The following is a 144,179-nucleotide window of genomic DNA, read 5'->3' on the forward strand; positions in this document are numbered from 1 at the left end:
TGTTTTGCCACATGTCGGGCAGACATGTGTGGGCACCATTGTTGCAGCATTCGCAACTCTGGTTTGGCGGAGTGCCTCGCTTCTCTTGTGCTGCTGTTGTTCTTCTGTCTTCAAATGTCTGGCAGCCTTGGTGGATCAGCATGCGCCATGTCGATCGATCTTGTGCCAGGGTTTCCCAGGAGGTGGTGTCAATATCCAGGGACTTGAAGGAGGCTTTAAACGTGTCCTTGTATCACTTCTTTGTCTCCCCCCTACCGTGCGATTGCTTTCCTTAGCTCACCATAGAGCAGCTGTTTAGGGATGTGATGGTCTGGCATCCTTGCAACATGGCCTGCCCAACGTTTCTGGGCTTTCATCAGCAGAGTGTGAATTGATGGCCGGCCTGCTCTGCAGAGGACTTCTGTGTCCGGCCATTGCCCTACCACTGGATCCTCAGAATTCTACAGAGGCAGGTCATGTGGAAGTGGTTCCATTGTCTAGCGTCTACTATACTACAAATGTATTCGGAGAGATCCTCATCTGTAATATCTCTCTAACATCTACAAATTGGCTATCAGAAAAACACATGGACATAAACAACAGCTAAATACTATTAGAAAGACTCCTTATGTTTCCAATTGTGGCAACATGAAGACTCCAAGCTTGTGACATACTTAACTCCACTCCTCAGCTCCGTCTGCTCTTCCCCCACACCTGTCCGTTGACTTACAAGAGCACTCAAAATAGACTCCCAAATTTGCAAAGCTCTTCTCCTCCAAGTTGACTGTCCTAGTGCATCTTTTAACTCTGCAGAAGAGCTTCACCTATACACCATATTTTTTGCACTTTTTTATTTTTAAATGTAAAAAAGAACATAAAAAAATACTCATCCATTACATACAGCATGTCGTTTGGTTACAAGTATTTTTGCATCCATATTCTCAATATACAATCATAGAATATAGATTTTCTGTCTAATATAACTAGATACCTCACTTTCATTGTACAACGTATATTCAATTACGATTAATATTTCTTTCTTTTCAATAAACCTAATTCCCTTACATTCTTCATTGTCTGTTTAATAACAATATTCCTTTATATAATCACTTATCCCATTCTGAATATTTTACAGTATAAAAGAATTTACCAATTGTTTATATTTATATATCACTATTTTCAATTATGTATAATCCCACCAATCATCCATCAAGTATGCTTATGTTCATTATTGTCCTTGTACATCATGCATTCAAACAAAAATGTTATTCCTTCATTTTTCAACAAGGTATTCTAAATACTCACTTCATATAAGGATTACTTCCTTATTAAAATTATTTATCAACAACAGGGTATCTTTATAATATACACCCTATTTTTTTGTTGCTGCTGTTGTTCTGAAAAAGTAGTAGTAGTAGCAGTAGCAGTTAGACTTATATACCGCTTCATAGGGCTTTCAGCCCTCTCTAAGCGGTTTACAGAGTCAGCATATCGCCCCCAACAACAATCCGGGTCCTCATTTTACCCACCTCGGAAGGATGGAAGGCTGAGTCAACCTTGAGCCGGTGAGATTTGAACAGCAGAACTGCAGAACTGCAGTCAGCTGAAGTAGCCTGCAGTGCTGCATTTAACCACTGCGCCACCTCGGCTCCTGTTTACTCTCTATTGATCTTAAGAGAATACATGGCAATGAGGGATGGGTCTATGTTTGTGGGTGTGCCTCCTGGCCAAATGAGGAACTATTCATCTTGACATTGCAACACAAACTCTTCCTCTTTTGCATCTGCATTGCCATATTGCATATAACTAAGTAAGAGGTGGATATATCACAATGCATCTGTTGCAGAGGTGGGTTGCTACAAGTTCACACTAGTAGTGGAAATTGTGACTGAGTCGCCGAACCGGTTGGAACGGCAGCTCACCACGCCCCCAAACCAGCTCCCCGGTCTCCGCGGCATTTTTTTTTTGACATTTTTAATGTTCTGCCCATTTACAGGCAACTGCACATGCGTGCCCCAAATTGGCCATAACACCATCAGCAACCCACCCCTGATCTGTTGGTCATTTTGATGAAACCTCTGTCTGCGATGGGTGCCCCTGCTTACAGGCACTGCTAACCAAGCAAGTGAAACTTTAATTTTTCAACACAACAGTAGTTCATGTTATATGATTACTCCATCAAGCCTTAATGCTCATAATCCCTTCATATTTATTCAGGTACAATAATCTCTACATGAGACAGAGAGAAAAACGTGCCTATTCCTTGCTCAGAAGTTTAACTGGAGACCCTTGATAAAGACTTGGCAAAGAGAGTTGTAATTTTTTTGGAAGGGAGCTAGGTAGATATGTCAGACTGAATCCAGCTGGGCCTCTCCATTTCTTTCTTTTTAACTATCTGGAGGCCTACAGGCAAAGTGAACACGCAAAGAAATATCAAGGTAAAACCTTCGGAATGGAATGTTTGATTCAGCTCCCAGTGATTCTAAAAGTCTGAAGGCAGATTAATATGATTGATTGTAATTGCTGGAAAGGAACTCAGTGGGTCTGTTTGAACATTTTTTTAAAAAAAAATCCCCAACCCACTTCGCCATTAGCTAAAAATAAAAGCAAAGAGGGCTATTCGTTGCATTAAGTCTGTGGCTGGGGGTCATTCAAAGAAAATTAATATATATATAGGAGCTTGGTAACTCATTCCATGCTGAAGTCTGTTGCGTTCATGTTCGGATTGCTGTGATTCACAGTCTAGTGTTATTACTTGCAACCCTACAGATAATAGCTTGTGTGCATTTGAAGCTTTTAATATACTGTACGTGAGCAGTGGTGATTCCATCAAATCCAGTGGGCAGCTGCAGACGATTGTGAACAGCTGCAGAATTTTTGCAGGACCCTAGAAGGACTTTTTTCTTAAGAAAGGTGCTATGGCCATTGTCATGGGAAGCATAGAGAGACAAAAGATGTCAGGGTAACCTCCAAGGGGTGTTAGGGGTGTCTTATCCCCAGAGTATTTGTTTCCAAGTTTTGTTGAAATTGCTCAAGGCGTTCCAGAGTTATGCTGGAACACACACACACACATTTACACACACACACACACACACACACACATATCCAAAGTGCAACGTTTGAGGTGAATACTGAGTTAAGCAGAAACAGACATAAGAATGTAAAAGAAAGTCAACATGTGTTAATATACTCTAAACATTCAAAATGAAATCGCAACCTGTGGGAGATCTTTTTCAAATTAAGGCTAAAACTTCATAATGAACCTTCTCCTTTCTTTTTCTAATATATTGTAGAACCCAGGGCAATGTGTGATTAGATATTGAAATACATTTGCTATGTGAAATAGATACCTTCTTGAACAAGATACCCATCCCCAATAACAATAGTCCCTGGCTGGCTGGTTACAATTTTTCTTTTTTCTTTCTTTCAAGTAATACCAATGAAATAAGGTAAAGGTTCCCTTCGCACATGTGTGCTAGTCGTTCTTGACTCTAGGGGGTAGTGCTCATCTCTGTTTCTAAGCCGAAGAGCCAGTGTTGTCCGAAGACGTCTCCGTGGTCCAATGTGGTTGGCATGACTCAACGCCAAAGGGGCACGGAACACTGTTATCTTCCCAGAAAAGTGGTCCCTATTTTTCTACTTGGCGAGGCTAGAAAGGAGTGGGATTTGGGGGTTCTCCGAACTGCACAGTATCTTAGCTTGAGGTTCTCCCGAACTCCTGCAAGCCCCCAGAAGCCCACCCCTGGTTTTAGCCTCGAGTTTTGTTCTTTACGAATGAAAGCAAATGAACCGAGCGATGGAACATCTTCTAAACCCAACCAAACTTTCAAGGAGTAATCTTTGGCAACAATTGCAGTTACCAAACATTCAAGGTCATTCCCTTGCACAGCATTACAGGAATTTGTCTGGATCTGATGCACCTGATCCAAGAAACAACAAAGCAGAGGTCATAAGAGCATTGTGATTCCCCCCTCCCCCTGTGATTCAGACTCCTTCTTGAAGTATTCCTTATTGTTTAAAGGAAAATCTCTTCTATATGGTGTCAGCCATGTGTGGGGGTGGGGCTCAGATGGTTCAGACTGGTTCGGGCAAACTGGATATTAATTTTAATCTGGTTCGTGAATGGGTAGTTACACAGACTGGCTAACCCCACCCACCCCACCCCTCCCAGGGCCCGTGCGGAAGCTCTGGGAGGGGGAAAAACAAGTTTACCGGAAGTACTGAAAGTCTGGAAACAGGCCCATTTCCGGGTCTCCAGAGGGCCTCCAGAGCCCAGAGGAGACTGTTTTCACCCACCTTGAGGCTCAAAGAAAGCCTCCAGAGCAGAGGTGGGTTCCTACCAGTTCACACCTATTTGGTAGAACCGGTTCATCAAATCTACCGAACCGGTTAGAAGAGGTTCCACCAGTGGACCCGGAAAGCAGGCCACACCTACAGAAGAGGTTCCAAAATTTTTTGAAAGCCACCACTGATCCTTGGATATGATTATTCTACACTATCATGCTCATATTTATAAAACTCAGTGCCTCTGTGAAAGGTAAGGATGACTACTGCGTTTGTGGTGCAATCAGAACATTGCGTGTGTTGAAGTTGTTTTAACGCAAACCAAAGATGCCTTTTAAAAAACAAGTTTGCATCATATTCTTATGCATGCCAGTGCTGTATGTGAGGTAATTTAAGGTGGTTCTGACAAGTGTCATCAGCATCTTCATATCCGGTCACATGGGCAGCAAGCCACTCCCATCCAGTCACATGGGTGGCAAGCCACTCCCACAAAGGAGGCCACACCCACAGAGTAGGTTCAAACAATTTTTGAAACCCACCACTGCTCCAGAGCCTGGGGTTGGCAGAAAACGGGCCTAACCAGAAGTACCAGAAGTACAGAAATGGATCTGTTTCCAGCCTCCGGAAGGAGTCTGGACCCTGGGGGAGGCTGTTTTTGCCCCAAGCCATAGTGCAGGAAGCTGGCTAGGCCACAGCTCCATGGCCATATCCACCCAGCAACCGGGCAGAGAACCAGCTGCTAAAATATTTCAATCCCACCCCCCCCCATATTGCCCAACCCTTCCAAATTAAGAGCGCTCTTTAGGCCACAACTTTATATCCAGCATATATTAAAATGAAGGGGGGGGGAAAAGGAGAATGGCTGATTTTCTTTCAGAACATGGCTGTCACTTCATCCAAAAGGAGGCGCTGGATATAAATGGTAATCCATTTAAATACCAAATTGATTAATTATATTCAGTGGCATTAACATGAATGCTGAATTAGCTAGACATACAAAGAAGGATCCCCGGCTTACGCTGTAGGTCATTCACTTTCTTTCATTCCACCCCCTCCTATTTATTACAATTAACTTCCTCTTCAAGGAAGTTTTAAGTAATGTGGTGCTGGGTCGTTAAGTTAACAATGTCAGTGTGCTCTTGCTATCTCGTTTGGCTTAATTAGAGGGCACAATCTTATCAATGATGGAGAAAGTGGACACTAGCGGCCATTCTCCAGCGATTCTGAAATTTAAATGCTGGCCTTGAACCATGGGAGAAATAGGAAAGGACTTACCACTTGTCCCTTGTACTGGGAAAGTTATAGGTGAACACAAGCTGGGGGAATGTGACCCTTTGCAATACACGGAAGAAAGATCAACATGCAGAAGGGAGCTGGGTTTGTCCTACATTTGGATTTAGACCAGTTTGGTCTAGTAGTTAAGACACCAAGCTAGAAATCAGGAGACTATGAGTTCTAGCCCTTCCTTAATCATAGAAGCCTAGAGGATGACTTTTGGCCAATCACTAGGAGACTGTGAATTCTAACCCTTCCTTAATCATTATAGCCAGTGGATGACTTTGGACCAATCCCGAGGAAACTGTGAATTCTAGCCCTTCCTTAATCATAAACATCTTTTTTCTCTCTTTTTTGTAAGCCGCCCGGAGTCCTTCGGGATTGGGTGGCATATAAATTTTGATAATAAATAATAAATAATAATAATAATAATCACCAGGAGACTGTGAATTCTAGCCCTTTCTTAATCATGGAAGCCTAATGGATGACTTTGGGCCAATCACCAGGAAACTCTGAATTCTAATCCTTTCTTAATCATAAACGTCCAATGGATGACTTTGGGCCAATCACCAGGAGACTGTGAATTCTAGCCCTTCCTTAATCATGAAAGCCTAGTGGATGACTTTGGGCCAACCACCAGGAAACTGAATTCTAGTCCTTCCTTAATCATAAACGTCAAATGGATGACTTTGGGCCAATCACCAGGAGACTGTGAATTCTAGCCCTTTCTTAATCATGGAAGCCTAATGGATGACTTTGGGCCAATCACCAGGAAACTCTGAATTCTAATCCTTTCTTAATCATAAATATCCAATGGATGACTTTGGGCCAATCACCAGGAGACTGTGAATTCTAGCCCTTCCTTAATCATGAAAGCCTAGTGGATGACTTTGGGCCAATCACCAGGAAACTGTGAATTCTAGTCCTTCCTTAATCATAAACGTCAAATGGATGACTTTGGGCCAATCACCAGGAGACTGTGAATTCTAGCCCTTCCTTAATCATAAATGTCCAATGGATGATTTTGGGCCAATCACCAGGAGACTCTGAATTCTAGTCCTTCCTTAATCATGGAAGTCAAATGAATGACTGTAGGTCAATCACCAGAAGACTGTGAGTTCTAGTTTCACCTTAGGCATGAGTGCCAATCGGGTGATCTTAGGACAGTTCCCTAAGTTCTCAGCCCAGTTCAGCTCACAGGTTGGTGTCATAGGGGGAAATAGGAAGAAGAAGGAGTATTAGATATGTTCATCAACTTCAGTTGTCTATAAAAATTAAAATGGCATATAAATAAAACCAACAAATAAAAAAATTAAAACATTAAGCATGATCTGGGGTGCTTTTGAAAAGAAGGGGGAGAAGGCCAGGGTGGCAGTGGGCAGAATAATTCAAGGGAAGTTGGCCTGTCCCTAGGTGTACAGTTTTTTAGAAGGTCTTTTATCCGCCTCCACTTATTAGCAAGCACTTGTCTTCCCTCTGAATGACATTCAAGAGTGAAGATCTCTACGAAAACCATATTTATCTCTCTTCAGCTCACTCCAAGCTGGGAAGTGCTCCTGCTCAACGGCTCTCACCGACAAACCAACGAGGAAGCGTACTCTGCACGATGGGGACCGACGCAGCAATTACAGATGTTATGTAAATCAGCTTCCCGTTTTATAGTCAGATCATAAATCATAATTGAGAACAGAGGGACCCGCTCGAAACCCATTTCCCCACTAATAGGCAGACATGCAGATGCTTGGAGTGAACGTGGGCCACTCTTCTGCCGGAGCAGCAGGTGGGCGAGCAAAGGAGGGGCCCCATCTTGAGGGTCCTGTTTAATTAACCAGTGAATTTCACCCAGTGGGATGTTCCCTTTAATTTGATTCCGTGCAAAAGAGATTGCAACTGAAGCTTGGCCCAGAAAGACCACATGGGCATTTACAGATTGCCTGTTTAAGGTAGGTTGTTGCATCACACTCCTATTAAGACTCCTATTAAGATCAGGACCAGAGGTGGTATTCAGCCTGTTCTGACAAGTTCTGGCAAACCGGTAATAGAAATTTTGAGTAGTTTGGAGATCCAGCAAATACCACCCCCATCTATTCTCTATCTCCTAAGTCCAAGCTGATCAGTTGGGTCTTCTTTTGTTGCCCTGCACAGGAGAACGGAACTGGAAGGCAGGTTAATGGGTGAGGAGGGAATGGGGATTTTGCAGTTTCCTTCCCCCAGGTGTCAGGGAGGGAAAGGGGATTTTGCAGTTTCCTTTCCCCAGGAGTGGGGAGGGAAAGGGGATTTTGCAGTTTCCTTTCCGCAGGAGTGGGGAGGGGATGGGGATTTTGCAGTTTCCTTTCCCCAGGAGTGGGGAGGAAATGGGGATTTTGCAGTATCCTTCCCCCAGGAGTGGGCAGGGGAGGGGGATTTTACAGTATCCTTCCCCAGGAGTGGGGAGGGAATGGGAATTTTACAGTATCCTTCCCCCAGGAGTGAGGAGGGGAGGGGGATTTTACAGTATCCTTCCCCTGGAATGGGGAGGGGATGGAGATTTTGCAGTATCCTTTCCCCAGGAGTGGGGAGGGGATGGGGATTTTACAGTATCCTTCCCCTGGAATGGGGAGGGGAGGGGGATTTTACAGTATCCTTTCCCCAGGAGTGGGGAGGGGATGGGGATTTTACAGTATCCTTCCCCTGGAATGGGGAGGGGAGGGGGATTTTACAGTATCCTTCCCTGGGAATGGGGAGGGAATGGGGATTTTACAGTATACTTTCCCTGCCACACCTACCAAGCCACACTACGCCCACCATCCCACACCAAAGAACCGAGAGTAAACATTATTTGAATCCCACCACTGATCAGGACCTATGGTTGTTGTTGTTTTTTTTTTTCAAGGAGTGTTGCATTTGTGGGCTGGGGAAGAGAGATGCTACTGCTTTAAGGAACCCACTCATTAAGTGTATTTGTGTAGCAGACAGGTGCTATTCTCATGCAACTTTTGAAGAGTTTCTCCAGCAACATTTCCAGGGAGTTTCAAAGAGGACCAGGATGTTAGAAGCAGCATCTCAGTGTAGTTTTCCTGCTTGAAGATCTCTTGTGCAAAACCTGCAGTAACAATACAATCAAACAGGAAGCTGGAGGCCAGGTAGCTAAAGCTGCTGAGACCAAGAATGGCCAAGCTTGATTTGATTTGATTGATTTGATTTTATTATATTTATATGCCGCCCTTTTCCCCCGAAGGGGACTCAGGGCGGCTCACAATTCAAATCAGGGAAGGGGGGGTACAGACAAAAAATAAAAGACAAAACATAACCATACATAATTTAAAAACACACAACAGTCATGCCATTCGAGACAGGGGCAACAGCTCTTTAGCCCCAGGCCTGTCGGAACAGCCAGGTTTTAAGGGCTTTGCGGAAGGCCTGGAGGGTGGTGAGGGTTCGAATCTCCACAGGGAGTTCGTTCCAGAGGGTCGGAGCAGCCACAGAGAAGGCTCTCCTCCGGGTAGTCGCCAGTCGGCATTGGCCGGCGGATGGAATTCGGAGGAGGCCTAATCTGTGGGATCTAATTGGTCTAGTGGAGGTGATTGGCAGCAGGCGGTCTCTCAAGTACCCAGGTCTAATACCATGAACCAAGCAAGATTCTCTTGGCCCTTCAAACCTCCTGAAGATCTAAAGATATAGCCTTCTCCAGCAATTAGTGATCCTGTCTTCTAGCTTCTCGGATGGCATAACCAACCAACCTTGTGCATTTTATCAGAAAAGCTCAAATTTTAAGATAGCTTTGCTTTGGACTCCATTAATAAGGCTGGGTGAGATATCTGTTTAGATATTATCAATATTCAGCTTTCCTCTGGTTCTTTCCCAAACTTTTGATGTCTCAAAATCAGACTACCTACCCCCCGCCCCCCCGGGTGATTCAATCTGCTGACTTCTCTCCCCCATGTCACAACAGCAGGGAGTCAATTCGCCAATTTCATACTCATGCAAAGGACAAAGTTTTCTATTGATTTCGAGACTGCCTAATCTCTTAAAATTTGTTATATCCCCGAGGTGTGACAAAGTTAAAAAGCCTGGGCTGTCTATGCACAGAAGCATGGCAAAATCAGGCCCAGGGAGAATATTTTTCACTAGAATATGGAATTGTTTATAGTTCCTAGAGGGAACGCTTACTTGTAATAGAGTCGCTTCTGAACTTTATTATAATAGTTGCAGTTCAGGACAGGCAGAGCAAAAGGAAGAGGAAAGAGCACCAAGAAAAATAAGGAGTAAATATTTTCTTAAGAGATCAAAGGATGAAAAGAGAGCTAGCTATGGTAGCAATAGCAATAGCAGTTAGACTTATATACCGCTTCATAGGGTTTTCAGCCCTCTCTAAGCGGTTTACAGAGTCAGCATATCACCCCCACAGTCTGGGTCCTCATTTTACCCACCTCGGAAGGGTGGAAGGCTGAGTCAACCCTGAGCCTGTGAGATTTGAACCGCCAAACTGCAGCTAACAGTCAGCTGAAGCGGCTGCAGTACTGCACTCTAACCCCTGTGCCACCTCGGCTCATGGTACTGGATTGGGACTACAAAGACAAAAGGGCTAATCCGTTTTTAAACCTTCTGGGTGACTCTGGGTTGGTCCTTCTCTTCCAGCCCAATCTACCTCACATGTTTGCTGTTGTGTACAAAAAAAAAAACAGAAGAAGGGACAAAAATCCATTTACATACAGGTAGTCCTTGATTTAGGACCGCAATTGTGACTCAAACCTCCGTTGCTAAGTGAAACATTTGTTCAGTGAGTTTTGCCCCATTTTATGACCTTTCTTGCCACAATTGTTAAGTGAATCACTGCAATGGTTCAGTCAGTAGCAGGGTTGTTAAGTGGATCTGACTTCCCCATTGAACTTGCTTGTTGGGAGGTGTCCACGTGATCCTGGAATATGGTGTTCTGACCTAGGCTTCCCAAGATCATGAAACAGACTCCTCATCCCAATAAAACTTCTTTTACTTAGGTTAAAGGGAATTCCTCTCCAGCAAAGTCCGGGCAAACAGGATTTCAATACAATACAATACAATAGCAGAGTTGGAAGGGACCTTGGAGGTCTTCTAGTCCAACCCCCTGCCTAGGCAGGAAACCTTACCCCACTCCAGACAAATGGCTATCCAACATCTTCTTAAAAACTTCCAGTGTTGGAGCACTCACAACTTCTGGAGGCAACTTCTGTTCCACTGATAAATTGTTCTAACTGTCACATTTCTCCTCAGTTCTACGTTGCTTCTCTCCTTGATTAGTTTTCACCCATTGCTTCTTGTTCATGAGATTTCACAACTACAGACCTTCATCAGGCTTGGAGAGCTGCCAGGCTGATATCTTTCAAATGCCATGCTGTAGCAGCAATTTCTTGGCAAGAAGTCAGGAACATATCTTCACCCTAATGAATTGAACTAAGGGTCTCTTGCAAACTCCCCTCCCATTTCGCTCCTTTTTATTACCTATGGGAGGGGCCATTCACCGTCCACCTGTGCCTTTACTCCTGAGTCGGCCCTTGGTCCTTAACTGTTCCCTTCCCCTGGCAGCTCTGTGCATTTGCATATCAGGAGCAGGCTCCAGTTGTTCTTCTGCCTCACTGATGTCTGACTCCGAAGACAGCTGATAACTGGCATACGGCAAATTGTCATTAAGGATGAAAAACAAGCCTAACTCACTTTTTTCCAGTGTTGTTGTAACTTCAAACAGTCACTAAATGAACTATTTATAGGTTTAGGACTCCCTGTCTAACATTAAGTACAGTGGTCCATCTTTTGTGGGTCAGATCTGCAGTCAGGAAGAAGATATAATTTGGATGATTGTGAAGTTGGTTATCTTGGATATTTAAATCTCATTTCCTTAATGTTTCTTTCCCTGGTGAAAAACATTTGTTTTTCTGTTTATTCTCAGGATAGTCTGGGAATTCTTTTAATAGTGTTTTATGTCTCCTTTTACTGCTGCAAAGAAACAGAGGGTACTAAAGATACTTTTTCCCCTGTTCCCCATCTCTCCATCAGTGCAGCCTGCTTAAATGCTTTTCCCCTCCTCTCTCTTCTAAAAAAAGCTCCTTGAGAAAAAAGGCATTCCCGATGTCTTTCCTTAGAATTTAAGCTGCAGTGCATGTGTGTGTGTGAGAGAGAGGGAGGGTGGGGGGAGAGGGAGAGGAAGAGGGAGAATGATAAAATGAGAGCAACAAAGATGATTAGGGGACTGGAAACTAAAACATATGAAGAACTGAAGAACGGTTGCAGGAACTGGGTATGTCTAGTTTAATGAAAAGAAGGACTAGGGGATACATGACAGCAGTGTTCCAATATCTCAGGGGTTGCCACAAAGAAGGGGAAGTCAAGTTATTCTCCAAGGCACCTGAGGGTAGAACAAGAAGCAATGGGTGGAAACTAAATCAAGGAGAGAAGCAACTTAGAACTGAGGAGAAATTTCCTGAGAGTGGGAACAATTAATCAGTGGAATAGCTTGCTCCAGAAGTTGTGAATGCTCCAACGCTGGAAGTCTTTAAGAAGATGTTGGATAGTATAGGGTTTCCTGTCTAGACAGGGGGTTGGACTAGAAGACCTCCAAGGTCCCTTCCAACTCTGCTGTTGTATTATTGTAAAGCACATGTCAACCCTGGAGCTATTGTGGAACATCTTCAGGATTGCCACAGCAAGTCTGGATAGAGTTGTGGGAAAGGGATAGCTGGGGAACTATGTAGCCAAAATAGCATTCTTTGTTCTGGGAACCAAGGACACTCTCGCCAGAACCTGGCAGTTGTTCTAACCCAGGCTTCCTTAGAAAGCATGAAGCAGAGTCTTGGCCCCGGCAAAACCTTTTTATTTACATGGCAGTGAATCCCTTTCATTCACAGTCAGCAAGGCTTAGCAAACAGTCTTCCCAAGGAATGTTTATCAACACAAACCTTATCTCACTTGAAGCACTGCCAGATAACTAGTTTACAAATGCAGGGCAAGACAAAACTTGGCACTTATAGTCACAAACAGAACTTTCACAAACAATCTCTTATAGCCACAAACAGAACTTTCCACTCTTGAAATGAACAAATTGTTTCCTGCAAAAGCCCACTCCCCATTTGTTCTTCTTTTGTTTCCTATGAGAGGGCCAAACACTTCCAAGGTGTGCTTTTACTCCTAAGTCGACCTTGATTTCTTAGTTGTTCTTGTCTTCTGGCAGCTCTGCGCATGCGCACACTGGGAACGGGCTCCAGCTGTTCTTCTGCCTCTCTGCTATCTAACTCCCTCTCTGCCTCTGATGCAGAGCCCTCATCTGAGCTTCCCTCAATCCCCAGGACTGGACCATGTTCCTCCCCAACCTCCTCACCGTCTGTCTCTGCTGCCGTCTCTGCTGGCCGCCAGTAGCCACAACATGTGGGGCAATGAGGGGAGCCATCCAGGTTTGCAACTGTGACCTGATTGGGGCATGTGATCATTGTGTGTAATGAAAGGAAAAACTTTGGATTTTGAGTTGGGTGGGGAAAACCCTGAGAGATTCAGAATCGGGTTTTCACCAGCTGTGCCAATATGACATGCCTAATAAATCAGTACTCTGAGGAAGCCTCTAGCCTTGGAGTTTTGATTTCATCCGGGCTGAACTTGGAACGCACATCGGTTACTTCATTACCAGGGATAACTAGAAGATTCCTGCATCCACCTGAGTTCATTTCATTGGATTTTCCTTCTCCCCATTATCCCGAAGAAGGACAGGGGAAAGAAAAGTGAGAAAAGAAAAATAATAAAAATAAAAAAAATTGCATTGCTATATCAGTTCTTCCCAACGCAAGACACGTGATGATAAGGTAGATACTTGAAAAGGAAAACCCATACAACTGTTTTAAGTCCAAGTGGGAGATTTGTAACACAGCCCATTGTGCTTTGCTTCTTAATTCCACCTGATTGTAAGGACAAAGCGCGACGAATGTGACTCCACGGACCTTTGAGTAGTGCTAGTAGTTCTGCAGAAAATGGCTCAGTGTTATTAAAAGTCTAAGCAGCTATTGCATACAGATATAACATATCACTGTCATTTTTCAATTGCTGCCAGATCTGAGTAGAAGAATATTATATTACAAACTCGATGACCCTTGGTTAGGGAAATTAGATTAGAAAAGAAGTTCGGCCAACTCCCTTATGGAGTAAATTAGATTATGGGTGTTAGGCAGGTACCAAAGTCAAAAATGGCTCCTTTCTCTGGGTCTATTCAAATTTATTCCTGTGTTGATAAATCTGAGTGAAGACGAGTGTTCCAAGTAATAAATCCATTGTAAGGAAGACTCCCAGGCAATTGAATCCCTCAAACATTACTTTTACTGGAAATATCATATTGGCACATATCTGATGAAAATCGACTCTGAAAACTCCCGAAGTTGTCATCTTATTCAAACTACTTTCTCAAAACAATCAGTCACATAGTCAAACCACCGTGCAGTCCAACAACCGGGTGGTATCACTCCACCTTCTTCTGACCAGGTGTGAGAATGTCCTTGGTTCCCAAGAGAAAGTATTTTGCTTTAGCTACAAAAATCCCTCTATCTCAAATCCTCCCTCCTTGAGGCAGGGTGGCAACACTGAAGCGGACAAAATGGCTTCGGTCAGGACAGCTTCAGGACAACTGTGAATCTTTTAGCTGAAGACACATCTCCCGATAAAAGGGTCAAGATTTCTCAGTGGCTAGGACGCTGAGCTTGTCGATTAAAAGATCGGCAGTTTGGTGGTTCAAATCTCTAGCGCCACATAACAGAGTGAGCTCCCGTTACTTGTCCCAGCTTCTGCCAACCAAGCAGGTCGAAAGCACGTTAAAAAGGCAAGTAGAAACATAGGGACCACCTTTGGTGGGAAAGTAACAGCATTCCATGCGCCTCCGGCATTTAGACATGCCGGCCACATGACCACAGAGACATCTTCGAATAATGCTGCCTCTTCAGCTTTGAAACAGAGATGAGCACCGCCCCCTAAAGTCAGGAACAACTAGCACATATGCATGAGGGGAACCTTTAACTATATCTCCTGATATCTTACTACCTATAGTAATTTCAAAAAAAAGAAAAGAAAAGTAGACCATAAACACACACAGCTGTGCCACTAACAATCCAAACCCACCTTTTCCTTATTCCCTTTTGTTCATACCTTTCTGAGAGATAACGGGCTTGATTCATTCTCGGAAATGAAAACCTTGACCCAAAGTATACAGCGTTCTGAAACCCCAGTAAATATTTCACACACTCTGTTCTAATTTGCACAAAGGATAAAAGGCTCTTCGAACAAACAGGGGGGGTGGTCTTCATCTGTTTTCAAGGGGGGGTGGGGGAAGGTGTCCTTGAGAAACGTATCCTGAAAGAATCTTACCAGAGACTATTTAAAAAACAAAAAAACAAAAACAAATACAAAACCCCCTACATAATTGCTAAATATGCAAATGGAAATGTCAACTTTGGCATTTTGGCTTGGAGCACTCGGTATGTGAAACTGTAAAAAAATATATCAGGCAAAGTTATTATTTCTTTCCTCTCTTATATTGTATTATGGCATCATAGAGATGTTTTGATTCTTTTTGTTTTCTTCTTCTCTTTCTGTCAATTTAAGCCATGCGTTGTTTATTTCCCCCTCCCTCCCTCTCTCTTTCGTTCTTCCTTCCTTCCTTTCTTCCTTCCTCTCTCTCTCTCTTTCTCTGTCTTTCTCTCTTTCTGTCTCTCTCTCTCTGTTTTTCTCTCTTTTTCTTCCCTCCCTCCCTCTTTCTCTCTCTGTCTTTCTCTCTCTTCCTTTCCTTGCTTCCCTCCCCTCTCTTTCTCTCTGTGTCTTTCTTTCTTTCTCTCTCTCTCTTTCCTTTCTCCTCTCCCTCCCTCTCCCTTTCTCTGTCTCTCTGTCTTTATCTCTCTTTCCTTCCTTCCTTTCTCCCTCCCTCCCAGCTTCCTTGCCTCTTTCTTTCTTTCTTTCTTTCTTTCTTTCTTTCTGTCTTTCTGTCTTTCTGTCTTTCTGTCTTTCTGTCTTTCTGTCTTTCTGTCTTTCTCTTTCCCATCTCATCATTAAAGCAACTCTGGGTTACTTACAAAATCATGATAATTTAGGCTGGGTAAAGCCTCCCTCCCTTCCTCCCTCCCAGCCTCCTTGCCTCTTTCTTTCTTTCTTTCTTTCTTTCTTTCTTTCTTTCTTTCTTTCTGTCTTTCTGTCTTTCTGTCTTTCTGTCTTTCTGTCTTTCTCTTTCCCATCTCATCATTAAAGCAACTCTGGGTTACTTACAAAATCATGATAATTTAGGCTGGGTAAAGCCTCCCTCCCTTCCTCCCTCCCAGCCTCCTTGCCTCTTTCTTTCTTTCTTTCTTTCTTTCTTTCTTTCTTTCTTTCTTTCTTTCTTTCTTTCCTTTCTTCCTTCCTTCCTTCCTTCCTTCCTTCCTTCCTTCCTTCCTTTCTTTCTTTCTGTCTGTCTTTCTCTTTCCCATCTCATCATTAAAGCAACTCTGGGTCATGATAATTTAGGCTGGGTAAAGCCTCCCCATATGTGTATGTTCGCGCACGTGCGCATTAAGCTCACAGGTAACACTTTCTGTTATTTGCACTGGGAGGAAAATAGCAAAGATTCAGTTTACCTTAAAAAACGATGGAGAAATTCCTGGGAGGAACCACAGAAGCCCTGAAGTGCCTGTTTGGTGTGAAGGTGGGGGGGGGGGGCGTGGGCGTCTTGCTTGCACTGACAGTTCTTTCTGTTTTGTTTGCTCCCAGTCGATCTCTGGGGTTTCAAGAGAGAGGATCAGGAAAACCCTTGAAGCGAAGCAAGGCCACTGTGAGCTGGTTCTCCTGAGCACCCAGGATGGGTTTTCTCTTTGACTCGAGTGGCCCTCGCCTTGACAGTTGCTTGGAGCCCCCACTGAAAAATCTCCCATCAGAATATTCTCCCTGTCTTTAGAGCAGCTTCCTAAATGGTGGGAGGAAAAGAAAAGGGAGCCTTGGTGTGAGTTTTCTTACACCCAGAGAACATTACATCAAGAAAAGATTGGACACCATTTGTCCAGGGCAGTATAAGGACTCCTGCTTTGTGCAGGGGGTTCAAACTAGAGGACCCCCAAGCAGAGGTGAGATGCAGCTGGTTTGGTCCGGTTCAGGTAAACCAGTTATTAAAATTCTGCCCGGTTCGGCAAAATGGCAAATCCCACCACTGGCTGGCCCTGCCCCTGCCTGTTTTTCAGCCCATTTTTGGACCATTTTTGAGCTGTTTTTTTGGCTGGCTTTCATGCCAAAAAACACTGAAAAATGGCCCAAACAGCCCACAAATAGTCAAAAATGGCCTGAAAAATGGCTGAAAAATGGGCAGGGCCAGCCAGTGGTGGGATTAGCCAAAACCGGTCAAATCCCACCTCTGTTGTTAACTGTCAGCCTCAAGTATCAAAATACCTTGTTTTGCCTTTGGTCCAATGCACCTTTACTTAGACTGTGACAGAGACAAGTTGTATGTTCTTCCTCTTGTGATAGCAAGTACTTGAGGCCTGCCTAAATTGAGGGGTTTCAGACTCAAAATCTGAACTTTTGTTAGCAATTGCTGCTGAAGGTATTTAACCTAAGGTTGTTTAAAAAGCAAAAAAAGGAAGCAAGAAGGCGAGTGTCTGGGAGGCCAGAAGGCTGCCAGAAGGCAAGAACTGTCAAGACAAAAAGGATGACTTGGGAGTAAGGCTTGGAGATGATTGGCCCCTCCCATAAGACATAAAAGAGAAGCAAACGGATGTGAGCCTTTGCAGAAAGCAATTCGTTCATGTAGTCGATTCAAGCTCTGAGAAGTCCTGTTTGACTCTGTGTTACATTTGGCCTTGCAAAATTAATTGGCAATTAGGTCTCCAGTAGCGTTTCAAGGGAGATAAAGGAGAGTGCTTATCAACATTACCCTGAAAGACTTTGGCAGACATCGGTCGGACTCTTTACAGACTGTTTGTGAAACATTATGGGCTGTGAATGACCGTAATTCACAGCCATTTAAATAAAAGATGGTTTTTGGGACTAAGATTGTGATTTATGCTTTCTCAGGAAGTCTAGGTTACAACAATAAGCGATGCCCAGTTGACCACAGTCACATGACCACCCGGACATGCCTACCCAGCCAGAGAACCAGTTGTTAAATAATTTAAACCCCACCACTGCCTCACTGATGGGTTCCGGATCCTGTTGCAACTGGTACAGTTGCAACGGGGCCTGGTATCGTCCACATGAACTTGCGCAGCGCACACATGTGCCTTACCCTCCAGCAATGCCTGCGAGACTCCATGACGCTCTAGCTGCTCGGCGGAGCATCGCGCAGGTGCTGTACGCACCATGGGCGGAAGTGCCAAAGAGTTGAAAGACAGGTAAGGATGACGGGCAGGTGGGTGGCTCTCCGGAGCACCGTACCGGAACAGGGCGTACTGCCTGTAACCCATCACTTCACTGCCTCCAAGTTCCCCCCAAGCTCTAGGAATTCTATGATTTTACCAGTTTGGCTGTTTTCCCTCTCACCAAGGGTCACCCGAGCTGATTTACTCTGGATTCCCAGGATCAAAACAAGGTAGTACTTCACATTACCTGCTACTCAATTGCTCACCCTGGAGATTGAAGCTAGAAACGTGGGAACTTCTGCGCACAAAGTACCCGAAATATCCAAATAATTATGACTGTGTGTCAAAAGCACATTGAGTTCCTCACTTAAAAGCCGCAACTTCAAATGTCAATGCAGAAAGAGGTACATTCCCCCCCCACCTCCTCATCTCTCCTGTAAACACCTTTTGGCTTATTTTTAAAATCACTCTTCTATGGGGCAATTTTCCAGTGATTCATAGGAAGAACTGGCCATTTGCATTATTATCAGCTCTCCTCTCTCCTTCCCTCCCTCTCTCTGTATGTGTGTGTGTGTCACATTATTGTGCAGCCATTCTGAATGATGCAAAGGTCACTTTTATTTTTTCAGATGCTGGTTTTTTTTTTTTAAATAAGTGCTCACTGAGGAACAAAAGAAGGCTGGGTGGCAAAATAATTATGGGGAAAATGGTGCTACTTAGCTCTTTAAAGTTTGAGGAGTTTGTTAAAATGCCTTATTTGGGTCCTAACCAAAAGACATTCTGTCCTAGAGCTAAGTCCAAAAAGGAGGAGGAGGAGGAGGAGGAGGAGGAGGAGGAGGAGGAGGAGGAGGAGGAGGAGGAGGAGGAGAAGGAGAAGGAGAAGGAGAAGGAGAAGGAGAAGAAGGAGAAAGATAACTTCACCCTCTATACAAAATCCAGCACTGCTGGTTTCCCTAAAAATCTGATGAGGAAAAGAAACAGCAGCCTTGAAGATTCCTTGACCCTGTGAGCTATAATGGAGAATGAACAATTATTCTATAAGTGTATTCAACAATAAACCAGCTGCCAACAATTTAGCAGTTTGGGTCTTACCAGCTCAAGGTTGACTTAGCCTTCCATCCTTCCTAGGTGGGTAAAATGAGGACCCGGATTGTTGGGGCCAGGAGATTGACTCTATAAACTGCTTAGAGAGGGCTGTAGAGCAGTATAAAGCAGCATATAAGTGCTATTGTTATCTTCCTTCCTTCCTTCCCTCCTTCCCTCCCTCCCTCCCTCCCTCCCTCCCAGTAGTCTACCTATAGCCCAGAGTTCGATCCTGACCGGCTCAAGGTTGACTCAGCCTTCCATCCTTCCGAGGTGGGTAAAATGAGGACCCGGATTGTTGGGCCAGGAGATTGACTCTGTAAACTGCTTAGAGAGGGCAATGTAAAGCAGCATATACAGTGGTGGGATTCAGCCGGCTCGCACCTATTCGGGAGAACCGTTGATAACTTTCTAAACAGCTTGGAGAACCGGTTGTTGGAAGAAATCTCATTTTGTATTTTTTTTTCCCATTTTACAGGGCTAATCCTGTAAGGAAGGCAGGAAGGAAACATTCTGGTGTTGTTTCTAGTCTAATCTTTATTGTCCTGCTTACAGAAACTGCCTCTCCGGTTAACCCTTATTACGCTGTCACAGCTAAGGCGAAACGCCCATTGACCTGAGTGATGTTGAGTTGGCCATGCCCACCCAGACACATGACCACCGGGCCATGCCTACCCAGCTGGTCATTAGGGCAGATAACTGGTTATTAAATTATTTGAATCCCACCAATGAGCATATAAGTCTAAGTGCTATTGCTATCTTCCTTCCTTCCTTCCTTCCTTCCTTCCTTCCCGGTGGTTAGAATGCAGTATAGCAGAATAACTCTGCCTATAGCCTGGAGTTCGATCCTGACTGGCTCCAGGTTGACTCAGCCTTCCATCTTTCCGAGGTGGGTAAAATGAGGACCCGGATTGTTGGGGGCAAAAGGCTGACTCTGTAAATTGCTTAGAAAGGGCTGTGAAAGCACTGTGAAGGTGGTATAGAAGTCTAAGGGCTATTGTTATTGCTAACCCCCCTATAATGTCTCCAGCTTTGACCTAAACACATATTAATGACCTAATGACTGCGGTTGGATTCTTCCATATCCAGTATATCTTCTTGGAAGCCTGTCAACCTCTGGTGGGTTCTTCATTTTTGGTGGTACAAGATAAAAATAAATAGCAATCACTATGAAAGGTTTGCTATCTTTTTCCCATTAACACTCACGGCACTGATTCACATTAAGCAGTGTGCCTTGAATAGCCGGTATCTGGGTTTACTCCATCTTCAAGCTGTAATCCACAATCAGCGATTGCTTTAATCACCTAGCAGGTAGCAGGAAGAGGTCTTCTCCATTTGAAACAGTTCTATTTATTGCTGGAACAGTTAGCTATCTGCTCCCAGAGAACAAAACATTGGCCGGGAAGGTATTTTTCATCTTGTGGATGTTGTATGTCTCTCTTCTGGAGCAAAATGCCCTGAAGCTTTCAGACTTCTTTCAGTGTTTGTTGTTTGTAGTGGAATAATCTACTGACAGTCATTACTACAGGAAATGCTTTTTTGTTGTTGATATAAAGACAGAAGCACAGTGCCTCTTCCTTCTCCTAGGAACAGACAGTTTGATTGATGATGTGCCATCAAGTCAGTATTAACTCTTGGTGACCACACAGATTTTTCCTCCTGATGATTCATCCTCTAATCTGTTCTTACTCTTCTTCCAACACCGTCTTCCATGTATTCAGCTTCCTGTTGATCATCCACTTCTCTTACCTTCCACCTTTTTAAGCATTAGACTCTTCTTCAGAGAGCTAAGTTTTCCCAGGATGTGGCTGAAGGGTGACCATTTGAGTTGGTCATTTGGGCATTGAGTGAGAAATCTGGGTTGATATGTTTGATTATCCATGTGTTTGCTTTCTTGGCCATCTTCGGGAATCTTCTCCAACACCAAACATCAAAAGCATCAATGCTCTTTTTATCTATTCATATAGTGTCACAGAACACCACTGATTTGAAATGTTAGATGTGCTGCATTTTTCTTCCCCATGTCATTTTGGACGTCAAAACAACCCAACTCAATCCTGCAACTTAATCCAGAGAGTCAATTCAGGTTTGATTTGAACGGAAGTGGTGATTGGAACTATCATATCAAATATATCAGATTTGTGTTTTTTTTTTTTAAAAAAAAACCTCTGTGGTTCTATGCAGCAGGAACCTGTCCTATGTTTAAACTGATTTTTTAAAAAGGCATCCGATTGGATTAAACCCGATAATCAGTGTGGCAATTCAATTTGGTGACTCAATTTGAAGTGGTGATTTGATCCAATTAGGTGCAAATCAAGGTTTTACGAGGCCATAATACTGGTAGAGCTCATCTGGATTTACTGGCATCCAGAGAGTTCCTCCCCTCCCCATTTTTTGAGGTCGGTGTTTAATATATGGGCACTAAGGCTCATTGGTTAATTGAAAAAAAAAATGCAGAAATCAAAAAGACAGAGAATCGAAGTCAGGTTGTTCTGATAAAAGAGACACAAAGAAACAGAAAGGCAGGTGGAAACCAGAGGGTTTAAAAAACCTTACAATGAATGCAGGGTGATTATATGCAATTATCTGGGATTTACCAGAAGAAAATGCTCTCTCCTTCTCGGATTTTTGTTTATAATTGCCTGTAGTGGCTCAGTACACTGACCAGAAGCCAAAATGGCATCTGTAAACACTACTTTAGTCATAATACACTTCCTTCCTTCCTTCCTTCCTGCCTTCCTTCCCAGAGAAGCTGAAATGTGATTTAATGTCAGACAGGATATATCTTCTGTTTCGTTGCTTTGTTTAGAGGGCAGGATCTCAACCTTTGCTCAACATTTTTGGAACTTGTTATAGTTGTTTGGTAGAATCCTAGTGAAGTTAAAGCAAATAGAAAGGAGACATGAGCTAAACTTCGGATTTGTTGTCCGGGAGAGGAAAGAAAAACTCATTCAACTTTGATGGCAAGTGAGATCATCTGTGCCGATGAGTGATTTTCTGTCTAACCTTCCTCCAGGATTTCTTGCCTTTTGAATAAAACAGTTCTCTCTGTATCAGAGAATCCGAAATTTACTTCATGACCAATGTAAGGGAGAAAGACTGAGTCAACCTTGAGCTGATTAGGAACGAACTCCTGGCAGTGAACAGTGAATTAGCTGCAATGTTGTTGTTGTTACTTGCGAAGTCATGACGAGCCCATCATGACCCCATGGACAACATTCCTCCAGGCCTTCCTGTCCTCTACCATCTTCTGGAGTCCATTTAAACTCATGCCACAATAGTTACAATACTGCATTCTAACCCCTGCAACACTATGGTTCCACCACAAAACCGCGTTCGACTAAAGGGTGCTCGACGAAACCGCGTAGCTGACGTCATCACAGCGCGACAACAGCGCGGAGACAGAAGCACGCTGTAAACGCTAAACCTAAAATTAACCCCTAAACCTAAAACTAACCCCCCTAAACCTAATCCTAAACCTAACCCTAAACCTAACCCTTAACCTAACCCTAAACCTAAACCTAAACCTAACCCTTAACCTAACCCTAAACCTAATCCTAACCCTTAACCTAACCCTAAACCTAACCCTAACCCTTAACCTAACCCTAAACCTAACCCTAAACCTAACCCTAAACCTAACCTTAAACCTAACCCTAAACCTAACCCTTACCTTAACTTGAATCAGCTTGCTTTCAAAGCGCTATTTAAAGCGCCCTTCTTTCTCCATGCTCGCTGTTGTCGCCCTGTTGATGATGTCAGCGACGCAGTTTAATCGGGCGCACTTTAGTCGAGCGTGGTTTTGTCGTGCCACGCAACACTATGGCATTTCCTTCCTTCCTTCCTTCCTTCCTTCCTTCCTTCCTTCCTTCCTTCCTTCCTTCTTTCCCTCCTTCCCTCCCTCCCAGTGGTTAGAATGCAGTATTGTAGGCTGACTCTGTCGACTGCCAGCAGTTCGATCCTGACCGGCTCGAGATTGATTCAGCCTTCCATCATTCTGAGGTGGGTAAAATGAGATTGTTGCGGGGGAATATGTAAACCGCTTAGAGAGGGTTGTAAAAGCACTATGAGGTGGTATATAAGTCTAAGTGCTATTGCTATGCAGCCTATATGCCTCCGAATCCTTGGGGTCCTTCAAGACTCTCCCAGAAATGTCTCAAAGTGATTAGCATTCAGCCATGTAAAAGCACATGAAAGGAGACATGCTGCTTAGCATGGCATCAAAGTGAAGGTCAGCCTCTTGTAGAGCTCTCTCGGGCTCTTGCTTGTAGGACTGCCCAGCATTTCATCTGGCAACATCGGGGGAAAAAAGCCTGAGCTTTATTTAAAGGGAGAAGAATGTGAGAATCTCAGACAAATGTTCTGGTGCATAAATCTCTGAGACAAAGGAAGTAGCGACTGTGGAACTGTGGAGGGGGTTCCATGCTTCCTCACATGGTGATGAATTCCAGTGCATTCCTTTTGAAGAGAAAGCCTAGCTGACTTCGCCTGCAATTCTAACATTTATCACGATTAACGTTCACTTAGGACCAATCAAGGCAGTTTTGTTCTCCGATAGAGATCCAGGCATCCCACTAAGCTGCGACTTGTTTAGCTATAATTTCTCGAGGAAATCAAAATTGCCTCATTTCACCAAATAGAGAAACCCATCCATTACAATTTGCATACCATGATATTTTTATTTTTATTTTTTTAATTTAAAAGTGCGATTTGCTGAGGGAGCAAGCATTATCTGAAAAGGCTTCATGTGGGCAACATGACTCTATAACGAGGTGCATGGAATGCTGTTACCTTCCCATAAGGGGCACCTATTTATCTACTTTCATGTGCATGCTTGCGCAGAGCCGTGGTGGCTAGAATGGTTAGAATGCAGTACTGCAAGCTATTTTACTTTAAAATATGTGAAGTCTGTAAGGGGCTTCTTGATATTATTCTCCGAATAGCAGCTCAGTGAGTCTGGTTGAACTGAAAGAGAAGTCGATTTTATTTACCCCGTTTTCCTGAAAATAAGACCTCCCCAGATAATAAACCCAATTGGGCTTTTGAGCGCATGCACTAAAATAAGCCCTCCCTCAAAAATAAGCCCTCCCTGAAAATATTGCAACACAGCAGCAATAGCAATAGCAGTTAGCAATAGCAGTTAGACTTATATACTGCTTCATAGGGCTTTCAGCCCTCTCTAAGCGGTTTACAGAGTCAGCATATCGCCCCCACAGTCTGGGTCCTCATTTTACCCACCTCGGAAGGATGGAAGGCTGAGTCAACCTTGAGCCGGTGAGATTTGAACCGCCGAACTGCAGATAACAGTCAGCTGAAGTGGCCTGCAGTACTGCACCCTAACCACTGCACCACCTTGGCAGCCGTGAGGTGACCAGCAGCCGTGAGGTAATCCAGCAGCCGTGAGGTGACCATGTTCACTGCCTCCTGCACCTCAAAAACAATAAGACCTTCCCGAAAATAAGGCCAAGCGCTTATTTCGGGGATCAAAAGAAAATAAGACCCTGTCTTATTTTCAGGAAAACACAGTAGCTCCATGGTTAGGCGGAGACTTTAATCTGGATACACCGATTCCCAATTGCTATTTTAATCAGGTCACTGTAAACTCAATCTAACAAAGCTGGTGATTGTAACAAGGCTGTCATCGTTCCGAGTAATGAACTCAGAGAAGTGAGGACTCTGACAGTTTGTTCAGGTTGAAGAGATCTTTTATCGAGTCCATCCTATCAGCAATTAAAAAGATGAAGCTAACTCTGAATGATTCCCATGCTCAGGGATAGTTAAAAGAATAAGATCTCCCCACCCTGTATTGTCCCTAGGGTCACATGGGCCAATCAGCAGGGGTGGGATTCAGCCAGTTCGGACTGGTTCGTGCAAACCAGTAGTTCCGGCAATCTGTTTGCCCCGCCCTCCCGCCCCTGCGCTAGTCTGCCCTATATTTCCTTTGTTTGAAGCCCAGTTGATAGGCGTGGTTGCCATGCCTCCGCTGTTTTACTCACCAGGGCTGCAGTAGAATGTAAGTGTGACCCAAGCACTCAGCAAACTGGTTTTTGCATCAGTTGAATCCCACCACTGCCTGTCAGACCAGAGGTAGGTTCCTGGCCAACTTGTTGTTGTTTGTTGTTGTTTATTAGTTTTGTATGCTGCCCACTCCTGAAGGACTCTGGGCGGCTCACAATAAACAGAGAAAGGGAAATAAATAAGACAATACAAAGAATTAAAAAATGCACAACATTCACAATTGAGGCGGGGCTGGATATTTCAACAGCCCCCAGCCTGTCAGAACAGCCAGGACTTGGTAGCTTTACGGAAGGCCGGGAGGGTAGTAAGGGTCCGGATCTCCACGGGGAGCTCATTCCAGAGGGCCGACGCAGCAACAGAGAAGGCTCTCCCCCGGGGGGTTGCCAGCTGACATTGGCTGGCTGATGGAACCCGGAGAAGGCCAAGCCTGTGAGATCGAATCGGTCTTTGGGAGGTAATTGGCAGGAGGCGGTCTCTCAGGTACCCAGGTCCGATGCCATGCAGGGCTTTATAAGTAATGACTAGCACCTTGAAGCGTGTCCGGAGACCAATAGGCAGCCAGTGCAGCTCGCGGAGGATAGGTGTAACGTGGGTGTACCTGGGTGCACCCACAATCGCTCATGCGGCTGCATTCTGCACTAGCTGAAGTCTTCGAACACTTTTCAAGGGCAGCCCCATGTAGCGCGCGTTACAGTAATCCAGTCTTGAGGTGACAAGGGCGTAACTTTGACAGGTTCTGTTGACCTGACCTTGGTTCTCACACTGGCTGGTAGATGTTATGGCTAGCCGGCTGAGGCACTGCATTCCTGAGTCCCCTCCCCCCCAGAATGGCAACCAAGAAACAAAGCAGGAGTAAGCATGGCTTTGGCTGAAATTGTTTTGCAGGTGGACAAAGCCACAAGGACTTCAAAAATGACCCCACAGCCCTGAGGGGTGGTCCTTGTGGAAAGGACACGGTTTTATTCTCGCGCCATGGTAGATGTGAGTATGTTGGAGCTATCTTTTCAACCTCGGTGTGCACATGCTTTTGAGTTGTCGTTGACTCCTGGCAACTGCCCAGACAGTTTTCTTGGCAAGATTTCAGAAGACCTTCCAGTTGATGTAATGCTGCTGTTGCTGTGGCCCAGCAAGTCAACCCTGACACCTGGTCACTACAGGACCAAATCCCTGCAGTTTCCCTGGCAACATTTTCAAAAACAGCTTGTCCTTGCTTTCTTTCCAGGGATGAGAGAGAAAGAGAGAGAGAGAGTAATTGTCCCAAGGTTACCCAGTTTGCTTTATCCCAAGGCAGAGCCAGACCTCGTGGTCTCCTGGTTTCTAGCCTATACTTCAACCTCAACACCAAACTGACCGTATATTTGCACATGGTTTAAAGGTTTCCTCTGTCCAGTGGTGACCGACTGATGGATGGCAGTACTCATCTCCAATTCTCAGCCAAGGAAGCATCTGTGATCTGAGAGATGCTTACATCATCATGTGGCCAGCATGAAAATATGGGAACCTTCCTGTTGAAGTGATAGCAATATCACTCAGATTTATAGCCTTATAGACCTATTTACCACTTCACAGTGCTTTACAGCCCCAGCACACACAGAGCCAGCATACTTTACAGAGTCAGCCTCTTGCCCCCAACAATCCGGGTCCTCATTTTACTGACCTCGGAAGGACGGAAGGCTGAGTCAACCTTAAGTCGGTCAGGATCGAACTCCAGAAGTGAGTGACTTAGCCTGCAGTACTGCAATCTAAGGTTGGCAAGGGCTGGGGTGAGTAACGGGAGATCACCCCCTCATGTAGCACTCAGGTCTCGAACCCAGGCTATTAGCTTTCCAGCTGAAAAGCCCAGTGTTTAAATTGCTGAGCCATCCCACCCTCCCATTGGCACATAGCATTGTGATAAACGTCATCGTTTGCTCTCCTTCTCTTGCAACTGTTATCCTTCTTTGTAAGATCTTTTCCTGTAATAGACGATAACATTTGTAGTTCAGAGTTGAACTGTAGGATCCTTGGTGATCTCTGAGCTTGGTGGTTTTCTTGCAGACATTCCATTATTGAACTAGGTAACATCATCATCGTATCTCATAATGTTACCTACAGTAGTTTGGTAACGAAACATCTGCAAGAAATCCACCAGAAAGCATCAAGGACCCCACATCTTTTTCTGCTTCAGTTTCTCTGTATTCATTTGTCTTTGCTTATCTCTATCAGGCTCCCTGCCAAGGAAACTGCAGTTCTTATGTCTATGAGCAAGATACTTATACAGTGCCCATAAAGTCGAATCTATCACCTTTCAAGGCAGAGACTTACTATCAAATAATCCCTTAATGTTTGTCAGCATCTACTCCATCTAACTTTCCATCAGCTTATTCTAGTATTACCCTCCAGGGCAACCCCCCCAAAAATCCAGTGGCTCTATATTCAAATATATGTAGCAGAGAGAATAGAGTGAGCACAATCACAACGTGTTGCATTTTGTCCTGGGTAATGACCACAATGAAGATTGATTTGATTTAATTAGATTTAATTTGATTCGAAAATGTAACATTTGATGAAGAGTAATGAAAGGGACAAGTACCTCTGGGGCATGCATCCACCAAAATGCATGGAAAGCTTCGAGACAGAGGGCTACGCATTTGTGTCGCAATGCACAAGGGGCTGTTGAGCTTGCTGTAAGAACTGTGGCAAAATGCAAGGATGCCAGAATGCCAAGACACAGGCAGTGACATCGTTATCACTGCAGTGATAGCAATGTTCCAATATCTAAGACTCTGCCAGAAGATCTCTGTGTGTGTGGGGGGGGGGAGTGTCAAGCTATTCTCCAAAGCATCGGAAGGAAAGACAAGAAGCAATGGATGGAAACTTGTTGTGGCCTGGCAGGAGCCGTTGGAGCTGCGACCAGACTCCGACAGCGAGGGGCCTTATGAGTCGGCCCTGGAGGAGGTGGAGGACCCTGGACAGGGTTCCAACTCCGAGCAGGGCACAGAGAGACTGGTTGGCCACCAGGTGGCGCCTGAGCCTTGGATCAGTGGGGAGGAGACAAGGGAGAGTGATCCAGAAACCAACTGTGAGTTGTTCCGGGATGCACGTCATCGAAGGGCTACTCAGGGTCAAGAACAACTACGTAATTACAGGAGGTAATTACACTCAGCTGAGGCTCATTAAGCTCCTCTCCAGATTATAAAAGAGACTGCTTGTGCCACGCCCTTCTTGCAGAAATCAACGTTAAGGACTAACGAGAAACAAACTTGGCAGGCTGGATTGCTGCCAGAGTTTGTTTGCATTGCTGCCAAGGTTTGTAGGACTTGCTGCCAAAGTGCTTATCTCTTTGTTGATTTGGCTTTCAGACACCGAGAGTCTGGACTTATTAAAAAAAACTTTCTCATTTACGTTTGTCTTGGCTTTCGTTCCTGGACGGAGGAGGGGGGTCAGAACAGAAACTCATCAAGGAGAGAACCAACCTAGAATGAAGAAGAAATTTCCTGAATGTTAGAACAATTAATCAGTGGAATGACTTGCCTCCAGAAGTTGTGGGTGCTCCATCCCTGGAGGTTTTTAAGAAGAGATTGAACAACCAATTGTCTGAAATGGCATAGGGTTTCCTGCTTGAGCAGGGGGTTGGACTGGAAGACCTCCAAGGTCCCTTCCAACTCTGTTATTCATTATGCAAATACTACTCTTGTAACCTCTATCTCATCATAAGCCAGGTTTTGTCTCTTGGCCTTTCTTTTCCCCTGCACAGAAGCCATCTTTATATTAGTACACCCTTATAAAAATTTCTCCCCATTTTCTTTCTTGTAATATCACTACATTAATGTTGAGTGATGTCTATCTTGGTGTATGTGGGTATTGATGGTGAAACTTCAGTTGAAAGGTGCAAGGCAGGTCAGGTCAGAGTACAGGGTTAATTGTGAGAATCTCTTAATGCTAGGCTATTGGCTTCTAAAATAGGATTAGTCAATTATAAGTTGATTGTGTTACTTCACTCCAAAGTGATCTTGGCTTTTTTTTTGTGCGGCGTATGATGACTATGACGATCATTAAAAATGAAAAGGCAAATGTTGGGAATTAGAGAGAAAACGGCTAAATCAAAGATTGGTTCAGTTCATTCAGGTCAAAGTGTGAAATTATCTTGGTCCTTCTCTCTCTCTCTCTCTCTCTCTCTCTCTCTCATTCACTCACTCACTCACTCTCATTCTCTCTCTCTCTCTCTCACTCCCTCTCTCTCTCACTCTCATTCTCTCCCCCTCTCTCTCCCTCTCATTCTCTCTCTCCCTCTCATTCTCTCTCTCTCCCCCTCTCTCTCACTCTCATTCTCTCCCCCCTCTCTCTCACTCTCACTCTCATTCTCTCTCTCCCTCCCTCTCTCCCTCTCATTCTCTCTCTCCCTCTTTCTCTCCCTCTCCCCCTCTCACTCTCATTCTCTCTCTCTCCCTCTCTTTGTCACTCTCATTCTTTCCCCACCTCTCTCTCCCTCTCTTACTCTCTCTCTCTCTCCCTCTCTCCCTCCCTCTCTCTCACTCTCTCACTCTCTTACTCTCTCAGTCAATTTTGGTTGACTGAACCAAAGGCATGGGTGGAGATGTTGCATAGGTGAAAGAGATCTAAAGTGTTTCCAGATCGTGAGCTACCATATTTGACAGACCTTTTTCCCTCAAAAAAGAGGCTGAAAATCTAGGTGCATCTTATACACTGAATGCAGCATTTTTTGCCTCGTGAAACCCTGCCCCCTTCACCAAAAATGGCCATGCAGAGCCTGTAGGAGGCTTCCAGAGAGCTCCTGGGGCTGAGGAAAGCAGAAATGAGTGAAAAATGGGCCGTTTCTTGTTCAATTCCCCCCCCCCCCAGCCCTCAGGAGTACTCTATAAGCCTCCTAAAGGCTATGCATGCAATTTGTTTTGACAAAAAACGGGCCCGTTTTCACAAATAAATGTGGCATTTTTTGCTCATTTTGGGGGAGCCCACCCCTCAGGAGCACTCTGCAAGCCCCCTAAAGGCTATCCATGTCTTTTTTTGGGGGGGAAACAGTCCCTTTTTTGTGAAAAACGGGCCATTTTTGGGAGGTTTGCAGAGCGCAAATACTTTCTTTTTAAAATTTGCCTCTTCACAACCTTGGTGTGTCTTATATTCCGGTGCGTTTTATACTCTGAAAAATATGGTATAAAGACAACAATCTTAAAAGGTTGTCTGGAGCAATTAGAACATTGTGAGAAGCTGAATGCTAGAATAAAAGAATGTTTTGACCTGATCTACCAGAGCTTTTTCTTATATTCCTTCCATACTTACCTTTATTCCTCAGTTACTGTATTCTTTTTCTTTTTATGACCCTTTAATCTCTATTCAGGTTAGAGTTAAGGCAACTAAATGGACCTCAGCAGTTACTGGCTGGATGCCCTTCCTGATGCCTATGCAGAGCTAATAGCAAATGTTTCCTCTTTGCGCCCAGAGAGAAAAAAACCTCTGCTGTTTCCTAGAATTGAACTCTCAACCTTCCAGGTGGAAGGCATGTGTCTTCACCTCTAGGCTACCTTGCTGCTCCAAGTTTCAAATATATTTTATGCAAGTACATACAGTTTGCTTCATGTTTGGGTTATTTATTACTTTGTTATTTGATATTAATAAGAAGAGATCTGTCTGCGATTCATTACATGGTTTATTTTCTTTTCTCCCCCCATATTAAGTTGATTTACCTTTCTGATACATGAAATCTTGAACAGCCTTAAATCCATATAAGTTTAAGTTTAAGTTTATTTATAGGCCGCCCAATCCCGGAGGACTCCGGGCGGCTTACAAAAGGGGAAAGAAAGGAAATAAAACAAAATAAAAATAAAATAAGACAAGTTAAAAACAACACAAACACATTCATTTCAGTCGGGGCTGGACCTCATAAGCAGAATGTGATTCCGTGATCTTTATGCTCCCACTACATAAGATATGGAATGATGGACTTACGGTAAGTTGCTGCTCAATCTTCCAAGAAAGTGGAGGTTTTTTTTTAAAGTAAGAGTAATTTGATGGTAGAATTCTTTATCAACACAAGATATGGAGTCCTCTTCATTGGGATCTCAAGCGTATGATAGTCATCCATCTATTTGGGATGTTTAATTAGCATCCTTCTACGGAGTATTTTGGATCTTAATTTAATTTGGATATGGATCCCATCAACTTTTAACTTGGATTTTCTGCACTTTTAAAGCTGTAAAATTCTTGTTCCAATTAAGCTCTACTCAAGGAGTTTATGAATGTATTATCAGTGTAGCATTTTTTTTCCTTTTTGGGACCATTTAATCCATTTTTTCAGGCTAGAGTTGGAGCAACTGAATGGAGCTCAGCATTTACTGGCTGGATGCCCTTCCTGATGCCTACATGGAGTTCACAGCAGATATCTTTTTCTTTGCATATTGATATTTTTTTCCTTTTTATGGCCATTTAATCCCTTTATTTGGACTGGAGTTGGGGCAACTGAATGGATCTGAGCATTTACTGGCTGGACGCCCTTCCTGATGCCTACATGGAGTTCACAGCAGATATTCTTTTTTCTTTGCACCTCTGATAGAGAAACATCTGCCGCTACCTAGGATTCAACTATCAACCTTTTGAGTGGGAGGCAAATGTCTTTACCTCTAGGCCTCCACAATCTCTTTTTTTTGGGGGGGGGGGGGCAACAGTAATAATAATATCAAAATATCAAAATCATTTACTTTTTGCTCTTTCAGGATTTTGTTTTGTTTTGTTTACTTCTTAGCCTAGCCTACAAGTCTGGAATTCCCTAGTGATATTCCCAATGCTAGTAACCGGCTCCAATCTTTCCAAATCAGCTAAGGCTGGACAGTGAAGAATGTTTCAGTTTCAGGAGAAATTCTACCAGGAACTTATGAGCTTGACTTGTGAAACAAATTAGACAACAAACATGTTCAAGAGTTTGTGGCAGCCCTTCAGAAAACAGCAGGAACATGTCATATCAGACAGGAAATCAAATGACAGGTTTTTCTGCTGTGTTGTGTTGTGGCTACTTGAATTGAAAAAAACAGTTTGCTGTCAATCTTGCCTAGCTTCAAAGTTTTTTCCCAGGCTGAGAATTGGAAAGCTGCACAAGAAAAGAAAGTGTTAGAAGAACAGAAGGCTGGACTACATATTACTTCATTTTGGAGGTACAGGGAAACCTCAATTTACAACAGTTCAGTTAGTGACAACTTCATTCATTGACAACTTCATTCATTGACAACTTCATTATGTGACAACTTCATAGTTACAACACCTGTGACATCCCCATGGTCAAGACCGTGACCCGACAAAAGGGCAAACGACAAAACCGCGCCCGACTAAACCACATCGCTAAAACCGTGACGTCATCAACGCGGCAACAACAGCGCGGCGACAACAGTGTGGAGACAGAAGGGCGCTTTACAACAGCGCATCGACAGAAAGCCGATTTAAATTAAGGTAAGGGCTAGGTTTAGGGTTAGGTTTAGGGTTAGGTTCAGGGTTAGGTTCAGGGTTAGGTTTAGGTTTAGGTTTAGGGTGAGGTTTAGGGTTAGGTTTAGGGTTACGTTTAGGGTTACGTTTAGGGTTAGGGGTTAGGTTTAGGGTTAGGTTTAGTTTTACAGCGCGCTTCTGTCGCCGCGCTGTTGTCGGTGTGATTCAGGGCTCATTCGTCGGAGTGCTTTAGAACACGCGGTTTTGTCACCATGGTTTAGTCAGGCACGGTTTTGTCCTTCGCCCTTTTGTCGGTGAACCGTCAAGTCATCACAATTCAGGCACTTGGCAACTGATTCACATGACAATTGCAATATTCTTGGGTCATGTCATGCCTTTTTGTGTCCTTCTGACCAACAAAGTCAAAAGGGAAACCAGATTTACTCAACAACCATGTTTCTGACGTAACAACTGCAGTGATTCAGTTAACAAAAGTGGCAAGAAATGTCATGAAATGGGGCCTAAACTCCCTGAACAATTGTCTCCCTTAGCAACAGAAATTCTGGGCTCAATTGTTGTCATACGTCGAGAACTGCCTGTACATGGTTAAAGGTAAATGTAAAAGTTCCCCTTGCCCATGTGTGCTGGACATTCCCGACTCTAGGAGGCGATGCTTATCTCCGTTTCAAAGCTGAACAGCCAGCGCTGTCCGAAGACGTCTCCATCGTCATGTGGTTGGCATGACTCAATGCCGAAGGTGCACAGAACGCTGTTACCTTCCCACCAAAGGTGGTTCCTATTTTTCTACTTGCATTTTTACATGCTTTCGAACTACTAGGTTGGCAGAAGCGGGGACAAGTAACAGGAGCTCACTCAGTTACGCAGGGATTCGAACTGCCAAACTGCTGACCTTTCTGCTCGACAAGCTCAGCATCTTAGCCACTGAGACACCGCATCTCTCTTGTACATGGTTAGGTTCGGCTAATTAGTTTAGCACCGTATTCTGAAGCCTGTTAGATTTTTATTTTTTTTCAAAAATCCAGTTCTTCGGTGTTGTATTTAATCTGAATGTTTCAATCCAGCAGATGAGCAATCAGCCTGGCATTAAGTGAATGGCCAGTCTTCTCCATGGCACTTTACTAAAGATTTGTTAGAAAAGAGAGCTACTTCATCAGATGCATAGACTGGCTGGGAGGGGATAAGCGTAGAGACAGATGGATTGCAATTTTCGCAGAGCGAAAATCATTAACGAGGCAACTGTTAATGCAAGGAAAGGCTTCTGCTTGTGGGGATTTAATGAATTGCTTAAATATAGCCTGCATTTCCTGAAGCAGTAATGTTACTAAACCATTTTTAAATGCTTTTTTATGGAATCAGTCTAATGCCAACAAACTGTTGTAAAATAATGATTGAGCATTTGAGTAACAGTCTGGCTGTTACTCAAAGAAGGGACACGGGTGAAAGGAAAAGATGGTTTGAGACTGAAGCTACAACATCCGCCTTTAATCCACCGTTTAAGATGAGGTTGTAGGTGCAAAATGGCTTAATTAACCCAAGCTTAATCAATTAAGGGACTGCGTGGATGGCAGGCTTAATCTTTTACAATAGAACTTTCAAACGGATGTATTTATGATCACCAGGTACAGTAATCCAGTGGGAATCAATCACAACTAAATTCAACTGATTCCGGCTGCCTACTTATCTTCTTGACAGTGGGGGGAAAAACCCCAGTTTGGGGAAAAAAGTTTTGATCCAGGCTGATGTAGCCAGCTCACTTTTCATTTCAAGGTCTCCTGAACATTTTTGCAAATAATTCCTCCATGGCATTTTTGTTCAAGAGGAAATGAATTAGGGGGGTGATGATAATCACAGTTTTACTGAACCACAAAATCGTTGCATCACTACTAGTCCTCCCTATTTTCTTGAAGTCATTGTTTTTGTCTGTTGCCTCCTAATTACTTGCATACTAATAAGGAGGTTGGATGGTTTTAAAATATCCAGAGAACTGGCCTTTGTTTCCTTGCATAGGATAAAAGAAATGTTTTTCCTTTTTTTAAAATAAAAAAAATCTTTATTTATTTATATGGATTGCTAAATTTATTCAGAGCGGTTACATATCTTGGAATACTTTTGCTTGCCTTACCTGATTAAAATATGCAATCTGATTATTCTCCTATAATCATTTCATTATTATCTCATGGCCAACAGATGGTTCAGATCTGTCTTCTAATGTTGCCTATTTTTGGACTGATGAAAAAGTCAGAGAAAAGAACTCTTCAACTGTGGCAAAATCTCATTATCTTTGCACAGCATCCTTTCAACTGTTTTAAAACTGTCAATTATCCATACAGTATCTCCAGTTCATTTTTCTCTCTCTCTCCTGGTTTCTTCTAAAATATTTTAATTTTCCTCATTTGGTGGATTAATGTCCTCTTCCCTCCACCAATATAAGAGAAAGAAATTTTCAGACTTTCAGACCGAAGATAGGGGATTCGTGGCTTGGAAACATGGCTTGGAGTTAAGACAGCTGCCAGAAGCCCTAATTTGACAATAAAGGAGAATATTTGTTGCTTGGGGTTGAAATGAGGAGTCCTTGGTGCTCTCTGAGCTTCATTGTTTTCTTGCAGATGTTTCATGACCCAACTGGGTAACATCATCAGTGCTAAAAGAGTGGGAGGAGGAGGAGGATTGTAGGATCCTTGATGTTGTCTGAGCTTGGTTATTTTCTTGCAAATGAGTCTGTCATCTGCACTTCTATAACTTTCTGGTTTGGCTCTGCAACCCAACAAGACAGACACAGACCTCAGAGGATAATCAGAACTGCAGAATAAACAATGGCTACCAACCTGTCTTCCATTGAGGACCTGTACACTGCACAAGTCAAAAAGAGGACTGAGAAAATATTTACAGACCCCTGACATCCTGGACATAAATTGTTGCAACTTCCAAATGAGGCTATAGGGCACTGCACATCAGAATAACTAGACACAAGGACAGTTTTCCCCCAAACACCATCATTCTACTAAAGAACTAATTCCCACAACACTTTCAAACTATTTACTAAGACTGTATTACTATTATTCTTCTCTTCCTTCCTATTACTTATCTCCTCCGACTTATGACTATAGCCATGTTGTTTGTATTTTTACAATTTATATTGTTCTGTTTGTTTCCTAGTATTATTTGATTGCTTATTAGGAACCTATAACTATCACTAAGTGTTGTCCCTTATGATTCTTGATGGATGGATTTTTCTTCTTTTTCTTTTATGTACACTTAGAACATATGCACCAAAGACAAATTCCTTGTGTGTCCAATCACGCTTGGCCAATAAACCTATTCTATTCTATTCTGTTCTGTTCTATTCTGCTCTGCTCTGCTCTGCTCTGCTGTGCTCTGCTCTGCTCTGCTCTGCTCTGCTCTGCTCTACTCTACCCTACCCTACCCTACCCTACCCTACTCTACTCTACTCTACTCTACTCTACTCTACTCTACTCTACTCTACTCTACTCTTTACCCAAATCAAGCAGTGATGGGATTCAGCCAGCTCGCACCTATTTGGGAGAACCGGTTGTTAACTTTCTAAGCAGTTCAGAGAACCGGTTGTTGGAAGAAATCTCATTTGGTTTTTTCCCACTTTACAGGGCTAATCCTGTAAGGAAGGCAGGAAGGAAACAATCTGGTGTTGTTTCTAGCCTAATCTTTATTGCCCTGCTTTCAGGAACTGCCTCTCCGGTTAACCCTTATTACATCGTAACACCTAAGGTGAAGTGCCCATTGACATGAATGATGTTGCATTGGCCACACCCACCAGGTCACGACCACTGAGCCATGCCTACCCAGCTGGTCATTAGGGCAGAGAACCGGTTGTTAAATTATCCCACCACTGAAACCAAGTGACATCAGCAGTGCTACTCCGGATGATGTTACTAGTTTGGGTAATAAAATATCTGCAAGGAAAAAAAAAAACCCGAGCTCAGAGAACACCAAGGACCATGCACTAATTTGCTTCCAGACTATTTTAAAAGAAGCATTGTATGAAAAATGTGTGAAGTCTTTTTATTCTCTCCTGCCCTGCCACTCCTGGAATAAAATTCTGGGCCTCATAATGGGGGAAGCACTGCATTTTGTAAAGCTACTGAGAATAATTTTGAAGTTAGGCAGCTGTTCTTGCCCCCACTTAGCCCGTTCCAAAACTACAGCCACACGAAGCTTGTAAAAGAATGTCTTTATCAGTCCCGGCTCAAGCTGGCTGCAAGCCCAAAATAAAGATAGATAATGTCTCTGGCAAAAAGTTACACAGCAAATGCAAAAACAAAACTCTTACAGCAAACCAGGTTTACAGAAAGCAAATCACTTATCCAAGTGCCTCCTTGAATCATGAACACTAACTTGAACAAGAACGGAACTGAACTCACGAACAAACGAACGACGAAGGAACATTGACTTCTGCAACTAAGGCGTGGCACCATCAGTCTTTTATCTGCAGGCAAAGATCCTAATGAGCAACAGCTGCTCATTATCTTCTCCCGGGAGCATCCTGAAACCACTCACTGATAGCAACTCCAAAGGCTCCCACCGAGCCACAACAGGCAGCCCAGAAATTTAACAAATAGATGAAAATTCAAGATGACTGTTGACAAGTTAGTGAAGATTCAAAGGAGGGGCAATAAAGATGATACATGAAGCTTGAGGCCACGCTATAAGAGCATAGATATTTGGGATCAGGGGTGAGAGTCTACCAGTTTGGACCAGTTTGGGCAAACTGGTAGCTCCGACTATCAACTGGGAGAGAATCGGTTCGCTCCTACTTTCAGCTGGGCCTGCCCCCCGCCCCCATGCTATACTCACCTACATTCCCTTTTCTGAAGCCCAGCTGATTGGCGCAGCAGAGTGGATTGCTAAGCCTCAGCTGTCCCTCCCCAGCAGTAATGCGGAAGCTGATTTCTCTGTAAACTGCGCACACAGGCGCAACAAACCAGTTGTTAAACAGGTAGGATCCCACTCCTGTTTGGGATGATCAGCCTCGAGAAAACAAAAGAGAGGGACCCACGATCTAAATGCCCAGGCAAATAATAGAGTTCCAAAAATGAAGATGATCAGGAACTGTTTTCCATTGCCATAGAAACAAGGAACAGAAATAACAGTACAAGTTATGACCAGCTAGATTTCACAAACATAAGGGCAAACTTTCCCTTGATGAGACACTCCACCTACAGATGCGTGTTGTCCATCTCTGGAACTTTTAAGAAGAGGCTGAACAACTAAGTGTCTAGAATATTGGAATGTAGTGCAGGTTTGCAGACAATTGGACCAGACAATGTTCTGGGGTTATTTCCAATTCCAAAATACTATGCTTCCATGTTAAATTTGTGTGTGTGTATTTAGTGTCACAACCCCTGGTATGCCCAAATATGGGAGGAAGTATACTGCTTCCTTTTTCTGTCTATCGGCTCATCACAAGAGACCATCACGACAGAAAGCTATTATTTTTAATGTTGCCTTTGTTACATTTGTGTTGCATTTGTGCTGATAAATAAATAAAGGGAGACTAGTATAGATCTATTTCAAGCTATTTAGCTCTCATCAGCTAGCCAAACCCTTACTGGGATTTGAACCTGTGCTGTATTACATATTAAGCAGTTGTGTTAACCACTAAGCCACAAGGTTCTCCTCCTTTATATATATTTGCATTTAAAATAGTGCAGCAAAGCCATTATGGCCATATAATCACATTCCATACACATCATCTCATCCATTAACCGTCAGTCTATTTAGTATATTATCTATCCTTCTATCCAGTCACATTATTTACAATATTGCTCCAGTCTTGTCACCTTATCTTATACCGGTAATAAAAATCTGTTCCAAACTTCGTAACGTTTTGACTCCCCTTTATTTTTTAATTCTAGGGTAAGCCTATCTGCTTCCACGCAGGCCAAGATTTTTCTAATGATGTCTAACTCTGATAGGATATTTTCTTTTTTCCAATACTGCGCATAGGTTATTCGCGCTGCTGTCAATACATGGATAATTCAATAAAGCACCTCCTTCTTATACATACCTCTGGGATTATACCTCGGAAGAAAATTTCTGGTTTGAACAGGATTTGATCTCCCACCATTCGTTCCAACCACAGTTGTACCATTTTCCAATATCTTTTTTGTTCGGAATATAATTCTAATGGTTGGATTGCCAATATACGTATAAATCATGTAACAATGTTGTATCTGTTTCTTTAAATCATACTGTAAAATGTGATTGGTTGCTGTTTCCTCAACGGCCATAAGAGGGAGCCAGAATGACTGTTAGCTCTCTGTTTGTTAGATGCTGGGCTGATCTGACCTGAGTGCCGTGAGCTATTGTAAGTTTTGCAACTGTTAGCAAACTTTGAATACCAGGCTGATTATATGATACTGGACTATGTTATTTGGATTATCCCTTAACTGAAAGACGTTGATGACTGACTGTCTTATCCGTGTATGACTTGGACTGTTTGATGGACTCTGATACCTCTATTTCCACGAAAGTAAAAGCCTATTTAAACTGCTGTCTCTCTGCATGCTGGTTTGTGTGTTCTCCAACACAACTCTCACAACGCTTCGCTGAACGTACTCGCTCTCCCAACGGGGAGCTTACCTAACATTTTTGCCTCATTGCATGTCCACCACATATAGAAAAAGGTTCCTGGGAGCGCTGATTGTTCTAACTTTCAGGAAATGTCTCCTTAGTTCTAGCTTGGTTCCCACCTTGATCATATGGACATTTTTGTAATGCTGTGGAAATGAAACAGGAGAAACATGTGTTTGTCTTTCTAAAGCATTGATATTTTCCAGGTGGTTTTGTTTTTTCCTAGCTGAGGCTTCTTTAAATCCCAAATTCGTTCTTCTTCTCCCCCCCACCCCAAATATGTTAAAACAAAGGCTTCTATAGCTCACCTTTCTTCTAGAAATACTTGAATAATTTGATCTTCATGAATTTTGAGAATAAGAAATCTGATTCACGCCTCCCAGATGAATTTGCAGGTCAGAATGCAATCATTTGGATTCAGAGCATTTCCAACTTGTTTAAATGCATTCGACACATTCAAAAAAAAAGATGTGTATTTTCTCCTGGAAACACATGTAGAAACAAATCTTTTGAGAAAAATGCATTTACATATGTTTATGATGCCCAAGTACATTTTGGTTTGAAAATATGTACTTTAAACATACATCTGTGTGAATGCATGATTAAGGCAAAAAAAAAAGAGATGGAAAATGAATTTATGAATTAAAAGATGATATTTGGATGCAGAAGGGAAATAAACCCAACCTTTCCCTTCTCTTTCTTTCTACTTTCAGATTCCTAATTGCTTCATAGCTCCTTATTCCACCTTTAGATTTTATCTAGAGCAGAAATAACAATTTCATGTGACTGAAATTTAAAACCTCCTGTTGATCTGACAGACATACTGTTCCTACTTCTTAATTTAGTGGTGGTGGAAGAAATATAGAATCCACCTGCAACTTGTTCCAGTATTGCATTGGATAATGAAATGAGGTGAATTCAAGAAGAGAAATCTTGGTGTCACTCAGTGGTAGGATTCAAATAATTTACCAACCAGTTCTTTGCCCTAATGACTAGCTGGGTAGGTGGGGCTTGGTGGTCATGTGATCATGTCAATGTCACTCAGGTCAATGGGCACTTCGCCTTAGTTGTTACAACGGTAATAAGGGTTAATTGGAGAGGCAGTTTCTGTAAGCAGGGCAATAAAGATCAGGCTAGAAACAACACCAGAATGTTTCCTTCCTGCCTTCCTTACAGGAATTAGCCCTGTAAAGTGGGAAAAAACAAAAGATTTCTTCCAACAACCGGTTCTCCGAACTGCTTAGAAAGTTACCAACCGGTTCTCCTGAATAGGTGCGAACTGGCTGAATCCCACCACTGCTGTCACTCAATGCTTGTTTAGTCTACTAGGCCAGGGATGGCTAACATTTTTCTCCTCCTGAAATTGCGCACACACATGCCCACACTCATAATGCAATGGGCCTGGACCCCTGCGCATGTGCGCATGACTCTCATGCTGCCTCACTCCTGTGCGTATGCGCATGACACCCCCCCGCTACACCTGCACATGTGTGTGACCTCACTGTGTTCTGTTTTGGGCCTAGCAGGCCTCCCTGAAGCCTCCTGGGACCAAAAATGTGATGTGGGAAGGTGCCTCAGTGCCCTGTTTTAGGCCTAGCAGGCCTCCATGAAGCCTCCTGGGACCAAAAACGGGCCATAGAGCAGTGGCACACACCCCTGCAGCCCATTTTGGGCCCAGCAGGGCTCCCTAAAGCCTCCTGGGACCAAAAATGTGATGTGGGGAGGCGCCCCCTTGCCCTCTTTTAGGCCTACCAGGCCTCCCTGCAGCTCCTGGGACCAAAAATGGGCCATGGACCAGTGGCACAGCCCCCTGCAGCCCATTTTGGGCCTAGCAAGCCTCCTTGAAGCTTCCTGGGACCAAAAATGTGGCATGGGGAGGCTCCTCCTGTGCCCTCCTTTAGGCCTAGCAGGCCTCCCTGCAGCTCCTGAAACCAAAAATGGGCCATGGAGCAGTGGTACACACCCCTGCAGCCCATTTTGGGCCTAGAAGGCCTCCCTGAAGCCTCCTGGGACTAAAAATGGGATGTGGGGGGAGCGCCACGCCTCCCCGTGTCCCCCCACACCCCTCTGCATGTGTCCATGACTTCCAGCCCCTGTGCATGTTCACGTGTCTCCTGCCTGCACAGCAGAGACCTGAAAATCAGCTGGCCGGCGGGAGGCGTGAACTTGATGACTCCTTGCTCACTTGATGACTGGAACGTGAACTGCGACTGTAAGAAATTGTTTCTTCTTTGAATTGTGTTTGGACACACATCTACTATCACTGCTTGTGAAGCTATTGTTAGTAGTAAAGCTACTTGTTTTTACTGGCAGTGTCTGAGACGCTATTCGTGTGTTTCTTCTACTAGCAACGTTCCTTCTCTCTAGCTGTACATTCCGCTGGGCTACTTTCTGTCTCCCAACGGAGATACCCCTAACAATAAGTCACTTTTTTCAGTGCGATTGTAACTTTGAACGATCACAACAACAACAGCAACAAATAAACAAACAAACAATAAACTGCAATGAATAAACCATCCATTGTACTTAAGAATTATGTGTGAACAAAGACACTGTTGTTGATGTATCTAATTCTGTTTTTAATATTTTGGCTTTCATATTTGTGTGAACCTGCCAGTAACATTTGCAAAGTGGTTTCCCCCCCTTCTTCTTCCATGCTATTGCACCTTTCCATTTAACACACCAGTGGTGGGTTTCCAAAAATTTTGGAACCTCTTCTGTAGGTGTGGCCTGCTTTCCGGGTCCACTGGTGGAACCTCTTCTAACCAGTTCAGTAGATTTTGACGAACCGGTTCTACCGAACCAGTGCGAACCGGTAGGAACCCACCTCTGTAACATACCTATTCAAGATTTGGTTTCCCTTGCATTGCCATCTTCGGCTGTGAAAGATTTATGGACACATGTATGTATTCTGCAAAATGAATATATAAATATTCATTTAATTAAAATGAATGAGGGAAAACTGATTCACAAAACAGTTTCCTGTAATGAAATTTCAGGCTGGATAGTGCAGTTTGATGGATGACTTAAGGCCAGAAAAGTAGTCATTTAATCCACCTTTCTTTTCATTAATTCATTACATCCCTGAGATTCATTAGCAGGCCTATTAAAAGAACTACCAAAAGGCAGGCTGGAGAGAGGGAACAAGCATAAGGTGAAATATATTTTCTTCTTCTTCTTTTTAACCAATTCATCTTCTGAAAATTGCGAAAAAGGAATTGTAGCGCAACACGAGTCTCTGGTCAAAAGAGTGCTCGCTTTCTTTATTTCACAGTATATATTTCACAACTTCATGTACACAATCACTTGTGGGGAGTTTTTTTTTCTCTTCCTTTTCTGTAGTTCTGAGCACAGCTGGGTGAAATTGCACCTTTTAAGCCTTTAGCTGGCAAGCTAGATGAATAGCTTTCTCCCGAGTCCCTGACAAGGAGACAAACAGGGATACATTGCACACTGAATGGTGAGGCCTCCAGAGCCAGAATGTCATTGCTGTGATGGCATCCAATGGCTGGAGAATTGGGCAGTCTTGCTCTTTTGAGAACTGGGTCACTTGACTGGCATCTCTGCTAATCTCAGGGGGTGGCCCTGAACTGGCCTTCTGCGACAGGATGAAAGTGTCAGCAGAAAATTCTTCAAAACATCCTAAATCATAGTGGGTGGAAAGCTGTGAGAAGAGAAACATTTAAAGTAGCCTGCATCCAGTTTTGGTCACCGCGATGTAAAAAAGATGCTGAGACTCTAGAAAGAGGGCAGAGAAGAGCAACAAAGAGGATTAGGGGACTGGAAGCTAAAACATACGAGGAACGGTTGCAGGAACTGGGTATGTCTAGTTTAATGAAAAGAAGGACTAGGGGAGACCTGATGGCAGTCTTCCAGTATCTCAGGGGCTGCCACAAAGAAGAGGGAGTCAAGCTATGGGTGGAAACTAATCAAGGAGAGAAGCAAATTAGAAGAAGAAATTTTCTGACAGTTAGAACAATTAATCAACTTGCCTCTAGAAGTTGTAAATGCTCCAACACTGGAAGTTTTTAAGAAGAGATTGGATAACCATTTGTCTGAAATGGTATAGGGTTTCCTGGCTTAGCAGGGGGTTGGACTAGAAGACCTCCAAGGTCCCTTTCAACTCGGCTATTCTATTCTATTCTATTCCATTCCATTCCAGAGCCGAGGTGGTGCAGTGGTTAAATGCAGCACTGCAGGCCTGGGGATAAAAATCTTAGTTCGTCCCCTCCCGAATGATGAATGAATGTTGTGCTCTATTTTTTTAATATTATGTACTGTCTTATGCTTTTTGTCTTTGTACCCCCTTTCCCGTGTTTTTGTAAGCCGCCCTGAGTCCCCTCAGGGAAAAGGGCGGCCTATAAATTATAATAAATCTACAAATCTACAAAATCTACTTCAGCTGACTGCAGTTCTGCAGTTCGGCTGTTCAAATCTCACCAGGCTCAAGGTTGACTCAGCCTTCCATCCTTCCGAGGTGGGTAAAATGAGGACCCGGATTGTTGTTGGGGGCAATATGCTGACTCTGTGAACCGCTTAGAGAGGGCTGAAAGCCTTATGAAGCGGTCTATAAGTCTAACTGCTATTGCTATTGCTATTCCATATTCTATTCCCTATTCCATTTCATTCTATATTCTCTTCTCTTCTCTTCTCTTCTCTTCTCTTCTCTTCTCTTCTCTTCTATTCTATTCTAAATAAGTTAGTGAAATGTTCCTTGCCCTTCTACATGTACAGGATGTATATTTTTTTAATCACACTCCGTAGACTGTTTTTTAATCTCCCCCCGCAGAGAGTCCCTCATCCTTACTAAATTTATAAGAAGTCACTGAACAGGCACTGTGCCAAATACTTCTTTATTTTTGAAGTCAGGAGTTTAGAAACAATATTGGCTAAATTTACTTTGGCTTCCTTAAAGAAAGGAAGCAGAAGCCACGGAGAAATACCTGGTGGGTTTTTTTTTATCAGCTCCAATGCCGCCTCCACAGACAAACCCCTTCAACCTCCTTTCTTTTCATTTTTTTTCCATCTAGGAACACATAATTTCTTTAGCTGGCTTTTTACAAAACTGAAAACCTTTGAAGGGAAAAAAAAAATGTTTGCATATCAAGCGATATCGCTAGAAGTCTAATACCGGCTCCCGGAGTCTTGATAAAACCCTCAAACAACCAATGTGCTTCCTATATCTCATAGGTGGAAATCTGTCAACAGCTATTTATATCCTGACACATTTCTAATATGATCTTCATACTATTTATGCTCCACATCAAGTGCCTAAGTAATTGGAACAGTCTGCAATAAAGCGATTGTCAGTTCCCTTTTTCCTCTTCCCAGCTCAGAGAGAAGATACCCAGCGAACACCAGTTAACGCGAGGATGGCAAAGACAGCGGATTAAATTACATGCTTGCATGAATAGTTAAAAGTAAAGCGGTGCCAAAATGCCTCGGTTGTTTCCCGTTTCGCTTTCAAGTTTTTCATCCAACAACTTGGGAAGGAACGTCCCTTTTCTTTTGAATTATTCAGCTACCGAAAGAGGTGAGAGGCAAGACTTAGTCAAACTTTTTCCTTGAGTTGCTCTGGCCACGCACACCAAGTCTTTGGACAGCTTCACAAGGACAGCATCATGATTGATGTGGTTTGTCCATCGTAGTCAAAGAGAACTGTGACATCTAACAGGTTGTGGGTTGTCCATGGTGTGTCCGCAGGTGGCTGGTAAGACCTCTACGGGCACGAAATGTTCTGCCACATGTCAGGCCGACATGTGTGGGGACCATGGTTGCAGCATTCGCAGCTCTGGCTTTGCGGAGTGCCCGCTTCTCTCATGCTGTGGTTGTCCGTCTGTCCTCAGATGTCTGGCAGCCTTGGTGGATCAGCGCAGTGGTGGGTTCCGGACTCCGTCGCAACCCATATGCTGTGACAGGGCCAGGAGCCCACTAAGTGCACATGCGCTGTGAACGCACATGCACAACACTGCCCTGTGACGCTCCAGCCACTCGGCAGAGCATCACGCAGGTGCCGTACACTGCGTGCGCATGTGCAAATGCCCCGGTTGGCTCAAATAGAGGTAAGGAGAGCAGGCAGGTGGGTGGGCCCCTCACAGTACTGTACCGGAACGGTGCCTGCAGTTCCCAGCAGGCAGCGGTATGCCATATTGGGGGGGGGGGGTGGGTACTGGCTGGAACCCACCACTGGATCAGCGTGCACCATGTTGATCGGTCTTGTGCCAAGGTTTCCCAGGGAGTGAGGTCGATATCCAGGGACTTGAAGGAGGCTTTCAATGTCTCTTTGTATTGCTTCCTTTGTCCCCCATGTGATTGCTTTCCTTGAGACAGTTCACTGTAGAGGAGCTGTTTGGGGATGCGATGGTCTGGCATCCCTGCAACATGGCCTGCCCAGCATGTCTGGACATTCATCAGTAGGGTGTGAACTGATGGCAGGCCTGCTCTGGAGAAGACTTCTGTGTCTATATCCCTGGGTATAGGAACAAGTATTTAAGTATTTAATAAATTTTTAGGCCGCCCAATCCTGAAGGACTCCAGGCGGCTTACAGAAATACATTTTAAAAGAAATAAAAAAAATAAAAAAGAGAGAAAAACAGATTAAAAATCACTTCATGCACTCAATCTAGGTGGGGCTGGACGTCATTCATGAGGTCAACAGCCCCAGGCCTGCCGGAATAGCCAGGTTTTGGTAGCCTTTCAAAAGGCCATGACAGTGGGAAGGATCCGGCTCTCTGGGGGTAGATCATTCCATAGGGTCAGAGCGGCTACAGAGAAGGCCCTCCCCCGGGGAGCCGCCAGCCGACATTGTCTGGTCGACGGCACCCGGAGAAGGCCCACCCTGTGTGATCTTATCGGCCGTTGGGAGGTATGCGGCAGAAGACGGTCTCGCAGATATCCGGGTCCTAGGCCATGTAGGGCTTTAAAGGTAATAACCAGCACCTTGAAACGCGTTCGGAGACTGATAGGAAGCCAGTGCAGCTCGCGGAGGATAGGTGTAACATAGGTGTATCTTGGTACATCCAATATCGCTCGCGTGGCCGCATTCTGGACCAATTGTAGTATCCGAACACTTTTCAGGGGCAGCCTCATGTAGAGCACAAGGATAGGAAGAACAACAAAAAAGGCAATATAGTAACTAACCTTAATTTTTCACAGGCACTGAAAAGGTCCTTCCAGCCAGGCCTGAATGTTGGTTACTGTGTTAAGATTAACGTTCTTCTCCTGCCCCTCTCCTGATTTTATTTATGGTTTTTAAAGGTAGAGGCAGAGACATGGAGCGGAATTAAGAGAGGAATCATCCTGGAATCCTTACGTTCCCCCGAATGGTCAAAGCCCAGCTCCTCTTGAATTCTGCTCAATTCTTATCTAATGCCAACTTCATGCTAACCGTTAAGATTCTTGTATATAGGCATAAACAATAAATCAGATTAACTAGGACTTAATGTATGGTCCTGATTCTTCCTGCCAGACATCAAGCGTTTTAATGGTTGTGATACAATTGTTGGCTGTATGCCACCCAGAGTCATGTTCAGTGAAATGGGCAGCCATATACATTTGATAAATAAACAAAGCCTCTTTCTACGGCCCTGGTAGACAAGGCATCAATCATGCAGCTGAAGTCATCTGCAACTGATTGAAACTCTGCCCCTGTTTATATGGGTGTGCAAAACCAGTTTGTTAGTGAAGTTATGGCTACTATTTTGACTTTTTTTTTTTTACCTACACCCACCGACTTACCCCATTAAAAAAAAAAAAAAACATTTCCAGAAGATGTAGCATTACATCACTTCAGTGAGTAACTTTCTCACATTGACTGTGGTGGAATGAAGTTTGGATTTCCAGGAGGGTAGGGCTGCATTCCAGAGGAGAAAGATACAGCGAAGATTGTGTGGGAGAGAGAGGGCAAAGTCAGATCCTCCCTAATAATTCCCAGAGTATATGTTTTATAGTGCAAGTAGCCTGGTTTAGTTTGGCAAGATTCCTGTCTCTAAGTGAGGAGAGGAGAGGAGAGGAGAGGAGAGGAGAGAGAAGGCAGGGTGGGAGAAGGAGAGAAAAGGAGAGGGAAGGGAGATGGTGGGAGAAGGTTAGGATAGAGGAATGGAGAAGGGAGAGGGGAGAGGGAAGGGAAGAGATGAGAGGAAAGAGAAGAAAGGGTGGGAGAAGGAGAGGGGAGGGGAGAGGGAGGGAAGAGAGAGGAGAGGAATGGAAGGGAGGAGAGGAGGAGAAGAGAGGAGAGGAGAGAAGGCAGGGTGGGAGAAGGAGAGGAGAGGGAAGGAATGGTGGGATAAAGATAGGAGTGTGGAGGGGAGAAGGGAGAGGGAAGGGATGAGACAAGAGAGGGGAGAGGAAGGGAAGAGAGGAGAGGAGAGAGAAGGAATGGTGGGTTAAAGATAGGAGTGTGGAGGGGAGAAGGGAGAGGGAAGGGATGAGACAAGAGAGGGGAGAGGAAGGGAAGAGAGGAGAGGAGAGAGAAGGAAGGGTGGGAGAAGGATAGGAGAGTGGAGGGGAGAAGGGAGAGGGGAGAGGAAGGGAAGAAAGGAGAAGAGAGGAGAGGAGAGAGAAGGAAGGGTGGGAGAAGAAGAGGAGAGGGGAGAGGAAGGGAAGAGAGGAGAGGATATAGAAGGAAGGAGGGGAGAAGGAGGGGATAGGGGAGAGAGGAGGGAAGAGGGGAGGGGGAGAGGAAGGGAAGAGAAGAGAGGAGAGAGAAGGAAGGATGGGAAAAGGTGAGGGAAGGAGAGAGGGAAGGGTAGAGGGGAGGGAAGAGAGGGGAGAGGAAGGGAAGGGAGGAGAGGAGAGGTACTGACTTGCTCAGTAGCTACTTTGTGATCCATATAATCAAATCACTTGGATTTCATTTTTTTTTCTTTTTAGTGGTATCTCTCCATGGCCTACAGGGAAGGATTTCCATACTGAATTTAAACATGCCACTCTCCTCGTTAACTGTCAGCAACCCATTTATCTTTCAGACTTTAAAAACTGTAGCGTATGCACAAGGCTTTGCAAAGTCTTGGAACATCATTTTAAATTACTTTTTTCCCCCAAAAGCATCTTGATTAACTCTTGCAATTTTACAGCATTATAGCACAGTGACTTGTGATGGGTTGTTAGACTGCATGCATATTGCTTAGGTAGACTTTATCTAACAAGAACAACCAACAGGAGCAATCTTTTTGTCAGTGTTGTTAAGGTCAACAATCCAGTTGGTGGCTTGAATCAAATACTGAGCAGAATTAGGGGGGGGGGAGTGTAGGAGGCAGATCTTCTCTTTATTGTTCACATCCTATTTTTACTTTTTCCTTTCCTTTCCTTTCCTTTCCTTTCCTGCCACTCCATCCCTTTAGGCCAGGGAGGCAGTTGCTGCCAAGGGATTGGGCTACCTTCTTTGGACATCTAAACAGATGATTTTCACAGCATCACAAATCTGTTAAAGAAAAGTTTCTATAGGCTGATAGGCAGATACATGAATGGATAGACTTAAGTAGCTAGGTAGCTAGGTAGACCAGTAGGTAAGTGGCTAGGTAGATCAGTAGAATGGTAGCTAGGTAGATCAGTAGCTAGGTAGATTGGTAGATCAGTAGGTAAGTGGATAGGTAGATAGGTAGGTAGGTGTATAGGTGTATAGGTAGATTGGTAGATTGGTAGTTAGGTAGATCAGTAGCTAGGTAGATTGGTAGATCAGTAGGTAAGTGGATAGGTAGATAGGTAGGTAGGTGTATAGGTGTATAGGTAGATTGGTAGATTGGTAGTTAGGTAGATCAGTAGCTAGGTAGATTGGTAGATCAGTAGGTAAGTGGATAGGTAGATAGGTAGATAGGTGGATAGGTAGATAGATAGATTGGTAGATTGGTAGATCGGTAGATTGGTAGTTAGGTAGATCAGTAGCTAGGTAGATTGGTAAATCAGTAGGTAAGTGGATAGGTGGATAGGTGGATAGGTGGATAGGTGGATAGGTAGATAGGTAGATAGGTAGATAGGTAGATAGGTAGATAGGTAGATAGGTAGATAGGTAGATCGGGAGATCGGGAGATCGGGAGATTGGTAGTTAGGTAGATCAGTAGCTAGGTAGATTGGTAGATCAGTAGGTAAGTGGATAGGTAGATAGGTAGGTAGGTGTATAGGTGTATAGGTAGATTGGTAGATTGGTAGTTAGGTAGATCAGTAGCTAGGTAGATTGGTAGATCAGTAGGTAAGTGGATAGGTAGATAGGTAGATAGGTGGATAGGTAGATAGATAGATTGGTAGATTGGTAGATCGGTAGATTGGTAGTTAGGTAGATCAGTAGCTAGGTAGATTGGTAAATCAGTAGGTAAGTGGATAGGTGGATAGGTGGATAGGTGGATAGGTGGATAGGTAGATAGGTAGATAGGTAGATAGGTAGATAGGTAGATAGGTAGATAGGTAGATCGGGAGATCGGGAGATCGGGAGATCGGGAGATCGGGAGATCGGGAGATTGGTAGTTAGGTAGATCAGTAGCTAGGTAGATTGGTAGATCAGTAGGTAAGTGGATAGGTAGATAGGTAGATAGGTGTATAGGTGTATAGGTAGGTAGATAGGTAGATAGGTAGATTGGTAGATCAGTAGGTAAGTGGATAGGTGGATAGGTGGATAGGTGGATAGGTAGATAGGTAGATGATGGATGGATGGATGGATGGATGGATGGAAATAGATCATACTAAACAAGGAGAGTTCCATTGCCCATAGCACTTTTTCAAGTGGCAACATTTTTAATCTCTCCAATTAAACAGAACCATATTAACAGACAAGGTGCATCATCTGTATATTTTAAGATGAATGCTGAACTACAGCTGCAGAACTTGAAGTGAGGTCACAGCTCTTCCCAGATTCAACATGAAGGCTGCCAATTATGCTTCAGAAGGTGTAAATTGCTCAAGTAGTGAGCATCGGTAGGAGTTACTCTCACCTCTTCCTTCCACACCAAGGGAATGTCAGGTTAGCCTGGGGCTTCTAAAGAACCAAAGACATCCTTACCTAAACTGGCTATTTTTATTCCCTCTTCACCTAGAGTTTGCACCTCAGTTTTTATATGATTTACTCTTAAGGTATTTACATACATACATACATACATACATACATACATACATACATACACACACACACACACACACACACACACACACTGTGTGAGAGAGAGTGTGTGTGTGTGTGTGTGTGTGTGTGTTCGTAGATTTTCACGGGTGTAGGTACGCTGGTCTTCGGGTCTTTTCGCGTGTAAGATTGAGTTTGTCTTGGCAACGTTTCGGTGAGGTCCCACTCGCCATCTTCAGGCTGGTGTTTTCTTTTGCATGGCCAAGACAATCTCAATCTTACATGGGAAAAGACCCGAATACAACAAGACCAGCATGCATGCATGCATGCATACATACATACATACATACATACATACATACATACATACACTGCATTTGTGCTGATAAATAAATAAAGGGAGACCAGTATAGATCTATTTCAAGCTATTTAGCTCTCATCAGCTAGACATACCCTTACTGGGAATTGAACCCAGAAAAGGGAAGCAGTATGCTCCCTCCCATATTTGGGCATACCAGGGGTTGTGACACAATACATACATACATACATACATACATACATACATACATACATACATACATACATTCATTCATTCATTCATTCATTCATTCATTCATTCATTCATTCATTCATTCATTCATACCTGTGGGTTTTTCCTATATGTGGTTTCACCTGTATGTTGTGTGCAGCACAATTGCTTTCAGTGTGATGACCATATAAATCAAATAGATACATAAATAGTATAGGATAGACAGCACAGGACAGGACAGGACAGGACAGGACAGGACAGGATAGGATAGGATAGGATAGCGACTGGCCACAGAAGGCCAGGTACGACTGGACACAGAAGGAATTTGTCTTTGGTGCATATATTGTCCGTGTACATAAGGAAAAATAAAATAGAATACATTTATCAAGAATCATGATACAACTTGGTGATAGTCATAGGTTACTAATAAGCAATCAAATTATACTAGGAAACAAATAAAACAATATAAATTTTAAAGATAGAAACAACATGCTTATCATAAGGAAAGAGATAGGTACTAGGAAATAGATAAGATACTAGGAAGGAAGAGAAGAATAATAGTAATACAGTCTTAGTAGATAATTTGACAGTGTTCTGGGGATTAGTTGTTTAGCAGAGTGATGGCATTCAGGGGAAAAACTGTCTTTGTGTGTAGTTGTTCTGGTGTGCAGTGCTCTCTAGTGTCGTTTTGAGGGTAGAAGTTGAAACAATTTGTGTCCAGGATGTGAGGGGTCTGTAGATATTTTCACAGGCCTCTTTTTGATTTGCATAGTATACAGGTCCTCAATGGAAGGGTTTTGTTTTTTCTGCAGTTCTAATTCTGATAGATGATAGATAGATAATATCTGTAGACAATAGACAGACAGACAGATGAGAAATAGATAGAGATAGAGACAGACAGACAGACAGACAGACGGACGGACGGACGGATGGATGGACGGATGGATGGACGGATGGATGGATGGATGGATAGATAATATCTGTAGATAATAGACAGACAGACAGATGAGAAAGAGATAGAGATAGAGATAGAGATAGAGATAGAGAGAGATAGAGATAGAGATAGAGATAGAGATAGAGAGAGAGATAGATAGATAGATAGATAGATAGATAGATAGATAGATAGATAGATGGATAGATAGATAATATCTGTAGATAATAGACAGACAGACAGATGAGAAATAGATAGAGATAGAGATAGAGTTAGAGATATAGAGATAGATAGATAGATAGATAGATAGATAGATAGATAGATAGATAGATAGATAGAGATAGATAGATAGATAGATAGATAGATAGATAGATAGATAGATAGAGAGAGATGATGGATGGATAGATAGATAATATCTGTAGATAATAGACAAGCAGACAGATGATAGATAGATAGATAGATAGATAGATAGATAGATAGATAGATAGAGATAGATAGATGATGGATAGATAGATCATATCTGTAGATAATAGACAGACAGATAAGAAATAGATAGATAGATAGATAGATAGATAGATAGATAGATAGATAGATAGATAGATAGATAGATAGAATAGAATATAAAAATGGACACATACTCTAAAGTGGCCACCATATGTATTAAGAAGCCTACGGCAAATCAAGCAAATGTAAACATTGTAGTAAGAACCAGAGCAAGAAATGTTGGATAATCTGGATGCCCTTAAACAGTATTTGTCCCTTGAAATCCCCCACTTCAATCTGCCTTGTGGTTAGATTCCTTATATCCAATACATCGAGGCGAAACCAGAATATTTTTCTAGGAAGATATATTGTTGATCATATTGAAAAAGCCTGTCCTTTTTCCACTTAAAAAGTCAGAGCTCTGAATCTCTTTGTTTTTTGTTTTACGTTATTTTGAAGTTTATTAGAAAAGCGCATTCCAGAAAAGTTTCAGTTCAACGATCCTAAATTTAACTTCGCCCTAAAAAATAATAATAAAAAAATCAAATCCTTCCGGGCATATATATATATATTGAAGGACGGATCAGAAAGCTTTCTTGCCCTTTGTTTTCAAAAAAGATAAATAAGTATTTTGGCTAAAAGTATTGTGCCCTTCTTCAATGGCAAAACAGAGATGAATAAAGGCAAAGACAAAGTTGGGGGAAAAAAACTTTTTCCCCCTTTTTCTCATCTTTTCTCCTCTTTTTAAGATAGTGAGCTATTCCCTCGAGTCACCTTTCTCTCTCTCTCTCTTTCTCTTTGCAACTTGACTTCTCTGACTTGTCACTGACAGAATGGAATCTTAAAACACGAAGAATCTGTCAGGGTCACTGCTCAAACGTGAGTTTGGTCGAGGGCTAAAAAGAATTCTTTCTCCTTCTCAAGCCAGTTTTCTTTAAAAAAACAACAACACCGTTCTTTATGCCTTCGATTACAATTTTCAGCATATTAGGAAGCAAAATTCGTTCACCCTCTCTCTCTCTCTCTCTCTCTCTCCTTCCTTTCCTCCCCGTTCTCATTCAGTTTGATGAAAGAGAATTTCCTTTTCAAGGCATTTTCCCCCTGCCCTTCCCCACAAGTAAAATACATCCTCAAACAACAAATGTCTTACACATTGGCAAAAAAAAAAAAAAAAGAACAGAATGCCAAATACAATATGGGAAGATACGACCTCGTAGATGACCCCCCACTCTTTCAAGGACCTTGGAGTACTCATCTCAAATGATCTAAGCACCAGAGCTCACTGTAAAAGTATTGCCAAAAAGGCATTAAGAGTTGTTAACCTAACCTTGCAAAGCTTCTTCTCCTGTAACATTGTATTGCAAACTTGGGCATACAAAACCTTTGCCAGACCAATTCTCAAATACAGCCCATCTGCCTGGAATCCACACTGTATACTGGATATTAACACAATTGAGAGAGTCCAGAAGTATTTCACGAGAAGAGTACTCCACTCCTCTGCTTACAATAGAATCCCTTAGGCCACCAAGCTCGAAATTTTGGGCTTGGACAACTTAGAACTGTGCTGCCTATGGTATGACCTAAGCTTAGTAAACAAAATTGTCTGCTACAATGTCCTACCTGTCAAAGACTACTTCACCTTCAACCGCACTAACACACGGGCAAACAATAGATACAAACTCAAGGTAAACCACTCCAAATTCAATTGCAGAAAATACGACTTCAGCAACAGCGTGGTCAATGCCTGGAATGCTCTACCTGACTCCGTTGCTACATCCTCAAACCCCCCACAGCTTCAATCTCAAACTTTCTACCATGGACCTCACCTCATTCTTAAGAGGTCCGTAAAGGGGGCGTGCATATGTGCCCCCTACCGTCCCTGTCCCCATTTATTTGTACTAATTTCCTTTGTTCATATCCATGTTTATACTTATACCTCTTGTACAGGTGGCGCAGTGGGTAGAGTGCAGTACTGCAGGCTACTTCAGCTGACTGCTATCTGCAGTTCAGTGGTTCAAATCTCACCGGCTCAGGGTTGACTCAGCCTTCCATCCTTCCGAGGTGGGTAAAATGAGGACCCAGATTGTTGGGGGCAATATGCTGACTCTGTAAACTGCTTAGAGAAGGCTGAAAGCCCTATGAAGCGGTATATAAGTCTAACTGCTATTGCTATTGCTACATGTTTGACTAACTAACTAACTAACTAAATAAATAAATAAAGAGAATTTCCTTTTCAAATAATTTTCTCCTGCCCTCCTCACAAGTAAAAGACCATTTGGTAAGATTCTCGCTGGTGGAGCTCAGTGCAGTAAAAAGGTTACCCAGGCAGGTGTGTGACTGTCTTATATTTCATCGTAGAATCATCTCTGCATCTCTGGAATGCAATCCCTAAGGCTTTCTAAGTCTTCCCTTAAATCCCGAGGGAAATCTTATGAAAGAACCCCGAGGAAGTGTTGCCTAACCAGTGAAAGTTAACAGTGATGAAATATGTGTAAGAAGGAAAACAAACAATTGCACCCTCTGTTATTCCAATAAGAAGTTCAAAGGCTCCATCTGGGAAATTGCAAGAAATTCTCAAGTAGCCCCAGAGTAAAGCAGAGAAACAGTAAAGTCTCTTTCACAGGTAAGTTTTGAGACATGTTGGCATAGCACTACTAGGCGTGTTTCATAAAATCACCAATTTTAATTCTGAACTTAAACAACACTCAATATATGGATAGCTACTGTACACCCTCTCTGTCATGTGACTGGAATCTATTGGAGGGGCTCATATCCACAGTATGAAAGAATGCAGTGATCTGGTTCAATAAAGGAAAATATTTGTAGCTCAGGGTTGAAAGGAGGGGTCCTTGGTGTTTTCTTGCAGAAAACAAACAAAGTAACATCATCACTGCTAGAAGGGAATGAGGTTTGCAAGGAGGAGGAGAAAGAGAAGGAGGAAGAAGAGGAGGAGGAAGAGGAGGAGGAGGAAAAGGAGGAGGAGGAGGAAGAGGAGGAGGAGAAAGAAGAGGAGAAGGAGGAGGAGGAAAAGGAGGAGGAGGAGGAAGGGGAGGAGGAGAAGAAAGAGGAGGATGATACGGAGGAGGAGGAGGAGAAGAAGAAAGAGGAAGAGGAGGAAGAAGAGGAAGAGAAGGAGGAAGAGGAGGAGAAAGAGGAGAAGGAGGAGGAGGAAAAGGAGGGGGAGGAGGAGGAAAATGAGGAAGAGAAGGAGGAAGAGGAGGAAGAGGAGAAGAAAGAGGAGGAGGAGGAAAAGGAGGAGGGGAAGGGGGAAGAGGAGGAGGAGGAGAAGAAGAAGAAGAAAGAGGAGGAGGAGGAGAAGGAGGAAAAGGAAGAGAGGAAAGAGGAGAAGGAGAAGAAGGACGCCACTGCCGCCGCCAACTATGGAGTCCTTAGTGTTCTCTGAGCTTGTTGTTTCATTGCAGATGTTTTATAACCCAAACTAGGTAACATCATCAATGCTAAAAGGCAATGAAGTATGGGAAGAGGAGGCAGAAAAGGAGGAGGAGCAGGAGGAGGATGACTACGGGGTCTTTGGTGTTCTTTGAGCTTGGTTGTTTTCTTGCAGATGTTTCATTACCTGAACTAGATAACATCATTACTCAAATCCCTCCTACCCCCATCCATAATTTTGGATGTCTATGGAAATTCTCAATTATCCAGGTCATGGTTGTCCCAAAGGTGCTTTTCCAAAAAACAATTGGACTTGGTTTTTTTTATGAGCAACGGTGGTACGGTGGTTAGAATTCAGTATTGCAGGTTAATTCTGACAGCCAGTAGTTCGATTCTCACCGGCTCAAGGCGGACTTATCCTTCCATCCTTCCGAGGTCTGTAAAACAAGGATCCAGATTGTTGGGGGTGATATGCTGACTCTGTAAGCCACTGTGAAGTGGTAGAGAAGTCCAAGTGCCATTGCTATTTCGCTTCTCACCCGAGAGAATGAACTGACACGAAGAAGCTTCTTGGATGAGAAGTTAAACATTTTCAAAGGAAAGAAAAATGAACAAGAAAATCCAGTTTCCTCTTGGAAAAGGGACATTATTTGGGGTGCGATCTTGTTCTTCTGCCATCAGGTTCGGCAATAGTGAAAAGCTACTTGGCATTGGATTATTTGTTGACCCTGAGTCACCACAGCTCTCAAGGTAGAGCTGGTATTCATTGCATGATCCTATAGATCCCAAAATTCAAACTGGGAAGGGGGAGGAGAGAATTTTGCGTATGTTAAACATTGGCTCCAACAACAAACCAATAACCCTTCTTCAACAGCGCATGCATTTATTTATTTTGGCACATTTTTTTCCTCTCTTTCATGGCTCATTTTCATCACCACACTCCCCGAAGAATAGAGAGCTCTGTATGGCAGCCTGGACCTGCCTGAGCAGACAATACATAGTTAGAATTCATGAGCGGGAGATGAATCTTGGCAGCCGGGAGAGAAATATTCAATAGCCAGCTCATTTTTTCCTTTCTTCTTTTTTTTCTAGACTACCTGCCAGCTGACAGGAACATAAAGGAAGCTCATTTGTGAAAACTGTGTCACTATTTTCTCAGTGACATTAAAATGTATGAACATGCTGGGCAAAGAGTTTGCTAGGGATTCGGTGGCAGGGTGCTCACCCCACACACAAAGCTGAAATCAAAGAAATCACTTGAGGCTTCAATACCATGTGTGAACCCAACCACCATTCATGAGGCCGCTTGGAAACTATAGGAAGTGAGAAGAACGTTGGAAGCAACCCATGCTCTAAAGAGATGGGTGAAGCTAGCCATGATATAGCTTTGTAGAAGCCACCAGACTATGAATAGGCCAGTGCATTTTCTTGATGTTTTTCCTCTGTCGGGGGGGGGGGAAACAATCACACAAACACACATCAATTGTCTAGGAACAAGAGATACAAGCCTGTCTTGGAGCAATATGTTCCACTGTGTAGAATTCACAAATGTGAAGGCCTACATTCCAATTCATAGTCCAGTCTTCAGCTAGGTAGTTAGATCTTAAGCAAGCCATCTCTAGAGGAACTGACGTGATCATTTAGACAAGATGGTCCTTCAGATGCGATGCTGCCCCAGATGACGGTTTATTGGTTTATGGAAAAGAAGGACTAGGGGATACATGGTAGCAGTCTTCCAACATCTCAGGGGTTGCCACAAAGAACAGGGAGCCAAGCTATTCTCCAAAGCACCTGAAGGCAGAACAAGAAGCAATGGATGGAAATGAATCGAGAGAAGGGACTTAGAAATAAGGAGACATTTCCTGACAGTTAGAACAATTAGTCAATGGAACAACTTGCCTCCAGAGGTTGTGAATGCTCCAACATTGGAAGTTTTTAAGAAGATGTTGGATAACCACTTGTCTGAAATGGTTTAGGGTTTCCTGCCTGAGTAGGGGGTTGGACTAGAAGACTAATGTCCCTTCCAACTCTGTTATTCTATTCTACTCTACTCTACTCTACTCTACTCTACTCTACTCTACTCTACTCTACTCTATTCTATTCTATTCTACTCTATTGATTTACTGATACTGATAAAGTTAGGCTCCTTAATCATGATCCTCACCCTTTCCCAAATCCCTGCAAAGCAGCTGGTATTTGTATATGGATGGATGGTGATATGGAGACACATGATAGACTACTACATTTTACAGGGAATAAGAATAGAAGTCAACTATCAACTTGGGTGATCAATTTACTTCCAGAACCCAGCCTTCTTCCTAGTTGCATGTAGACGTTAGTCATTCTGTCCCCTCCATAAATGATCTCTTTAGTGTTCCTACATGTCAATGCAGAAAAAAAAGAAAAAGAAATGTTATCCATAGTTGAATAATTTGTGGTTTTCCTTCCCCCTCTCCCCACCCAAATTGAGGAGAAAAAAAACTAACTTGTCTTCAAAGTTTCCTTGGGAATAAAAAAAAAAGAGAGAGGAAAATCCATGGATTAAACACATGCAAAATGCCTTCTGACAATACTAGAAGATGCCCTGATCTGAAGTCACAGCCAACATTATCATTCAATGTAGCTTTGTTCTTTTTCCGTCCTGTTGACATTCCTCTTTCATCTTGTGCCAGATTATTGAGCTGTCAGAGACTGTGACACTGTGTGCTTCTGATAGGAAATGTACTAAATGCCAACCAAGTCAATCTCCAATGTGAAATATGAATAATAGGGGAGATGAATGGACATGGAAGCCAACATTAGTCATGGTTGCAATTCTCTTGAGGCACACTGATTTTTTTTTTTTTTTAGCATCTCGTTATTGCAAATTGTGCAATCTCTGTCCTGGGGTAAACTGAAAATACATGGTTTTGGAAAGGGTGAATTTTCATAAATTGAAGAGAGCAGATGCAATAGCAATAGCAATAGCAGTTAGACTTATATACCGCTTCACGGGGCTTTCAGCCCTCTCTAAGCGGTTTACAGAGTCAGCATATCGCCCCCACAGTCTGGGTCCTCATTTCACCCACCTCGGAAGGATGGAAGGCTGAGTCAACCCTGAGCCGGTGAGATTTGAACCGCTGAACTGCAGATAACAGTCAGCTGAAATGGCCTGCAGTACTGCACCCTAACCACTGCGCCACCTCACCTCTATAAACCAGCACCTGCACCAGGTTTGAAAGATATTGTGCCAATATAAAGAATTTGGTGTTGAAAAGGCTCCCTGAGAATGGAGAGCCAAGAAACAACCCAATGGATCATTGAACAAATCAACCCAGAGTTCTCAATTGAGGCACAAATGACCAGGCTCAAATTATCCTGGATTGGACATATTATACAAAGACCCAGCTTTCTGGGAAAGGCTCTAATGCTGGGAAACATAAAACGAAAGAGAAAAGGAAAGAGAAAAGGATGCCAAGTGGATGAACTTGGTTACAATGGCAAACAAGTTGAAAGACTTGAAAGAACAAATTAGAGATAGATCATTATAGAGGAAGTCTATCTATATAGTCACTAGGAGTTGAAATTGACGAGGGTATATAATCAATCATTAAATCATATCATTCTTGTTTATGATATAGTTATCATTGGTTGCTGCAAAACAAACTTCAAAGAATCGGCTGAAGCTAGCAGTCATTACAGGCAATATCCTTCAATTTTTTGAAAAGCATAACAGAAAAAAAAACAGTCACAAAATGGATCCCCCCCCCCCGGTAAACTTACACATAATATGGAATGGCAAAATTGTTTTCTTACAGCTAACCTTGATTCAATGTTACTCAAGTTTATTGTCTGTTTTATATAGACTATGATATAAAATATCATTGAACCGCTGAACTGCAGATAACAGTCAGCTGAAGTGGCCTGCAGTACTGCACCCTAACTACTGCGCCACCTCGGCTCTATAAACCAGCACCTGCATAAGGTTTGAAAGATATTGTGCCAATATAAAGACATCTTCTCTTCTCTTCCCTTCCCTTCCCTTCCCCTCCCCTCCCCTCCCTTCCCTTCCATTCTCTCCTCTCCTCTTTCTTTTGTTCTGTTCTGCACTGTATTGCACTGTTCTCTTCTCTTCCCTTCCCCTCCTCTCCTCTTCTCCCTCTCATATTCTTTCTTTCTCATTTCTCTCTCCATCCCTCCCTCCCCTTTCTCATCTTTCTGTTGAGAGTGTAAATTGCCAGGTGGCCAAGTAAAAAGGCCTGGAAAAGTAAAGTAAAAAAAAGGCCCAAAAGACCTGGAAACAATAGTACAATTTTCCATTAAAAATGATGTCTCCTTCTTTTTTTCTCTCTTTCTCACTTTCCATTCAATTTGACAAGAAATTTTGCTTTTGAACCTTCTTCAAGATGGGGAAGGAAGAAAAGAACCCTCAGGGGTGAAATACATTGTACCTGGCTTTATTAAGTTATGGGCAGCCCAAGATGTGAATGGTATGCCATTCACCATATAATCACATCTCCAGTGCTTAATAGCCTCCCTGGTTTCCAACCCATGAATTAAATCCCAAGGGAAGACACCATTATGAAACTCTGAGCTGTTTTCAGATTGGGAATGTCAGAATGATGGAAAGTTGGTATCAGAAAACAAAAGTACCCAATATTACAATCTTCAAGAACACCCAAAAGAATCGATGTTGTTGTTGTTGTTGTTGTTTTAAAAAAATCTCAAGTATCCTAATGGAAGAAGCTTCTTCCAAAGTGGAACAGGAAAAAAAAAAAAACTTGAAAAACTCCAAGGTGGACTTTAGCAAGTATTACTTGTGGTCACTTCTGTCTCTCTTTCTGAGAACATCTCTTTCTCTCTCCCTTAGGTTCTGACCCAGATCCCCAAAAAAGGACAAACCCTTTGATGTGAACTCAAAAAATTCCTTTATTAGGAGTGTCGGTAGCCCTGGCAAAAAAATTATCTTGCAGGCTAACAAGTCCATCTGGCCAGAAGATGAATAGTTGTCTGCCACATCTATTCATCTCCACCCCCGGCTTTGGATCCCAAGAGATAGGGTGGGGCTTCGTTAGCAGTGATGGCTCTTCCATCCCAAGGATCGGCCCCTGGATTTCCACTGCTCTCCTCTCCTCTCCATTCTGTGCATCCGTGTGTCAGGCACTGGAGCCAGCTGTTCCTCTTGTTCCTCAACAGCCACTCCAGACTTGGGGGCTGTTGAGTCTTTATTTGAAGGCTGATGGACGGCCCAGGTCCTGCCCCCCCCTTCTCTGACAGCTCCATTCCCTCTTTTCCCTCAGAGCTCCCCGGTTGCCCTGATGCCGACCCTGACTTCCACACCGGTGGCCAACAGGCCACAACACCTTCTTACCTCCATAATAATATTACCACAATAATACATTGGCAAACAATGAATACAAACTCAAGGCAAACAGCTCCAAACTCAATTGCAGAAAATATGACCTCAGCAACAGAGTGGCCAATGCCTGGAATGCACTACCCGACTCTGTGGTTACATCCTTAAACCCCCCAAACTTTAACCTTAAACCTCCACAGCTTCAACCTTAAATTGTCTACCATGGACCTCACCCCATTCCTAAGAGGTCCGTAAAGGAGGTGTGCATAAGCGCACCAGCGAGCCCACCGTCCCTGTCTTACTATCCCCATTTATCTGTAATTGTTTCCTTTGTTCATGTTTATGTTCATAACTACGCTTGTTATCTTGTATATGTTTGAGAAACAAACAAACAAACAAATAATAAATAGCAATAGCAATAGCAGTTAGACTTATATACCGCTTCATAGGGCTTTCAGCCCTCTCTAAGCGGTTTACAGAGTCAGCATATTACCCCCAGGGCTGGGTTTCGACCAGTTCGCACCGGTCCCTGCGATCCGGTTGGTCGCCGAACCCGGAAGTAAGTAACTTCCGGGAACGGTGAAGCCCCCCCCACGCCCGCGCGCGCCCGCACACCCGTGCCCGCTCCTTACCCAGTGTTTTAGCTGGAGCATCGCGCAGACGCTAGTACGCATGCGCGCGCTGCACGCATGCACACGCGCCGCGTGCGTGCGTGTGCCGCGTGCGTGCGTGAGGATGCCACCGGCCTCGTTCCAACCGACCCGGTTGGAACGGGGCGAGAAACCCACCCCTGATTACCCCCAACAACAATCCGGGTCCTCATTTTACCCACCTCGGAAGGATGGAAGGCTGAGTCAACCCTGAGCCGGTGAGATTTGAACCGCCGAACTGCAGAACTGTGCAGTCAGCTGAAGTAGCCTGCAGTGCTGCATTTAACCACTGCGCCACCTCGGCAATAGGCAATAGCTCTATGCATGTACAGCTCTATGCAGACTGTCATAGCTTTATATATAGATAAATGAATGGATATGACCTTTTTACAAAAATAACCAGTATTTGGGATATTCTTTCCCCCTGTTTGATATTCAGGCTCTCTTCTTCCTTTTCTTTCCGGACAGACTGCTTGGATTAGTAAATCTGTATCACTGCATGGTTCAGCCGACTGAAAAGGGCCAGGACGCAAAGAGATAGATACCTCATCTCTCCTCTTCCTTGCAGAAAGAGGTTGCAGATGATGCAGGGGTGTCAAAACGGGCGGCCCGCAGATCAGATGCGTCGCCTGCAGGCCACGCCCACCCCAGCTCCACGAAGGGGAAGAACGTCACAAAACATCACCTGATGGCAACACGACGCCGCGAGTTTGACACCCCTTCGGTAGAGCGAGGCTATCCAACCTTGGCAAATTGAAGAATTGTGGACTTCGACTTGCGCTGGCTGGGGATCCCTGGCAGTTGAAGTCCACAAGTCTTAAAGTTGCCAAGATTGGAGACCCTGGCTGTAGTAGAGAACAGAGAGGGAGATTTGTTCCAAGTTGGACAGCAGCAATGATAGCGAAGTAGAGGCTGAAATGCAGAACAGATTCACATCTAACCTTATGCCCATTCTCGGAATTGAATGAACTGCAGCAGGATGCCTAAAGGGGAGGCAATATGGCGAAGGGTGGACGAATGCAGTGAGCAGTCATTTATTCATTGCCGTATTTCATACCACAGCTTCTAAAACCCAGAGATGGGAGAGAGTGCTAAGGTGGGCCAATCGTATCTCCCCCAGCTGTGCCTTGAGCTATGTGCTAGATCAATTGGAGCACCGCTTTCTCCTTTTTGGAATCCAGGATTCTAACAATCCCTCCACAGACAGCAAGCTCCTGAATGACAAACCTGCTCTCTTGTGGTGCAAAATTTCTGTCCCTCTATTCTGACCTAGGCTTCCCTCAAAAAGCACGAAGCAGATTCCCGGTCCCGACAAAAAACCCTTTTATTAAATGAATGTGACTTCCTCTTATTCATATTCAGCAAAGGCCTGGCAAGCAGTCTTTCAAAGGTGAAGCTATGACCACCGACCTTATCTAGCTTGGAAAGCGGCCATGTCAATATTTTTCCAAATGAGGCGCTGTGCAAGGAAAGGCTGGGCACAGAGTCTCTGAGATTCACGGACAGATCTTCACACTCCTGAAACGAATCTAATGACCGAACGAACAAATTGTTTCCTGCAAAAGCCCCCTCCCCTTTCGCTCCTCTTTTATTTCCTATGGGAGGGGCCATTCACCATCCACCTGTGGCTTTACTCCCATGTCGACCATGATTTCTTAGCTGTCCTTTTTTTCTGGCACCTCTGCGCATGCGCATACTGGGAACAGGCTCCAGCTGTTCCTCTGCCTCACTGCTGCCTCATTGAGAACTGCCAGATGGCCTTGGCCCCATCTCTGCCTCTGACGCAGAGCCCTCGTCTGAGCCTTCCCCATCCTTTAGGACTGGCCCGTGCTCCTCCCCAACCTCCTCCCTGTCCTACTCTGCTGCCAGCGCCGTTGGCTGCTGGCAGGCCACAATACCCTCACACTCTTTTGTGCTCCCTCTTTCCTGCTTTCCTTTCCTGCAGGTTCTGTTCTGTGTGGCTGCAGCTGCTTGGCACTAATTTGCCAAATCATTTGATTAAGCTTGAAAGAGAGGTTTAATTAAGAGAAAGGACTCAGAGATAGGGTTTTTTTTTCCTCCCCCTCTTTTTTTTCAAGAGTAAGATTTTCACTTTTGCTGACCTGCTGGATTAGCTTTCTGGGATGTAGGTGTAGAGTTTTCCTGCAGCTAGGAATGTTTGCCATAACGAAGAACCAATTACTGAGGGAGGTGTTGGACTCTCTTTCGCTGGATGTGTTCATTCAGAAGCTGATCAGCCATCTGTCAGGATGGTTTAATTTGATTTTCTGCACTGAGCTGGACAGGGTTGGATTCGATCTCCGGAATAGTACTTTCCAGCTCTGTGAATTCTATGAATGTCCTGTTGATAAGCTTCTTGGAGATATATCTGTTTAACAGGAATAGATAAGTCCCATTTTAGATGTTTAATTCAATGGTAGCCAGACATGATAGGTTCCAACAAGTCCTACCTACAAGCAATGGTACCCAGGCTGATCTCTGCAATCTATCCATTTATAATACAATACAATAGCAGAGTTGGAAGAGACCTTGGAGGTCTTCTAGTCCAACCCCCTGTCTAAGCAGGAAACCCTATACCATTTCAGACAAATGGCTATCCAAGATCTTCTTAAAGACTTCCAGGGTTGGGACATTCACAACTTCTGGAGGCAACTTCTGTTCCACTGATTAATTGTTCTCACTGTCAGGAAATTTCTCCTTAATTCTAAGTTGCTTCTCTCCTTGATTAGTTTCCACCCATTGCTTCTTGTTCTACCCTCAAATGCCTTGGAAAATTTAACTCAAGTTCGAGAGTCTTGGAGCCAATTTGGAGGGAATGGGGATTTTGCAGTAACCTTCCCCTGGAGTGGGAAGGGAATGGATATATTAAAGTATCCTTCCCCTGGAGTGGGAAGGGAATGGAGATTTTACAGTATCCTTCCCTGCCATGTCCACCAAGCCAAGCCCATGAAGCCACAGCCACAGTATCGGTAGTAAAAAATAATTGAATCCCACCACTGCCAGGCATGATAGATTCCTCCAAGTCCTACCTACAAGCAATGATACCCAAGCTGACCTCTGCAATCTGTCCATTCAACTCAAGTTTGAGAGTCTTGGAGCCTATTTGGTGGACCATAAACCAGGAGCTTGTGAGTTCTAGTCCTGCCTTAGGCGTGAAAGCCATTAGGGTGATCTTGGGCCATCTTCCCCTTCTCCCCATAATTTGCCTTGTTTGTTTTGGCTTGTAGAACACTAATTCGCTTAACATCTCTTATATGTTCTTCAAGGATTGGATCAAAGTTGGGTTCCTACCAGTTTGCACCTATTCGGTAGAACCGGTTAGAAGAGGTTCCACCAGTGGACCTGGAAAGCAGGCCACACCTACAGAAGAGGTTCCAAAATTTTTTGAAACCCACCATTGGTCCTTGGATATGATTATTCTACACTATCATGCTCATATTTATAGAACTCAGGGCCTCTGTGAAAGGTAAGGATGACTACTGCATTTGTGGTGCAATCAGAACATTGGGTGTGTTGAAGTTGTTTTAACGCAAACCAAAGATGCCTTTTAAAAAACAAGTTTACATCCTATTCTTATGCATGCCAGTGCTGTGTGTGAGGTAATTTAAGGTGGTTCTGACAAGTGTCATCGGCATCTTCATATCCGGTCACATGTGCGGCAAGCCATTCCCGTCCGGTCACATGGGCAGCAAGCCACTCCCACAAAGGATGCCACACCCACAGAGTAGGTTCGAACAATTTTTGAAACCCACCACTGGATTGGATGCTAATCCCATCAGACTAAGCAAAATCTGAGTCATTAGGTCTAAGTAAATCATAAAAAGCAACTTAGGCACTATTGTAGGAATTGGATTGGCCTTTTCTTGTATAATGAATTAAGGTGACTTGTGTTCACTTGTTGTGGAATGAACAATTTGGGCATTCTGGCTTTAAAAGTGCATTGGGGTTTCCTTGTAGCATTTTATTGGCCCTGCCATTTGTGTTCAAGGCATTTAATACATGTTGCAGAGTGATGGATGGGTGCTGTCTACCAATGGCCCTTTACAAATTAATTTTTCTGAACAAAATGTTTCACTCTGCTGATTCTGGAAATGAGTACTTGGGTTTCCCATCAGCGATCACCAGGTTGTGTCTTAAGCAACAAAGGGATACACTTCTCCATGTGGGCATGTTTCAGTCCTGTATACTGGACCAGGAAAATGACAAGTGCTATTGTTTTACTCTGCCTGGCCAAAATGTCGATAGAAATCTTTCCCCTTGTTTGTTTGTTTGCTTATCTGCTTCCTCCTCCATTACATTTTGAACAACAGAAAGAGATAACAGATACCAGCTTCACGAAGGAAGGAAAGTCCTCACAGGTTCTGCACGAGAACCGTGGGTCAGTGCCTCACGTTGGTATGAATTCCCTTCAAAATAGACTTCATGCCCTAGAATTGCCATACAGGAAATACAGGCGAGGAAATGAGTTTTAACGAACAGTTAGAACTTTTTATTTATTTTTTTCAAATCTGATTTGCCACATAGCTAACTGTTCTGTCCCCCCTTCTTCGCTCGTTAACAGACGACAGGCAGACAAACTTTAAGGAACTTTATCGGCTCAGACTGGCTACGAGCCCAAAAATAAACATAAATAAAGTCTCTGACCAGAAGATAACAGAATGCAAAACAAAACTCTTACAAAGCAATTCACTTCTCCAAGTGTCTCCTTGAATCAGGGTTACAGAAAGCAAATCACTTCTCCAAGTGTCTCTCACAAACAAACCACGACCGATGAATGATGAACGAATGAGTGAACGTTGACTCCTGCAACCAGGACATGGCACCATCCGTCCTTTTATCCCCAGAAGACGCCACTAACGAGCCCGAGCTGCATTGTTAATCTTGCATCCCGAAAAGACTCACAGGAGACTTCTGCTGAGTCACAACAGCTAACTGTTTAGCTGGAGTAAATATACTTCCTATTCAGGAGATAACTGATAACCTTTCGCCAATTACCTCCAATAGACCGATTAGATCCCACAGATTAGGCCTCCTCCGAATTCCATCTGCCGGCCAATGCCGACTGGCGACTACCCGGAGGAGAGCCTTCTCTGTGGCTGCTCCGACCCTCTGGAACGAACTCCCCGTGGAGATTCAAACCCTCACCACCCTCCAGGCCTTCCGCAAAGCCCTTAAAACCTGGCTGTGACAGGCCTGGGGCTAAAGAACTGTTGCCCCCGTCTCGAATGGTATGACTGTTGTGTGTTTTTAAATTAAGTATTGTTATGTTTCGTCATTTTACTTTCTGTTTGTACCCCCTTCCCTGATTTGAATTGTGAGCCGCCCTGAGTCCCCTTCGGGGGAAAAGGGCAACATATAAATATAATCAAATCAAATCAAATCAAAATCAAATCAATTCTCCTGGGACACAATTACACAGTGGCTCAGTGGGTAAGACGCTGGGCTTGTCGATTAGAAAGTTGGCAGTTCAGTTGTTTGAATCCCTAGAATGGAGTGAGCTCCGATGACTTGTCCCAGCTTCTGCCAACCTAGCAGTTCGATACAAAGTAAAAAATGCAAGTAGAAAAATAGGAACCACCTTTGGTGGGAAGGGAACAGTGTTCCATGCGCCTTCGGTGTTTAGTCATGCCAGCCACATGATCACAGAGACGTCTTCGGACAGCGCTGGCTCTTTGGCTTTGAAATGGAGATGAGCACCGTCCCCTAGAGTCGGGAACGACTAGCATGCATGTGAGGGGGAACCTTTACCTTACCTTCTCTTGCACTTTCTGAGGTGATTTCACCACCGAGCTTTAAAATGTGAACTAAGGGAGCTGTTCTTCCTCCGCAGGTGAATTCTGCCTGTTATCTTCCTAGCTTTAGAATCTCGGCAATAAATGACTCTCTGTGATTACGGAGAAATAATTTAATCATTGTTAGCCATTGACAGACCCATATGCTTGTTTCCTACCTGATGGAGAATATTTTAAAAGTGGCTTTGTGCGTGTGTGTGTGTTTGTCCATATCTATATTTGTATGAAAGCCGTCTCTATCAATTTGTCTAATCGGGGGAATGAAATTACAGCATCGGGGAAGGTTAGCAGAATTCTCCCTCAAATGGTTTCTTTACAAACTGATTGGATTGACTTCCCACAAAGAGAAAAATAGACACCGAAAAGCAATTTCAGACATAAATTAATGAGCAGGAGATGCGGCTTTCACTCACCCCTGCTCACCTTAGGAGCTGGTGGTGGTTCATTTGTGATAGATAGGCTGAATAACAGAATAACAGAATTGAAAGGGACTTTAGAGGAAATCTAGTCCAACCCGCTGCACGAGCAGGAGACAGTATACCAGTGATGGCGAATCTTTCTGGCACCGAGTGCCTAAACTGGAATACACCACACACCCAGAAACTCAGCCACCTGGTCTTCTAGTTTCTGGTGCGTGCATGGGTGCCAGTCAGCTGGTCTTTGTATGCACCAGACCCCAGAAACCCGAAGATCAGCTGGACAGTGTGCCTGTGCGCACCACCCAGCTGGTCTTCAGGTTTACGGCGTGCGCATGCATGCTGCACAGCTGGTCTTTGTGCACACAGGAGCCCTGGAAACCCAAAGACCATGTTGCCAGCATGCACATGTGCAACGGCCAGCTGATCTTTGGGTTTCCAGGGCTCCGGTACATACAAAGATCAGCTGTCTGGTGTGCATGCATGCACCGGAAACCCAAAGACCAGCTGGGTGGTGTGCACATGCATACTGTCCATCTGGTCTTCTAGTGAGATTAGAACCGCTGAACTGCAGATAACAGTCAGCTGAAGTGGCCTGCAGTACTGCACCCTAATCACTGCTCCACCTTGGCTCATGTATTATAGCATCAGTGGCTGAGGCCATTGTACCCAATTAGGCCCTTACAAAAAGGAGAACCAAAATGTATGGATATATGCTCCAAAAAAAAAAAAAAGAAAAGAAATAGGGAAGGGGATCCAAGTGGCAAAGAGTAAAATTCCTTTGGGCTTCAACCAAGAAAATAGTCCTTCAAGAGGGATTAACCGTTGATGAAATCTTAAGTAATACAGAGGAAGCGGAGGTTAAAATATAAATCCCCATGGAAAGGATTATCACAAATAAGTTGGCATCGCTTAGTCATATGGCATTTCTGCAGTCCCATTGTTAAGCGAATATCTTGGCTTCTGCTGCATAAGCTGTAATTGAGGTGAAGGAAAACTGGTAATATCTTATGGCCAAATCTCACTGTTGCACAAATGATGCCAGGCCGATAAAACATTTAGGGGATTTATTAAAGGATCAGCAGCAAACGGAACTTCTCAAAATAAAAAAATTAGATTTCGTGGACCAAAATGAGATGGGAGGAGAAAGACAGAGAGAGGAAAAGGAATTAATCTTTTACACACAAACACACAGAAACACACACACACATACATATACACACACGAACACATATGTATTTGGTAAATATTGAAAAAAAAATTAGATTAGGTTCTTGAACATTTCCAAAGTGCTACTGCGTCTGTCGTCACATCGCTCAATTATTTTTTTTTAAATGTCAAAACAGCATCGTTGTTTATTAAATATTTTGGCAGCGTGGAAGGGGTTTTTTTATTTTTTGTTTTGCTGTTTCTTTGCTTTAGTGTTGATTCATGGCAAGTGTGTAGAGTAGTCTCTGCAGTTTTCTTGGCAAGATTGACAGAAGTAGGGTGCCCGAGGCCTGCTTCTCTCTAGGGTCAGGCAAGAGAAGCTGGGCCAAGACACCCAGCTGGCATCGTGCCCAAGGCAGGACTAGAACTCACAGTTGCCTGGTTTCCAGCCTGATGCTTCAACTGCTACTCTCGTTGAACCATGCAGACAGTCCTTGACTTATGACCAAAATTTCTGTTGTGGAGTGATGCATTTGTAGAGTTTTGCCCCATTTCATGACCTTTCCTTCCATATTTGTTAAGTGAATCACTGCAGTTCTTCAAGTTATTAACACGGTTGTTACCGTATTAAAGTAGGGCGTAAAGTGAGATTTGGACATTAAGTGTGAAACCTACTAGATCAGGCTGGACAGCCTCTCAGGTCCCCTTTACTTCTACATTAAAAGCCACATAGACAGAGTTGGAGCTTGCAAAAGAACAGGAAGCCAGTGCCTAAACACAAGATGTCCCTATGTCAAAACCTACGTCAAAAGTCCAAGGTTCAATTAAAGTTCGTTAATGACACATACTCCATAAGAAAAAGAGAAGTAAGACCCCATCTCTTTATGAGGCTTTCTCCTCAAGGTAACCACTAAGAAATGTGTTAAGTATTTCCGTGTTGCAATGCTTTTGAGAATGTATAAGAACGTGTGCTTCAATAATGAAGGTTGTTCAGAACTTGCAATGCTAAGCCATGGGCTAGCTTTTCTGAACCTGGCTGCCAAATAAACTTTTCCTGTATCCTGAGAAGTCTAAAGCCGGTCATTTTCTGCAACAGTATTTTTTGGAGTATGACACACCATTTTCCCTCTAAAAGAGGGTGAAAATCTGGGTGTGTCTTATACACTGAATGTAGCCCCACCCACCCACCGCCCCCCACCCTTTGGCCTCTGCCCCCAAGCAATTTACCTCTTTACATCTTGAGGAGGTGGCCATAGGATATAGCAATCCCTACAGCCTGAAACAGCTGATGATCGGGCAGGCTGGCTTAACCTGAAATTGAAAGTGAAACTTGCTGTTTGCTGCAAGGAGGCAACTTACTGAGAGGCGGAGGCAAATATTTTTCCCCTTCTAATCAGGCTAAACTGAAAGAGGCTGTTTGCTGCAAGGAGGTAAGTCAATAACTATAAATGCCTGTAGAAGTTTCAAATTATTACTTATATTTTAAAGACTGCTTTATTATTGCTCTAGACAACAAAATGAAGAAGCTTTTTAAAATAAATGCTTGATCTGGAGAGGCCCAGTGCTTTTGTATCTTCTTTTAAATAGCAGAGAATAATGTATACTTCCAGAAAGCCACATCAATTTTAACAGCATCTGTAACAAGTACATTCTGAAATGTAACACCACAAACTGTGTATATATAAAACTCGGTCTAATGTATCATACGATTAAATCTTTCTTTGCTTGTTTAGTAAAGTCAGATCCATTTTAGGGGCAAGTTCACAAATCTTTTCGAACCATAATGTGCTTAAGTCAAGCTTGATGTATAAACCACATATATAGTTAGTGTCATATATTGTGATAATGAACTTAACACCCTCTATTGGCCTAAACCAAATAAACTACGTTGTGAGTGATTTAATCATGCTTTTGTCAAACTAAGAGGGGGAATTGAATCCATTGAAATAATGGAAATTGCATTAAACATTATTGTTTTAAAACCCACTGATCTAGATATAAATAAGTCTTGATCTATTTTATTTCCTGCCTGGCTGAAAAAGAGTACCAGTGAAGAGGTCAAAAATGAGAAATCAAATACAAGGCTGAATTAAGGCCAGTTGATGCTCTAAGCTTAGCCCAACAATGGAGCCTCCATTGCTTAACTTACAAAACATTATGACTCTAAACACCAGAGGTGAAATTAGATATTAAAAATTCAAGTTTTCTTCCCTGCTATCCCCCAGGCCAGACCCCACAGCAATATTAAACTTTTTATTTATTCATTTAGCACTAAACAGTAGAAAGCAAAATAAGCAAATTATTTACTTATAACTAGGGCAACAGAGGAAAAAAAAACATGCACATTTTCAACGCTTTTTAATGCACTTTTAAAATAAATTGTTATAAGGGAAAAATGCAAATACCGAGATTTATTGGAAACTATTTTTAATCACCCAAAGATTATAAGGCAAAATAAGTTAAAGACATGATAGTTGGGGGAACAAACGCTCTGCTCCCTCGCTTTCCCTGGGTGCCCTATGCACTTACTTATTTTGCTTAATGTTTAATCCAGGGCTAGGGAAATGCAACAGGGATCTTTAAATATGAATATTCTCACAGTAAGTGTCAATTCCCATCCAATTTCAAACTAGATTCAGGGAATAACTGAAATAAGTAGGAAGTAATTAACCATAAGAAAGTTCTTTGCCTGAAAAAAAATGGAGTGGAGAAAGGAGAATCTATTTGATTTTCCCTTTGTAACGTATGGATTAGGATGAGAGTTAAAGAGTTAAAGGGAAGGTAATGAAAGGAAATGGGAGAGGAGAGGAGAGGGGAAAATGAGAGAGCAGGGGAAGGGAAGGGAGGGAGAAGAAGAGAAGAGAAAGGATAAAGGAGGGGAAATGAGAGGAGAGAAGGGAAAAGAGACAGGGGAGGAGGAGAGGGAGAGGAAGAAAAAGGGAGAGAGGAGGGGAGGAGAAAGAGGAGAGGAGAGGGAGACAGGGAAGGAGAGAGGAGGGGAGAAGAGAGGAGAGAGAGAGGAGGGGTGAGGGGCGATGGAAGAGAAGAGGAGAGGAGGAAGGGGTGGAGAAGGAGAGGAGAGAAGGAAGGGTGGGAGAAGGGGAGAGGAGGGATACAAGAGAAGTAAAGGCAAGAGAAGGAGAGGAGAGGAAGGTTTTAGAAGGAGAGAAGAGAGGAGAGAGAGAGAAGAGGGGTGAGGGGAAACAGAAGAGGAGAGAGGAGAAGAGGAAGGGCAAGAGAAGCAGAGGAGAGCAGAGGAGGAAGGGTTGGAGAAGGGGAGGGGAGAGTGACAAGAGAAGGCAGGACAAGAGAAGCAGAGGAGAGGAGAGGAGGAAGGGCAATGGGAGAAGGGGAAAAGAGAAACACAAGAGAAGGGTAGGAGAAGGAGAGGAGAGAAGGAAGCATGAGAGAGGGGGAGAGGAGAGGGACAAGAGAAGGAAGGACAAGAGAAGCAGAGGAGAGGAGAGGAGGAAGGGTGGGAGAAGGAGAGGAGAGAAGGAAAGGTGGGAGAAGGGGAGAGGAGAGAGACAAGAGAAGGAAGGGCAAGAGAAGGAGAGGAGGAAGGGTTGTAGAAGGAGAGAGAGGGTAGAAGAGAGGAGAGAGAGAGAAGAGGAGTGAGGGGAAACGAGGAGAGAGGAGAGGAGGAAGGGCAACAGAAGCAGAGGAGAGGAAAGGAGAGGAGGAAGAGTTGGAGAATGAGAAGGAGAGGGGAGAAGGAAGGGTGAGAGAAGGGAAGAGGAGAGTGACAAGAGAAGGCAAGGCAAGAGAAGGAGAGGAGAGGATGAAGGGCAATGGGAGAAGGGGAAAAGAGAAACACAAGAGAAGGGTTGGAGAAGGAGAGGAGAGAAGGAAGCATGAGAGAGGGGGAGAGGAGAGGGACAAGAGAAGGAAGGGCAAGAGAAGCAGAGGAGAGGAGAGAAGGGTCTATACTCAAAGTATAGTTACTTGAATCCATACTCTTGGTAGGAGGCATCTTCCTAGCTCCTGATGAAACTGGCAAAAACCATGAAGAGTGGAAAAATAATTTCTGCTTGTCTTAATAATACAACTTTACTCTGCGGCTGCATCTTTCATCTGCATTTCAATCCCCGGCTCGCCGCATTTTTATCCATTGCGCTAAATTTGATCTAACAGATGGCTTTGGCGGTTCCAGCTGTGCCTCTGACCAGCCATAATTAACCTTTCCATCTGACAGATGATAGGCTATACCTGCCTCCATTTTTTACATGTCAGCTTGGTTAATTATGGAAGTCTTCATTTTGGGAGCTAGTCAAGAAGAAGCATGGAGTTCTCTCAATGAGTGGGATTCTGAAAAAGAAAAGCAAATCACACCCAGCCGGCTTAAACATCACACCATTTTAATGATTCCTCCTTAATAAACATTCATCATTAATTAATTCTGCTCCGTTAATTATAAGCACCATCTTTACACACACACACACACACACACACACACCTACCCCTACTATTTTTAATTCCATTTTAATGGAAATGATATTGCAGGTAAGACAAAGGTTAGAATTTGAAATCTGTTGATTTGTTGCTTGCCTGAAATGCTGAGGTTCGTGATAAGAGGCCCAGTATGATCTAGTCTAGTGGTTAAAGCACCAGACTAGAAAGTGGGAGTTTGAGAGTTCAAGTCCCGCCTTAGCCACAAAAGCTGGGTGACTTTGGGCCAATTACCAGGAGACAGTGAGTTCTAGTCCCATCTTAGCCAAGAAAGCCAATTGGGTGACTTGGGGCCAATCACCAGGAGACTATGAATTCTAGTCCCACCTTAGACATAGAAGCCAACTGGGTGACTTTGGGCCAATCACCAGGAGACTATGAGTTCTAGTCCCACCTTAGACATGAAAGACAGCTGGGTGACTTTGGGTCAATCACCAAGAGACAATAAGTTCTAGTCCCATCTTAGCCAAGAAAGCCAACTGGGTGACTTTGGGCCAATCACCAGGAGACTATGAGTTCTAGTCCCACCTTAGACATGAAAGACAGCTGGGTGGCTTTGGGTCAATCACCAAGAGACAATAAGTTCTAGTCCCATCTTAGCCAAGAAAGCCAACTGGGTGACTTTGGGCCAATCACCAGGAGACTATGAATTCTAGTCCCACCTTAGACATGAAAGCCAGCTGGTTGACTTTGGGTCAATCACCAAGAGACCGTGAGTTCTAGTCCCACCTTAGCCAAGAAAGCCAGCCTTGGAGCAGTCATTCTCTCTCAGCCCAGCCGGAGTCCAATCACATAGTTGTAGATGAGGGGAAAATTGGAAAGAGGAAAGAGTAGTTGGATATATTTGCCACCTTGAGGTATTTGTAAAAACAATACAAGTGGGATAACAAATACATTAATAAAAAAAATAATGAAAGGATTTTGAAACTAAGGTGGAAATCAAGATAAAGCAAATGGCTTCCAGGGAACAATATTTAATCGCATTGCAAGCATTAGTGCTGAAATTCTTTAAAGCAGCTCTGTGATTTTTCAACATCTTGAACTCAGCAGCTAGTTACTATGCTAACCCAGAGACATCCAGGCGGATTTTTTTTTTAAAGAAGGCATTTGGTATTTACATCTTGAGCCTGCAATTATTTTCTCCAGAGAACGATGTCGTTAGATGCTTAGTCTCCTGGCCTCCAATGACCTTAATGAACTGCTAGATTTACAGGTGATAGTCTGCAAGTTCTCTTCATTATTATTTAAACACTGAAGACAGGAGCAGAGGGATGGAGTTGGAAGTCACACTCGTTATTATCACAATCAAGGCTGACAGTAACTAGATAGGCACCAATTAATCCTCCGAAGGACTTTGTGCTGGTGGAATAGTGCGATGTTGGCCAGCCTACCTTCATTGTAACCATATTCCATGAAACCCCTTTTCCAGGGATGGGATTCAGGTGGTTTGGATCGGTTGAGGTGAACAGGATACTAATTTTACATCTGGTTAGCTGAACCGGTAGTTACAAGGACTGGCTGTTTCTATGTGCTGTTGTAACTTTGAACAATCTGTCGAGGCCTACCTGTATTCCAGGAATGAAAAAACAGAGATGCATTTACAATTTTCCAATTTTCACAATAAGGCTCCTGTTGTGGCCCAGCAGGAGCCGTTGGAGCTGCAACCAGACTCCGACAGCGAGAAGCCCAATGAGTCAGCTCTGGAGGAGGTGGAGGACCCTGGACAGGGTTTGACTCCGAGCAGGACACAGAGAGGCTGGTTGGCCACCAGGAGGCGCCTGAGCCTTGGACCAGTGGGGAGGACACAAGGGAGTGTGAGCCGGATGTCACTAGTGAGTTGTTCCTGGATGCATGGCACCGAAGAGCTAATAGGCATCATGAACAGTTGCGCAGTTAAAGGAGGTAATTACACTCAGCTGGTGGTCATTAGGCTCCTCTCCAGAGTATAAAAAGACTACTTGTGCACATGCCCTTCTTGCAGAAGTCAACGCAGGAACGAATGTTGGAGAACATTGTTATGAGCTTGGCAGGCTGGATTGCTGCCAAGTCTTATCTGTGTTTATTGCTGCCCAAGCTTGTCTGTGCCAGTTTGCTGCCAAGGACCTGTCTGTCTGTTAATTAAATGCCGTAACTTATCTTTGGCTCGGAGTGTTTGTTGGTGTGGGATGAGGGGGGTCAGAACAGATCCCTACTTGAATATAGGTAAAGGTAAAGGTTCCCCTCGCACATATCTGCTACTCATTCCTGACTCTAGGGGGCAGTGCTCATCTCTGTTTCAAAGCCGAAGAGCCAGCATTGTCTGAAGACATCTCCGTGGTCATGTGACGGGCATGACTAAACACCGAAGGCGCACGGAACGCTGTTACCTTCCCACCAAAGGTGGGTCCTATTTTTTCTACTTGCATTTTTACATGGTTACGAACTGCTAGGTTGGCAGAAGCTGGGACAAGTCACGGAAGCTCACTCCATTATGCGGCACTAAGGATTTGAACCGCCAAACTGCAGATCTTTTTGATTGACAAGCCCAGCACCTTAGCCACTGAGCCACCGTACCCTTAGGTGGACTATATAATTGATGTTGATAATGTTCATGAGGATTGAGTTCCAAACACAAGAATTGGTGGGTCAATGTTGCATTGATATATAAAAGGGAAAAAGGCTTTTGCTACGCTGATGTGACCGTGCCTTTTTAAATACTTATAATTCCTTTTTTTCCCCTTTCTATTCAGATTTTCTTCCCTATGGAAACTAAAGCTGATGATGCACTGACCTGGCTTTGAAACTCTTTTTGACGAGTTCACATGTGGCCCTTGAATTCTTGCTCGGAAGGTAGGCAGTTCAGCGAAGTGTTGGTTGCTGCTGTAAAGATGAAAGAGCAATTAATTACCATGCTCACAGTTTACATATAAATAGTTTTAGAATTTGGCACTTACATGAATTAAATGAGTATTTTTTTTTAAAAAAAATGATAAAACAGGCTTGTGAGATGAGGAGGAAGAGCTGCAAATTTTCCCACCATAATGCCAACATTATGGGCCTCGTTCCCCCCCTGAAATTTAATCGGCTTCCACCTTATTAAAGATAGAACTGCTGAAGAAGGCTTTTGATTCATAAAAGATGTCATCCATTTTGCTCTGTTATTCGGCTGGTTGTTTTTTACGATTCCTACTTTGTGGTTTTAACTTTTTATGATTTTTATGGCTGTTTAGCTAGTATGTTCTGTACCATGAAAATTTCATTGGCATGTGTGCAGCCCGTCGAGAATCTCATTATTGCGGCAGGTAAATATATAAATAAATCAGGAAAGAACGCACCGAGAATTCCTTGGATTCGGAGCAGAGACAGCAGGGATGTATGATGCAGAGGAAATTCCAGCTTGCTAAGTGAACAAACCCCAAAATTTCTGAGGCTTCGTTTGAGTTAGGAGTGACTATTAGACTTCCTTGCTTCTTACACCAACTGCACGTGCAATCCCAGGAAAAGATGCAGCTGCTTTAAAGCATTTGCAGCAAATCTTGTGTCTCTCGTACTCTTCTTTCTGGAGCAGAATTTAAAGTTCTGCCCACCCGTCCTTACTGTTCTGACCCAGCCTTAGCAATAGCAATAGCAGTAGACTTATATACCGCTTCATAGGGCTTTCAGCCCTCTCTAAGCGGTTTACAGAGAGTCAGCATATTGCCCCCAACAATCTGGGTCCTCATTTTACCCACCTCGGAAGGATGGAAGGCTGAGTCAACCCTGAGCCGGTGAGATTTGAACCGCTGAACTGCTGATCTAGCAGTAGCCTGCAGTGCTGCATTTAACCACTGCGCCACCTTAGTAGAACCAAGAAACAGATTCTTTGTGCCAACCCCCCCCCCCTTTTATTTAGCTCCTATGAATTACTGGCATTCACATACTGAAAAGTCCAGGCAATAATCCTTCCAAGAGTTAATTGCAATAACAGACCTTATCCGTTCCTTGTGATACTTGCCAAGCCAAGAGCTTCCAGTCACAAAACTGTAAATTAAGTTCTGGCAAGCAGTCTCTGAGACAGGAAACAAATCTACAGAAATCTGAACTGTTGTCTCCTACGACCACCACTCTCCTTTCCTTCTATTTATTCCCCAACCAGGGAGGGGCTATTCAGCATCCACGTGTGCCTTGGTTCCTGAGTTGTCTCCTTGTCCTCTGTTGTTTTCCTCTCCTAACAGCTCTATGAATGCATGCATCTGGAACAGGTCCCAGTTGTTCATCCTCCCCACTTATCTCTGACTCCGAAGGCAGCTGGGAAATGTCAAACGGCCCTAGCTCTATCTCTGCTTCCAACGCAGAGCATCCATCAAAGCCTTCCCCAGATTCCAGGACTGGCCCAAGTTCCTCCCCAACCTCCTTATCATCCGAGTCTGCCACCAGCTCCACTGGCAGTTGGGGGGGGGGGCACAACACTTACTAACAAATTGACAGGTAAAGGACATGCTCCTGTCTGTAACTGTCAATGGCTCTGTCAGGCCAGCAGCCATCTTTTCTTTTTGATCTTCGACCTGCCACACTTTCTATTCTTATACTATGCAATTTCTATTGTGGGAAAATGGGAAGGGGGATTGTAGGAATGAGATGTCTTGTAGCCATAACAACATTCTTTCTAGAAAGCCAAGGTCATCCTTTGTCTCTACACCTAACTGGAACTGGATGGGTGGAACTGCCAGCATGGCACTTGAGAGACCGCCTGCTGCCAATTACCTCCACCAGACCGATTAGATCCCACAGATTAGGCCTCCTCCGAATTCCATCCGCCGGCCAGTGTCAACTGGCGACTACCCGGAGGAGAGCCTTCTCTGTGGCTGCTCCGACCCTCTGGAACGAACTCCCCGTGGAGATTCGAACCCTCACCACCCTCCAGGCCTTCCGCATAGCCCTTAAAACCTGGCTGTTCCGACAGGCCTGGGGCTAAAGAATCATTGCCCCTATCTCGAATGGTATGATTGTTGCGCTTTTAAATTATGTATTGTTTTGTGTTGTTGTCAAATTGTCTGTATCTCCCTTCCCTTGTTTGAGTTGTGAGCCGCCCTGAGTCCCCTTGGGGAAAAGGGTGGCATACAAATGAAACAAACAAACAAACAAACAGATTGGACCATGTGATGGACTTATGGGTGTGGGGGCAAGATCTTGAACTTTCAACTACGTGGGGAAAACCGGGAAGATTTCAGATTCTGGTTTTCCCAGATATGCCAACATGGCTCTCTTAATCAATTGGAACTTTGAGCAATACTTTGCCTTGGACTCTGATGTACTTTTGGATACTATTTGAAACCCTATCATAGGTACCACTTCGGTGGGAAGGTAACAGTGCTCCATGACATCAGGCTGCCCGCAGAAATGTCTTCGGACAGAGCTGGCTCAATGGCCTTGAAACAAAGATGAGCACCATCCCTTACAGCCAAGAATGATTCGCGGAGTAAAATCCACAGGAACCTTTGACCTTCCAATGTAGGAGCAAACTAAGACTGGTTTTTACACCACGTCTGTGGGTCTTTGAACCTCTGAAATCAGTTCCCGAAGATTGCCACTCTTTGCAATCTGTTTTCCTTGGCTTCCCAAAGCATTTAAGTGTGCTCATTTAACAAGGTATGTGCATTAGAGAATCAATAACGGCAGAATAGATGGGGCCCAATATGCTGGCATGACCTCAATGACAAAGATGTTTAGAGTTGGGTCATTTATTACAGAATTACAAAGAAATGTAATCCGGAATAACGAATGGCCCTTCGGAGGCTGGTTATCATGAGCATTATTGTGAAGGGGAGGATTGGGGGCGGGGGGGAAGGAATATTCATGTGCCATTACTCCCCCTCCCTGCCAAATCTTAACCGTCAACTAAAAAATGCGCTCATTATAATAAGAGGGCCATAAAAAAATATCACACTTGGTTAATAATCAAGAAAGGAAGGTGTCTCAAGCTCTCATCTGCCAAGCATTTCCCATTTTTCAGCTCTCTTGACAGTAGGTGACCTTATTCTTAACATTCTTGACCATGGACTGCAAAGCAATAGATTGCCCTTCATTTTTTTCAGCCTTCATTGATTTCCTAATGCATATGCCCAACGTTAATAAATAGAGCCATTTCTCTAGCGAGAAAGAAAGGAAGAAACCACAGAAGGCAGTCATGGAGGGTTTTTTTTGGGGGGGGGGGATTTGTTTATTTGCTTTGGCTTCGGTTTCGTTTTACAAAGAACAATTATTTTGAATTGTCCCCGAGCTGGTGTTTACAGAGGGATGTACTTGGGTAAGTCATCTGGCTAAAAAAATAAAATTAAAATAAAGTAAGGGGTTCAATGGAAGTTGAACAATCGCGTGCGTGCCTTCCGAAGGTGAGGATGGATAATATTGGGGTCTTCTTTCATTGTTTGCACGTTTTAGTCTGCATTTTATTTAAGGTCTGTGAGCTGCCTGGAGCTGCCTTTAATGAGACGGGCAGCAGCCAAGGTGGATGAATCAATAAAATAAATACAATTTCTCTGAATTAGGATGAAGAACGCACAGGTTTTTCTTCTCTTTTTCCCTTCTCCATGGAGATTCAGGTCATGGTTCTCCCAAAGGTGCTTTTTCAAAACTGGACTTTCTTTCGTTTTTTTCCTTGAAGATGTTTCGCTTCTCATCTCCAATTGTTTTGTCTTTCCATGGTTCAAAATTGTACTCTTAACTTCTTCAAGGGAAAAAAATTAACTTTAGCTCCCTTCTTTAAACACATAAAGGTAAAGGTTCCTCTCGCACATATGTGCTAGTCGTTCCCGACTCTAGAAGGCAGTGCTCATCTTCATTTCAAAGCCGAAGAGCCAGCGCTGTCCGAAGACATCTCCATGGTCATGTGGCCGGCATGACTAAATGCCATGCCGAAGGTGCACAGAAGGCTGTTACCTTCCCACCAAAGGTGGTTCCTATTTTTCTACTTGTATTTTACCTTCCCACCAAAGGTGGTTCCTATTTTTCTACTTGCATTTTTACCTTCCCACCAAAGGTGGTTCCTATTTTTCTACTTGCATTTTTACCTTCCCACTAAAAGTGGTTCCTATTTTTCTACTTGCATTTTTACCTTCCCACCAAAAGTGGTTCCTATTTTTCTACTTGTATTTTTACCTTCCCACCAAAGGTGGTTCCTATTTTTCTACTTGTATTTTTACCTTCCCACTAAAAGTGGTTCCTATTTTTCTACTTGCATTTTTACCTTCCCACCAAAGGTGGTTCCTATTTTTCTACTTGTATTTTTACCTTCCCACTAAAAGTGGTTCCTATTTTTCTACTTGCATTTTTACCTTCCCACCAAAAGTGGTTCCTATTTTTCTACTTGTATTTTTACCTTCCCACCAAAGGTGGTTCCTATTTTTCTACTTGTATTTTTACCTTCCCACTAAAAGTGGTTCCTATTTTTCTACTTGCATTTTTACATGTTTTCGAACTGCTAGATTGGCAGAAGCTAGGACAAGTAACAGGAGCTCATTCCATTAGGCGGCACTAGGGATTCTAACTGCAGAACCGCTGACCTTTCTGATCGACAATCTCAATGCCTTAGCCATTGAGTCACTGCGTCCCTTTTAAACACATAGCAACAAGTTATTTAATAAAACGAATTAAGCCTGGTATTTTATTTTTTTGGCATAGTCTTACACAATGATGATAATAAACTAGGTAAAGGCATATTGAGAACAAGATAGTTAATAATGATCTCTAATTAGAAGTTGTGTTACAAAAATCAACTACATTAGTTGTAATGAGGAAAAATGCAACAGAACACCGGACTACTTTTTTTCTCCTGTTAAGTTAACATTCTCAGATTTAATGGATGCCTTAATTAGGCTTCATTATTGATGCACATAATTTTGGAAATAAAATTCACTTGTGTACAGCCCTCTACAGCCAAATCTATTCAAAGAGGGAGTCTTATTATAGCTGAAGGATGAAGTAATAGATTTTTTTTTAAAAAAAGAACTAGCTCTCCATTCCAGCCCCAGGAGTATATTATTATTTTTTTTTAAAAAAATGCTTATTCAGAAGTGATAAAAGCATGTGTGAACTGCAAAAGATTGCCTTAATGGATACCACACAAAAATTAACAATGAATATAAAATACATTTGCTCACGAAAAAAGGGTTGTTATTTTTTTTTTTTGGGGGGGGAGGTTGGTCCAAGTTGCATTTTCAGCTACTAATTACACGAAGTAACACGTGCAGATCCAAGTTTGCATTCTACACTCCCAATTCTAGACTTGTTTGTTTGATCCAGTGGTGGGATTCAGCCAGTTTGCACCTATTCGGGAGAACCGGTTGGTAACTTTCTAAGTAGTTCAGAGAACCGATTGTTGGAAGAAATCTCCTTTTGTTTTTTTCCCCACTTTACAGGGCTAATCCTGTAAGGAAGGCAGGAAGGAAACATTCTAGGATTGTTTCTAGCCTAACCTTTATTGCCCTACTTACAGAAACTGCCTCTCTAACCCTTATTACATTGTAACAGCTAAGGCGGAGCGTCCATCGACCTGAGTGACTTTGAGTTGGCCATGCCCACATGCTCACATGACCACCGAGCCCCGTCTACCCAGATGGTCATTAGGGCAGAGAACCGGTTGCTAAATTATTTGAATCCCACCACTGGTTTGATCCCTTCAAAGGAGAGTGTCAGTCTGATGTGGTGGGGTTCAACCTGTCAGGTCTGGAAGTCATCTTTTGCATTGAGCTTCAGGCCTGCCACATTTATTGCTGCTGGAAACTGGGACAGGGGACTGTATGGAATGGGGTAGATATAGTCAAAATAATATTCCTTTCTCAGAGAGTCAAGGACATCTTGCCCTGCACCTGGAGTGGCGTGACTGGGAGGCATTTCCAGTTGGGACGGTGCCTGATCGGACTCTGTGATTGACTTGTGGGTTCTGGGCAGGGACTTGAACTTTCACTCGGGAGGGGAAAACCTGGAAACTTTCAGATTCCAGTTTTCCCAGATGTGCCGAGATGACATCTCTAATAAAATGAAACTTTGAGGGAACTCAGAGTCTTCTTTCGTTAGGGGTGTTACTTGGAACCCTGGCATTGAGAGGATCAACCTATTCCCCAAAGCATCTTGACGGGAGGACAAGAAGCAATGGATGGAAACTAACCGAGGGGAGAAGCAACCCAGAACTAAGGAGAAATTTCCCAATAGCGAGAACAAGAAATCAGCGGAATGGTTTTCCTCCAGAAGTTGTGGATTCTCCAACCCTGGAAGTTCATAAGAGGAGATTGGACAACCATTTGTTTAAAATGGTATATAGGACTTCCTTCTAAGTTGGTCTGGAAAACTTCCAACATCTCTTCCAACTGTGTTACTCTATTATTCTGTTTGTTAGCCCTGATACGCCTCGGGTATCAGAATTCTTCATGTAATTACCAACTTTATTTATTGAATAGATTTATGTTGCTGCCCAGATTTATGTTGGTGTGGTGGCCTTGAGGTGGTTCTCTCACCTCGCAATCTTGAGGTGTTGTGAGTTCTATCTTAGGTAGAGGCAGCTCTCTGGGCACATTGAGAATATATCTGCTGAATATAACTCCACATTGGCAACAGGAAAAGCATCTGGCCAGTAAACACGCAGCTCCATTCAGTTGCCCAGACTCCACCCCACTAGGAAACATGGGGTCATTAAAAGAAGATGGTTATGTGTTGTGGCCCAGCAGGAGCCGTTGGAGCTGCCACCAGACTCCGACAGCGAGTGGCCCTATGAGTCAGTTCTGGAGGATGTTGAGGACCCTGGACAGGGTTCCGACTCTGAGCAGGGCGCAGAGCGGCTGGTTGGCCACCAGGAGGCGCCTGAGCCTTGGACCAGTGGGGAGGAGACAAGGGAGTGTGATCCTGACGTCATGCATTGGAGCAGTGGGGAGGAGACAAGGGAGTTGTTCCTGGATGCCCGGCACCGAAGAGCTAATAGGCGTAAGGAACAGTTACGCAGTTACAGGAAATAATTGCACTCAGCTGGTGGTAATTCGGCTCCTCTCAAGACTATAAAAGGAATGATTGTGCACACACCCTTTTGCAGGAGTCAACGTATTCACTTGAGCTGGAGAACTCTTGGGGTCTAGTTTGGCAGGCTGGATTGCTGCCAAGGTTAGTCTGTGCTGGATTGCTGCCACCGTCTTGTCTGTGCTGGATTGCTGCCAAGGGCCTGTCTGTGTGTCAATAAATCCTGGAAGTATCTTTGTCTTGGCGTGCTTTTGTGTAGGACGAGGGGGGTCAGAACAGTGATGTGGCTGCCCAACTCACGCACGGTGACTCCAGGCGATGAACAGGATCGAAACTCAGCAATATAAACCTGGTTCGTTTATATGTTGAACAGTATTCAGATCTATGTCTTTTATAAGGGAGAATACCTTCATCTTAGGACAGCCATTGAATTTATTTGTATGGTCTTCATTATCCTCTAACCGCAACTTCTCTTCATCTATTTCATCACTGGGAAAACACAATTGGCTTTAGATCCAAGTTAGATGGCAGCATTGTCAAAGGATGTGACATTATGGTGGCTGGCCTAGATGTATGAATTGGATGTGACTTTTAAAAGATGAGAAGAGAAGGAATCTGGAAAATAAAGATGGGTAGGAATGGGTAAAATGAAAAGGATATATTCTCTGGATCTCAGCCTCGATTTTAAAAAAAAAGCCGAATTTGTACAGTACATTAATAATACAGCTGGCTAAGTTATTTTTACTCCTATGAAACTAGCCATTGTTTTTTTTTTAAAAAATATTTATTTATTTGACAACCGTGTACAAGGTAACACATACAGGTATGAACATAAGCATGAACAAAGGAAGCAAATACAGATAAATGGAGACAGTAGGACAGGGATGGTAGGCATGCTGGTGTGCTTATGCACACCTCTTAGAAATGGGATGAGGTCCACAGTAGACAGTTTAAGGTTGAAGTTGTGGGGATTTGAGGATCAGAGGTGGGTTCCTACCAGTTCGCACCTATTCGGTAGAACCGGTTCGTCAAATCTACCAAACCGGTTAGAAGAGGTTCCACCAGTGGACCCGGAAAGCAGGCCACACCTACAGAAGAGGTTCCAAATTTTTTTGAAACCCACCACTGGTCCTTGGATATGATTATTCTACACTATCATGCTCATATTTATAAAACTTAGTGCCTCTGTGAAAGGTAAGGATGACTACTGCGTTTGTGGTGCAATCAGAACATTGTGTGTGTTGAAGTTGTTTTAACACAAACCAAAGATGCCTTTTAAAAAACAAGTTTACATCATATTCTTATGCCTGTCAGTGCTGTGTGTGAGGTAATTTAAGGTGGTTCTGACAAGTGTCATCGGCATCTTCATATCCGGTCACATGGGCGGCAAGCCACTCCCATCTGGTCACATGGGCGGCAAGCCACACCCACAGAGTAGGTTCGAACAATTTTTGAAACCCACCACTGTTGAGGATGTAACAACAGAGTCGGGTTGAGCATTCCTGGCGTTGACCCCGCTGTTGCTGAAGCCGTATTTTCTGCAATCGAGTTTGGAGCGGTTTACTTTGAGTTTGTATCAATTGTTTGCCTGTGTATTATTGAGGTTGGAGCTGAAGTAGTCGTCGACAGGCAAGATATTATAGGGTTATTAGTACAATTTTGTACTAATAGTACAATTTTTTGTACTATGCTTAGATCTAACTACAGGTGGTGCAGTTCCAGATTGTCCAAGCCCAGAATTTCAAGCCTGCTGGTATTAGGGATTCTATTGTGAGAAGAGGAGTGGAGGACTCTTCTCGTGAAATACCTCTGGACCAGCTCAATCGTGTTAATCTCCGAAATACAGTGTGGGTTCCAGGCAGAAGAGCTGTATTCAAGAATTCCTCTGATCCCAGAGCAGCGGAACAGCGGCTGCTGAGGCTGGAAGGGAAGCGTGGAGGAAATGGCGGCGCCAAACAGCTGACTCACAGCACTCATTTTTACATCCTCCTCTCCGGCCAGCTTGCTGACTATGCTGGAGCTGAGTGGTTGTGACTGAGATTGTGAGTCTTGGTAACTAGTGAGCTGAGAGGGGTGAATCTTCAACTTAGTTTACTTTAAAGAAGAGGGCTGTCGGAAGCTGTTGGAGGCTGCACTGAATCTGCAGACTGAATGGACGTGCTTGCTATTGCCCTAGACGCCCCCCCCCCCCCTCGGATCTATTTCTGCTCACTTTATTATCCGTTACCTATTTTTACTATTTATCATCTGCTGTTTTACTATTTATCATCGTTATAGCCCCCTCCGGACCTAACTCCCTGCTCACCTAACCATTAGGAGGAGTGGGACTGTGGCCAACCGGCAGGGAGCAATAGAGGATGGCGACTGCAGGGATAAGAACTGAACCCCGAGAATACCAGCATTTTTCCTTCCATTTGCAAGAGCGGTGCAAGTTAGTCTCGAACTCTGGTCTCCTACATTGGGGCCCTTATATATCTTTGGGAAAGAGACTCTCGAATATACAGCCCGCTAACCTCCACCAGTGGGGCAAGACTATATGGATGCCGTTTACGAACTTTGGAGCTCTATACTCAATCTTGTTCGTCTACAGCCACCTTATATACTACATACTTTTGACTTGGTGGCTAAGGACAGTTCCCCAGGACATAAGAAGGGAGAGGAGCAGACCATCGCTTCCTCCACTGTTTCCATATTATTATATACTATAACTGCGCAATTTTAAATAGAATGTTGAGTGTATGGGAGTTGAATGGAATTGAATGAATGGCCCACTTTTAGTAATTGTTACCTCTGTATTTTATATGTTTTAAATTTTTATGTGGGAATTGTTAGAGTGGATAAATGAGAATGTTTGACTCGGAGGACCTGCTGGGGAAGGCGGGAGGAACCGGGGTGGTTGGGGGGACCATGGACATGGGAGTGGGTCGGAGCATAGCGGTCGTGACAGGGAGAGGCAGATACGGCGGGGACCTTAGGGCTGGCCATTATCGGGGAAGGAGGGTTCGCTACATTACAGAGATCCCTCCTTCCGGCCCTAGGAGTCCCACTCCAAGACCAGATGGCGCGAGTAGTCAGGACCCTGGTCTCAGGCTGTTGTCGCTAAATGCCAGGTCTGTTGTTCACAAAGCTCCCCTCGTCCGGGACTTAATTGTTGACGAGAGGGCAGACCTGGCATGTATTACTGAAACCTGGCTGGGCACAGAAGGAGGAGTCCCCCTTGTAGAGATGTGCCCAGAGGGATTTCAGGTGCTTCATCAGCCGAGAGCCCAGGGAAGGGGTGGCGGTGTGGCTATTGTAATCCGGGAATCTCTGTTACCTCGTAGGGTCCCTGCTCCGGAGCTTGTCGGGTGTGAGTCCCTGCTGATAAAGTTGGACCTCAAGGGTCAAGTGGGTTTGCTGCTAACGTACCTGCCTCCCAACTGCGTTGCAGCATCCCTCCCCTCGCTCCTCGAGTCAGTAGCCGAGCTGGCAGTTGAGTTCCCCAGGCTTATAGTTCTGGGGGACTTCAATTTGCCATCGCTCGGTGAACGCTCTGATGGGGCGCAGGAGTTCATGGCTTCCATGACAGCCATGGGCTTGACCCAAGTAATTCGGGGCCCAACCCACGCAGCGGGTCACATGCTCGACCTCGTATTCCTCTCGGAGCAGTGGATGTGTGATCTTGGTCTGAGGGGTAATGAGATCATACCCCTGTCGTGGTCAGACCATTGCCTACTGAGGCTTGACTTCCGGAGGCCAAACCCCCACCGTAGGGAGGAGGAACCGACCAGGTGGTTCCGCCCCAGGCGACTTATGGACCCTCTGAGGTTCCAGACGGAGCTTGGGGTTATTCCTGATACCCTCGCCCACAGTTCGGCGGAGACTCTGGCCGCCGCCTGGCACTCGGCGGCGTCGGAGTCTCTCGACCGGATTGCGCCACTACGGCCCCTCCGGGTCAGTGGATCCCGGAGAGTTCCCTGGTTCACCGAGGAACTCCGGGAGAAGAAACGCCGGAGGAGATGCCTAGAGCACCAGTGGAGGTCTGACAGGTCCGAAGCAAACCGAGCACTCTTAACTACCTGCACCAGGGACTATGTCCGAGCATTAAGAACTGCAAAAAGATCATATATTTCTTCCCTGGTTGCGTCCGCCGAGTCGCGCCCAGCCGCCCTGTTTAGGATAACCCGCTCCCTCCTTAATAGGAGGGAGGCGGGAAACCCCTTGCAGGGTAGGGCTGAGGACTATGCTCAATTCTTGGCGGACAAAGTAGCTCGGTTTCGGTCGGACCTGGACTCCACCGCAGTAGATCCAGCTGAGACACAGGAGGACTATTTGCCACATCAGCTCTGGGTTGAGTTCCAGGAAGTTGCCTCTGGGGATGTGGACAAGGCCATCCGAGCTGTAAGTGCCTCCACTTGTATTTTGGACCCGTGTCCCTCCTGGCTGGTGGCTAACAGCAGGGAGGTGACACATGGCTGGATCCAGGCGGTTGTCACCGCCTCCCTTCGGGAGGGGCACTTCCCCGCCGTACTCAAAACGGCGGTGGTGAGACCCCTCCTGAAGAAACCATCGTTAGATCCAGCCATTTTAAACAACTTTCGTCCTGTCTCCAACCTTCCCTTTATTGGGAAGGTTGTTGAGAAGGTGGTGGCCTTTCAGCTTCAACGGACCTTGGAGGAAGCTAGCTATCTTGACCCCTTCCAGTCCGGCTTCAGACCTGGTTACAGCACAGAAACCGCTTTGGTCGCATTGACCGATGATCTCTGGAGGGCCAGAGATGGAGGCTATGCGTCCATCCTGGTTCTCCTTGACCTCTCAGCGGCTTTCGATACCATCGACCATGGTATCCTTCTGCGACGACTGCGGGAGGTGGGAGTGGGAGGCACTGTTCTGCGGTGGTTCTCCTCCTACCTCTCGGACAGGTCGCAGTCGGTGTTAGTCGGGGGGCAGAGATCGTCCCTGAGGCCCCTAACATGTGGGGTACCCCAGGGTTCGGTCCTATCACCCCTACTATTTAACATATACATGAAACCGCTGGGCGAGATCATTCGGAGGCACGGTATAAAATACCATCAATATGCGGACGATACACAATTGTATCTGTCCGCCCCGTGCCAACTCAATGAAGCGGTGGACGTGATGAACCAGGGGCTGGAGGCCGTTAAGAACTGGATGAGTGTTAACAAACTGGTACTCAACCCGGATAAGACCGAGTGGCTGTTGTGTTTCCCCCCCCAATAATTTGGCTAATATACCAACGCTTAGGCTGGGGGGTCAAATTTTATACCCCTCAGATAGGGTCCGCAACTTAGGAGTCCTCCTGGATCCACAGCTGACTCTTGATCACCAGCTGTCGGCTGTGACCAGGGGGGCATTTGCCCAGGTTCGCCTGGTCCGTCAGTTGCGGCCCTACTTAGATCGGGGGGCTCTCACAACAGTCGCTCGAGCCCTTGTGATCTCTAGACTGGAATACTGCAATGGGCTCTACATGGGGTTGCCCCTGAAGTGCATCCGGCGACTACAGCTAGTCCAAAATGCAGCCGCGCGAGTGATAGTGGGCGCACCGCGGTTCGCCCACGTTACACCTGTCCTCCGCGAGCTGCACTGGCTGCCTGTTGGTCTCCGGGTGCGCTTCAGGATACTGATGACCATCTTTAAAGCACTCCATGGTAGTGGATCTGGGTACTTGAGAGACCGCCTTCTGCCGATTACCTCCCTAAATCGACCAATTAGATCGCACAGACTGGGCCTCCTGCGAATTCCATCTGCCAGTCAATGCCGACTGGCGACCACACGGAGGAGAGCCTTTTCTGTTGCTGCCCCGACCCTATGGAACGAGCTCCCCATGGAGATCCGCACCCTCACCACTATCCAGACCTTCCGCGCAGCCCTCAAGATCTGGCTCTCCCAGCAGGCCTGGGGATAGGCTCCTAATTACCCGCCCGAGTGTTTTGTTTGATTGCTGAATGAAAGTTGGGTTTTATTATTTTTCTGTTGTTCACATATTGTTTTGTTTTGACCTTGCACTTCCCCTCCCCTGTGGTTGTAAGCCGCCCTGAGTCCCCTCAGGGAAAAGGGCGGCATATAAATCCCAATAAATAACATAAATAAAAAATAACATAATTGGTCTGGCAAAGGTTTTGTATGCCCTAGTTACCGGAGAAGAAGCTTCGCAAATAGAAAGAGAAAGAGAACATATTCAATATCCATAGAAACAGCATGTTGTCCGGTTACAATTCTTTTGAGTAATAATCATCATAGTAATAATAATAATAATAATCTCTAGTAGTAATCTCATTATGACAGTGCTTTTCCCCTCGTAATATTCATGCATATTAATTATTAATACTATTCAAAATTAATAAGTTACAATAATCAACCCTAATAGTAAGATTAACCTTTCTTTTAGAAGTTCTAACTTATGTTTCTCTTATTTAACCATCAATAGAACAGATCCCATATCTCAAAATATTCAGCGTCTTCCTTTTCTTTGATTTCAAGTGTTCGTTTTGTAATTTCTGCACATTCTAAGATTTTTTTGTTATTATCTTTTCTTCTGTTTGGATCTCCTCACCTTTCCAATGTTGTGCAAACACAATTCTGGCCCCTGTTAACACATGTAATATTAAATATATGTTCCCTTTACTGTATTTTTCTGGTATAATGCCCAGCAGAAATATTTCCGGTTTTAAATCTATATTCTAGCCATTGTTTTCATTTCTGATCGTCATAAGATGAGAATTTTATGGCAGATAAAGACTCCTTACCAATCTCGCTTCTCTCTTGCTTTCCAGTATAAAACAACCACAACAACAACAACAACAGCTCAATAGTTTGTCACTTACGGTTCTGCCTCTTTTTCAGTTAAGTGAAAATAATTTTGCTAATTTGCCAGCTGGCACCAAAGGCAACATGCTTTATCAGCTCATCCTTAGCGCACATGCCCCAACATGTTGGGCCGCAATTGTGAATATTGCAACATCTGCAGATTTGATTAGGCATTCTCTGTTTGAAAAGCATTTGTTGGTGTGACACAATGCGGCTTTCGTTCACAGTATGGTCACAAAAGAGGAGATCAAAATGCATTTATATTAGAAGAGAGAGAGAGAGAGAATATCTGAATATCTGCCAAACAGAAATCATCTTTCGTTAGGAGATAATATTTCCCCCCCCCTCTTAGTTTTAAAAACACTGGAAATGCACACATTTAAGCTCTTTGTCCACTTAATAGTCAGTCACCATAATTAAGAGTTCTTGCTTGTTGTTTCAATCATTTGCATAAGCTGTTTTTAAGACGTGGGTTGGAAGGAAGAGAGGGTGGGGCTGTTTGACGATTTATTTGCATTTGTTATAATTAGCATTCCATTTCTATTTTTAAACTATAGTGTAAATTAAGAAAAGGCCTTTTTTGTTGTTGTATCATCATCTACCCAATGGCATGCAACCTCCTTGGTTTCTGCTGCTGCCATTAGGACCCAAGGGATTCCCAGTAAGTCCCCAGACATCTCAAGGGATTTCCCATTGGATTTAGATGTAGATGAGTGAGTAGGCTTCCAAGTGCTGAAAGATCTGTAGCCAGAAATGAATTTTTCTGAGCATCTCATATCAGTGAAGCTCACCATCATCCCCTCCTCGCATTCAAAAGGGCCTTGAAAATGAGGCTGAACAACTGAAGCCACTCCAGAAGAGATTAAAACTCTTTGAAAATTAAAAGATCAGTAGTACCATTGTATTCGTTCCTTGGGATCAGGAACAAGGCTGAATCTAGCTGGGACAACCTGGGAGAAAATTACCCTTTTAACTTCAACTTCTAATGTAAATTATGATGATGTTGTTCTTGTCAGTCGCGAAGTCATGTCCGACCCATCGCAACCCCATGGACAATGTTCCTCCAGGCCTTCCTGCTTTCTACTATCCCCTGGAGTCCATATAAGCTCACGCCAACTGCTTCAGTGACTCCATCCAGCCACCTCATTCTCTGCCGTCCCCTTCTTCTTTTGCCCTCCACCTTTCCCAGCATGAGACTCTTCTCCAGTGAGTCCTTCCTCCTTCTCATTAAGTGGCCAAAATCTTTGAGTTTCATCTTCAGGATCTAGCCTTCTAAAGAGCAGTCAGGGTTGATCTCTAGTTGGAGGAAATGACCAGTTGGATCATCTTGTAGTCCAAGGGACTTGCAGGAGTCTTCTCCAGCACCAGAGTTCAAAGGCCTCCATTCTTTAGTTCTCAGCCTGCCTTATGGTCCAACTTTCATAGCCATACATTGCAACTGGGAAAACCATGAATTTTTTTTATCATTCATAATTATGATACTAAATTAAAAAAAAATGCATAGGTTTACAATGTTCTCTGATGGGGCCATAATGTTAGCTACAGGTTCTCCTGAATGCAGGTGAACTTGTAGCACCCACCCCTGTTCCTAGGGCTGAGATAGAAGGGCTCGGCCAAGGTTACCCAGTTGACTTCATGCGTAAGGTACCGCTGTATTAACTACTACAACAAGATGTCCCTTAAGTCTGCACTAGGCAATGCAAGGCACATGATTGAAGGTAAACTTGTTCTCCACATGTTCAGATTTCAGATACTGTAGACCTGAATGCTGTTTCCAACTGTTATAACCATAATACCCTTCCTGTTAGTTTGCCTTATATTGAAACCAGTAATCTTGTTTTGTTTCATGTTCAAAATAACTTTACGTTCTGTTAGGGAGCCCAAGTTCTCACTACAATCTAGTAATGCAGAATAATGGAAAATAATTAACTTGAAATTAAATGTTCGGTTTTTATGGTGTTACAAGCAGAGCTCTAATGTGAATTTCAAAAAGATATTCTAAGTGCATGCATAAATCAATTAAATACAAAGAATCGTAACTACTTCAGAAAGGAATATATTTGTTGGATAAAAGACCGGTTCATAAAACTGAGCCCTATTATGATCCAATGTGCACACAACACTTTGCAGTGGAAGTGAAGAGAATTTTATTTCTGTGAAGAAATATTCCAATTTTCTCTCCCCATGCCGTATCTGTGAATACATTTCTAGAAACAATTGCGAGTTAATTGCCGTACTGTCAGGTGACACTTGAGATAATATATTTCCTGGCCTATTCTTTTTGTAACCTCCTTTGAGTGAAAAGGAAAGTAGAAAGAAATCTTCTTAAAAGACCTTCTGTTGTACAATGTAGACCCTTGTTTCTTCTTCTTCTTCTTCTTCTTCTTCTTCTTCTTCTTCTTCTTCTTCTTCTTCTCCTCCTCCTCCTCCTCCTCCTCCTCCTCCTCCTTCATCCTCCTCCTCCTCTAAATAAAGGAAATAATGCCTATACTATTCTTCTTCCACTTCCTCTCCTCCTCCTCCTCCATTTATTTTGTACAATGACAATAAAGACTATACTATCCTCCTCCTCCTCCTCCTCCTCCTCCTCCTCCTCCTCCTCCTCCTCCTGTATTTTGTTCCTAATACTTCTTTTTAAAATTTGTCTTCGGAAGAAAATTATAGTGAAATGCCCAAGAATGGAATGTGATTATACCTTCCTCGCATAGATCCCTGATGATAGTCAACAGCTCACTGTGGCAGATGGTGATAGCAGATGTTGTCTTGAAGAAAGACTCTTCCTCCTTCTGTAGGATGTCTACCTTGGATCCATCAATTTGGGATCACTATCAATCTACCTCCAGCCTTTGGAGTGATGGAGAAGATGTGCTGACAAGTGTATAGATCTCTGGAAGAAGTAGTTACCTGGAGCCTAACAATCTGGATTGTCCCCATACCAACAGCCCCAGCATAGATCCCAAAAAGATTAGAGGTGCTTCCATATGATCTTCCTTTATGATATTATCTGCCATCCATGTTTGTTGGACTCCATATAGGATGAATCAGATAATATTGTGTAAAATAATTAATGGACACAAATGTGACACTAAAACTTAAAGACAAAGTAAATTGTCACGTTTCCAAGTAATACACCCTCAGCAATGAATACTCGAAGGCAGGCATATTCCTCAAAGAACATTTTATTGGTACATATCAAATTGGCACAGACTTGGTGGAAAACTGGCTCTAAGTTCCCACCAGTTTTACACCCAATTAAAAGTAAAACTTTGTCTCTTCCCTCGAGTCACCAGTCACATGGTCCAATCAGCATATAGTACAGTTGCTAGGTGACTTCAGTCTCCACCTTTCAAACACCTGCATGAACGTCCTTGATTCCCAGGGGAAAGAATTTTATTTTGGCCACACCACCCCAGTTATCTCTACACCACCCTCCTGCCTCTTAGCTCTAGACTGTGTCAGCCCTGAAGCAATGCAAAGGAAAACCTCCTTAAAGGAAAACTACAGAAAAGAAAATGGCCACAATTAGGCCAGCTTCAGGGCTGACAGTAGTACCTCCTTGAAATCTGTATGTAGACTGTGTCTGTGGTGATCCTCAGTCATCCAGGTCACGTTTGTCCCAAAGTGTCCCAGAACTGGAGAAACGTCTCAAATGAGAAGTGAAAAAGAAAGAAAGTCCAGTTGCCTTTTGAAAAAAGCACCTTTGGATGGTATGCAGATTGCAAAGGGACTTTACCATGGAGCGAGGGATTATGAGCTCACATAAATCAAAAGGTTGAGGCACTTCTCAGAAATTCTCAATAGATACAATGGGCTGTAAGCACCTTGCAGGTTTTTTAATATAGGGCACTGATCCTCTGTCTCTCATATCACCTGCATCATCATAACCATCTGGTCAAAAAGGTGGCTGTGAAAATAACCACAGACCCCTCACATCCTGGACAGAGATTGTTTCAACCTCTACCCTCAAAATGATGCTATAGGGCACTGCACACCAGAACAACTAGACACAAGGACAGTTTTTCCCCTGAATGCCATCACTCTGCTAAACAACTAATTCCCACAACACTGTCATATTACCTACTAAGACTGTATTATCATCATCATCACCATCATCAGAACAGAATTGTATCACAGCGGCCAGTTGTTTCACCAGATTTGGCATTGATTACTAGTTGGGCCCCACCCAGGGGCCTAGGACATCGTAACATATTTTCGTAATATGTGTGCGGATCCAAGCAGTGCGGCTTTTTGCATTTGACTGATGGTGATTTTGTCAATTTTTAACTGTTTTAAATGTAATTCCAGTGCTTTTGGAATAGCACCCAGTGTGCCAATTACCACTGCTGGTTTGTGCCATAATTGTTGAATTTCAATTTTTAAGTCCTGGTATTTGGCGATTTTTTCATGTTCCTTCTCGTTAGCCCTGCTATCACCTGGTATTGCGATGTCTATGATTGTGACCTTATTTTTCTCAACCAGTGTAATGTCTGGTATATTATGTGCCAGTATTTTGTCTTTTTGTATGTGAAAATCCCATAAGATCTTGACCATCTGATTTTCGGTGACTTTTTCAGGCTTATGTTCCCACCAGTTTGTTGTTGTTTTAATATTATAATTTTTGCACAAATTCCAGTGGATCATTTGTGCTACTGAATTGTGCTGCAATTTATAATCAGTCTGTGTGGGTTTTTTTTACAGCAGCTGAGTATGTGATCAACAGTTTCATCAACTTCTTTGCAAAGTCTGCATTTGGCATCATCAGAGGATTCTTCGATTTTGGCCTTAATGGCATTTGTGCGGATAGCTTGTTCTTGCGCAGCCAGGATTAGTGACTCTGTTTCTTTCTTTAATGTACCTGCTGTTAACCATAACCAAGTTTTTTCACTGTCCACTTTATCTTTTATTTTTTCCAGAAATTGGCCATGCAGTGCTTTGTTCTGCCAACTCTCCATTCTTGATTTTATCACATCTTTTCTGTATTCTTGTTGTTGTTGTTGTTGTTGTTGTTGTTGTTGTTGTTGTTGTTGTTATTCTCCTCCTTCCTATTACCTATGTCTTGCCACTTATGACTATAACCATGTTACTTGTATCTTTAACATTTATATTGTTTTATTTGTTTCCCAGTATAATTTGATTGCTTATTAGTAACCTATGACTATCACTAAGTGTTGTATCTTATGATTCTGGATGAATGCATTCCATTTTATTTTTCTTTATGTACACTGAGAGCATCTGCACCAAAGACATATTCCTTGTCTGTCCAATCACAATTGGCCAATAAAGAATTCTATTCTATCTATTCTATTCTTCCTTCCTCCTTCCAGTTTAAATCCTACACTAATTTAGCCACTTTATGCATCTGATGAGGTTAGGTACAGCACACAAAAATGTATGATTTTTAGACAAATGTGCCAGCCTGAAAAGGCTCTACCCATATTCTCCTGAATTTTTTTTTGCTATATAAACCCAACAGCTTTTCTCTTACAAATTGAACAGTGGTTCACCGTACATCTGGGCTTGACGTTGGTATCCAGCAGATGCTGAAATTGTTTATAATGGATTCTTTGCTTTTGTGCCATAGAATTGTTTGTCAACGTCCTGGAATTTCGTGTCAAATTGGCCCTTATTTGGGCTACAGGGGCTAAGCTTAACTGTGTGTACATGCCCTGCCTTTCTCTGTTCTAATCATCTTTTTCATCTGCAGCCTTCTCGATTTCCCATGCTTTAATTGCTTCCCATGGTGGGAATAAATGGTCCTATGAACCTTTTTTCCTCCCTGGATTGGAAAAGAGGAGAAGGGAGAGAGGCTTCAGATAGGATGGAAAGATGAATATCAGTAGACCGTAACATCATGAGCTGCATCAAATGCAGGTGGATTGGACACAGTGGTGGGTTTCAAAAAAATTTGGAATCTCTTCTGTAGGTGTGGCCTGCTTTCTGGTGGTGGAACCTCTTCTAACTGGTTCAGTAGATTTGATGAACCAGTTCTACCAAACTGGTGCGAACCGGTAGGAACCCACCTCTGATTGGACAAGAATTTTGGAAGCTCCAAAGTAAGCATGAAAAGGACTAGATTTTGGCAAAATGTCTTGAGCTAGAAATCTTTCATCCCTGAATATTGTTCACCTTATGGGAGGTTGAAATCAACACCACTTGAAGGACTCACTTCTTCTCACGTTCTATCTCCTTCTCTTTTCTCCTGCTGTCAATTCTCCATTCCTCATCGTGTTTTTTCTTCCTTTGTTACACTTTATTACAATCTTCTCATTGTTCCTATCACCCATCTCCTCCCACATATGACTGTATGACTGTTCTGTTCTGTTCTGTTCTGTTCTGTTCTAGTCTAGCCTAGCCTAGTCTAGTCTACTCCATTCCATTCCTTATTCCATTCCATTCCATTCCATTCCATTATTCTGTTCTGTTCTGTTCTGTTCTGTTCTGTTCTGGTCTGGTCTAGTCTAGTCTAGTCTACTCCATTCCATTCCTTATTCTACTCCATTCCATTCCTTATTCTATTCCATTCCATTCCCTCCCATTCCATTCTTTATTCTATTCTATTCCATTCCATTATTCTGTTCTATTCTAGTCTGTTCTAGTCTAGTCTAGTCTAGTCTAGTCTACTCCATTCCATTCCTTATTCTATTCCATTCCATTCCATTATTCTGTTCTGTTCTAGTCTATTCTAGTCTAGTCTATTCGTAATATATCCTTCTTCCCTGTCTCTTGCTGTCTGGTATTCAAATCCTTTCATAGTCTCAATCCTTTGAAGTACAATAACTGATCTTTTTTTATAGAAAAAGGGGGTGGAATCTATATCTCCCTGTGTTAATCTGTTTGATATTTCTGTTGGAAGAATTACTTCCGATTGGCGAGCCTATTAGCCTAGCACAATCAGCCTTCTAACAGGAAAGACATACATAATTACAGAATGTGATCTGTGAAATCCCGAAAAGAATGAGACTTTCGTTCTCCCATCCTAATTGTTTTCCCCGTTGAGAGATTTGAATGGGAGCATTCTTTTAATAAACAGAAGGGGAGTCCTAAACAATAGCGAATGCCAAGGTGATTGCTCTCATGTGTCCCTTTTCAAAAGCAGACCGAACAAAATCTAAAGGTCATTATTTTTCTTTTTTTTGAACTAGAACTACCTGAGCGGCTCTTTAGTCTGCCTTTCTCCTCCCTCCCTGCCCCCTCAATTTTTTTTTTTTTTGCTCCTGTGGTGACACTATGAGATGGCATACAAAAGAGAGAATGGACAAAGGGCAGGTATCACTGTGACTTATACCATTTTCCCTCGTGAAAATAAAAGGGGAAAAATAGCTGTGATAACCCATCAGGAAAAGAAAAGGAAACAATCTACCAGAAACAAAGAAAATTGACATATGCAAGCTCTGGAGTTTCCTTCAAACTTGTTAACAAGTTCTAGAGGCATCAAGAAAGTCTACTAGAAACAAAGAAAATTGACATATGCAAGCTCTGGAGTTTCCTCCAAACTTGTTAACAAGTTCTAGAAGCATCAAGAAAGTCCCCTCCCCCCCCAAAAAAACAGACTTCATGGTTACAAACAGCGATAGCACTTGGACTTATATACCGCTTCATGATGCTTTACAGCCATGTTTCTTTAAAGCAAGTCCCTCTATTCTGTTTTTCTTAGATAGCATTTCTCTAAATATCTAAAATTACCATAAACCAGTTTTGGGCTTGTAGGAAGTTATCACCCAGCCCTCTCCCAGAAAAATGAAATATCCTAGGAAATATTGAAAAGGCAGAATATTTCTCTGGATGTGAAAAGAAAGAAACATGTTTTAAAAGACAGAATAGCTGCCTGTAGCTTCCTGCCCATCCCCACTTTGTCAATGGGCCATTAAGGAAGCCAAGCTAGTCCCTTTACATAATAAAGACTTCTCCACTTCCGCTCCAGGGGGATGGGATTAAAGCAAGATAATATTGGCACTTTACCCAACTCGCCACATGGGATCTGAGAACTCAACCAAACCTGGATTCAAAACGCAGCCTAGAGAGTTGCCCCTGCATGGCCCCTTGGGAGTCTGACAACCAATCAGAATACAAGATCAAGATCAAAGGCCAGAGAGGGCATAAAACCAGGGACTCAGCATCTCAGTCCTTCCTTCACTTCTTCTCCACCAACATTGAAGCATGTGATCACCTTTTCTGTTCAGGACTCAAGCCCTGTTCACCAATAAACCATCTTTCCAAGCAGCTTCCATGTCTCCAGTGTCTTTTTCCCCACTTGGAGCCGAACCCAGAAGGACATTTCTTTCATCAGGCTAATCAACACCACAAGTTTCATTACATAGCTGCTGGGGTTGCCATAGTGAATGTATACCGTGTCACATTGAACTATTCAAGTTTAATATTAAATCAGAACACTAGGTACGGAGTATTTAGAGGTATTTTTTTTTTAGTTTTTCCTCCTCCTCCTCCTCCTCCTCAAACAAAACCAAATCCAGAATATTTCTTTGAATCGAGAAGACTGCAAACCTCTTAGCAGGAAGGTTTTCACAGTGCAGCCCACCCTACTGAGCAGTTATGTTCAGGAATGAATCCAAACACGGCTACAAGAAAATAGCGAAAAGCCTTTCTATTAACTGACACATTCAGTTTATCTGAGAAATGTAATATATATATATATATTGTTTCAAAGACATTTATGTTATGCATGAAATAGTCACAGCCTCTTCCATTCTATCTTCATAATTCTTCCCTGTGTCTTTGCCTGATATTTCCAGAATTACTAACGGATAATGGCTATTTTTGAACCCCAGGTTGTTTTTTTTGAATCCATCATGCAGCTTATCTTAAACTGATTTGCAGCCAGGTAGAAATGTTGAGTTATAGAATGGCAAAGGAAGGAAACCAATTGTCAGCCTCTGTTTTGCTGCTTGCTTTTCGGCTGCCATTGAAACGGGGAGGGAGGGCATGGTATTTGGGTGGGGGAAGTAATCTGTACAGGAGGACTGTTAATTGGGGCTTGTTCTCACCATTCGTTTGCGCATGTGGAAGGAGGGGAGTTTCCCGCCATGGCCAACTGTCCAGCATTCCAACCTGATGATGATTTTTGAAGATGTTTCCCACCTGACAGTTGTGGTGATATATGATTGGACTGGGGACTGGGGTACCAAGGGGAGGGGAATAAATCATGTATTGATATCTGTTGCTTTCGCACGCTTTTGCTCAGATCCAGCTTTGCTTTGCTTCTCATCGTTTATAATCAGTAAAAGTACACTTAATTCTGAAACATAGAGTTGAGTGATTTCTTTCTTGATTATTAAGTGAAGGAGCCGTGACACCAATTCTGAAGTGGTGGGTTGATAGAAGTGGTGAAATCTAATCCCCCCCCCCAGTTCTGTGGGCTGACTTGAAGGGGGTGTCATGTGACTGGGAGGGCATGGCCAACATTTCTGTTCACTTTCAGCTATTTTTTTTAGCCTTTTAAAGCATTTTTTTAAAAAATGCTTTAAAAAGTGGGGAAGAAAGCTTCCAACGATCATGTGGGCCAAGCGATCCTCGGAACCTTTTTCTTTTACTAGCGGTTTCCCAGAACGAAGGACAATCGTCCCTATTGGTTCAGCCCAACCGGGAGGATTTCACCTCTGGTTGATAATCTGTTGATCTGAGATCCTATGTTGTAAAGAATAGTTTGGATTGAAAGTATTTGCCCTTGTCATATTTTACACCAAAGACGTAAAACTTTTTCTACTGTTTTTAATTGTTAAGATGGAATATTTCACATGGCACAGGTGTGATTAAGTCTGATACCCCAATTGGATGCATGAACCACAAACCATTGCTGCATGAAATCTGTAGATGCCTGCAAGGCTTGGTCAAGAGAAGTTGTGCCAAGATGTGCCATGTGTCATGGACATCATGATATTTCACCCTTCTATATAAGGTGTAGGGTTTGACTTGTGAGATTATAATGCTCATTTTGACTACCTTTGATGAGGGCAATGGCCAAGCATTTTTACACTGTTGCCAAGAAGATCCCACATGTCTCCACATGAAACCATTGGAAGTTGAGGTCAGCATGAAAGAACTTTGTCTTTGTAGGCATACAGCTATATCATGTAGAATTAAAAATGAGAGCGGGAGAGTGGTGTAGTGGCCTAGAGGTTTTCCTCTCGCCTCACAATGTGAGTTTGATCCTAAGGTAGCAGCAGATCAGTGGTGGGATTCAAATAATTTAACAATCGGTTCTCTGCCCTAATGGCCAGCTGGGTAGGCGGGGCTCAGTGGTCATGTGACTGGGTGGGTGTGGCCAACTCAACGTCACTCCCGTCGATGGGTGCTTCGCTTTAGCTCTTACAATATAATCAGGGTTAACTGGAGAGACAGTTTCTGTAAGCAGGTCAACAAAGATGAGGCTAGAAACAATACCAGAATGTTTCCTTCCTGCCTTCCTTACAGGATTAGCCCTGTAAAGTGGGGAAAAACAAAAGGAGATTTCTTCCAACACGCGGTTCTCCGAACAGCCTGGAAAGTTACCAACCGGTTCTCCCGAATAGGTGCGAACCGGCTGAATCCCACCACTGCAGCAGATATTTCTCTCTCTGGGTGCAATGAGTCTGCTGTGAACACTGTGTAGGCATCAGGAAGGGCATCTGGCCAGTAAACGCAGCTCCATTCAGTCATCCTAACTGCATCCTGATGCAAGGGATTACAGAATCATTAAAAGAAAGAAAAAAATGAAACAGATAATGAGAGGAGGAGAAATAATGGTAAAGTGAATATGATAGTCTCAACGTTTAATTCTGAGCTATAGAATGTCATTAGATTGGACAAGTGAGTTGTTGAAATCCAGTTCACATTTGTGTGGACTCCTTTACAATCCTTAGCATCTTTATTTCCTCCTTTTCTTCCTTGTCAAACTCATGCAAATACTTGCAGAGAAATTGGACAAGATTAGGGTAGAAATAATAATAATAAAAAAGTTTGCAAGGTTAATAAACAATTAACACGGCACATACATAAAAAGATAAGTGAGTGATATATATGCATAAAATATTCAAACCAATAAAAGATCATTAAAACATTACAGCAAATTAAAATATAATTATAGGTTTTGGGATAGTGAATGTAACTTTCCAAAAATTAATAAATTGAAACTAATTAAGCCTAGACCGTCCTCTATTTGCCTATTCCCCTTTGCTCCCATTTAATTAGTCAATTTGGCCATAACTGCAAAGTGCTACTATTTTAATATTCACTCTCTTAAATTTGGTATGTTAGCAACCTCCCACTATTTGATATAAAAATCACTAGCAATAATTCCTATGTAGCTAGCATGTATGGTTAATAAATCTGTGAAGTTCAATTTACCATATTTTTCAGAGTATAAGACACACTCCCTCCCCTAAAAGAGGCTGAAAATATGGGTGTGTCTTATACTCCAAATGTAGCTTTTTTTGAAGCTTTTTCAGCCCTAATGAGGCGCTAACGAGTGAAGCACCTGCTTTTCTCAGTGCTGCTCCCTCCGACGATCAGCTGTGCTTTAAAAAGAGCCGAGGTGGCGCAGTGGTTAGGGTGCAGTACTGCAGGCCACTTCAGCTGACTGCTATCTGCAGTTCGGCGGTTCATATCTCACCGGCTCAAGGTTGACTCAGCCTTCCATCCTTCCGAGGTGGGTGAAATGAGGACCCAGAGTGTGGGGGCAATATGCTGACTCTGTAAACCGCTTAGAGAGGGCTGAAAGCCCTATGAAGCGGTATATAAGTCTAACTGCTATTGCTATTTAGAAGCTGTTTTTCAGCCCTTATGAGGCGCTAACGAGTGAAGCGCCTGCTTTTCTCAGTGCTGCTCCCTCCGAGATCAGCTGTGCTTTAGAAGCTGTTTTTCAGCCCTAATGAGGTGCTAACGAGTAAAGTGATCTTCCGTGCTTTGCCTGATTTTCTTATTGCTACTCCGGTGCATCTTATACTCCGAAAAATATGGTAATTTCCTTATTCTGAAATTTTGTAAAAATAGCATGCCTTTCACCACTACCACCTAAACACCCACCAGACTTTGTATATGCTTTCCTGCTAATTTTCCAAAATTATACATTATTTTGTGCTTTTTTTTCCCCATTCTGTCAATATATTCGTGTCATTTTTTTTTCTTTTAATGCGAGGAACACAGTTCTTCAGTGGATGCAATTTTATGCAGACGCACATTTCTTTTTTCTAGGCAAAAAATTGATTTGAAGATTTGAACTGAAGGCAGTTTGATGGTATCACCCTCCATACTTAAATATTGATTTGTTTTGATGTGTCAAATTGCATTGGGTGCCTTTGAATTTAAAATTCATATGCAATTTGCACATGCACAAACACATTTTTTTAAATGAATCTATTATTCAAATCAATTCACTTCAGTACTCCCTCCCTCCCTTCCTCCTTTCCTCCCTTTCTCCCTTCCTTTCTTCCTCCATCCCTCCCTTTCTCCTTTCCTCCCTTTTCCCTTCCTTCCTCCCTTCCTCCCTTTCTCCCTTCCTCCCTTTCTCCCTTCTGTTCTTCCTCCCTCCCTCCCTTTCTCCCTTCTTCTCTTCCTCCCTTCCTCCCTTCCGTCTGTCCCTCCCCTCTCCCTTCCTCTCTCCTCCTTCCTCCCTTTCTTCCTTTCTCCCTCCATTCCTCCATTCCTCCCTTCCTCTTTTCCTCCCTTTCTCCCCCTTTCTTCCTCCATCCCTCCCCTTTCTTCCTCCCTGCCTCCCTTCCCTCCCTTTCTCCTTCCTTCCTCCATCCTTCTCTGCCCTCCTCTGTCCCTTCCTCTCTTCCTCCCTTTCTCCCTTCCTCCCTTTCTCCCTTCCGTTCTTCCTCCATTTCTCCCTTCCTCTCTTCCTCCCTTCCTCCCTTCCTCCCTTCGTCTGTCCCTCCCTCTCTCCCTTCCTCTCTTCCTCCTTTCCTCCCTTTCTTCCTTTCTTCCTCCATACCTCCATTCCTCCCTTCCTCTTTTCCTTCCTTTCTCCCCCTTTCTTCCTCCATCCCTCCCTTTCTTCCTCCCTTCCTCCTTTCCTCCCTTTCTCCCTTCCTGTCTTCCTCCATCCTTCCCTTTCTCCTTTCCTTCCTCCCTTCCTTCCTTTGTCCCTCCCTCCCTCTCTCCCTTCCTCTCTTCCTCCCCCCCTTCCTCCATCCCTTCCTTAGCATAAAACTGCATTTCACTTAAATACCTTAGGTAAGTACCAATTTGCTATATTCCCATTATTCCCGTTCTATGACTCCTAGCAAAGAGCAGGGTATAGTTAGGATAGAATCTGTCAAATGATAGTTAGGAGGTTTGATCCGAAATTAAAATATTATTGGTTTTTTTACCAGATCTGCATAACCATGCTGTCTGCATAACATTATAATTATTTACTGTTATGCAGGCGGCATAACTGTTACGTGACAGCGCTTTCGGCACGCGACCACCAAAAGGTTAGCCATCTCTGGTCTAGCTGCAGATGTAGAACATTGCAGGCAAATTCAATTCGTGACAATTCGTTAAAAGAGAGAGAGAGAGAGAAGAGAGAGGAGAGAGAGGAGAGAGAGAGAGGGAGATGAGAGAGAGAGAGAGAGAGAGAGAGAGGCATTAACAGAGTTTGAAAAGAAAGTGATGGAGATTCCTCTTGCTGCCTTGGCTTTGTTCTGCTCTCAGCTCTGCGTCATGCATTGCAACGTTCACCATCAGAGGGGAAAAGTTACTTGCTACTGCACAGATCAGGCGATCTCCGACATGACAAAATGCCACGAGAGCTTCCATACGTATGATCAAGGAGAGACGCTGGGCAGGGAGGGGAAGCTCTCTCTTTCTCTCTGAAACAAGGCTGCCCTCTACAGAACTGAACACTCAGGAAGCTCAGGATGAGTTCTCTGCTGCCCTTCGGTGATGAAGGAGGATGGAAATGCGGGATTAAAATTGTTTTTTGTGAAAGTTAGGCTAAGCCTTACACCATGTTGTGTGTGTGTGTACAATTCACCATAGGCAAGAGAGCAACAGCAAAAGCATCTGTCATCTGTCTATCTGTCCGTCTATCTGTCTGTCTGTCTATCTGTCTATCTATATCTATCATCTATCTATCTATCTATCTATCTATCTATCTATCTATCTATCTATCTATCTATCTATCTATCTATCTATCTATCTATCTATCCTCCCTTTTTATGACCCTGCAATGCCTTAATTTGGGATAATGTCAGGCTGATTGGATTATCTGAGCATTTATTACCAGATGCTCTTCTTGATGCCATGTGGAATTCACAGTAGATATTTTTTCTTTATTCCCTAGAAAAGAAACATCTGCTGATACCTAGTTTGACTGTCATCTATCTATCTTATCTATCTATATCTATCTATCTATCTATCTATCTATCTATCTATCTATCTATCTATCTATCTATCTATCTATCTATCTACCTACCTACCTACCTACCTACCTACCTACCTACCTACCTACCTACCTCCGTCTGTCTGTCTGTCTGTCTGTCTGTCTATCTATCTATCTATCTATCTATCTATCTATCTATCTATCTATCTCTATCTATCTCTATCATCTATCTATCTATTTATCTATCTATCTATCTATCTATCTATCTATCTATCTCTATCTCTATCTCTATCTCTCATCTCTCTGTATCTCTGTATCTCTGTATCTCTGTCTCTGTCTCTGTCTCTATCTATCTATCTATCTCTATATCTATCTATCTATCTATCTATCTATCTATTTATCTCTATCTCTATCTCTCTCTATCTATCTATCTATCTACCTACCTACCTACCTACCTACCTACCTACCTACCTACCTACCTACCTATTATCTACTACCTACCTACCTATCATCACCTATAATTACTATATTTCCATATTTGTTTTCTTTTATCTCAGGTAAGATATATTTCCCTCTCCCCCTCCCCCCCTCTCTCTCCATTAGATTTGATGGATTAATAGACCTGAGAAGGGACAGCTAAGCTACTCCTTATGCATCAAACTGATCAGGAAAAGACAAACACTAACCCCAAAGTAGCTATCCCAAGCAACATGACAACGCCAGTTCTTAGAAGAAGAGTTGCAAGCAAAATATCCCATCTGCTGGTTTTTACGTTGGAGCTTCCACCGTCCCCACTGATGGGGAATGTGTAGTCCCCTCAATGCTGATGAACAGCAAATGCCAAGAACTTCAGTAGTGGCCATGTGGACAGAGGCTGATAGGAGTTGGAGTTCAACAAAGTCTGGGAGGAAATCAGAGATAACTTAGAGAGAGGAGGAAAGTACAGGTATCACATTGTTCCAGAGAGAGGTCCATTTCATTCCTTTAATGGAAATTCAGATTCTCACTGTTCTGCCTACTGTGCTAGAAGAAGACTGCAGAGATCAAAGTCGCCCATCCAAGAAGTTATTGAAGCTTCCCATCAAATCTGTTGTGGTAAATTTGTTTAAATACATACTGAGTTAAAAGCAAAGGGCCATCAGCTGGCTGCTGGGGAATCCGATATTTATTTCCATCATTTTTCCCCCCTCTTTTTTGAACACTGTTTTCTATCTAGTAAACGTTTAGATGTCTGAAACAGTTTTCTGCCTCTGGCAAAGCATAACAATCCCTTTGAGTCAAGCTTGATTTTGGGTGACTACATGGAAACAAACATGCAGTTTCCTTGGCAACAATATGGAGGTAGTTTGCAATTGTTGTCTTTGAGGATGTATTTTTTGACTTCCTAGTCTAGCCTTGGCTTCCCTGGGATTCTCTGGAAATCTCTGAGCCAAAAATTAACCAGACTCAACTCTGCTTCACTTCGAAGCGCGGACAAAATTGGTCCTGGGTCACTTAGTAGAGTAGTTAGCTGCCTACAATGTGTTGGAAGGGCAAGTAGGGTTTTAGCGTGTCATAGATGGGTTAATTTTGCAACTCAGTGCTTACAAATATTTCCTCTGATTCTCCTCTCCATCTTTAGTTATCCTTTTAGATTCCTTGAGTTAAAAGAAGTGGGTAGTTGCCATGCAACATGGCAGTCATCAGCCTGAAGGTTCATCTTAGGTTGGCATCAACTGAAGAGTCTTAGAAAATAAAAATAAGAATAAAGTTTTTTTTACATAGTTTGTTTGTGTGTGAGAGAGAGTGATGGGGAAAGGATAAAGAGAGGGAGAAAGAGAGAGGAAGGGAGATGAAAAAGGAGAGGGAGAGAAAGGAGAAGGAAGAGGGAGAGAAAGAGAGAGGGAGAGGAAAAAGAAGAGGGAGAGAGACAGAGAAGGAGAGAGAAAGAAGGAGGAAGAGAGGGAGAACGGGAGGGAGAGGAAAAAGGAGGTGGAGAGAGACAGAGAAGGAGAGAGAAAGGAGGAGGAAGAGAGAGGGACAGGGGGAGAAAGATTGAGTGAGTGAGAGTGAGTGAGTAACTGAAACTAATGAATAAGGATATATACTACTAGCAAGTTAGAGTGAGAGGCAAACAATATCTTCAACCATTTCTTGTGTTAAATTGATATCCCTGGATGTTGCACTCAGAACATTACCTCCTATTATTTTGTGCATCTGGGCACTCAGCATATCTGGTGGGTACCTCATGGGGAGATATGATTGGTTAGCATGTGGGAAAGAACTTGGGAGAATGAATGGTCAGATCAGCAGAGCCTGTAGTTGGTAGTAGGTGGGACAAGAGGCTTAGAAGAGACCTTCCCTAGTTTCTCTGGCTGTAAAGGAGGGAGGGAAGAATTGCACTTTCAGATTTGCAAGAGTTTGCCAGCGTGGCTTTACAATGCAATCTGATTCATGCCTGGTTTATCCAGTGTGGGGATGACACTCTTAGTGAGATTCTTTTCATTTCCCAATAAGATAAAATGAAAGTTAGATGGAAGAAAATACAGGGCGATCCCTTGGAGTCATTCTGAAGGCTGAGCTTCCAGAGCACAGGGACCACAACAGAAAAGGCAGAAGAGAACCAGAATTGAGGGATCCTGAAATGCAATTGAGGAATCCTGAAATGCAACCACTCTCCCTTGACTTATCATCCAGGAAGAAATAGCTGATGGTGGTCATTTAGGCTCCATTTAGGGAGTAAGGAAGATGATCTTCATGAAGATAGTGAGATCCATCAACAAAGCAACAAGTATTCCAAAACAAGCAGAAAAGTAGCTTTAGCCTTCCTCTGGAATTGCTATTTCAGAGGGTACAAGTGTTATTATTTTGCTTTGATAACACAATTTCTTCCTTGCATCACACACATCACACACTAGGGTTCACATTTATGACCTCCTTTGCATTTATACAAGTAATTGCATAAATGTTGGAGTGTGACTACTCTATAAGCTTTTCCAGCCATTATGGAGGTTACAAATTCCTCCCCAGTTTTGGGTAAAAGTAAAGCTTACCCTTGCACATGTGTGCTAGTCATTCCCAACTCTAGGGGGCGGTGCTCATCTCCGTTTCAAAGCCGAAGAGCCAGCACGGTCCAATGACATCTCTGTGGTCATGTGGCCAACATGACTAAACATCAAAGGCACACAGAGCGCTGTTCTGTTCCCACCAAAGGTGGTTCTTATTTTTCTACTTGCATTTTTACATGCTTTCGAACTGCTAGGTTGGCAGAAGCTGGGACAAGGAACGGGAGCTCACTCCGTTACGCCGCCCTAGGGATTCGAACCACCAAATTGCCGACCTTTCTCATCGACAAGCTCAGCGTCTTAGCCACTGAGCCACCACTTTAGAGCCCATTAGGGATCACATTGATGAGCCCCTTTGCATTTATACAAGTAATTGTATAAATGCTGGAATGTGACCACTCCATAAACTTTTCCAGCCATTATGGAGGTTATATATTCCTCCCTAGTTTTGGGTAGTTTTTCCCAATAAATAACCTGGAGAATTGGGAGATTATTTTGCATTCCGTTTTGACAAACGTTGAGAATAACCTTTGAGTTTTGGTGATTAGGTAGCATAATTTTCTCCGATTCCCCCAAGAACCCAAAGTCTTTGCAAACACAGCAGTATTCTGAAAAGAAAAGAAAGAGAGAGAGAAAATGAAAATAATGGAATGTCAATCTTCCTGCTTCCTCAAATAACATAACCACTTTGTTTAATTTCCTTTCTGCCCTTTTGATTGTTTCAAGTCTAACGTACAGATCCTTTGGGCTGATGAAATGAATAATAAAAGGCAGTTCCTCCTGAAACAGATTTAACAACGATAAGAATTTCCAATTTAACACTATATGTATTGCTTTGAATACCCACAGCTATTCCTTTACATCATCTGCAAAGGGTTTTTTTTCCCCCCCTTTCCCTGGGGAAAAAACTCTAGAGATAAAATAAAATAAAAATAATTGGTGGGGGAAAGGGTGAATGTTATTCTCAAAGAATCTCTGTTTTGTTACACAGGCATTTCTTTAAAAAAAAAAAACCATGCTCATCTATGTTAAAAGTTTGTAGAGATTCTCAGTCATCCAAGTCATGGTTGTCCCAAAGGTGCTTTTTTGGGAGGCAAAAAAACCCCCCGCCTTTGGGACTACAATGACCTGGATGACTGAGAATCTCTACAGACTTTTAGCTATACAATTTGGGATGGACACCCTTTGAATGGTGAGGGAGGAGGAATGGATTTCCAGAGAGAAAAATTGCAGACTACAGGAACCAGGGGCGCCACTCAGGTGACCCTGAGGAAAACAGATAAACCTCCAGATGGCCCCAATGATCCTCTAAAAGGATGCAAATGACCAGCTGTCTGCAAGGAATATAAATCCTTCCATTCCTCACTATCCTGTAGAGCTGAAGAAAATTCTTGGATGAAAATCAAAACGTCTTCAAAGAAAAAAACAAGGAAGTCCAGTTGCCTCTTGAAAAAGCATCTTTGGGATTCTCCATTCACAATGTTACTTTCTTTTGCCTAAGACTATAGGCCAGAACGAGATGTGGTGGCTTAGTGGCTAAGACACTGAGCTTGTCGATCAGAAATGTCAGCAGTTCGGCGGTTCAAATCCCTAATGCCGTGTAACGGAGTGAGCTCCCGTTACTTCTCCCAGCTTCTGCCAACCTAGCGGTTCAAAAGCATGTAAAAATGCAAGTGGAAAAATAGGGACCACCTTTGGTGGGAAGGTAACAGTGTTCCGTGTGCCTTCCGCGTTTAGTCATGCTGGCCACATGACCACGGAGATGTCTTCAGATAGCGCTGGCTCTTCGGCTTTGAAACGGAGATGAGCACTGCCTCCTAGAGTCGGGAATGACTAGTACATATGTGTGAGGGGAACCTTTACTTTTTATAGTCCAGAACAATCTGGTCATATGAGCCTTGCATATTCTGAAAGGACAGATGAACCAGGATGTCGGGAGTATACTCCTAGTGTTGGGTAGGCAATATAGATTCATATACAATAACAAATGGTCGATGTTGCTTTAAATGGGTGAATGTACTTATCAGCTGTAATTAACTTTACAATCAGCTGTAATTAACTTTGCAATAAGAGGGAGTCAGGAAAGCTCTCTCTCTCTCTGCTTGTCCTATGCTTGATAACTACTTGTTCGCTTGATGACTGGAATGTGAACTGCGACTGTAAGCAATTGTTTGTTCTTTGAATTGTGTTTGGACAAATACCTACTATCACTGCTTGTGAAGCTATTATTAGTAGTAAAGCTACTTGTTTTTACTAGCAGTGTCTGAGACTATTCGTGTGTTTCTTCTACTAGCAACGTTCCTTCTCTCTAGCTGTACATTCCGCTGCGCTCCTTTCTGTCTCCCAACGGAGATATCCCTAACACAGGATGAAATGTGAGCAAAAATATCTGCTATTTCAACATGAACAAACTTCTCTGTAGCCATGTAGGTATTAATGCTAACTCCACCATAACAATGATAGATGAAGCAATACATTCCTATGGTGGAAATCCTCTCTGTGAAGATTACATTGCATGATCATTATTTTTAAGATGAGCACCTCTCCAACACGACTTCATCTTCCCATCACCAATGTGGTAGAGCTGACTTTTATCACCAACACTTGAGTCATTTCTAGGCTGACAGCAATGGAACTAAAAACATATATTCGTATTGCCTTTTCCAGTAGAGTGGTGTGGTGGCCTAGAGGTGGAGCTCTCGCCTCACAATCAAGAAGCTGTGTGAGTTCGAGCCTCGGTAGAGGCAGATATTTGTCTCTCTCTGGGCACAATGAGAATATATCTGCAGAACAAAACTCTGCATTGGTGACAGGGAAAGGCATCCGGCCATTAAACACTCTGCTAGCTTCATTCAGTTGCCCAGACTCCACCCTGCAAGGGATTATGGGGGTCATTAAAAGATGATGATAATGCATTTTCCAGTCAAAGTACTAGCCATTCTAGAAGACGCTCAGCCAACAGGGAGAGATCTTTGAGAGCACTTTTAAGGAGATTTAATCTCAACACAATGGAGATTTTTCTCTTGATGCCAAACATGTTGATTCTAATTTAAAACTAGACATCTCAATACCAGTAAATGGTGAGTGGCATGGATAGATGGTTCACTCATATTTATTTTAGTAATTGTAGGGGATGTCCATGCTGAGCCCGAAGGAGGGGTCAAATGCATCATCAATCTTGAGTCCCTTTGTGCCCACAAGTGATCTCAGTCCAGCCCACTTTGAATTCCATGGACTCTTATCTACCGCCAATTTGCTTTGACTGTTAGTAGTTCAGATTCTTGTAGAGAAGCTTAAGCTTGCAATGAATCTATGTATTCCTTTGAACTGTCTGGCTTTCCTGATATCCTCGCCTTTGACAGTAATCTTAAAAAAACCAAAAACTAGATATCTTGACCTAGTGGATTGCCTTCTCCCTCTTTCTCCATTTTCAGTGAATACTGGCACTTGATATTAGAATCACCTTTATTTAATAAAGTAGAAATGATAACACTATTTACAGCAAAGGGACTTTATCAGTACACAACACGTCTATCAAGATCAGGAATTATAGATTCTGCATGTTTAGATCATCTTGGATTCCAGGGCCCCCAGCTTGGGTAAACACACTAGATTATATTACAACTGAAGATATTGCTTCTCGGAATATGAAAAGTTGATGGGTAATATATATCCATGGCTTCTACTGTAGCTTTATTGAAACTTACACAAAGAAAGAGGGCTCTGCAACTTGGTTATGCATCTTTTCCCCGGTCCCGTCGCTGTTTTCATCAGCTTAAAAGGGTGTCCAAGAGACTCAGATGAATGGTTTTTATGGAATGTACATCAAGCGTGCGAAATAATAATAATAAAAACATCTTAAATGCATATATAAAAATGACATCTTGCAGAGAAGATATTCCACTTAGACCCCAATAAATATTTCTGTTGGGATTAAGTGCAAGTGCACGGGAAATGTATTCTGATTAATGCATTTAAAAGATTTAAGAGGAAAAGCGCTGGTGCCATCAAATAAATCTGGGGGTCCCTCTGGATACTGAAAAAAGATCCTTAAAGTTACAAAAGAAACTGAACTGAAAAGAGCTCCATCACAAGAAGAATTTTTGCTGAGTATCATTTGATATGGGGCACGTCCCTTAATATCTTGCCTCCCCAGGGTTCTCTAAGGAGAACCTTGAAGGATTGCGGTTAAACAGAAATGATGATATTAATCCAGATAGGTAAAAGGCCTGATTTTTGTAACTGGACAACTATTATGCATACATTTTAATAAAATATTAAAATTCAATTCCAGCAACTCAAATTGGTTCAGAAAAATCAAACGGAGAATCCCTTTCAAAACGCCAACGTTGTTTTCGGTTGATCTTATCATTTGACGTTGCTTGGAAAACCTCCTTCCATGTATGTCAAGTTTCCAGATCTCAGTGATATTACAGTAAATCTCTAAATGGAGACCGTTTGTTTTGCATTAAAATGGACTTTTGCTTATAGGGCATCAGTCAGCATAATCTTTGTGTTGAGCAGATCAGTAGAAATATTCAAAGTATGATCCCATCAGAAGGACAGAGTGGTAGTTGAACATTCCTTGCAAATTATGTCCATCACCTATTTACTTTCTATTCCAAACTGAACATATCCATCAGTATGTTTGCAAAGTGCAAATCTGAAATGGCTGAAATGGCAAAATTGACTCCCTTGATTAAAGAAGAGTGTCAGGCCTACAATTATATTCCTTTTGGAATTTTGGCCTGCCACACTTTCTCTTATTTCATTATGCTGTTGCATTAGTATAGTTGATGGGAGGGGGGAATAGACAGGAGTAGGATTGTGGAATGTATTCCGACTCCGAGCAGGGCGCAGAGAGACTGGTTGGCCACCAGGTGGTGCCTGAGCCTTGGATCAGTGGGGAGGAGACAAGAAAGAGTGATCCAGAAACCACCTGTGAGTTGTTCCGGGATGCACGTCATCGAAGGGCTACTCGGCACCAAGAACAACTACGTAATTACAGGAGGTAATTACGCTCAGCTGATGGTCATTAAGCTCCTCTCCAGATTATAAAAGAGACTGCTTGTGCCACGCCCTTCTTGCAGAAGTCAACGTTAGGGACTAACGAGAAACAAACTTGGCAGGTTGGATTGCTGCCAGAGTTTGTTTGCATTGCTGCCAAGGTTTGTAGGACTTCCTGCCAAAGTGGTTATCTCTTTGTTGATTTGGCTTTCAGCCAACGAGAGTCTGGACTTATTAAAAAAAACTTTCTCACTGGCTTTCGTTCCTGGATGGAGGAGGGGGGTCAGAACAGATATGTATGATTTCGTGCGCTTTTGCCTCAGACCTTGCTTGGCTTACCTGCTATCTTTTCATAACCAGTAAAAGTACTCTTAATTCTGTAAAATTGAGTTCCGTGGTTTCTTTCTTGGTAGCTGAAGGAGGCCATTTACAGCATGTTTGCAAAATGCATAAGAAGCATTAGAATTCTGCTTCTTTCCTGTAGGCTTGTTTAGAGAGTTTCTATTTTGCAGATAACCGTTAGAATCAATGCCCCAAGCCCATGCAGTTAATTTTTAAAGCCATCACTCAAAAGCAAAGTTAATTTACCTAAAAGAGGATCTATTCATTACGATTTATTTTTAGAAAGCACTTAACTTCATCTCAGGTTGCAATAAAAACCAATATATTTAAAGATCATTTATGACTAGGGTGTGTGTGATATAGAGTGAAGTGTTTAAAGTTGTGAGAATAAAAAAAAAATGAATTAATAAGTGATGGTTTGCTGGTTCCAATTAAGAATCTATTATAACAAGCTTTGGCTTTATTCTATAACTTTTACTCAGATGTGTATTTGACATCTTATACTCAGAAGTCATCCAGATGTATATTTTGTATCTCCAAATAGCAATAGCAGTAGCAGTTAGCAATAGCAGTTAGACTTATATACCGCTTCACAGGGTTTTCAGCCCTCTCTAAGCGGTTTACAGAGTCAGCATATCACCCCCACAGTCTGGGTCCTCATTTCACCCACCTCGGAAGGATGGAAGGCTGAGTCAACCTTGAGCCGGTGAGATTTGAACCGCCGAACTGCAGATAACAGTCAGTTGAAGTGGCCTGCAGTACTGCACCCTAACCACTGCGCCACCTCGGCTCTTAATTAACTGTGAGATTATTTCACAGTTGAAATAATTCAACTGTGCTTTCTACTATGCTACTGGTAGTGATATCCAATATGATTTTTAAAAAAACACCTTCCATTAATTTGTAATATTTCTAAGAGACAACTAAAATTGTCCAAATCCTATAACACAGGTTTGTTTGTTCGTTTTTGTGAAACCCTTGTGTATTCTTTGAAAAGGCAATTCATTGTTTCCACTTTTTGACATACATTTGATCAATTTTGCTGGATTCTTTCATTAAAAAGGAGAAATATATTTTTTTTCTTACACCTAACCAGTCTAATATGTCCCCCGATACATTTTTTAAAAAACCCTGCAAAAAAACATTCAAATGTTTCAGTTTTTCTAAACCTCCATATTATTTTAACTTAGAATAGAATAGAGTAATAGAGTTGGAAGGGACCCTGGAGGTCTTCTAGTCCAACCCCCTGCCTAGGTAGGAAACCTCATACCATTTCAGACAAATGGTTATCCAGTCTCTTCCTAAAAAAACTTCCAGTGTTGGGGCATTCACAACTTCTGGAGGCAACTTTTGTTCCACTGATGAATTGTTCCAAATGTCAGGAAATTTCTCCTCAGTTCTAAGTTGCTTCTCTCCTTGATTAGTTTCCACCCATTGCTTCTTTCCTACCCTCAGGTGCTTTGGAGAATAGTTTACAGTGAACTGCACATACGCAGTCACTAAAATCCAAAATGGTGGTGGCCAAGCAACGGTGAGGGAACCGGTTTGGGGGTGAGGCAGGCCTGGGTCACTGCTGGTTCTGCAACCCAGGCCTGAATTCTACTACCGGTTCGGCCGAACTGGGCCAAACCGGTAGCCACCCACCTCTGATCCAATACAAAGAGACTGTGTCAAAGGTAGTGCTGACTCCGTTTCTTGGCAATCTGTAATGAACAATTCGCCCTTTTTGTGTGCCACTGTTACCAACCTGGCATTATGGCATCCCCATGAGTCATAATAGTATTTATTTGTTACACAAAACCAGCAATTGTCATTTTATAAGCAATAATACACACCTTATCTGGGAGCATGAGTCATGGATCATTGAACAAATCATGGTTCATCTTCAAGGATTTTTTAAAAAAACGTTAGGGATTTGAGATCATTAAGCTTATCTCAAAATATCACAATTTGGGAGAGGGAGGGAGGGAGGGAGAGAGGGAAAGATTACCCATATTACAACTGATATGTGTTCTTCCTCTGTGGCACTGAGATTTTTAGCAGTATTTTGATTTTTAAATTTTAAATTTAAATTACATAATGCCTGCAAGCACATTTTTTTAAAAAAATCTTTCTTCCTCACAGGCATTCCTTCCTTCCTTCCCCCCCTCTTTTAGCTACAGTGTGCCTAGCTAATCTAATATGTTGAAGCACTAAAGCAGAGATAGAAAAACTCTTTGGGACACACTTAATATGTGGCTTGATTCCTAATTCTAGATTCTAATGTAACATCAGTCTTTGCAGAGGAAAAGTTCTGCTTCCAATCAATCACTACCCTTCGGCTACAAGAAAAAGGACAGGAGAACACAAGGTCTGGATTAAAAAAAAATACTCTCTTAATGGAGATAAGCAAGGCAGAAAACAGCAATGGGCATGTTTAAGGGAAAAAAAGAGGGGAGAAAGAAGGGAAGGGGAAGGGAGGAGAGAGAAGAGAAGAGGGAGGAGAGGAGCGGTGGGGAGGAGGGGAGGGAAGAAGAAGTAAATGGATAGGGAAGAAAGGGAAGGGAAAGAAATGAAGCGAGAGGAAAGGAAGGGAGGAGAGAAGGGAGAGGAAAGAAGAGGAGAGGAGGAGCAGAGGGAGAGGAATTAAATGGTTGGGGAAGAAAAGGAAGGGAGAGGAAAGGAGGGGAGGGGAGGAAGAAGAGAAGAGAGGAGAGGAGGGAGAGGGGAGGAAGAAAATGGACAGGGAAGAAAGGGAAAGGAAGGGAGAGGGAAGGAGGAGAGGGAAGGGAAGGGAGAGGAGCTAATTTTCCAGCTTCTTGTATTTGGTCTTTCTAACAACCCTTTGTCATCTTTACTTATCTCCTCTCCGTGGGAGATAGACAGAACCCGTGTGTTAGACCTCTGAACTAGTCCATGCACAAAACTTTTAAGAACTAAGATAAAGTGTTACTGGAAATAACCATGCTAATCTAAAATTACTATAGGGATATACTCCAGAATTTGGTACTACATCCATAAGTTGTCCATCAGGTTTTATTTTTCCTTTTTGTGGAAAAGAGAAAGGGAAAGTTGAAGGACCTGCTTTTTCAATAATGCGAAAGGGGAAAGGAAGGAGTTGAAATAAACTAAGGAAAACTTATTACCACAACAGTAATTTCATGTTTCTTGTGTACGTCCAAAAAGCATGCTAATATAAAAGCTCCAATTTTGGGCACCGTCTAGAGTACCGAGCATATTAATAGCTTTAGGAAAATTCCCATGTGGGTCATTTATCATATCTGAGACATGATCTTAAAAATTCCTCAGGTAGAAATATGATTTGTTCTTTGCTGCCTGCACTTTACGCTAACCTCTCATTATTTATAAAATACTACAGGGTCTCCTCTCCTTCGTTTTCCTCCTCCCTTTCTCAAAAAATGTATTGATTTATCATTCAAAAATGTCAAGGTATGATTCATGATTTAAGATAGAGGTATTTGTAAATTCCTTTGGGTTCCCACTATACCTGATCACTAAAGGGGTAGAGAGTGTCCAACTTGGAAGGAAGGAAGGAAGGAAGAAAGAGAAAGAAAGAAAGAAAGAAAGAAAGAAAGAAAGAAAGAAAGAAAGAAAGACAGAAAGAAAGAAAGAAAGAAAGAAACTGAGAAATCCATAACTTCTTGGCTGGTTTTTTTTCCTTCTTCATGATTTTTGAAATGATTTTTATTAATAATGGAATATATTAATCTTTGAGTTGATCTCAAACAAGCAAATGGATTATTATCTATCTAACGGATATCACTATAGGCAAATGAAGAAGAGTGCCGATGACAATAAATAATTTAGAGATTGCAATAAATAAACAAATAAATACAAAATGAAAGAAAACTCTTTAGCATGACTGGAGATGGGTCTTTAAAGAGTGTACTATCATTTTAGGTTAGACATAGTGACAATACAATATCTTTTGCAGTATAATTAAGTTAAGTGTTTTTAGCTCCTTCTGATGAGACAGTTTATTTACATTTTAAATATTTAAATTATAAACTTTGAGAGTGCCGTTTTCATATTTTAGTCTCTGGTCCCTCCAATTCAATTGAATCCACTTCTTTGTCTTTCCCACTTCCCTTGCTACATTTTTGGTTTTACAATAAGCTACCAAATGGGACTAAATTGGCAGTAGTTATTGCTAATTCTCCCTCTTAAATCCCCTGACTTCATCCTTACTCACTTTAATATCATTTTGATATCTCGGCTGTAAATTTTGTCTGAAAACCTCATATTCGAAATTAACTGCCCCTAGGCACAGAGCAGAAGTGAAATGATATTTTCTTTTTGCAACATTGTATATTAAATAAACTCTTCCTTCAGTTCTAAGGGCAACAGCTTCTGGAGAAATCCAAGTGACGAGACTTTGGTTTGATAAAATAGGAAATACTTCGATGTAGCATGCAACTTTCAGGCACCAAGCAAGAGGGAAACGAAGAAAAAACTAGTAAGATATTCTTATTTTGACAGCAAAGATCCCTTCCGTATGAAGAACAATGGCTGAAAGAGAAGATTTCCCTAAAAAGAGACCGAACTCCGTAAAATTTCAAAGTTGATCAAATGCTCATCTATTTAAGGAGGATTCAAAGAAATGCTTCAGGCTTGCCCACAAGCTGCTAAGATCCCAAAAGCTTACCAGAACCCAATGGGATTCTTTAAAAAAAAGCTTTCTCTTTGAAACGGAAGACAAACACGGTCCTTTTATGGATAAAGAAAGTTTATCATCTACTCTTCTTCCATTTCGCCCCTCTTGAAATCATTTTGTCACAAATCTGTTTAATTAGAAGACTTCCTCTATTAATTCAGAAGAAGGGGTGCGCTGTTCAAAGCAGTTTGGCTCACCGTTGCTCATTTCTTCTCTCTGTTGCCAATCAGGGATAATAAGGGAATCATTGGTGATGTGATTTGCTGCAGTGGAGAGGGGTTGTTGAGAGCATGTGCATGTTGTTTCACTAACATGCACATGCTTTCTTGCTAAATATTGACGATGTTTGTCCATTGTGTTCAAAGAGGACCTTGACATCTAACGGGTTGTGGGCTGTCCGCAGTGTGTCCGCAGGTAAGGACTAAATGGGCACGAAACATTCCGCCACATGTCGGGAAGTGATGTGTGGGCACCACTGTTGCGGCATTTGCAGCTCTGGCTTTGAGGAGTGCTTGCGTCTCTCATGCTGCGGTTGTCCTTCTGTCCTCAGATGTCTGGTAGTTTTGTAGATCGAGGCAGGAATGACGCAGAAGCCAGGTTTCCGAACAAGAACAGGTTTATTAAACAGAGGTACGAACTGACAGCGATTCAAACGAGGCAAACACGCGCCAAGGTATTTATATAGTAATGTATCTATTATCAACCAATCAGTGGCCGAGTACTGGGCAGCAACCGCTGACGTAGTACCTCGGCCAATCAGGAAGGAATTGCGGCTAGCAACAGCCTCTGCTGCGTCCTAGCCAATCAGGGTGCAGCAGAGATGTTGCTGGCCCTTTTGCAAGGAAACTGTATTCAAGTAACTAATGAATATTTAACAGGTAGCCTTGGTGGATCGGCGTGCGCCATGTCGATCGATCTTGTGCCAGGGTTTCCCAGGAAGTGGCGTCGATATCCAGGGACTTGAAGGAGGCTTTAAACGTGTCCTTGTATCACTTCGTTTGTCCCCCATGAAGGAGGCTTTAAACGTGTCCTTGTATCACTTCGTTTGTCCCCCATGTGATCGCTTTTCTTAGCTCACCATAGAGGTGCTGTTTGGGGATGCGGTGGTCTGGTAACCAGGCAACGTGGCCTTCCCAGCGTGTCTGGGCTTTCATCAGCAGGGTATGAACTGATGACAAGCCTACTCTGGAGTGGACTTCCACTCCACTTCCACTGCCACTCAATTAAAGCATTACACAAAAGCTTTTGAGCTCTGACTGAATTGGCATCCTTCAGTGTCAAAAGACTATGGTGTGGTGCTCTGGAAAGAGGTTAAAGCTGGAGTGTCCTCTCCAGAGCACGAGGCCTGGGTAGGTTAATAGGGAAGATAGACTGTTACCCAAGCAGCAGATCCCCCCTCTCCACGTTGTTGAAATAGTCCAATGGAACGGCAGAGCCGACACGACTGGTTCCAGCTGCGTCGCAGGAGTTACCAAAACATGGTTATTGCATCCACCGAATCGCGCCCAACCGCCTTGTTTAGAATAACCTGTTCCCTCTTGAAAGGGAGGGATGCGGATGACCCTCTACAGGGTAGAGCTGAGGAATTTGTTCAGTATTTGATGGATAAAGTCGCTCGGATTCAGACAGAGCTGGACTCCAATTGCACAATACCAGCCGAGGTACTGGAGGAGGGTCTTGAGCATGCTTTATGGATTGAGTTTCAACGGGCTTCTCCTGATGAAGTGGACAAGGCCATGGGAGCGGTGAGTGCCTCCACTTGTATACTGGACCCGTGTCCCTCCTGGCTGGTCTCGACCAGCAGGGAGGTGACACGCGGCTGGATCCAGACGATTGTGAACACCTCTCTCCAGGAGGGAATCTTCCCACCCCTCCTAAAGGATGCGGTGGTGAGACCCCTCCTGAAGAAATCGTCTTTGGACCCAGCCATTTTGAGCAATTATCGTCCAGTCTCCAACCTTCCCTTTGTAGGGACTCCGGCTCTGGATTTTGCCTCGAGGTTGACTCCTGAAGCCTTTTCCAGTAGTGGATGTAGCCACAAGGCACTGGAGTTTTGTAATCAGAGCTTCCCTTCTCCTAGAAGATGGTTTTGCTGTTTTATCTGCCGTTAAGGCGTAGAGCCCTCTTCCGCCTTCAAAACTGTTGACTTTTCCTGTAACCCTGGAAAGGGGCCCTTACGAGGTGCTACCAGCCAGGATAGTTGAACCAAAGTTTGTTTAAGGAGGTGTTACTCCCCCATCACTCAACCTTTGTCCTGGCTTGTGATAGGCAGAGCCTGGCTTCCCAAACATTGGGTCCAAGATGGCGGGTTTAGCTATGACTATTACTATAGTTAATCTAGAGCAGGGATGTCAAATTCAAGGCCCGTGGGCCAGATCTGGCCCACGAGGTACTTAAATCTGGCCCAAGGGGCCACCCAGTAAACAATGAAGGTCCGGACTGCAGTGCCTCTGCCAGAGAAAATGGAGATCAGGAGTGCTGGACACCGACCTCCCCAAGCTCCATTTTCACTGGCAGAGGGTTGCAAGAGGCCGTCCCAGCTGAAAACGGATCTTGAACATTTTAAAAACTAACTTTTACAAATATTTACTTCCCTCCCCCCAACCTCCCCCCAGCCCCCCCCAACTTCTCTCCCTCCGACTTCCCAGAACCAATACAAGGTATAAATCTTTAACAAAAACATTCTAAAATAAGCTTAAAAAGAAAAAAAAAATGTTAATAACATCTTTCACTTGAGCTTTAACTCCTCCTTGCTAGGCTAGCTCTAAACAATTTATATCATTCCTGATTTCTTTAGTCATAAGCTATCTGAAATTTCTTAGTCCCGTATTTACTTTGAGTATAATCAATTCATCTTTTCCACTCCAGTTTATATCTCTCGTTTGAATGGTCCTTAAGATATGCAGATATTTTAGCCATCTCGGCTAGGTTTGTTACTTTCAATGTCCATTCTTGAATAGTAGGCAAATCTTCCTTCTTCCAGTATTGCGCCACCAACAGTCTAGCTGCGGTTATTAAATGCAAAATCAGGTTAATCTCTACAACTGTACAATCAGTAATTATACCAAACAAAAATAACTGAGGGGTAAACTTTATCCTTTTTTAAAAGAACATTTTGCATAATCCACCATATTTTGATTCAAAATGCTTTAACCTTTTGGCAAGTCCACCATATATGAAAGTAAGTAGCATCAGCACAATCACATCTCCAGCATTTAGGTTCTGAAAACAGATCTTACAAGCCTGTTTTCTCTGACAGGGCACTCTGCCTACCACAGGAGCCCCCATATGAGTGACGTCAAACCAGCCATGTCCATCACCCTGATATGAATCTGTCATGAACCTGGCCATCTTGGTTGGTGTTTATTTTTAAAGAAAAGAAACCTGTTTAGTGGTGTAAAAGCAGGATTTATTTCTGCTACTGATTCCTGCCCAAATCTTCCTCTTTTCCAGCTGTTCTCCGCTGGATTCTGTTATCTAAGGCAAAGTGAAAGGAAGAGGTAATTTCCTTTGAACCTTGGGACTTCTCCCTTCCCCCTTCCCTGGTGTAGGCTTTACAAATAACTAGTCAATATCTGATTTTGAAATAAGCACATTTGGCATATCAGGGTACCAATTGCAATAGAATTTTTTTATATATATGTATAAAGCGTCTGTGTTAGAAGAAACAGTCTGCAGAAAAGAAACGACCTTATCTGCTCACAAATGCATGCTCTGAGTCGGTTTTCATTGTCATTCTGAAATAGTTTCATAAGCCTTTCAATTACTTTTGAGATTTGAGGAATCCTTCAGAGATTATTCAGAAACACCTGTACTACAGAAATAGTTTATCTACACTGTAACATGCTATTAAAATCTTTCATAAGTCTGGTTGTAATACTTCACAAATAACCATCAAGTTATTTCCTTTTCCTTTTTTGCACAGTTCCAAAATCTCTCTGGAATGAATAAGTCTTTCCTTTATGGAGAAAAAAAGAATCCATTCTGTACTATTTCCTAATCTTCCAATCTGGGGCAACACCGCCCCCCCCCCCCGCAAAATTCTTAGTATGTCTTGGCATAGATTAGACTATCTATCCCAATACTTTGAAATGATTCAGAAATAGCACACCGCTACTAAATTTTCATTTAAAAATACTAGAAGCTTTAACTGCAAAGATGATTTTTCCTCTTCTAATTTTCACTGTAGTAATTAATAAAAAACTTTACATAATCTATTATAGGAAATTTAAATCTTGGCTGATTTTTACTTGCTTTTCCTGGTTGTATTATTTTTATGCATTCCCTCACATTCACACATAACATAATGGCTGAATAACATTGATTAATGAAATGACTGAGTAATTGCTGTTAATGTATTAATTTTATATGCACACACATTGAACTAGCTTGGCTTATCCAAGATTAAAATCTAAATCTAGATTTGCCAGAAGTAGTAAAGACAAAAAAAAGACAAAATGTGAGATCGTCACGCATTTGACATTGCTTATGTCCTTCCATTAGATATTTAGACATACATTTGTAACTGTAACATCTATGTGGGTCAATATTTTGATGTTATCATGATTAGGTATGGATGCTATTGCATATAGGCACGGCTAGAAATTCTGTTTGTATAAAGCACCACACAGAGCAAATGAAGAGTACAGTCACCATGTGCTTTACCGCTCAACTATATTACTGTAACAAGAAACAGGAAATTCTACTTAGAACAAAAGAGCATAGAGTACATAGTATAGATCCATATTTGTAAACACTGCCATCTACTGGCTGAATACGACTGTAGTTGTTGCATAGAAATGCATTCCAACAATGCATTCCAACAGTCCCATGTTGACATAGTTAATATACAACACTAAGCTGTAATTCGGTCTGCTTATTTCTGGCTTAATATAATGTGTGAATCTAGCCATTAATAATTTAGCAATGTAGTAAGCTTTCTGAGCACCAACTGCTGGATAAGAAGTAGAGAAAAGAACGATTGTATGTTTTTTCCCTGCCTCTTAGAAGTATCCAGCAAATGGACTTTTGGCTTAACCCATCAGAGCACTTCTTATTTTCTTATTGTCAAGTCAGATCTGCTCATTGCTCAAAAGAGTAGCAGGGTCTATTACGTAAAGCACAGGCAACCCAGCCATTTATAAAAGTCCTGAAATAGAACATTAAGCAATTTGGAAGTAATGCAATGAACTGTCGTAAGAGAACAACCTTTGCTAAATGTGATTGCCTGTCAAAATATTATCCCCGGCTGTGAGTTTTAATATGCTTGATAACTTCTGGTGTGTGTTTTTTTAATGCAACTTTTTATAATGTGGATTTTTTTTGGGGGGGGGGTTCAAATTAGCACGCGAATCGAGGGAAGGGTGAGCAAAGCACGAAATTATCAGAAGTATCGATAGAAGAGGACATTTGTAGCTCAAGGTTGAATTGTGGTGGCCTTAGAGCTCTCTGAGCTTGTGGGTTTCCTTGAAGATGTTTCATTACCCAGCTAGGTAACCCAATGGCACTGATGATGTTACTGAATTGGGTTTACTGAGTTGGGCTGAGTTTACTATCGGTTCTGTGGACGTGGCTTGGTGGGTGTGGCCTGATGGACGTGGCAGGGGAAGGATACTGCAAAATCCCAATTCCGATCCCACTCCTGGGGGAAGGATTCTCAAAATCCCCATTCCCTCCCCACTCCAGGGGAAGGATACTGCAAAATCCCCATTCCCTCCCCACTCCAGGGGAAGGATACTGCAAAATTCCTATTCCTTCCCCACTCCTGGGGGAAGGATACTGCAAAATCCCCATTCCCTCCCCATCCCATTAACGTGCTTTCCAGCTTCTTCTGTGCAGGGCAACAAAAGAAAACCCAGCTGATCAGCTGGGACTCAGGGGGGCAGGCAGCTAATAGATCAGGGGCAGGACCCACCAGAGGTCATATTTGCCGGTTCTCTGAACTACTCAATATTCCCACTACCGGTTCAGCAGAACCAGTCAGAACTGGCTGAATACCACCTCTGGAGTTGGGTAATGAAATATCTGCAAGAAAACAACCAAGCTCAGATATCACCAAGGACCCCACCTCATCATAATCATGATATGGGAGAAAGTGAAGTGGAGCTTCAGTGATTTTTTCCATGGGGAAAAATGGATAAGGGTTCAATCTATGGCAATGGTTCCCAATTTTTCTGGCAGCAGTGGGGTAAGGGATAGTTTTGTACATGGATCTGCCACTTACAGAAATGGACCTTCCGTTCCCAACAGGCCACAGACCGGGTGGTTAGGGACCAGTAGTGGGATACAACTAGTACACCCGGTATGGGTGTATCAGTGCCTGCTGGGAGCACCAGGTACCATTTCAGTATGGTGCTCCAGAGGGCCCGCCTGCCCGCCCACACTCCTTACAGTTACTTGAGCCGATTGGGGCGTTCGCGCACGGAGCATACGGCGCCTGTGCAGTGCTCTGCCAAGCAGCTGGAGCGTCGTGGAGTGTCGCGGGTGGAAAGTATGCAGGCACGTCCTGCGTGCGTGCTGCACGCATGCATGTGGTGGATGCGTGGCCTCGTTGCACCAGGATCCGGAACCCACTACTCTTAGGAGAGCCGAGGTGGCGCAGTGGTTAAATGCAGCACTGCAGGCTACTTCAGCTGACTGCAGTTCTGCAGTTCGGCTGTTCAAATCTCACCAGCTCAGGGTTGACTCAGCCTTCCATCCTTCTGAGGTGGGTAAAATGAGGACCTGGATTGTTGGGGGCAATATGCTGACTCTGTAAACCGCTTAGAGAGGGCTGAAAGCCCTATGAAGTGGTATATAAGTCTAACTGCTATTGCTATTGCTATTAGGGACCCTGATTTATGGGAAACACACTGCCACTGTGTTGTAAAATTGATTGTGGAACAGTCACCTATTGAAGACGGGAGGGTTTTTGATTCTTCCCTTCCTTCTGATTTTTTTTCTTCATATCGTTATTGCATATATTTTGTGGGGGGAAACAGCAGGCTGCTGTTTCCTATCTGGATTTAAGGGACATCGTTCTTTCTTTCTCCACCAGCATAAAAAGCTGCCTCATACCCCCAGTGGTGCTTCAAAATAGGGTTGCATGAATCTTGCATTTGAAGTTGATTTCATCAATTTATTCCTTTGAAACCGTCCTTTGATTGTTATGAGTGAAATTGCCAGATTGGTTTGATGTGCTGAATCAAGTAAAAGATCTCTTTGAAGGTTTAGTAGATCTCCGGATAGATGCACATCTATCCGGATGTAGAGATGCATACCCATAAATTTGCCGTCAAATTGAACGGAATTGCCAGATTAGACGGCAAATCTCCCTTCAGATCTTGAATTGACTAATGCTATTTCCAGATCTTCTTTGCTGCCTCTTTCTCAAGATAACAATTATTTTTTTCCCCTGTTTTCTCACTGAAGCAACAGGGGGGAAACAATTTCCCCCTCTGAAAGATACAGAATCTGAAGTAACCCTATTAATAAAAGATTTCTGATGTTTGCCAGAGTCCGAAGAATCTAATCCCAATATCTCTTTCTTAGGAAAGAAACGGAAGAACCTACTTAGTCGCCATTTTTTGGAGCAAAAATGAAGAATCTGTGTCTCTCAAAATTGGAAAAATTTATATTATGTTTGGCATCATCAGGCAATGTAACCCAAATGGAGTTATGTTCTCCCTTTTTGGCATGGTTAAAAGTGAGTTCTTCATATTGAACTGTGAAATGGGAGGCAAGTTATAATCAATGAACCAATAATCCCTGGAGAGGTGGAGTCTGGGCAATTGAATTTAGCTAGCAGAGTATTTAATGGCCGGATGCCCTTCCTGTCACCAATGCAGAGTTTTGTTCAGCAGATATATTTTCATTGTGCCCTGTATTTTCCTGAAGTACAGACATGCCAACTGTGTCAAAACAAATGATTATTTCAAGCCTCAAGACACTTGTAGCTGAAGTGTCTCCAGCTAGTTAAAATTAAATAGGAATCTACAAATTGGAAATTGTTATCTAGCAATAGAGTTCTTTTTTTTTTCTTCCAATGGGAACATTTGCAACGTTGTTTTGTATAATCCATTTTCTTTCCAAAAGTAAAATGGAAAAAAGTTCTAAAAATGTCACTGACAAAGGATTCATCGTTACGCCTCATTATCAGGTTATAAACATCTGGGATATTTTTTTTTTTGAGTGGGAGGGATGGTGGCAGTGGACACCTACATTTTCTGCTGGAAGTGGGAAAAAAATCTTAAGTTTGAAAGTTTGGAATCAATCCCAGAACGTATTTCAGCAACTTCCAAAACAGTGTCTCAAAAATAGAAAACGCAACAATTACTGGACACCTTTAATCAACGCTTCGGTGTATACGAAATATCAAAAGTAATTACTGTAATTAGCATCACTGTAAGAGAGTGATTTTGTAAAACTTCCCTCTGCCCTCTCTTCCTAGGTTCACATTTTCATTTTTTTTAAACATTATGATAGAAATTTTAAATACCAACAATAAACCTTTGCTTTTTTTTAGCCCTCCCCTTTCAATTTGGCCAAATTTTACTTCAGAATTTTAAAAACAAGATTAGCATTCAGGAAAGAAGGAAATGTGAAGAAAGAAACAACAACAGCAGCAAAAATCCTTGGAAAATCCATCTGATTGCTGAAAGCTCTTCAACTTTATCCCCATTTTTTAAGTAATGAAAAATTAGGGTTTTTTCCCAGAATATTTCAGGTGGAATGGGATTTTGATAACAGCCTCCTAATTAAGTACATAGAACTTGTCTAATCAGACCACACAGCTCATCAAGGATATTGTTTCCAAAATGACTACAAATATATTTCAATAAAATTCATAAGCAAGGGAAGAATACAGTAGGCCAATCCATCCATGTAACTTCATCCGTGTTTCACAACTTTTGAGATATGTGGATTTCAGCTCCCAGAATTCCCTGCTGACTATGGGCATTCTGGGAGTTGAAGTCCACATATTGTACAGTCATCAAGGTTGAAACACACTGAAACTAGACCTTGAAGAGATGCAAATGTGGTTTGAGAAGAAATGATAAAAGGTAAAGGTTCCCCTCACACATAAATGCTAGTCGTTCCTGACTCTAGGGGGCAGTGCTCATCTCCGTTTCAAAGCCGAAGAGCCAGCGCTGTCCAAAGATGTCTCCGTGGTCATGTGGCCAGCATGACTCAATGCCGAAAGTGCACGGAAGGCTGTTACCTTCCCATCAAAATGGTCTCTATTTTTCTACTTGCATTTTTTAAAATGTGCTTTCGAACTGCTAGGTTGGCAGAAGCTGGGACAAGTAACAGGAGCTCACCCCGTTATGTGGCTCTAGGGATTTGAACCGCTGAACTGCTGACATTCTGACCAGTAAGCTCAGCGTCTTAGCCATTGAGCCACCATATCCCTACCAATGAAATAACCATGTCCTAATAGATACTCATTGTGAAGATAGATCATAGTTACATGTGTGAATGCCTATGTATCATAGGCGCTAGGGATTCAAACCACCGAACATTCTGAAAAGACATCACACTGAAGAAGATCAAGACTTAATCTTCTATCAGGACATAAACATCACTGATTAGTTAATACAGAAATGACGAAATGTTAAAAGAAACTTCGAAACAGCAAAAGAGATTTGACACTTAAGCCAATAATCCAGAGAAATGATGGGCTCCTTTTTTGCAAGAATTATCCACACAGAGGTTAGATGGCTACAAGTCTGAATGTATTAAGTTGGATCCCTCAATTGAGCAAAAGTTATGGATTAAAATTAAGACTTTTATAATGCCAACATATCTGCAATGGGATTGTTTTATACTTTGCCAATGTGTAATCACACTAATGATTTCAAAGAAAGTGTCCAAAGAATCACCATATTTTGGATGGTACCTATAAGTGCTCCAAAATGGAAAACAGAACTTTAATATTAGAATGTTTTGCACTGGATGATGCATTCATATACTATTTATATACAGCCTCTCTAAACGTAAAGGTCCCCCTTGCACATATGTGCTAGTTGTTCCCGACTCTTGGGGGCGGTGCTCATCTCTGTTTCAAAGCCTAAGACCCAGCACTGTCCGAAGACGTCTCCGTAGTCATGTGGCCGGCATGATTAAATGCTGAAGGTGCACAGAATGCTGTTACTTTCCCACCAAATGTGGTCCCTAGTTTTCTACATGCTTTCGAACTGCTAGGTTGGCAGAAGATGGGAAAAGTAATGGGAGCTCACTCCGTTAAGCAGCCCTAGGGATTCGAACCACTGAACTGCTGACCTTTCTGATCAACAAGCTCAGCGTCTTCGCCACTGAGCCACCATGTCCCTGTTACAACCTATCAAAACAAGGTCTAAACTCGGGTAGGATTCAGGTTAAGAGGTTGATAAAATCCATTGAAATGTACAGCCTTTTAAGGTAGTTATGATGACCAATTGTCTCATTGACTTCAATGGAATTGCATATGAGAAACTTTCTGAATATTACTCCACGAAAACAACATTTTTGAAAGTAATAAAATCTCCAACAATGGAGACTGAGGGCAGGCTAAATTAAAGTTGCTTTTTGCAATTATGATCCATACCTCCCAGGCTAAAGAATGAACCAATTGTGTTCCCAAGTCATTCTAAAAGAATATTACATTTTAATTCTAAATAAGGACGTTCCTTGAAATATCAGATGCCTGGCAAACTTTATTAAACTTAATTTAACACGGACTTCCTAGTGCTTAAAGTAATTTGGATCCTTTTGTTTCTGGCTGACTTTGACCTATGAAACCATTCATTTTGGCTCAGCTTTTTTGTATAAAGAAGCCTGATAATTAAGGGGGCTTAAGGATTAAAAAAAAAAATTCCTTGGTAAATATTTCTGAGGTTTCTTTTGCTAATGAAAACTTTTGCAAAAATTTCCCTAGATTCTTAAGGTCTTGAAAACCCGACTACTGCCCTAGCTTTGGTATGGGACTTCCCTATTTGTGACTTTTACACTTTTGATATGTTGCCTGGATTATCATCTTGCCATTATTTTGTAGTTATTTTAAACTGACAAATATTGAGTGTTTATTGATTAGCCCTTGGGCCATATCAAAGTGCAAACTTCCAGAAACAAATTAATACTAAAATTTGATAAAAGCAATTTAAAATGGAATTTGATAAAGTAGAATTCAAAATGAAACCAGAATAAAATAAAGTCTAAAATGAAATTGGAATAGAATACAATAATTTAAGATATAGATAAAATACGATAAAATTATATTTCGGTGTCACCCTTGCAATCTACCCCAATCAGTATCACATATGCAGATCTCAAGCAAACCATTTTGTTTAAATGCTGTGCTGTGTTGAATGTTATTTTCAGGTTCTGGCAACACATAAGGTAAGTTGTTTTGATATGGGGATCCCAATGGGTCATTCATTTGGTATATAGACTTAAGGTAGCTGTCTCTCACCCCTTTATACAAGCAGCAGTCAAATAGGTTGTGAGCCAGGTCTTCTACCTCTGCAAATGCAGAGACGCTCATTGTAGGGTCTAGAATGGGATCTCCAGAGGTGGGTTCCTACCAGTTCGCACCCATTCGGTAGAACCGGTTCATTAAATCTACTGAACCGGTTAGAAGAGGTTCCACCAGTGGACCCGGAAAGCAGCCACACCTACAGAAGAGGTTCCAATTTTTTTTGAAACCCACCACTGGTCCTTGGATATGATTATTCTACACTATCATGCTCCTATTTATAAAACTCAGTGCCTCTGTGAAAGGTAAGGATGACTACTGCATTTGTGGTGCAATCAGAACATTGCGTGTGTTGAAGTTGTTTTATTGCAAACCAAAGATGCCTTTTAAAAAACAAGTTTACATCATATTCTTATGCATGCCAGTGCTGTGTGTGAGGTAATTTAAGGTGGTTCTGACAAGTGTCGTCGGCATCTTCATAACCGGTCACATGGGTGGCAAGCCACTCCCATCCGGTCACATGTGCGGCAAGCCACACCCACAAAGGAGGCCACACCCACAGAGTAGGTTCAAACAATTTTTGAAACCCACCACCGGGGATCTCCCATATCTGACCATTGTGTCAAGCTGTTTGAATCTCTCTTGCATAAATATCTCCCTAAGATGCTTAAACTGACAAATGAAATCAGAGATAAAAGCCTGGTTTTGTTTTTTTAATAGGTAACAGCAGAGAGATTGTTTGGTTACGCTACAATATTTTAGTAACATATTGGCCAAGAACTCTACATATATGATCTATATCTGAATACAGGAATAAAAATATAAATATATGACATGCAGAATAATTGAGACAAGTGGGCATGTTCTAGCAGAGTAGAAACGGTGACATATGATGAATACCTGAAGCCACATCTCTCATGCCGGTCACATCTACTGACCCATGAGAGCGGGGAGGTTGGTATTGTTGCGGGTCCCATCCCCAAGGGAGATACACCTGGTGGAACCCAGAAGAAGGGCCTTCCCCGTGGTGGCTCCCTCTCTATGGAACATCATTCCCCACAGAGATTTAGAATGGCTCCCACTGTCATTCTCTTCTGGAAGGCGCTGAAAACCTGGTTCTGCCAGTGGGCCTGGGGAACCCAGAGCGGGATAGAGCCCATTAAATGGTTCATGTGATCTTCTGTCACTGGGGCGGGGGGGGATTTGTTATATTGCACTCTATTAATCTTTTTGATTCTTTTTGTTAGTTTTTATAGTTTTAATAGAATAGAACAGAATAGAATAGAATTAGAATAGAATTAGAGTTAGAACAGAACAAATTATTTATTGGTCAAGGGTAATTGGACACACAAGGAATTTCTCTTGGTGCATATGCTGTCAGTGTACATAAAGAAAAATAAAATAGAATACATTCATCAAGAATCATAAGATACAACACTTTTTGAGCACTGAACCAGTAGTAATGCCGTCAGGAATCCACCTCTGGTGGGAAGGTAACAGCGTTCCATGTGTCTTCGGCATTGAGTCATGCTGGCCACATGACCACGGAGACGTCTTCGGACAGCGCTGGCTCTTCGGCTTTGAAATGGAGATGAGCACCGCCCCCTAGAGTCAGGAATGACTAGCACATATGTGTGAGGGGAACCTTCACCTTTACCTTACTAACTTAACAACTGCAGTGATTTCTAACAACTGTGGCAAGCAAGGTTGTAAAATGGGGCAAAATTCACTAAGCAGCTACCTTGCTTAGCAATGGAAATTTTGGGGTCATAAATTTAATTTGGATAGGGGATCCTTTTGTAAAGATATTGGGAGTAGGCTGTGGGGAAGAAGAGTATTCCGGCCAATTGTTCTTTTTTTCTCTCTCCAAACAAACTATTTAATGGACAATATCCTATTGATCGCAGAACACAAGTAGTTTGTTCAGATAAAAATGTGCTGCGGAAGTCAATCAATCAGAGAAATCTGGACCCATTGTGGCAAGACATGTAGCAATCAATGCTCAGAAACATTTTATTTTTCACATGTGAAAACTCATCAAGGTTGAATTATCTTCTTTGGTCCAGAAATGTTTACTAGGCAAAATATGATCTTTTTTTTAAAAAAAAAAGAAATAGGAAGCAGGAACTAATGTATGGTTTGTAATGTTAAATGTCATAGAAGAAGAAGAGCAGTTGATCAGAAAATAATGCAAAAAGGAAAGAAGAAATATGAAAAAAGAGAAGGGGAAGGAAGAAGGGACAAAGGAGGGTGGGAAGAGAGAATGAAGGAAGATAGGAAGGAAGGAAAGGAAGGAAGGAAGGAAGGATAGATGAGTTAGAGAGGGAGAAAAAAGACAATTTAGAGGAAAGAAGGAAAATAGACAAGGAAGGAAGGAAGGAAGGAGAAAGGAAGGGAAGGAGGGAGGGAAAGGAATCTCTGGAGGCCTAATGAGTATCTCCAAGACAACAAAGGGGAATAGGATGAACACAGTATGTAATGTACTGTCACATTGCAAATTCTGTCTGTTTTGTGCTTGCATCGTAATCTTGCCCTTGAGTACATAAGGGACAGAGCTTGCATTATTAAATTATGACACATGTTTTATTGTTTTGACAAAACAGCAGCTTGTTGAAAAGGCTCTTGGCAGACACAGGGGTTTCCCCCCCCTTCCCAATTGCCTCTATGATGACGTCATCAAAATCGCCTTTCCTTCTTTTTATTGCTGGTGTGAATTGTTTTAGGCTGAAATTCTATGCACACTTAGGAATAGAGTCTATTAAAAATGCATGGCTTGTTTTGAGGTACGTACATGGGAGAGCACTGGCAATTACTGACAATCCGCTAAAATGTTCCGCGTTTACAGTTTCAAGATGCGCTTTATTTCAGTAGCACTTTGTTTCTCCTTAAAGAAGCTGGATTCTTCCTAACTGGAAGGTGCAGATGACTTCATAAGGCCACCTTGTTCTAAAAGTCTCACTCCCATGCAATGAATTTCACCGTAGGTACTATACTTTGATTATTTCAGATATCAAGCCTTTCTGTTCTGGAACATCTGCTTGGCTTAACAATTAATTGTTCTGAGGACACTGAGAGCTGGTCCATGTTTCAGAAGCACAGATTTTTGGAGAACTTCCTTACCCTACCTTCAAATTCAGGGATGTCTTAGAGAAGCCTACCCTGATCTCAGAGGTGGGTTCCTACCGGTTCGCACCAGTTCGGTAGAACCAGTTCGTCAAATCTACCGAACCGGTTAGAAGAGGTTCCACCAGTGGACCCAGAAAGGAGGCCACACCTGCAGAAAAGGTTCCAAATTTTTTTGAAACCCACCACTGCCTGATCTATTCCTTCTGTAGTCCACTATACCTTCCTTGGTCTTATTGGTGTTAAGGACCAAGTTATTGTCTCCACACCACGAAAGCAGCCGATTATCAAGGCTTACCAAGCTAGGATCTATGTGGTTAGACAGCCAAAACTATAGTCTAGCATGTCCCATTAACCATGGCAGTGCTTTTCTTGAATGGTCTTGTGAGCCTAGAACCTTTTCCTCTTTAAAATACAAGAATATACGTGGAGCACTCAGAGCTGCTCATAAAGCATTCTATCTAAAAAGCAACAGTTCTTAGAATTCATCTGTTTCGTGGAAATGCAGGAGATGAAGGATTACATCATCAGCTAGAGGGTTGTGTTCGGAATAATGTCTAAGTTACCAATTTGGGTACGTGATTAATGTTTCAATTAGAAAAAATATCTGCTCTCATGTAGGTAGAACTTCTAAGTGATGGAAAGGGTTGCAGGCTACTTTGAGATGCTGGCATTTCCATCTATTTTTTTTTTCCTTTGGCAGCATGAAAAGTATGGACTTTAAAGAGGTATGTATTAGTTCTTGATATGTATTCGAGAAGAAAGAATTAGAAGTTTATAATAAATGCAAAAGTATTTGGAATTCTTTGGATTTCATAGAATATACAGTACAAAAGCTTGAATGAAATATACCGTATTTTTCGGAATATAAGACACACTCCCCCCACAACCAAAAGAGGGTGAAAATTTAGGTGCATATAGCCTGCCCACCTGCTAGCCCCCATCCTTTAGCCTCTGCCTCCCAGGAATTTGCCTCCTTGCAGCAAATAACGAACAGCCAGTTTCAGCTTCAGCACAGCCTGGTTAGCATAAGCAGGATTCCCAACCATCAGCTGTTTCAGGCTGCAGGGATTGTCATTGCCTATTGCTGTCTCTGCGAGCCTGAAACAGCTGATCATCAGGAGGCCCGCTGAAACTAAAACTGAAACTGGCTGTTTGCTACAAGGAGGCAAACTTCTGGGAGGCAGAGGCAGGGTTTTTTTTCTTTGTTTTCCTCCCCAAAAGCTAGGTGCGTCTTATACTTTGGAGCATCTTATACTCTGAAAAATATGGTAGGTCTATGAACAATCATGGAGGCCAAAGGCTTTTAGTATCCAGTATTCTTCAAACAAAATACCCAGTACTACAACAGCCCAGGATTCATTGACTCCACCAAATCTTTTCCAACATTTCTTCAATGAACTCTTTGGAAGAATCATTCTAAATAATCGAGTTACACTTCTAACATCACCAGCAAGAAGCATTGCACAAAACCTGGAATGTGGGAAAGAAAGGGTACCTGTAATTAATCCTGGAGATGCTTTTTCAAGAGGCCACTGGATTATCTTTGTTTTTCCTTAGAGACATTTGGCTTCTCATTCAAGAAGCTTGTTCAGTTCTGACTAAAGGGTGGAGAACTGAAGAAGCTTCTTGGATGAGAAACAAAATGTTTTCAAGGATGATTTATGTGCTCCTCACACTCCGTGGCCAATTCCGAAGGCTATTGATTCTCTCAACCTTTCTTGAGGTCACATGAGTGATGATTCTCATCCAAGAAGCTTCTGAGCGAAGGTCCAGTGTCCTCCTGAAAAAGAACCTTTGGGACAACCAATGACTGTGATGACTCAGAATCTCTGTAAACATCCATCTGAGATTAGCCTGTGAGAAAACACTCCTGTGTGTTAAAAAAAAAGTATGTTTGACCTAATTTCTTGCTTTGAAGCCGTTGGAAACAAAATCAAGAAGCAATTGCTGAAAGTTTACATCTAGAATCGAAAAGAATGTCAAAATCATACATATAATTCTGGTCAAGCATGATTTATGTTCTCCTCACTCTTTGCGGCCAATTCTGAAGGCTATTGATTCTCTCAACCTTTCTTGAGGAGTGATGAATATCACAAAAGCTATCAATGGAATATGAGTGATGCGATATGTGACTTTTTTGCCCAGTTGTGATGAAAGTAGCAGGTTCCTGCAGGCCTCCATTCCTCCATGATTCAATGCTACCTGGAATACCTAACACAGATATTGAACATAATTCATGATGTGTCATCAGTGCATCAGTGGTGGGTTGCAAATATTTTTACTATCAGTTTGGGCACGCTCCCGCACACGCCTCTCACTGCCACTACCACCGGTTCAGCCAAACCGGGGGCAACCCACCACTGAAGTGCATTCATTAGCTTACAAAATCATTTTCTGAACATAAAACATAGGCATGATTATTTTTGCCTGTATGCTGACCAATAGATAGATAGATAGATAGATAGATAGATAGATAGATAGATAGATAGATAGATAGATAGATAGATAGATAGATAGATAGATAGATAGATAGAGTTGGAAGGGACCTTGTAGGTCATCTAGTCCAACCCCCTGCCCAAGCAGGATACACTACCCCATCCCTGACAAATGACAGTCCAATCTCCCTTTGAAAGCCTCCAGTCATGAAGCTCCCACAACTTCCGAAGGGAACTTCTGTTCCATTGTCTGATTGTTCTCGCTGTCAGAAAATTTCTCCTTTTCTCGAGGTTGAATCTCTCCTTGGTCAGTTTCTATCCATTATTCCTTGTCTGGCCTTCAGGTGCTTTGGAAAATAGCTTGACTCCTTCCTCTCTGTGGCAGCCCCTCAAATATTGGAACATTGCTATCATGTCATCTCTGGCCCTTCTCTAGACTAGCCAGGCCCAGTTCCTACAACTGTTCATTGTATGTTTTAGCCTCCAGTCCCCTAATCACCCTGGTTGCTCTTCTCTGCACTCTTTCTAGAGTCTCAACATCTTTTTTATAGTGTGGTGACCAAAACTGGATGCAGTACTCTAGGTGTTGTCTTAACTATGGCTTTCTGGAGTGGTCTTAGTACCTCCCTTGATCTTGATTGTATCTCTCTGTTAAGGCAATTTAGGATTGCATTGGCTTCTTTGGCTGCGGCCACACATTCATTAAGATGGATTCCCTAAAAAATTTCTTGAGATTCAGAATATCCCCAGAATTCAAGTCATGGGCCAGATAACTAAAAAAAACTGACTTAAAGGCTTATTTTCACCAAATCACCCATTTTAATGTCTTGTCATGATATTATAGATGTACTTATGGGAAGCAGTGGGATTCTGTGTGAATTTCAAAACCCCATGGGACATAATCAGTGAGAAAATAGTGGCATGGAAACCAGGATAAAAAAAAAATGCAAAATTACTTCATACAAGAAAAGCAAAAGGTGGAAATAAAGAGATTATAACCAGTGTGATTGGACTGGCCAATAACATTTCATTCCCTTATGTGCAGTAATCATAAATTTAATTTGTATAGAGATGAGCCTTATATCCTGACTACATGTTCAACTGCCTACCTCCCTAAAAAGGGGGAGAAAGCGATGCTAGGTATGTATCTCAATGCATACAAATTAAAATATTCATTGCCTAGCATGATTAAAATATGAACTCTCACTAAACACACCCAATAAGCTCTCGAAACATTTGTTCTTTGCAAATTCTGAGAAGAATTATATCTTGCTTCATAGATCCTAAAATGAGGCAGGTAATCATTTGAAGTCAGAGACTATATTTAATTTTTAAAAGAATCCACCGAGAACTGTCATGGTAGTGAATATTCTGGAGGTTTTCTTCATAAAAATAGATCTATTTAGCCTCACCAAAATCTAGGTGAAAGTAAAGGAAAAGGTTCCCCTTACACATATGTGCTAGTCGTACCTGATTATAGGGGGCAGTGCTCATCTCTGTTTGAAAGCCAAAGAGCCAACATTGTCTGAAGACATGTCCATGGTCATGTGGCCAGCATGACTAAATGCCGAAGGCGCATGGAACACTGTTACCTTCCCACCAAAGGTGGTCCCTATTTTTCAACTTGCATTTTTTATGTGCTTTCAAACTGCTAGGTTGGCAGAAGCTGGGACAAGTAACAGGAGCTCCCTCTATTATGCGGCGCTAGGGATTTGAACCGCCAAACTGCTGACCTTTCTGATCGACAAGCTCAGCATCTTAACCACTGAGCCACCCTTAATCTAACATACCTTTTTTTAGATTCCTTTGATGATAAAGAAAACCATGTTACCCAGAAGTTGCCCAGTTATAAATCACAGGATAAACAGGAACTCTATTTAAAAGAATCAAGTAAAATGAAATGATTTTATTTTTTAAAAAAAGCCCGTGTACATGACAAGCTTCTAGTCAGACGGGCCAATGTAGACGTAGATGTATAAATCATTTAATCTGATGTGTCAGTTTCTATATTTTGTTACGTAAGACCTGCTCTCTTTGCTCTGAAATTTCATTTGGGAAAAAAAATGTGGAAGCATCTCTAGCATTAATATTATAAACAGCCATTGAAGTAGTACTGCACTGTGTAATTGATTTAATTTTAATTCTTCCTATTAGAAGACTTCCTCCTGAATAGCTAGGATCAATTTTTTTTAGCATCTGAGATGAGTTGTCATGGCAACTTCAAGCTCGTGATGTTTTCAATCATGTTGATCAGTTTGAGGAAAATATATATTTTGACACCGAGGTATTTTCATCTTCAAAATTGGTTTGAAAACATAACCGTGGTGTAAAGTCAAGAGCATCATACGAGAAGCCAAAGTCATTTAACGTGACTGTCAGTGTAATATATTACTTCCTTGTGACAATGTTTAAAATGGATTATAGTTGTGATGGAATCAGATAATGGAGTCGCAGAGCATCCCCACCGGTGCACTTGAAATAATTCACATATTGTGAGCATGGATGTATGCCTAGTCTCATTTTTAAAATGGCTTTTGTTCTGGAAATGTGAAATGTATACATATATCAAAGCAAGGCAATCATAGAAAACGTCAGGTTTCAAGTAGCATTCGATATCTTTCTCCTTTTTTGGGGTGGGGGGGGGGAACCTATGAAATCTGGTCATCTGAGAATTCCGGGCTTAACTTTCAAACAAATGAGGAAGATGTAACGTATAATTAAAACATGGTGTAACTGCTCCAGATGGCAGACCTTTTTCCCCCCACCATCACCACTTTTTCCTTAACACCATGATTTTGTCTATCAACACATTCCCATTCTTTACTTCATATTCCTGGAGATGTTGCCTGCAGGAAAATGACAACTTTGAAGTTACTCCCATATTTACTTATCTATTTTGTATTTGCTTGTCTAGGTATGTTCTCATGGTCCTATGAGCTATGGTTTTTCACCTAGGTCTGTCTGTCTGTCTGTCTGTCTGTCTTGTCTGTCTCTCATCTGTCTGTCTATCTATCTATCATCTATCTATCATCTAGCAAGCTAGCTAGCTAACTAACTAGCTATCTTTATCTATCTGTCATCTGCCTGCCTGCCTGCCTGCCTGCCTGCCTGCCTGCCTGCCTGCCTGCCTGCCTGCCTGCCTGCCTGCCTGCCTGCCTGCCTGCCTGCCTGCCTGCCTGCCTGCCTATCTATCTATCTATCTATCTATCTATCTATCTATCTATCTATCTATCTATCTATCTATCTATCTATCTATCTATCTACTTATCCATCTATTCATTCATTCATCCATCCACTTAAAACAGTCCTGACTTTCTGAAGGATGAAATTCCTACATGGGTATAAACACGGAGAAAATTTGGAAAATATTAATCCGCCCTTTCAGACAAAGGATGGTTCACCTTGGGAACCCTTGCTTCGAACCAACAATTTGCTTGAAATGGACAATGCAGTCAGAAACGTGATTCCATTTGGAGATTCAGTTGAGTTGCCTTTGAATTCAATGTCCAGAATGTAATTTTGGCTCAGCCCTACAAATGGACCTAATGTTCCAGCATATTACTTGGGGGAGGGGAGGGGAACATCCATATTTCACTTCAAAGTTCAAAGGCAGAGAAGGTTTCCCATTCAAGCATCACTTTTCCCGGCTATTTTAGTAGACCCTCCACCGATACTTCAAAATCTGTTTCCAGTTCAACTCTTTTAAAGGTTTCTTTGTCAATTCTAAAAGTTGTCTTAGCGTGCTCTGATGTATAATTACATGACTGACGTATTAATGAATACAGTGGTTCTTTGTTAAGGCTGGGGGGGGAAGCAAGCAAGGAAGGATCGTAATAAGCAGCTCCTTGCTGAACCTCAGCCAAATAATAAATCAAAATTATCGTTATTATTTACTATTTATACAGCATCCAGATTGGATATGCTACTTTTCAGCAAAGGTAACAACATGCTCCTGTTTCCAAGTGCTCTATCAGTTACTGTTAAATATGAACGAAATTAAGTAGAGACGCAGGAGGAGAAAAGAAATAACTATTATGGACAGCGTAAATGACAAGTATATTAGAAAAAAATTCAATGGATGGGGAGGGATGAAATGTCGGCTTCCATTATTCTGCTTCCGGTGATTATATGGCTTTTTAAATTTGTCTATTTGGCATCACCAAATATGTTGCAACATGTAAATTACAGAACCGGAGTTAAACTTAGAAGTCCAGAGCTACCTCTGCTTCCAAAATTAGGAATAAATCATGTTTATTTCAAGGCACCTGAAGGCAAGGTTTTTTTTCTCTGGAAAATAATCATCCTGTCTCCTCTTCCTTCATCTTCATGCACAACACTATTTATTTATTTTATTTTTTTGCTTTCACTCTGCTTACAAGAGAGAGAAAGGAGAAGCATTGATGAATGTGAAACTAACCTCCTAGCAGGGAGTCCTTTATAACTCAAGGAAACTCTTGGAACTTTATTTCATGTATGATAAGACCATGACAAGGACACGGTGGCTCAGGGGCTAAGATGCTGGACTTGTCGATCAGAAACATCGGACGTTCGGCGGTTCGAATCCCGAGCACCGCATAACGGAGCGAGCTCCTGTTACTTGTCCCAGCTTCTGCCAACCTAGCAGTTTGAAAGCAGGTAAAAATGCAAGTAGAAAAATAGGAACCACCTTTGGTGGGAAGGTAACAGCATTCCGTGCACCTTCGGCATTTAGTCATGCCAGACACATGGCCATGATGATGTATTTGGACAGCGCTGGCTTTTCGGCTTTGAAACAGAGATGAGCACTGCCCCCTAGAGTCAGGAACAACTAGCACATATGTGAAAGGGGAACCTTTACCTTAATTTTTATTTCAAGGCGCTTGAAGGCAAGTTTCCCCCTCCCTCTTTTCTATGGAAAATAATCATGCTGTCCCCACTTCTTTCATCTTCATGCACAAAGCTAAAAACTTTTTGCTTTCACATTGCTTAGAAGAGAAAGAAAGAAGAAGCATTGATGAATGTGAAACTAACTTCCTAGCAGGGAGTCCTTTAACTCTAGAAAAGACTTGGTACTTTATTTAGTGTACGATAAGAACGCGAGAAAAGATAAATAAACACATACAAACCTCCAATAGCCAACTCTACCTAGAGTTGCCATAGCTTAGCAACCTATTGATCTCACTCTTGCCTAAGATGGGACTAGAACTCCCAATCTCCTGGTTTCCAGACTGCTGCCTTAGCCACTAAACCAAACTGTCTCTCAATGGTTGAAAGGTTGACAATGTTATGTGTGCGGTTAATGTAGTCCTGTTTTCCTAGATCAGGGGTGTCAAACACAATGCCCTTGGGCTGGATCTGGCCCGCAATGTGGTTGCTATCCACCCCGTGGGGCCATCCTGGAAAATATAAGGGACTGGCCTGTATCACTACCCAGTCTACCTACATTACTTTGGCCTGGTCTATCCGCATCACTTCGTCCCAGTCTACCCAGTGCAAGGAGGAAACATTGCCCCAGCGTGGTTTTGGTCCAGTCTACCCAATGCAGAGATGAAACATACCAGCAGTTTGGAGAGTGGCGTCAAGCTGGCCACGCCCACCCAGTTGAACATACCCAGTCAGCCATGCCCTCCCAGCCCCCCTCCCCAATGTCAAACACAGCCTTGATGCAGCCATCAATGAAATTGAGTTTGCCACCCCTGTCCTAGATCATTTGATAAGAACTTGATAGAGACATGTAACAATCTGAATAGAATAGAATAGAATAGAATAACAGAGTTGGAAGGGACCTTGGAGGTCTTCTAGTCCAACTCGTTGCCTAGGCAGGAAACTCTACACCACTTCTGACAAATGGTTATCCACCATCTTCTTAAAGATTTCCTGTGTTGGAGCATTCTAGAGGCAAGTTGTTCCACTGATTAATTGTTCTCACTGTCAGGGAATTTCTTCTTAGTTCTAAGTTGCTTCTCTCCTTGGTTAGTTTTTACCCATTGCTTCTTGTCCTGCCATCAGATGCTTTGGAAAACAGTTTGACTCCCTCTTCTTTGTGGCAACCCCTGAGATATCAGAACATGCCTATCATGTCTCCCCTAGTCCTTCTTTTCATCAAACTAGACATGCCCATTTCCTGCAACTGTTCTTCGTATGTTTTAGTCTCCAGTCTTCTAATCATCTTTGTTGCTCTTCTCTGCACTCTTTCTAGAGTCTCCACATCTTTTTTACATTGTGGCGACCAAAACTGGATGCAGGATTCCAAGTGTGGCCATACCAAGGCATTATAAAGTGGTCTTAACATTTCACGTGATCTAGATTATTATTTTTAATATAATTTTTATTGAATGTTTTAATCTTTAAAAACAGTAAAGAAGACACAACAAGAAAAACAACAGAAAAACAACAACAAAACACAGAACATACATAACAATATACAGTAATTTTACAGCTTTCTATATTGGATTTCCTACTTAGCTTTTATAATCCTCCCTTCTGCATTGCCTTCCTATTACTTTAACCTTGTCCTATAACGTAGCAAACATAATACTAACACTTATAATAATATTAATTATTTGTATCACCATATATTTGTATTTTCTATTTTCTGTTTTGGCTTCTGATTTCTAGCCACTTGTACATTTTATTCCATACTGGATGCCGTATTCCAAGTGTGGCCTTCCCAAGGCGTTACAAAGTGGTATTAACACTTCACGTGATCTTGATTTTATCCCTCTGTTGATGCAACCTAGAACTGTGTTGGCTTTTTTGGCAGCTGCTGCACACGGCTGGCTCCTATTTAAATGGTTGTCCACTAGGACTCCAAGATCCCTCTCACAGTTAGTGTGAGTGATTATCTGTGAGTGATTATCTTGATTATACCACTCATCATTTCTGAGTTTTCTATCAAGAAACTGACCACTGTTGTTCATTATATCACAAGCTTTCCACCAATGAAGCAAAACTTTCTATCTAGCTAGTGCCAAGGCTGACTGGGATTCCCCGTCCTGTTAAATGAACTGTTAAATCCCAAAATGACTCCTCTCTGCCTTCTATAGCCAGCCAACTATTGAGTCATTGCAAAGGTATTCATTATATAGCGACGGCAAATACATTTTGCTCTTTTCAATGGTCCCTCTTTTTCTTAATGGACTAATATGTTTGCGTGAAATACCCGAGGAAGTCCTTTTGAGACAGCAATAGTTTTTCTTCTCCTTTTATGCCAGTGACTTAAAATACAGGTGTTGTTTTTTTTTGAAGCAGTGAACACACACACAAAGTTGAAATGGTCCAGTTTTAATCCATGGGGGGAGTGGGGAGAAGCTTTTTCTCTGGAAGAAAATTGTTTTAAAATACTCTCTTCGGTGTTGGTCATTTTTCCCCCCAACTTGACATCCAATGAAGGTTACATCCATCACACTCTGATGTTTAAAGTGTGATTGTGTGATTGTGTTCCTCAAAGGCATGCCTTGTTTGACGTTTCACCATTAAGAGCTATTCTAAAGTATACCGGCTGACAATGAGGGTTGAACTGAGGTTCCTCATTACTACTTCATGAATAATTTCAGCAGTGCTGAAAACCTCTCTCCTTATTGTTGAATTTTAGCCCAACAAGTTTGCCATTCCCATTCCTTCAAATGATACATCATGGAATCAAATCAAATTAGTTATACATTGGCCCCATCACCATGGAGTCGTCTTCGGGAAGCGCTAGCTCATCGGCTTTGAAATGGCAATGAGCACCACCTCCTAGAGCAGTGACGTGCGGTGAGGTTTATGGCTGGTGAGGCAGCAATTTTTTTAGACTTGTGGACTTCAACTCCCAGAATTCCACAGCCAGGCATGCTCAGTTCCGATTTAAAGTGACAGCATTTGTTTTTCTCTTTTGCTAAATAAGTTTCCTTCTTTCTTTTTCTTTTTCTTCTCTCTTCCCCTCCTTCCTCCCTCTCTCCCTCCCTCCCCCCTCTCTCAAACACACACACACACACACAGTTGCACCAGGAGGATGAAGTTTAAATTTCCCCCCTCCCTCCGACCCACACGTACCTTTTCCAGCTGTTTCAGAGAGGATTTCAACTCTGCTCTTGCCTGTCATCATGGAAAGAAAAAAAATGTAAAAGGAAAAAGGCAAGAGCTGAGGTCAGGCTGGGCTAGTTGCTGCCAGAGTCACCATGGATGGCGCTTTTTAGAGGGTTTTTTGAACAGTTAAGCACTAAGCAGAGTCATCCATGGTGACTCTGGCAGCAACTAGCTCAGCCTGACCTCAGCTCTTGCCTTTTTCCCTTTACATTTTTCTTTTCTTTTCATGATGACAGTGGTGAGGCTCTGCCTCCCCTGCCTCCCCTGACTCCACGTTCCTGTCCTAGAGTCAGGAACGACTGGCACATATGTGTGAGGAGAACCTTTACCTTTACAGGTATGGCAGAAAAGAACCTGCTCAAGAAGAGAAGACGTTGGCTGTTCCTTTTTATATCGGTGCAACCTCCAGGTGAGTAAGTGAAATACAATCTTCTAACCATGTTTGGTAGCCTCTGTTCAATATGTCCCCAATGCTGCTGCTTGAATAGACATATAAAGTCAATGGCACCATTGGAAGCAACTGCCAAGTCATACTGCACATTCTATACCCTCGGGCTTATTGCATCTGTGGGAAGTTATCATCCAGCCCTCTCCCAGAAAAATGAAATATCCTAGGAAATATTGAAAAGGCAGAATATTTCTCTGGATGTGAAAAGAAACATGTTTTAAAAGACAGAATAGTTGCCTGAGGCTTCCTGCCCATCCCCACTGTTAATGGGCCATTAAGAAGGCCAAGCTAGTCCACTTTACATAATAAAGACTTCTCCACTGCAGCCCCAGGGGGGATGGGAGTAAAGGCATGGTAATATTGGCCCTTTACTCAACTGACCACATGGCATGTGAGAACTCAACCAAACCTGGATTCAAAACACAGCCTAGAGAGTTGCCCCTGCATGGCCCCATGGGAGTCTGACAACCAATCAGAATACATTTCTTACACAGGAACAGGAAAGAGAGAGGTGGGACTGAACAGGTTATAAAAAGCCTAGCAAGCCCCTCCCTCAGCCCTTCTCTTCTTCTCCACCAACATTGAGGCATGTGATCACCTTTTCTGTTCAGGGCTCAAGCCATGTGGCCCTGTCCAACAATAAACCATCTTTCCAAGCAGCCTCCATGTCCCCAGTGTCTTTTCCCCCACTTGAAGCTGAACCCAGAAGGACATTGCTTTCATCACATCACACCTGCCATACAGGGGTTCTCCCTGTCCATGCAAGCTGAAGTTTTGCATGGTGAAGCCACATCTCAATATCCTCGGCAATCACGAAGATGATTTCTCGGCTGCCCCTTTTAGATTATACAATGTTTCAGGAAGCGAAGATGGACTTCCTTTGATTATCGTTACTCTCCCCCCCCCTCCTGAAATACATGGTTTGGCTGTCCTTGACGCAGTCCGTGTGGATAGGTTAATTCCACGGTCTCCTCTCTCCATTTGATTTTGCTCATAGGTTTGAAGCAATCAGGGCAAACTGATCAGGAAGGTGGGGGAGGCCCTGATGATATATTGCAACAGAGGAATGGTGGCTTAGGTGCACCTGAGTGACCCTCGACATTTCTAATACTTTCAGAATGACAGACGGTTGTTCTCCGTTGCAGACTTGAAATTCATGATCACACCAGGCAAGGAACCAGATGAATTGGCTTTGTTTTTATCATCCATTAAGCTTGTCATTCCATATACAGCTTATTGAACTTTCTTAGCTTGATCCAGCTTTGCGGAGACTCATCACAATAAATTAACATAAATGCACCTGAGTGATGGAACTGACAATGATGTTTCATGCCAAAGGACTGGGCTGTTGCATATTTCATTATCACTGGGAGGGAGAAGAGCCTTCTCTTTCCTCCACCACCCCCCAAAAAACCCCACAACAAATACTGT

This window comes from Thamnophis elegans, chromosome 12, assembly GCF_009769535.1.
Source record: "Thamnophis elegans isolate rThaEle1 chromosome 12, rThaEle1.pri, whole genome shotgun sequence".
Taxonomy (NCBI): Eukaryota; Metazoa; Chordata; class Lepidosauria; order Squamata; family Colubridae; genus Thamnophis; species Thamnophis elegans.